Raw genomic sequence first — 144179 nt, 5'->3', positions numbered from 1 at the left:
GGAATTAAAACAAAGCACTTTATTATAGTATTAGCAGAATGTATATGGTTTGAAAGGTTGAAAAATCAACTACAACTTCTTTAAACATGAAATATTGAGAGTTCTCTAGCTGTTCTTGGGAATCCTGATATATATTTAAGGCAAAAGACAAACTTTATAAACAGTAGGACTCTAATTTAAAAAAAAATCAGATACCCACTAAAGACTGGAAAAAAATATTAACAGTTGTTATGTCTGGATGGTAGATTATGAGTAAATTTTATTTTCCTCTACATTTGTTAGCCTTAAAAATATTATATCATGAGCATTTTTCTATGCCATTAAACAGTCCTAAAATTATTTTAATGCTACATAATATTGTGTGTAATATCCCTATAATTGGAAATTTGTATCAGTATTTAGCTATTTAATTGCCTTCACGATGAACATTCTTATAAATAAACCTTTGTCCATATCTAATTAATTTTTTTGGACAGACTCCTCAGAAGTGTGATTACTGACTTAAAGGTATGAATTTTCAAGGATTACTACCATTTTACTCTTCAGAAACTACCTATAAACCTACAATTTATAGCCCCAAGCTAGACAATACCGTTACAAAATCAGATTCATAAAACACCTCATTTTTGTATTCCACCAGCCATATTATGACTTTTACATTCCAAACCTTAATTTCATGGAAATGGGAGAAAAAATAGTTCAAAACAAACTGTGAAATCCTAGTAGTGTAGGACTCAGACTGCGTTTCTTCTGTTGTTATTCACTACTGAAGGATGTGCTGTGTACTCTGCTACTGGAAAATAATTTGATTGATACAGTTAGAACATGCTTAAAATCAATGACAAATTATTATCCCAAGCCCTGAAACTATTTTGACATTAACTTTTATTTAATCAATATAGACAAAACAATAATTTGCCATAAACTAATGTTACTTTAAATTACTTTTCATTCCTCTGTATCTCTTCAGAATCATTTAGACCCTCTGTGTGAAACCTTCTTTTATTTCCTATTTTAGCAATAGGCACCGGACTCAAGGCTATCTCCAGGGCTTGCCAAGACCCCAGATGCCAAGCCTTGGAACATTCTAGCAGCAACATCTGGCCTTTTGGTGAGCTCCACAGGCAGTTGTGCACTCAGCTCGGAACTGCCCCTGGGGATGTCACATGGTCAAACGATCTACTGATATTTGAGCTGGCATGCTCTCTGAGGAAACATTTGTCTTTCTGTTCACTTTGAGTATGTAGCAGATAAAATTAGAGCTATAATGTGGAAAAATAATGTTTTCTATACAAAATGATTTGTTTTAAAATCTTAATTCTTTAATTGATAGAGTTGCATTCCAGCTTAGTTTCCAACTATTTGTAAATGTTTTTCAGGAATCAAGAGAGACACTGACTAGTTCAGGTCAGGATAAATTTTGTACAATTGCACCAAATTTATGAAAGATGGCTAGATTTGCATTCAGGAGTACCTTAAAATACTGATGATAGTTGAGGGGACAAGTATTAAATCTTCCAAGACACTTCCTCAACATAATCTTCCTAGTTTATTGTGTCAAGAACATTTTCTAAGCCTGTACAATGCTGTGACCCAATGTGATATTTGGCTTCCTACATCATTAGACTGCTATAGATCTTTTTTAATGTATTTTCTAATCAAGAGATTAAAATCTGTGTTCAAATATTACAATCAATTTCTTTAACATTATTATCAATTTAGCTTAAAAAGTAATCCCAAATGTTTCCCTTTTTGGGTATGCAAGATTAACCAGATACAAGAAAAAATGCAATTAAATTAACATTTTATTTCCAACTATTTTGTATTTTTCAAGGGAAAAGAAAAAAATGTGTTTATGAATATTTTGCATAGTACATAGAAAATAAGATCTAATACCACATCAAACACATGAACTTCTTCAGATAAATATGCTATCATTTTTAGAAACTGGTGAATTTTGCTTTCTTACCAAATTCTAAATCATAACATTACTATGTAGTTTATCTTCATTGATAATAAAGTGTTCAAAATTTCACACATTCTTAACGGTGTATTTTTGCATAAAACCTGAAAAGCAGAAATTTGTTTCCATGTATTTTGAGTGATTGATTTGTTCTAGTATTGTTTTTAAAGAAAACATTATTTATATAGTCTTTGAGTTAAAATATTGAATGAGTAGTTAATATTTTCTACCATGTATTCAAGTTGTATACATGTAAATGTCTTATTTCTGCAATGAAATCAGAGGAACTTCCTATTAGATATCCACTGAATATTTACTTATCTTTCAAAATAAATAAGAAAAATCCCTACTGCAAGGAACATTTAGTAAAATGTGGTTACCCTATGATATCTAAATGATTAAGATTGAGGATCAGTATGATAGTTCCCAAGTAAACCCAACGCAATGGGAATCATTGATTGGGTACTAAAATTGTAGCAAATGGTCAGCTGAAGACATTCAGGTTTTGGTATTTCTTCTTTATTAAAATGGCAGTAGTTTCTTTTTAGACTGAGGACTTTGAAAATAATCAAATTAGTCAAGATAATATAGTTCAACACACCCTATTTTATAAAACTATCAACTTGCACAAACCATATCTAATCACTATATGAATCAGACAACTAAGAGGGAGGTCTTCTGGTTTGTACTTGGCACAAGGCTCAGATTCAACAACGACACAGAAACCACTGAACCACATTTAGCTTTTTCCCTTTGTATTCAAACCTATTTTTTTCCATCCAATTCTATGGTCTTTATATAGTCTCCATGTAACAAACTGGGGACAAATTTTTATCCTGCCCCTATAGGAAAAAAACATATTTTTGAGCAGGAAATGAGCAACCCAAATGTGGGCAGGATGACAATCTGTCTCTGCTTTGGGCCTGTCACAGATAATCCCTCGAGCCCATACTTTCCTCCTGGTTGAGAGTGGCAGGGGAAGCAGCATGGCAGTCGCCAGCCAGTGTCCTAGACCGAAGCAATAGGCTGCAGCATGGGTATGGATGGATGGAAGGTGGGGTGGGAAAGGAGAGACTTGGTATAAATGGAAGGGTTGCTACACACTAAGAAATAGAGAACAATGAATTTGCAAATTTAAGATAGGGCAACAATATTCAGGTCTCTAAATCCTGCCAGTGGAGTTGGGATTAAGAAGCAATTATAGCTTTTTGTACAGAGAAGTGATACTTACGCAACTTCAAGTTTCTTGGTAGATCCTGGTTTTGTCTCACCTGTATTTATCTCTTCTCATATGCATCTCTTCTCTTAAGAAGCTCTCATCCAGGTGATATTAGTAAAAATGGTGGAGTAAGGACCTCTAAAAATTCCCTCCTCCATAAAAGCAGTGAGAAAACTGGCAAAAAATGGTAAGAATCTACTTGTTCAAAACTCTGAAAATTAACCAAGGTCCTCTAGAAATTTTGGAAGTATTTATTCAAGAAAAACAGCTGAATCATGGTAGCAACAGTAAGCTTGTAGCATTTTTAACTTACTTTGTTCCCATTCCCATTCCTAAGCTCAATGTTAATGTTGAAAACTAACAGCCCATAATCATAGTGAAAGCCAGCAGTATGGCAGCCAGTGGAGGTGGTGGAAGACACTTGGAGCTGCTTCAAAATCCCATGCCTACAGAAGTGTCATTAACTGGCCTGCCTGGTGGTTCTCTAGAGCTGCGGTCCCCAAATCCCAGGCCACAGCCCGGTACTGGTCTGTGGCCTGTTAGGAGCCACGCTGCACATCACTACCTGAGCTCCTAAGCTCTGCCTCCCCCTCCCCATCAGTGTAAAAATTGTCTTCCATGAAACTTAGGAACTGGAGGGGGACAGTGAACAGCAGGAAATAAGCGGCAGGCCAGTGAGCAAAGCTTAATCTGTATTTACAGCCACTCTGCTTCCCATCATTTGCATCACCCCCTGAGCTCTGCCTCCCCGCCTCCTCATCCATGGAAAAATTGTCTTCCATGAAACTGGTCGCTGGGGACTGCTGCTGTAGAGGTCCTACTTGCCAGGTTTTCTTTATTTGACCTGACTCAGAGTTCCACCAGTGAGAAGAGTCTTTTATCTCTGGCTTTTGTAGAAAACAATTAGAGGCAATTGTTAACATTGTGGCTGCCTGAGTCATGGATAATAGTTGGGGTGAGAAATAAGCTAACCAAAAAGCTTAAAAGGAAAATTTGGGAAATGAGATGTCTATAGAGGCTTTGATAAGCTCCAACCTCTTCTGGAAATCTAAAAAGCCAGGCTCATACATTCTCAAAAAAGACCCCAAAAGGCCCTAAACTCTCACCTCTGGCTGACCTTGAGGTTCTGCACAAGCAGAAAATGAAGGCTCAAAGTTCTCAATTGCCTGGCTTAATGATAAAAGTATACCCCAACATGCAAATAGAGCCCCTTGGCAAATAGTAGGAGACTCATTGCTTCTAGACATTTAAAGAAATCTTTTTCCGGTTATTAACTGACCCCTACCATGAGCAAAGATTTCAATAACCACACATGAAAAAGAATATAGACTTGCAGAATTAGGTCAGAAAAATCATTAAACAAATAACAGCAGTAACAAATACTGGGGAAGGCGGAGATTCCAATTTCCAGAGTTTGCACATTATATCATTTAAAATGTCAAATTTTAACAAAATATTATGAGACATTTGAAGAAACAAGAAATTTGGCTCATACACATTAAAAAAGGCAATCAACAGAAAATGCCGCTTAAGAAAACCAAATATCGGAGTAACTAGTCAAAGACTTTAAATTAGCTATTTCAAATGTGCTCAAATAACTAAAACCATGTTTAAAGAACTAAAGGAAAGTATGGGAATGATGTTTCATCTTGAAGGACAGTTTTACTGGATATAAAATTCTTAGCAGTCTCTCTTTCAGCATTTTGAATATCTCATCCCTTTACTTTCTGGCCTCCATGGTGTCTGATGAATCAGCTGTTAATCTTATAAAAAATTCCTTGTATGAGATGAGTCACATCTCCTTTGCTTCTTTGAAGAATCCCTCTGTTTTTGGCTTTTGAAAGTTTCATTATAATGTGTTGAGGTGTGGAACTCCTTGAATTTATCCTATTTGTAGTTTTTTGAATTATCCTACTTGGATGTGTAGATTAATGTTTTTCATTAGATTTGGGTACATTTCAGACTTTTTTCTTTAAATATTCTTCTGGCCCCTTTCTCTCTCCTTTGTTTGGCTGGGACTTTCTTTAGGCATGCTTGATGGCATTTTATAGGTTTCTGAGGTTATGTTAATTTTTATTCATTCTTTTTTGTTCTGTCCTTCAGATTGGATAATCTCAATTGGCCTATCTTTACGTTCATAGATTCTTTCTTCTGCATACTCAAATCTGCTGTTGGGCCCTTCAGTGAATTTTTTATTTCAGTCATTATAATATTCAACTCTAGAATATCTATTTAGTTCTTTTTATTAATAAAACTAATTTATATCTCTTTATTGCTATTCTTTATTTGTAGAAAAGAAGTGGAAAATATTAATAAATATATAGTAAGTAAAGAGATTGAATTGGTAATCAAAAAAACCTCCCACAAAGAAAACCCAGGACCCATTTACTTCACTGATAAAATCAATCAAACCATTAAAAATATTAAAACTGAAAGAGGCAAGAGGCTGACTAGAAGCAGCCCCCATGTGTCACCCTCATGGAGAGGACAGAAAGTTGCAGGTGGGTGCCCACCTATGAATGGGCATTCTTGGAGAGAGAATTGTGACACATCAGAGAAGTGATGGGGGATGATTAGAGTGAAGGAGGAGGTGAGAGGGTGACTTACTCAGCAAGATTTAAAGGTATCTGGGAAAGGCATCCACACACGGGGAAGAACAAGAGGCCTCTACAATTCTACCCCATTTTCCTTGAGTCATATATGCACTCTCTAAACCCTAGTCACAAACATACTAAGATTTTTCATGATTCAGAACCTTTAAATATACTTTAACCTCAAACCGGAAAGTAGGATGTCTTAACTTGATTTGCCTTAGAACAATTTTACAGGTTTCTCTTTTTCTTTAAAAACACAAATTAATGGCTCAGTGGTTACTATATATAACTCAACCAATGCATTGTAGGTCTGTTTTCTTTGATAAATATGCCCTTTATAGACTTTGCCAGACATATAATGTCAACATTCTACATACTAAGTTGTGTTAAGAAAAATTATCCAAAATTTAGGACTAAGGCAAAAGGAGGACTGCGTGTTTTTTCAATGTCATACTAGAGCATGAAGCATTGTCTATGGGACCACTCAAGGATTAGCTAATTATCTAGGAAAAGGGACTTTTGTTTGACTATTAGCTACTGAATAAGGACTAGACTCTGAAATTTAATGTTACTTTGTAGATTTTTATTTTGTAGAGATGCAAATGAGCTCTTGTTGGTAGAATGGTTTCATTGATTATAGAATATTATGCTGTTTTGTGTGTAACCCAGCAATTTTATTCTGACTTTCATCATTCTCTATAAACACATAGGTCCTCAAATAGTATTTGAACCAATTTTGTCATCCTGCTTGTTCCCTCATTAGTGAGTTGAATAAATCTTTGACATGTTCTTATTGTATATTTGTATTAGAGTTATGTCATTCCATTTTATGTTATAGTTTTACATTATGTTCTAAACTGAATTGTCCAGTTTTCAGCAATCTTTCTAAGAGTTGTGTCATAATTAATTTTTCTCAACTGCAAAATATTTTCAGAAAAAAACTATACTATATTTAAATTAAAAATCAAGACTTTTACATTTGAAAACAACCTACTCTCTCCTGGCCCAAAGCATTAAGTATGGGTGAAGAGCAGAGAGCCTTGTAGGCACATGCCCCTTTCTGCAACTGTTTCTTCAGAGTAATGTAAGTGCAATGTCCTATTTTCACCCACAGGCAGGTCCTTGAGATATTATTTATGAAATGGAGAAATAAAGGACTCCAATTTAATTGATGTAGTAGCAAATCGGATTAATGGAATGTATGCAAAAAAGCTGTGACTTATTCATTGACCTTAACTGAATGCCTAATCATGACTCACAGAGGTTAAGAGTTAGATTTTTTAAAAAATGTGGACATGTAATATGCAAACTTTTTATCTATTTTTGTTTTGAAGATTTAAATTAAAATTCATTTTGGGATCCACATAAATTGTATTGTCTCCTCAAGCCACTTTTTACACAACTAATATTAACCAAAATGCTTTTGAATGAAATTTACTAATACAGAAAAATGCCAAAATGATAGAATAACCAAAAAAAAAATGCAACTTGAAGTTTTGGTATATTCAGTTATAATGATTACCCAGAGAAAGTATTAAAAACAAAATAATATGCAGCAAAAGGGAAAAATGCTTCAAAAGTGTGCATATAAACTAAAAGAAGATGACAGACACAATGGAGAATGCATGTGGGTGTTAACAAAAGGGAAAGAAAGGAAAAGGAGGCTATCATCGTATTCATTAAAGCCATGAGGCTGCAGGGTAACTCTAGAGCCAGGTTGACTTAAATTGAAGATATTCTAGTTCTTGGCTTATTACTTTAATGCAATAACTATAGATTTATTCCTGGTCTTGTGTTTATTTTTTAAATTCTTCTGTTTTATGAATTACCTGTATTTTCAACTTTTTATTTTCTATATTTCTTCAAAACACCAATAATATCCTACCTCTTAAGTTTTTCTTTTAGTTTTTCAGGTTGGCTTGTTTTTTTTTTTTAATATATTTTATGTAGGCATAAAAATCTGAATTAAATAAATACATTTAAAATGGAAATTTAAAATTCTTCATGGAAAATAATTGCTATATTTATAAAAGTATAAATAATGTGTCAAAGAACAATTCTAAGTTAATTTGCATCCTTTTGATAGCGTATTGATCTTTAGTTTTAGCTTTAATTCATACAAGAAGCAAAGGATTATATGTATACAACATTTTTCAATATGCTTAATTGCTATAGTTGGAGCTTCTCATATTTCCCTAATGAATTACTTCCCTATTATGAAGAAATGACTCAAAGGACAATCATTTATTACACCTGAGCCTTCCCAGTCCCAATTGTGCCTCATGCTGTTTAATAATTTGCAATGATTTAGGAAGATTACCATAACCACTCAATTACTTAAAGAATGGCTTTGGATGTACTCTATATACCATGAGGCACACCCTTAGTCCACATTTAGAACTGTCTTGTTAATTAAATAGAATCCAGCAACCACCATGTTCTGAGCATCCCACAGACAGCAGACAGTCTATCCTAGAGGAATAAAAGTAGCCACTCATTTTCTTTGGCCCATCTAGGCAGGTGCAGCATAACTATACAGTGTAATATAGCAGTGGGGAGAAAGAGATAGACTAGAATTTAGGAAATCAGACTTTTAATTCTGGCTCTATTGCTCTCTAGTTTTTGATCCTTTGGTAATGGTATTCTCTGAACTTCAGTTTTATCGTCTTTATATTTAATAGAATGTGATCTACAGCTGATAATTTCTCAGCCATTTTTCTAATCAATGGCACACCTCTATGTAACCTACATTACAAAATACAAAAGTATTTTGCAAAATGGTACCAGGATATTTATAAAAATTGTCAATGACTTACTTCCATGCAGCATCCTGAAGCAACATGATGAAAACTCAGTCAAACACTCTAAGACAGGATAACTAATTTATTGTAATCATCAAAAATTTTAATTACTTCTAGGCCGATGATACAGAATTGCCAGGCTATGTGCTTTAACATAGCTCCTATAGCCAGAATCAATCTCTCTCTGAGGAAAAGAGACACATGTTCATATGACTAGGTAATGAAATTTGAAGGACAATGGTAATATGAGTGAATGCTGAAGACAAATTTTACTGAATTCACAATTATACCTTGGACTGGTCCTATATTATTAAGGTATGGAATAAGCCCCTTCCAATTAATAATTTAGATTATTGAAAGTAAGTAGAGTATATTAAATAAAGAACATATAGTCTTCTAAAAAAATGAATTCTCTTGGTACCTAAACAAAACATCCTGATTTAACAGTAGCTTTTAGCTTCATTTCTTTACTGTATCATTTCAATAATCTATGTGAGAAATTCTATGTATTATATTCTTATCAAAATTCTTTGCCCTTCATAAGTAAATGAGTGTTAATTTACATAAATTCTAGGGAAATATGACTATATTATCCACTCTCCATAGTACCTAGATTAGTACAATAGAAATTTGAAATGCTTTTTGATGGTTCCTTGTACAGTGCAAAGATCATAATAAGTTTTGGAGTTGGCATCTCTAGTTTTGTTCTCAGATAATTTCTGACTGATATTGGCTGAGCCATTTAGAGTTTCTGAGATGCTTTTCTTCAAATGTAATAATAGACATAATACTATTATTCATGACCTTCTCAATATGTAATAATATGACATTCATTTTCAGGATAGTACATATTTATGCACATTCATTCAAATAAATTATTATTCCCATCTTCATATGCATTCCTTAAGAACAGAAGAGCACTTGCCAATTTGCTCAGGAATAGGAAAGAGGGTACAGAAAGAGTGGAAGGCCAAGAGCAACATTTTGCAATTTTCCAAAATTTAACAAGTGCACCTCATCTCTTTAGAAGCAAAAGCACTGATAATACCTGTCTCACAGCATGTGTGATTCCTAAATGAATTAATGTCATAACTGCTTTTGGTTATTTCTTTAGAACTTCCAAAATAGAAATATCTTCTTTTCCTAGATTATAAAAGACATGATAGTTTTGATGCATATTTTCAAGGCTTTTCTATGTCTACATTAAGAAGACATTTTTCACAAAAGAATAGGATTCTGTATGTAAAAAATTTTGAAATCTAGCTTTTTACTCAATTATATACATTGAAGAATTCCCCGTGCCACATATAGGTGTACTATACATTTTGAATGGTTAAAATAGTGTTTCATTGTATGGATATATCACAATTAACTCAAGCAGTTCCCAATTTTTGACATCTTGTTTATAAGGATGAAAAATTAAAGGCTGTAATGGACTTCCCTGTGCATAAATACTTGTGCCCTTGTTTGATTGTTTCAAGATAAATTAGTCAGTAGATATGCCCTGTATTAAGACTTTTGATACATGGCACTGAAAGCCAGTGTACTAGTTACCTATTGTTGCATTCCAAATATCACCCCAACCTTAGTGGTATGAAATAACAATAATCATTTATTATCTCCTATGGCTTCTGTGAGTGAGAAATTCAGACACAGTAGGGACACTCTGCTCTATGATAGCTGAACCTCAGCTAGAAGACTAGAAGTCAAGGGGCTGGAATCATCTGAAGGCTTGGTCACTCTCATCCATCTGGTGGTTAACACTAGCCATAAGGTGAGGGCCTACCTCCCTTACAAGGTGATGGCTGAGCTTTCAGAGTAAGCAAAGAGGGAGAGTGACAGCTACAGCAAGTGAGAGAATATGCTATACACTCTAGACAGTCTAAAGCCACATTGTATTTTATGACCTAGCCTTCTGCCACATTCTATTTGTGGAAGCAGTTACAAGGGTCACCCAAGATCAAGGGGAGGAGACATAGATCCCACCTCTCACTAGAGGAGTAAGAAAAACATGTGGCATGGGTTATATATTGCTGCTACCATCTCTGGAAAATACAATCTACTCTAGCCAATATTTGGACCTTTGATATATTTCACCAAAGTGACTTCCATCAATAGTGTAAGATTTGGGTTATATCTCTGCCTATCTAATGAGAGGAAAAATGGTATTTCACTATTATTTTTATAAATACATATACCAAGCATTATTTTATAAGTTATTTGTCATTTATATTCTTTCATGATTTTAAAAAATTATTTGACATAGCCTCTATATTCCTTCCCATGGGTATTCATCTGCTTAATAGCAACTTATAAAACATCTTCATATATTCCACTAAGAAAATAACACTCAGTTTTGTTGAAAATATTTTCTCCAGTATGTCGTTTTTTACTCTGTTTTATTGCATTACTTATTCTTTATAAACTTTTAAATATGGCCTCTATCTTATACACCATGCTTAGAAAAACTTTCCTCATCCTAGGATTACAAGAATATTTTTATTGTATGCTAATTTATTTGTTTATAAGTTACATCAAAATAAATTCCATATAAAGATGAGCTAACATTTTTCAGATTTTTAACTATTCAACTTTATTTGTTGAGATAGATAGTTAAAATAGCAACACATTTTAAAAATAGTAATATCCAAAGAAAACAGAGAAGGATCCCATGCTAATTATGCTCCATGGAACAATCTACACCTGCTCATCAGTTAGAAATGTTACAATTATCACATATACTTGAGTCTCTTTCTGAACTCTTCTCTTTACCATCGAATTCAATATCACATTGTTTTAATCACTACAGTTTAAAAATATTATTTAAATATTAAATAAGAAAAAAATCATATTTTAATATCTTGAAAGCCCTCTTTCTCTGAAATGTGCCATGTAGTTCAATACTCAGTGCCTAACCTACTTCCTCTGTGGTGATCTCATTCCAGCTCATGGCTTCATTTACCTTCCATGGTGACAACTTCCCTACTGATATCTCCAGTCCCGGCCTCTCCTGTGAACTCCAAACTCAATTACCCACTTTGAGACTGAACAGACCTCTTTGTTTCAACTGGTCAAAACTGAACTCTTGAATTTTTTTCCCCTTCTAAATCTCCTCCTCCTCCTCCAAGTGTTCTGCATCCCAGTAAATGGCATTATACCAACTGCTCAGACACTATAATGAAAGGTGAATTTAATAATGTGGTAGCCAGTCTTTACACGAGGGAAGAAATGGGTGAATTCTTCTAATATAGAAATTAAAATGAGGAGTGTGACTTTTTAGGCTATCAATGTAGTTAAATCTACACTGAATCTACGGTGTCAAAATTTGTACCTGGTTTAGCATGTGAACAAGAGGTGCTTTATTAAAATGAGTCAAAGACCCTTGATCTTGTGGAGCATTTCAAGAGTTTATATTTATAGCCAGGGTGGGGAGGTGTCTTCAGTCTTTTTTCTCACTGCTGTTGTGGTTTCCTGCCAGTTTCTGGGGGCTAAACCATGTCAGTAAGTTTGCCTATGAGAAGGGGCATACTATTTCTCATCAACAGTATTTTTCTTGAAAATATTTTATGTATTTTCCAATATGTTTTAAATAATTTAGGTAAATATGTAGTTGTGGCTTGAAAAAGTAAAGGATCAAAATAGTTCTAAAGAAAAACGTACCACATGGGGCTGAATGGGGCTGTTCCATGCACTTTCCCAGACCCATGTGCCAATAGGAGGACGCTATTCTCTTTATTAGCTCATAGCAAGACCTCAATAGGAAGTGAAGGGTAATATTAGTGTTCATACATTAAAACAGGATTAAGTCCTATTTTGTACTATTGTTAAACTGATGGTTTTTAAAATAAATCAACTTAATAAAAATGTAAAATCAATGGAACTATATGAGACGATTCTGAGGAAAACTTTTAAAATGCCACATATAGAACACATGATGTAATTGCATAAATTATAATTTGGTGATAGATAATGAAATTATTTTGCATCTGGTGACCATCCTTACATTATTTGGCAAAAATAGTCACGTACGTATAGCAACACTTTTTACAAATAGTAATCTCCAAAGAAAACAGAAAAGAGTCTTGTGCTGATTACCCTCCATTTGTCCTTCCAGATTCAATCTCTGCTCTCCCACATTGCTCTGTGCCCAGCAGGAGGACTTCTATGGACTGCGTCATCTGAGCTCTCTCACTCTCTTACTTATCATCAGTTTTACCCAATGAGAGGGACCAGGTAGATATCAGAGAGCAGAAGGGGACAGAGACAGACAGACAGACATCAGTATGTTTACACGTTCATCTCTAACCCCACTACCACTGCCTGTGAGTTTTGATAGTGAGTACATTCCTCACCCATCTCACTGTAACGTCGCCCTGCTTTTACCCCTGCAGGCCTTGTGGTGGCAAATACTATTCAGAATTGCTGCCCCCTTAGGGTGCTTCAACATTCCTTGTTGGTTTCCTTAACCTTGCCACACCTCTGTAAATATTCTCTTCGTGAAAATCTCTCCCATCATCTCTTTGAAAGAGCCTTCTGTTTCCTGCCTAGACCTTGATTCATAAAAGTTCCAATGTTGTTTCTTCAGTTATAATCATAAAAGGAAAAAATATAGCCTGTGAACCCTGCTGTTATTGTCCTTACAAAGCTCTTCATGATCATTTGCTACTCTTATCATTTCAGTCCAATTCAAACTTCCTTTGAGTGGTTTTCAATAAGCAAGCACTCAGCAAATTCTGGGACCACGCAACTGTGGGAACCTGGCTGCAGAGCTCCTCTGCCGCACCCCAACCCCCGCCAGTGGAAAAATTGTCAGCCATGAAACCAGTCCCTGGAGCCAAAAAGGTTGGGGATCACTGTTCTAGGATGATAAAAGAAAAATAAGGTTTTTTCCCCCCAATATGGCAGACTAGAGGTTTTTCCAGTATGCCCCTCCCACTTGGAAGAAGTAAAATAGACTGTAGAGATTCACACTATGAACCTTTATTCAAGAAGAATCATGGAATTTCAACAGAGAAGTGAAAGAAAACTTCAGATACTGGGAAGGAGAAGGTAGGCAGGCAAACTACATGGCGGGGTCCACCTGAAAACTGTGAGTAAATCCCCAGTACAGGAGAGGGGGAAGTAAGTGTCTCTCTCTGTGATCCACCTTCCCACTGGAGAACTGTGCAATCCAGGCCATGGGAGAGTACCTTCATCCTACCGAGCCCTGGGTCGAACTTGGGGAACAGTCAGGAGACTGTGAGAAGGAACAGCACGTGGAAATGTCTCATGCACTTTTCCAGCCCCATGTACCAATAGTAGGAGGATGCTATTCTCTATATTAGCTCATAGCAAGCTGCATGGGATCCTGCAAGCTAGCAAAGGTAACAGCCATTGGCATTAGAGAGTCCAGGGCCAGGTATTGGAGATCTGGGTCTCCAGTAGGGGAGGAGCCCTCAAAGCCAGAACTGAGAAATGAGTGTAGCCTGGGCATCAGCAGTGTAATTGGTCTCCGCTACTTCACCAGACTGGTGCACGAAGAAGTTTGCCTGAGAGCCGTGGTTTTGACCTGGGTGCCAAATTTTAACAGACTGGGGCAACTTTGCAGACTGAAAGCAAACTGCTTGTGACTGAACCAAGTGTCTCAACTGGCTCCCCCAGTCAGGACAGGGAACCCGGACTGAGTGCCACTGGGTGTGGAGCATGAGAGAGAAGCAGGTGCTGGGACCGCCCCCCTCTTCCTACGCTGAGACCTCTGCACAGCCACAGTTGCTCTGATCCCCGCCCCCACCCCCGCATTTCTCCAGGGGCCTACTGGCACCCGCCATTAAGGAGACCTGAATGCAGGCTTGCCCAATCCACTTCCACCAGGTTCAGCCTCCTCCGTGAGACAAAGCATGGAACTAGGACCACTGACTATTTCATGGCCCAGCCCATTCCCTTGGCGCACTTGAGTATTTCTCCTGGTTAACAAATGTCAAGCATAAATTCTACTACTTCCATCAGAGCTGGTTCTTACCTGCAAACACCACCTTCCAGCCTGGAGGTAGACAAGCACAGTAATTTAATCAGGTATTAATTTACCAGACTTCGAACTATACTACAAGGCTGTGGTTATTAAAACAGCTTGGTATCGGCACAAGAACAGGGCTACAGACCCGTGGAACAGAATCGAGAATCCAGATATAAAACCATCCTCATATAGCCATCTAATCTTTGACAAAGCAGACAAAAACATACTCTGGGGAAAAGAATCCTTATTCAATAAATGGTGCTGGGAAAACTGTATAGCCACATGTAGAAGACCAAAACAGGACCCACACCTTTCACCTCTCACAAAAATCAAATCACGGTGGACAACAGACTTAAACCTTAGGAGTGAAACTATTAGAATTCTAGAAGAAAATGTGGGAAAGACTCTTATAGACATGGGCCTAGGCAAAGAATTTATGAAGACCCCAAAGGCAATCACAGCAACAACAAAAATAAATAAATGGGACCTGATATAATCTTATATCTATAAAACAGTAAAGACTCCACCAAAAATACTCTTAGATTTGATAAATGAGTTCAGTAAACTTTCGGGATACAAAACCAACATACCAAAATCTGTAGCATTTCTTTACACCAAAAACAGTCAAGCTGAGAACCAAATCAAGAAGGCAATCCCATTTACAATAACTACAAAAAAATATCTGGGAAATGAAAGATCTCTACAGGGAAAACCACAAAACACCGATGAAAGAAATTATAGATGACACAAACAAATAGAAAAATATCTCATATTCATGGATTAGAAGAAACAATATTGTTAAAATGACCATAATTCCCAAAGCAATCTACAGATTCAGGGCAATCCCTATCAAAATACCAATGTCATTTTTCACAGAATTATAGCAATCCTAAAATTCATATGAAACCAAAAAAAAAAAAAAGCCCAAATACCGAAAGCAATCCTAAGCAAAAAAAGCAAAGCTGGAGGCATTACAATACGTGACCTCAAATTATACTACAAGGCTATAGTAAACAGAGCAGGTTGGTACTAATATAAAAATGGACACATAGATCAATGAAACAGAATAGAGAACCTGTAAAGCCACATATCTATATCCAACTGATCTTTGACAAAGGCAACAAAAGCATACACTGGGGAAACTAGGAAAATTGGATTGCCACATGTAGAAGAATGAAATTGGACCCCTATCTCTCACCATATTAAAAAAAATCAACTCAAGATGTATTAAAGACTTAAATATAAGACTGGAAATTTTTAAAATACTGGAGAAAACCTGGGAAAAACTCTTCTGGATATTGGTCTAGGCAAAAAAATTCATGACTAATTCCTCAAAAGCACAAGCAATAAAACCAAAAATAGACAAATGGGACTTAATTTAACCAAAAAGCTTCTGCACAGCAGAAGAAATGAACAACAGAGTGAGCTGGGTGAATGGGAGAAAATATTTGCAAATAATGCCACTGACAGGGGACTAATATCCAGAATTTACAAGGAATTCAAACAGCTCAACAAAAAAGAACAAATACTCCATTAAAAAGTGGGCAAAGGGCTTGAATAGACATTTTGCATAAGAATACATACAATGGCCAACAAAAATATGAAAAAATACTCAACATTACTAATCATCTGAGAAATGCAAATTAAAGCCACAATGAGATATCATCTTACACCAGTCAGAATGGCTGTTATTAAAAAGTAAAAAAATAACATATGTTGGTGAAAATGTAGAGAAACTTATACACTACTGGTGGGAATGTAAAATAGTACAAACTCTATGGAAAACTGTATGGAGATTTCTCAGAGAACTAAAAATAGAACTGTAATTTGATCCAGCAATCCCACCACTGGGTATCTACCCAAAGGAAAAGAAATCATTATATCAAAAAAGATAACTGCACTTATGTTTATTACTGTACTAACAATAGCAAAGATATGGAATCAACCTAAGTGTCTATGAATGAATGATTGGATAAAGAAAATGTGGTATACATACACAACAGAATACTATTCAGCCATAAAATAGAATGAAATTATGTCTTTTTCAGTGACATGGATGGAACTGGAGGCCATTGTCTTAACTGAAACAACTCAGAAACAAAAAATAAAATACTGCATGTTCTCACTTATAAGTGGGAGCTAAATAATGTATACACATGGACATAGAGTGTGGAATGATAGACATTGGAGACTTGGAAAGGTAGGAAGGTAGGAAGTGGGTGGATGATGAGAAATTACTTAATGGGTACAATGTATGGTATTCAGGTGATGCATATACTAAAGACACAGACTTTACCACTACACAATATATACATGTAACAAAATTGCACTTGTACCCCTTAAATTTATACAAATTAAAAAAAAGAAAGAAAGATAAGACAGAGTTCTTGCCCCTCAAGAAGCTTGGCTTATACAGCAGACAATTCATAAATCTTTGAAAAAGTTTAACAAGATTATGTTTGACAAAATGTTAAAAAAGCACACTAACAGACAGTAAATATAATTTGAACCAAAAAAGAAAACAATGATGTGGGCTAACAAGAAAGGCTTTGTTAAGGACCTAGGAGGATATATTTAATAGATGTACTTTAGTGTGATTCCACCATTAAATATTTCATATCTCTTTTGGCATACAAATAGTAATTTTTTTTCATTGTGTCCATCTTTCAATTTTCTAGCACCATTTATGGACCACTTGAACTAGTGTCTGTACATGATGACTAAATTGTTTTCCTCCTGACCTGCCCTGTGTCAGCATAGGCTTTGAGTAGCATAGAAGTTCATCTAGCTGAAGCACATTGTGCCACACTGTGCCAGAGACTCAGGAAGGTTTACACCAGGAGGAGTTTGGATAAGTTCTAAATGATTGCATAGGAAGGATTTGCCAAAGTGATCCCAAAAGACTCCAGGGTGCAAACAATGACCAGCTTTTTAAATTCAATACAGATCTGGGAGTCACCAGGATTGTATTTAATTCCCAGCTCCTTCAAATGTTAATCATATGATCTTAAGCAAATTATTTATCTTTTGTTGTCTCAGTTTCCTCTTCTGTAAAATTGTGGTTTTCATATCTTCTTCGTTTATTGTGTCAAGAACATTTCCTAAGCACGTACAATAGCAATGTCATAATTTGTGACTTTTATTTTCAGGTCATCATATAGCAAGTCTCAAAACAATTTCATTTTAACATATCAGTTTTATAAATTAAGTACTTCAGGATAATTCTTTTTTTATATAGAAAAGCAAAATTTCATTGTGAAATAATCTTTCAGTGAATCATACCTTTAAGTTTTAGGTTTATATAAAAGCAGTACTATAATTTAGCTTTTATCAATCCTTTTAATCTTTTAAATTTGTATTCCCTGGCATAATGGCCTCAAAGGACTTTTTAGTTAATAAATAAGAAATGTAGTTTCAAAATACCAGTGGAATACTGAGGCATAATTTAATTACTGAAATTGGAAAGAGTCCATTCTTTCCTTTAAACTAAATTACAAAGTAGAACTAGCCTTTAAGTCATGAATTTTAATTTTTTAAAAATTTAATTTATATTCTCTCCCTTTTATTTAATTTTCTTCTCAAAACCACCTTCTACTTTAAAAACAAAATCAGTTTTGGACACAGAAAGGCTATATTTATGGAACTCCAATTAATGAGAACTGTCCATAATCTAAGATGGCATAGTCGTTTAAGAGTAGAGCTCCCAAAATTTTTACCTTGCATCTGACCACAGAAAGAGATGTAAAGTACAATTATAGCTGGAAGAATTCTCCAGCCCAAATGTGCTTGTTAAGTTTGTTTATCCAGTTACGCCACATGCCACACAGCTGTAAACTATTTAGAGGTTTGCTAGACACTCCTGTCTAGGAATTTGTTTTCTTTCTTTCTGATTTTCTGCCTCATATCACACTGGGGACAATTTAATGTGACTACATTAAGTATTTTCTGAACTGCTGCTATTTCTAAATATTCTACTGTCTTTGGGGCATACGTTCTTCAAAAGCCAGATTTTCTTAAGACTTTAGTTCAATTAATTTAGCACATTAAGCAATATGAGTTGATACAAACAATCACGATTATTATTTTGTCCAACAAAGGCCTAGGTGTTCGGGCTAAAGCAGGGAGCAAGGCACACAGATGGCTGTTTTTCACAGAGAATACATTCTGTTGAGGGAGACCTAAAAGCAATAGATAACCAAGTAATTAAAAGAGAATATTCCAGAAAGAAATGATATGCAAATAAGGAATGATTGGGTGACTACTTTCCTGGAAGGTCTTTTTCAGGTCTATTTTCTAAGGAAGCTAGAAGAGCATGATTCACATCAAGAAGCAGCAGATCTCTGGCATGCCCCGTTTCCCTTGCAGAGACTTTAGAGGGAGAAAGGATGGGGAAGCCAAAAAACGGACACAGCAAAAAGAAAAGAGCAGGCGTAACTGAGGAATAAATAAAGTAGCCAGCAAGAAGGAATGGAGCACCAAAAGTGGCCGGAAGAACATGTGCCTACAGGAATATGTGGGTGTCCTGAGCAGCCATTGATGTTACAAAGGCTCTAGGCCTATAGAGCTGGAAATCATGTCCCCCAGCCCTCCTACTTCACAGATAGAATGCAGAGAGACTTTTACAGATAGAATTTTAACATTTGAAATTCAGAACTTCGGATCATGCTCTAAGACCAACCTGGTCTCAGCATCCACTAGATTTCCCTTGGCTACAGAGTCTTTGCTTTCATCAAAAGCCTGTAATCCTCTCATTGTCAAAAGGAATAAGTGATGATAAACCCCTTGCCACATAGGAGGTACCATATACAGGCTCAGCAAAAGGCAGAAGCAAGAGGTACACTTTTTGCTAGTTTTCCGTTCAGCCCCATGTAACAGAAGTTTCAAGAAAGGGCAGGAGAAAAAAACAAAGTTAGCTATGAGCAATGGTAAATGCGATTCTCTGTCCTTGTTTCCCAGTTCTGGTGATGGTATTACTTCTCTGTTATTAGTTATGAACTGCTGCATAACAAATTACCCCTACATTTAGATGCTCAAAACAATAATAAGCAAGTATTATCTTGCAGTTTCTGTGAGTCAGAAATTTGGGAGTAGCTTAGCTGGGTGGTTGTGGCTCAGGGTGCCTTATGTGGTTGTAGACAAGAAGCTGGATGACTCACACGGCTGGGGACAAGAGGACCCAGTTCCTTGTTGGCTGTTGGCAGGAGGCCTCGGTTCCTCACCACATAGACCTCTCCTGCTTTTCGTGCGATGGCAGCTGACTCTCCCCAGAACAGATGATCAAAGGCAGCAAAAAGGAAGCCACAATGACTTTTGCCTTAGCCTTGGGTAACATACTTTCATTTCCACAATATCTTATTGGTTACATGTCAGCCCTATTCAGTGTGGGAGGGGACTATAAAAGCATGCATACCAGGAGTGGAGGATCACTGGAGCCATCCTGAAGGCTGCCCACCAGCATGTACACACCAACATGAAATGTGTTTCCTTTTCCACCACCGACCACTTATACTATTATTTATTTACTATGTTTCCTAATATGGGCTTTTAAAAAAATTCATTTAAGCAATAATATCTATGAAATCATAGCTTTTATGTAATCTTTATATTTATTTTAATATATTAATTTCCAAATAAAAATAAAACTATTAAAGTACATTTTCTCTTCTAATACCAACTGCAGCATCACCTGTGTTATGTGTATTACCATTTGTGAAGCACCGCTAGTTTCAAGCTTGAGCTGGTCTTACTTGAGGGAGATCCTTATAAGCTCAGTGTAAGTCAGGAGGCATTTGTTTCATGTGACATCCTCACTTACACTAAATTCCCTGGAAGTCCAGGGTAATAGTACTTGAGTATAGACTACATCACTACAACAAAGCCGTTTGCTGCTGTGGTTATAACTGTCACTTGCCAGCTATCGTTTGTAATTACTTAAAATAGAAACAGTTTAAAGAATTAAACCATAAGGGTAAAGCAGATTGTTCTGAGGACATAAAACTAAACTCACCTTATTATGTATTGTTACACTGCTGTCCACTTTCATTACCAAAGGCCATAAAGCAATTTTAACTGTTCCCTGGAATGTCACCAGCAGTAAGCGTTTTTGCTGTACTGTTCCATTGAGCTGGATATAACAGTTATATTTTAGAACTCTTGCAGGTGGGAAATCTAAAAATGCTTTCTGGTCTTTGTGAATCCATTAAAATATTTGATTTGGGTAACCTTCATGTTACTTTAACTGTGGTTGGGGAAATCATGTCATAATCACGGAATTTTATTAGCGACCAGCCCTTTTTAATCATAAAATTCAATGTTCTGAAACTTATTGCCTATTCTGTCCTGTGCTTCTGACTTTATCTCTTGCTCTTGATGGTACATCCATGAGCCCTCATTATGCTTTCCTGAGGGTGCTGTATTTACTGGTGTCCTTTCCATGGCCAAAGGTGACAGTACAGACAATGTAAGAGTGTGGCTGGCTGGAAGAATCTCTATACTGAGTACATGGAGCATCTTCTGTGCAGGGTCCAGATTCTGTGATTTGACCATATAACTGTTAGATTTATTTTTTTGCTTCATCTGAGAAGAAAATGATCTCTTTTACTTTAATTCTAAATTCACAGCTGAATTAATATAACTGTTAGATTGTTAAGTAGGTTTTCTTCACCATTAAGTTTTGAAAACTATCGAAAGTATAGGCAGCTGCAAATCAATACATACATCTGTCACACCAATGTCATTGTTTTCCAGAGTACTTCCTCCTCCTTCACTCAGTTTCTTTGCTAAGAAATTTAATTTTCTTTTTTTTTTTTTTTTTTTTTTTTTGAGATAGAGTCTCACTTGTTGCCCGGGCTAGAGTGCCGTGGCGTCAGCCTAGCTCACAGCAACCTCAAACTCCTGGGCTTAAGCGATCCTCCTGCCTCAGCCTCCCGAGTGGCTGGGACTACAGGCATGCACCACCATGCCCGGCTAATTTTTTGCGTATATATATTTTTAGTTGTCCAGATAATTTCTTTCTATTTTTAGTAGAGACGGGGTCTCGCTCTTGCTCAGGCTGGTCTCGAACACCCGACCTCGAGCGATCCACCCGCCTCGGCCTCCCAGAGTGCTAGGATTACAGGCGTGAGCCACCGCGCCCGGCCGAATTTTCAAGAATAAATGTTTTGTAACTTAAACCTGTATATACCCTTTGTGACTTGGGCATATTTGAAGGTAATTTATACAATTGTTATTTTCTTCTTTTACATCCAGATAAGAAGTGCAGTGTACCTTCATTATCAAAAACTCTTTACAGCTAAATAAAATAAAAACAAATGCATTTTAAGGTATAAAGGGGCATCGTGCAGGTATTTAAGAAAAAGAGTCCAAGTAGAGCTGGAGTTATAATAAAAATAGATCTGAAAGTCAAGACCAGGAGTTGTTCTTTATAGCTCTCAAACACCACGTGTTTTCCATCATCCTTGTTTCCCTTTTTGCTCCTCCATTCTCAAATGGCTTCCTTGCCTGCCAATGGGCACCCACCCTTACACAACATAACTATTTAATGCCGACCATCATCTAACGAATATCTCTGTGAGTCTCCTTTCAAATTAGAGAAAGAAAGGGAAAGAGATCTAAATGTTATTTATACTTTCTCCATAGAAATTCTAAGGAAGATGATATTAATGATAGTTCCTTATTTACTGAATGGGATCAGAAATATGAAAATACAAGATAGATACAAGGCATAAGGAAAGAGATTTTAAATTACTTTGAGAGAAGGAAAAGTTAAGAAAGAAATCAATGGTCTTGATAGCCATTAAAAATTTTGGTGAGATGTTGGGAAGGACACAAACATTTAATGAGGACTTCTGTTAAATTTTGTTGTTCATTGTGATATAATTTTCTGTTTTCTCTCCCCATCAATTCTTCTGTACTATCTCTTTTTTCTGAGCTTTGTATAGTCAAGATTGCTTCTGTGAACTGTAAGTGTTAAGTCAAGGTGAGGACAGGTTAAGAGAGCACAGTGACTCCACTCAGCAGTGCAATCACACCTGTAGGGCAGAACAAGCACCCAGACTCTTTAGCTTCATTACTAAGTTCTTCCATGATTTAGCACATATCTAGTTTTCCAACTTTATTTCCAAGAAGCCATCCTCATATACCCAAAATCCAGCCAAGATGAACTGATTTCTGTAATCCCCTTGTTTTTTCATACTTCTGGGTCAAAAGACCCAACCCAAATTCTACTCTCAGCAGCTAAAATTAACCTCTACTTCTCAGCTCTTATAGTACTTTGTTTGGTACTTGTATAATTCCTCTATCACATTGTGCCTTGCACCACTAAAATGAGTGAATGTATGCTTCATCTACCCTATCAGAATATAGGCAACATCTCATTCACCACGCGAATTCCCACAGGGGCCAAGCTTAATGCATGACACATATAAGCACTCAGTAAATGTTTCTTGAATTGAATATAAAGGTCAGTAACTTGGTTCACTATGTGGTTTGCATAAGATGTGTTCTTAAATGCATTTAAGTGTACATTTTCATGATGAAGGTATTTTGGCTTATTGCTGGTAAAATAATGAGCTTTCATTTACCTGCTATATAGTCTGTTCAGAAGATAAATTGGAGCATTAACATGCAAACACTTTAGGAAGTAAAAACACGCCATATGAAGAACAGAGCTTGTTTATTGCTATAGCCACTATATGCAGTTGATCCCTATAACTCCGTATCTCTCTATACTATGGGGAATCACGGTAGTGTAGGTTAATCTGAATCCTCCAAGTCAATGCCAGTCCAGTTGTGAACTGCAGACCAGTGCCAACCCAAGAACTGTTAATAGTCTATAATGAGATAATCAGAAACATTGGGAGTAAGCATTTAAAAACTCCTATAGCAATTTGACTTGGGGAAGTAGGGGGTGGGGGGAGGGGATGGAGGTATGACTACATGGTGAGTGCCAGGCGCACTGTCTGGGGAATGGACACGCTTGAGGCTCTGACTCAGGGGGATGGACAGGACATGGGCAATATATATAACCTGAGCTTTTGTACCCCCATAATAAGCTGAAATAAAAAAAAGAGCCATATATTTAATCAGATGAATCAATAAAACTGTCAGCTGTCCAGAATCCCCGAGGATTTATTATTTCTATGGAGCTCCTCTGCAGTTTTCTATTTTTTTTTAATTAGTTTAACTCCCTTTCAATTTTTAATTTTTATTTTTAAAATAAATTTAATTGTGTATATTTAAGGTATACAACATGATGTGGGATACATGTAGACAATAAAAAAAATTACCATAGTGAGCCAAAAAAAAATAAATAAATATAAATTAAAAAAAAAACTCCTATAGCAATTTGACAGAATGAGTACTGAATTCAATGATACAAATGTGGCATATGTCTATATACCTTTTTCTTATTAATTTTCATTTTGCCAATAATAGATTTTTATTGCATTGTATAATAGAATTGATCTGCAAGGGATTGCAAACAAAAACAAAACAACATCAAAAAAGCTGGTCCTTCAATCTAGATATGTTGAGAAACACTGCTCTAAATATTTCTCTCCAGAATGGAAGATATCCACATTATGTACATGGAAGTGCCAGGAAGAAAGAGGAACATAAATTTGAGGATATTATGGGTGATAAAATGCTATTATCAACGAAAGTTAACAAAAAAGAACAATAGAGTATATGGCAATAGAATAAAGCATCTGAAATATGATCATTCTGATTCATAGTATTCACTGTGCTCAAGGTCTTTTTAAAGTCTTGTCCATCTTTTACCATCCTCTATGCAGACTCCTCTCTCTAGTAAGTGAGCCTACATCTGGAACTTTTAGGAAAACTAACATTTTCTCCTATTGTTAAGTGAATTTTGGGGGTTTTGTCTGCTTGAAGAAAACATCTATACACCCGTTTAGTTAATATTAATGCCCAGTCATCTGCAAATTTCTGCATGAAAAAGTCCTCAGGAAGCCAATAAATCAATGTCTTTAAAATGTAATTGAGCTTTGGTAATCCTTTGCTTTTTGGCCAATGTAACATTGACTTTTATGCAAGTTTTCTTAATGTGGGTCAGGATGACATTTTGAGCAAGCACTATGTGGTCTTCTTATTGTCAGAGCACTTTGTTTTTCTAGATTACCAAGATAATACATTTCACAGGGGTTTAGAATATGTTCTCAAACTTTTGAAAATGATCATTCACCAGTGTTTTAAAATTGAACATTCATGAATCATGTTGTAAATTTTGACTTGAGGAATCTTGGATTCATTATTTAGGTTCCAAAATCAGAGGGAAGGGACTGGATTAGATGTCGAGCCTTGTGTTGTACCCTCTGTGGTGGTATTGCCCAGAAAAGATTCTTTAATGGGTAGGAGGCAGAGTCTTAAACTCTGCATCAATCTAGACAAAGCAGGAGGGGCTATTGATCTGTTTATAATGTACTTTTAACTTTTCTATGTTTCATTTCAGTTTTCCTTCCTTCTGCTGCCAGGCAAAACTTGGCCCCATGCTGCTCAGGTCCCACGTGAACTGAAATCAGGAACTTCATCAAGCCCTGTGTTGTGGTCCTCTGGGGTCCACACTCCATCTCTGCTTTTCTCCTCCTACTTTTCAGATTCTGATTATCTTGACTCATTTTGCAAAGTAGCCAATATTTCTTCCAGTCTTTTTAAAAAAGAGAAGTTGGAATGTTTTATAAATCTGATGGTGCTCCAGTAAAGAGAAAATCAGTTACCTGCTAACCAAGTTGCTTCCTATAATACATTAATATCCAAATCTGTTCTAAATGATGTGTATTTAACATTACTTCTTATATAAATGTTTGGGTCAGGGGGTAAAGAAAGTCTAAATTATACCCACTAGAAGTTCTGAAAACTTTGTTAACTTTCTTCAGCCATGAGTTTAGCTGTAGCTGTTCCAGAAGACTCTTTCCACCTACGTATTCTCAGCTCCCCAACCCATCAGGCCATCCCCCAAGAGCCCTCCAGTTCTCTTGCCTACACCTCCCCTCTGGATGATGGATCCATCACTTCTGATCCAAGGTTTTCCTTTCCACCTGCTGCTTTAGATATGTTGTTTTGATCTTGTCTTCCACCCTCTTCTTGTCTAGAATTCAGCCTCCCTAAACACATAGTGGCTAGCTCTATCTTCATGATCACTCAGTTATCTGTTTCCTTTTAAACTTACCTCCACTCCCAAACCCAGTTCTGACTCCAAGTGCTTAGGAGGCAAAGCCAGACACCATGAGATAAGATCAGCCATCTTGATCCTGAAACTGAGAGGGAGAGTTTGATGGTTTCAACAGTGATCCACCTTTCTCTGGCTCCTTCCCATAGCTCTCTCTTGCCCCTGGTTAAATTATGAGTCCTGTTTTGCTGAATATACTTGTATTAATGACATTACTTTACCTATCCCTGCCCATTTACTAGAACTTAAATAACCCAGGTAATACATGCCCCAGTGGAAACAGGAAGAGTGTCAGGCGAGCCTGACGTGTCTTACTGTTTGTTGACAAAGTGCTTGACGGTATATGTCTATCATCTATGCTGACCTACTCTTGACTTTTAAAAAATCTGCCAGTTCAGAAACCTAAAATACCATTTTCCATTGTGCTTGCTACTTTCTACCCTCCGAATCTGATGCCTGTACCCTGCCCTGAACGACATGCTGCCTGTTGGCATCCTATGTGAATATTGCACTTGGCACCAGCAGCAGATGCTTTCTAAGACAAAGCAGCTGTGAATGCTCATCAGCCAAGATTTTTCACTTGAATCAGTTTAAACTTGAGGGCACAAAGATGTGGCAGACGTAACTAGACATATTTTCTAGACATAGCTTTCAAATTTACCATCATAGCCTTAAGCTTCGAGCAGCATATTTGGTCTGTGCCTTAGGTATTAGGAAGAATACCAAGAGCCTCCTGTCACTGGTAATACCCTTCTCCACATTAACCCTTCAAATCTCAATGAATTTCTTGAGAACAAATAGAACTGACTTCCCCAGGGTCTGGCTTCACCCTCAGTGGGTGACGCTATAACAAATTTCATCTTTTTTTAAAGTGGGCAATCTGTCAGTTTCAACATATTATTTCCCTTTTTCTCCCATATTTACATCTGGAGGCAAAACTGATTCTTTTCCCTTACTTAATTCCTTTGAGTAGCTCCCCGTCTGCTGGCTTTCAGCAGGCTACCTAAGACTGTTGGGCTTTGCAGTTCCCGCCCTTTTCTGTCTGCCTATGTGCTCCTAGGTGAACACAATCCTATTTGATCCTTTAGGTTATTTACTGCCAAGCGTGAGCCTCGTTTCTGATTGAATACCATCTCAGAGATGCTAGTCCTCCACACCTATACAGATCACTACTGTCAAAGCAAATACAACCTGGATCCTATCCACTGTCCTAATCCTGGCAGAGTTACGTAGGGAAACCATTTTGGTGTGATCCCAACAATCCTTGATATCCATGTTTACATTGCACATACATAGTGTGGTCTGTGTTTTAAGTGCTCCATACATATGCACTCATTGAATCCTCAATAACACTAGAAGGTTTGGAACATCATTAACCCCATTCACAGGTAAGAAATTGAGGCACAGAGGTGTAAGTGCCCTGCTGGTCATGCAATTTGTCGGCGAGGAACCAGATTTGACCCAGGAAGCTGGGCTCCAGAGCTCATGCTGTTAACCACCATGCTCTATATGTTTCGACATCTAATATTTCTGCTTTCCTTTCCCTTTTTTGATCTCATGAGCTTTTTCTGCAGTCCTAGGATCCTCTTCAATGGCACTCTGACAAATCAGGAGAAAATAAAGATGCCTTTTTTAACGCATGAAATCTTATGACTTTCTTTCTACTCACCATGTTTTCATTTCTTTATACAAATTGAACTCAGTTCCTTTCTCTTTGTGGCCTTGCCTTTGACTCACTTTACCAAATATAAATCAACACTTGTAATCCTCCTACTGACATTTCTTGTCAGGAGGTGCAGCTTCAGAGAGAGCATGGCTCCTCCAAGGATGCTCACAGCCTTCCTCTGAGCTCCCAATGCTTGAGATTCTAGAAGAAAAGTCCTTATTTCCCTCTTTGAGTCACTTGGTGACTATTACACAGTTTAAGTCATTTTAAAGCACAGAGGGCTATTTGTAATCAGTTACCTTCTTAATCAAGGCTGAAAACCAAGTACATAATGAGGCAGACTCTTAATCAGAAGAGTGGGTAAGGTGACAAAGGAAGGAGCATGGGAAATAGCATGAATTTAAATATTTTAAATGACTGAATAAAATGTTTAATGTTTTAAAAGTGAATATTTGGACTTAATAATTCAGTAGTCATATGTTGTGCAAATTTGTAGTGGCATGAGCTTAAAAGTCTCTTCTTGGCTTGATGTCAACCTACATAACCCCTCCTCATGGAAGGGAAGGACCTCTCTTTCCTACTTTCCTTTGTTTTTATAATGACTAGCATGGTCTCAGTTGGTGATTGAGTAGTCAGCCTTGATTCTTCTTTTCTTTACCTCCCTTCCAATCCATCAGCTCTAAAAAAATAAACTTCCTTCTCTGGTTTACAAAGTCCAACAAGACCTGGCCCCTGATTTATTCTCTGATTTCATCTCTTCTCCCCTACCCACACTGGCCTGCTTTCTGTCCCATAACTATTCCATAGTCTTATGCCATTTTTAGACCCTCCTCACTAGTCTTCCTCTCTTCAGAATGCTCTCTCACCTGATCTTCTCATGGCTCATTCTCTTTAGTCAATAGAAGCTTTCCTGGACAATCCAATCTGTAGGAACTGCCCAGTGACTCTATCACATCATCATATTTTAATTTTCTGCATTCTACTTATAATAGTTATAAGATTGGCAATCGTTACCAAAGTTTTAGCTGAGTTCACAAAACAGGAGGAGAAAAATACTCCAACATTCTAAGGTGAGGTGTTAGACTACCTTTGCAGGACTTTTACAGGAAGTGGACAGCGTGGTTTTGCAACTTTTGGCTAACCACCAACCTACAGACTATAAAAGGAAGTAGAGGGGTCAAGAGAGGTGTTGGAGATTAGAAATTATTTTTTCAGAGGGAATTAATGGTGTGTTATGAGCTCCTCCTCTCAGATATATATATATACACTAAAGAAGAACAGATGAAGGAGGGTGCATTACACTCTTTTCTGCCTGCTGGAGAGACTTTGGTAAGACAATTCAGTGATCTTGACCTACACCCTCTGGAATCGTAGGACACTGACTGACCCCTAGAAATGCCTAAGGGCAAGAGACAAGCTGCTCTGACAGAGCAGCAGGAAAAGGAGACTGAATTGCAAATGGTCTGGATTCCCAGAATTTATTACAATAAAGAATATACAAGTTTTGCCTCTTGAGCAATTGATGGTCACAGGAGAAAGTGCCAGCCTAGAGCCCTTTGAAATGCCAAGAGGGAAAAGTGATCCATAGAGGAGTTAGGCTTCTAGATATCTAACAGCTGAGAGAGAAAATGCATGTGGCCACTTAGTGGAATACAGATCACTCACATCATGAACAGAGCAACGGAAGCCATATATTCATTCAGTGTAATGGCTACATCACTGATTCAATTTTTCTCTAGTTTGTTCATTTTCTTTTATATTGCTTGTCTCCTATGACTAGAAAATAAATTTGACAAGAATAAAAATCTTTTTTAAGATTTACTGCTAGAGCAGTACCTGGCATACAATTAGTATACTTGTTGAATGAATAATTAATAAATAAATAATATTAACTGATTAATAATTTAACTTATTAAAACTAGGAAGGCATAACCTCCACTTTCTTCCCCTAGTGATATGTCCCTATTTCTCAGCACTGTGTAAGTATCCACTAATCTAACACAGCTATAACTATAACTGTTAAATAATAGAAGGCAAGAGCTCATAAAAAATATTTGAATTAACAGTCAAACAAGCAATCACTTTATCACTCTCCCCAAATTAATTTTTTTTATTTTTTTATTTTTTTAATGGAGCTCCTCGTGACAGACCATGTGTTACTAATATAACCATTGCCTTAGGATATTGTAAGTTTCAGCCTACTTACACAGGCCAAATAATTTTAATTTAATAGTCAATGACATTCTTCCTTTTGTTTTTAAATATAGTTTTATATATAAAAAATAATATATGTAACATATGTAAGTTGACACATAATGATATTGGTAAATAGCATTTTATCACATTATAAATAATTGTAGGAAATTATCCAAAATGTGACATTTTAGAAATAAAATGTTAAATATTAAACCCTAAAATAAATTTCAATTCTAATCAACATAATATAAATATATCCTTAACACACACATGCCCAGAATTGTCTTCAGCTGTGCATACACACCTATATGTACAAACTTTAAACATTTATATATACATGTGTATATGTGTACTGTATATAATATATGAAGCTAGTGTGTATATTGTATGTATTTATGTATATTTGACTTATGTGAAGTACACACTGCCTTCCCAAAATGAAGCTGAAGAATTCATAGAATTTTAAATTAATTTAAATCATAGCACCAATTTAAGATAGCAAGAAGAAAGATCGCAACAGAGCTACAAGACAAATGGAAAATAATTAATAAAATGACAATAAATCCTTCCCTATCAATAATTACTTTAAATGTAACAGGATTAAACTCCCTAATCAAAAGATACAGACTGGCTGAATAGACAAAAAAAAAAAAAACCCAAAAGATTCAACTATATGCTGTCTAAAAGAGACTCACTTTAGATTTAGGGCAACACACATAGGCTGAAAGTGAAGGGATGGAAAAAGATATTCCATGCAAACTGTAACCAGAAGAGAGCAGAGGTGACCAGGTCAGATAAAATAGACTCAAATATTTTCATAAGGGACAAGTACATTATATAATGATAAAAGAGTCAATTCACCAGGAAAATATAAAATTATAAATATATATGCACTCAACAATGGTTTGAGAATGTGTTTCAAAATTGCTTGGGATGATTTTTTTCAAATTGCAGTTTCCTAGTCTACATCCCAGATCTTCTGAACTAAGGCCCAGAAATCTGCACTTCTAATAAGCACCCAGGAGATTCCTTTTTGTTCTGAAGTCTGAATAATATAGCCTCAGGCTTGTGGCCCCATGAGGGTCTGGACTCTATTTTATTTACCACTTTACTTAGTGACTAGAGTTGAGGTATTGTCTTTAATAAACATTTTTTAATGAATATATAAATGAATAACCAAATCTGTAGTTTTTAAAATAGAACAAAAACAAATGACCCAATTAAAAAATGGACAAAAGACTTGAATAGACATTTCTCAAAAGAAGACATACAAGTGGCTGATAGATATATGAAAAAATGTTCAACATCACTAATCATTATGGAAATTTAAATTAAAACCACAATGAGATATCATTTAACCTCAGTTAGAATGGCTATTTCCAAAAAGACAAAAAATAACATGCTGGTGAGTATGCAGAGAAAAGGGAACCCTTGTACACTGTTGGTGGAAATGTAAATTTGTTTAGCCATCATGGAAAACTGTGTGAAGATTCCTCCTAAAACTAAAAATAGAATTACCATACAATTTAGCAATCCCACTTCTGGATATATAGCCTAAGGACCTGAAATCAGTATGTTAAAGAGATATCTGCAATCCTATGTTCATTGCAGCATTATAGCCAAGGTACAAAATTAACCTAAGTGTCCATCAACAGATGAATAGATAAAGAAAATGTGTTGTGTATATATACATAATAGAATACTATTCAGCCTTAAAAAAGGAGAAAATTCTGTCATTTGCAAAAACATATTTGAACCCAGAGGACATTGTATTATGTGAAATAAGCCAGGCACAGAGAAAAAAATACCGTATGTCTCGCTTATATGTGGAATCTGAAACAACCGAGCTCAGAATTGACAGTAGAACTGTGGTTACCAGAGGTTGAGGGGTTGGGGGAATAGGGAGTTGTTGGTCAAGGGATGCAAAGTTACAGTTAGCTAGGAGCAACAAATGTTAAGTGTTTAAGGTGATACATATGTTAATTAGCTTGATTCAATCATTCCACACTACACTTACATTTAATATCATAACATCACTATATGCCCCATAATTATATATGATTATAATTTGTCAGATAAATAAAATTTAAAATAAAAAATAAAATCTATGTGATTTTTTTAATTAGGCAAATATAAACTTATGACTATAAAAAATAAAATCATTAAAGTGAACCAGCATGAGTAGTCCTTACATATTTCAAATATTCCTTAAATAAACTATAATTTAAATTAGGATTTTAACCAATTTTATTAATATATGAATATTATAGTCTGGCTCTTTTAATGGTACCTCCACATAGAAAATCTGTCATTACAGAAGATTATTGAAAAGTACATAGATGATTGTTACAGATCATAAAAGTTAAAAAAGCAAATAATCATGCTGGAATTGTTTTAGATGCTTATCACAAAGCAGTCACATCTACAGCATCTATAATCTGTAATGGTTGAGAGGAAAAATATATGTGAATTAAGACAAAACACCATAGTTGGAATATCACCATTTTTTTCCTAATTCTTCTAATAAAAGTAAGCTTATATACATAAAGACATGAGAGCTTTTATCTTGTAGTATTTATTGTTAAATGCAAATATTCTTTACTCCCAGGATCAAAAGAAATGTTATGAAATGCAATAACAATCTGTAAAACTTTGAAGAAAATATAAATAATCACATAAATATTAAAATATGTTCTAGGTCATAAAAAGGCAAACATACAAATATTTTACTTTCTGTAAAGTTAATAGGGGAGTTATTTATGAGAATCAGTGTAAATTATAAATAAAATCTATTGAGACTTTTGAAAATTCTTGGGAGCAGCATAAATTGGTTTCTAAAATATATTTCTAGTATGAATATATATCATCTCCACAAGTAATACATAGAATATTAAATGTAACTAGATCAGTTACAAATCCAGTCCATACTGGGCAAAACCCATGTCTTACTCACTTGTTTTCAGTGATTGACACATAGTGGACCTTACACAAATGTTTCATGAATGACTGAATGGTTGTCTCAGTTGATTTATATCATGAAGTTAATGAGACCAAGTTCATGTTCATTTGACTGAACATATTTGTGTCCTTGGCACCAAAACATACTGTATCTTTACTTCCAGCCAGAAACCCACTGTATACTGTATCCTCATATCCATCATCCAAGTTACTCATTAGCCACAAAAGAAACCGAGCTGGGAAATGCTTCCAATTTAATATAATCCACACAAGTTTTTGACAAACGTCCATAGTGCTACTTTCATATACTAAGACCAGGGTAAGTATATAAGTACATATAATCTAGATTTAGATAGATAGATACATATGTATATATATGTATACATATAGACACTGCACATGCATATTTATGATATATAAATATGTATGTCTATAAATTGAAAAGATGTTGCAAATCAATGTTATCATTATTTGTGTAATATATTATTATGATTGCAAGTGGGAAAAAGTCAGGGCCCATTATCATAGGCCTGATGCACATTATTGGATTTTGAGTCTGTGTTCCAAAGAGATCCCAGTGAAGAGCTAAATATATTTAAAGCTAATAAAAATAAAAGGGTTTAAAAAAAAATTATGTTGAAGCTCTTTACACAACCACTTTTATTCCATTTTCTGTCAAAGCTTATGTGCTTCCAGGGGAGTACAGTAATTTGTGCATTTTCTATTTTTAAATCATTCATTGTTCTAGTTAAATATTATGAGTGTATGCCAATTCCTGAAAGAGCCATGCAGAGATAGTAGGTATAATTGTGTTGTACTCAAAATAAATTCTTGGTTAAAGCAAATATTTAACAACTGCCAAATACTGGATTACATGTAGAAAATGAATCCTGTATAGCTCTGGTAAATTAAAACTTCAATCCAAACCTTCCTTCTGTGCTTTAGAATTAGAAAACCAAATGAGGAACTTGTCTGGGCAGACTGGCTAGTGTAACAAACCCACCCTTTTTCTGTTTTTGAAAATATATTTTTCAAGTTAATATGTTTAAGTAAATAATTTAGATGACTCAAAAAACGGGAATCAAATTGTAGACTAAAGAATACCCTCTCATATTGAAGTACTATTATATACATTTGTGATATACTGCAATTTGATAACTGGGTTATGAAGCATTAATTATAAATAATATGCACTGAAAAAGAATTGGGCTCAGGGTATGCAAACAAGACATCACTTGAGGAATGGCAACATCCCCACGGGTCCCTTATCAAGCCTCATGTCCAATGAATGGCCCTTACATTTTCCCCATGTCAGCCATTCACCCTGTGGCTTCATCCTGGACCTTGTGAGTATTCAGAAGAGCTATACTGAAATATTAAATTCAGGCATTCAACTGTCTGATCACCAGTTCTCAGTATATTAGCCACCCTACATCTGTCTTCCCTTTCAGGGACATTTGGTTCCTTGAATTTACTCTTCTTTCTCTACCACTACCTTCCCTGTGCAAATTAAATTCCATGTTCCATCATTTTGAATACTTTCTAACTCCCTGACACTCTTCTTCTATTGTCCTTTAGTCTAAGTACTTGGAAAAACCCAGCCTTGGTTCAGTCTAATTCTTTACCTTTTCTGAAATAATACGTATACTGCTGCTGTGCCTCTGGAGAAATTTCATACAAACCTGCAGATTGATGCCAGCTGAAATGCATGATTTGCAAACTCAGCCAGGTTCTCAGAGTTCTGACAAACCTATTCTGTTTTCCAAAATATTTAGAAACTTCCTTTGTCTTCTTAAATCTCCAACCCCATCACTCATTCTCACTTTTATCAGGTACCTTGCTTTTAGTTTCACAAGAAAAAGAGAAACTATCAAAGTAGAGTAGCCTCATTCTTCCATTTGCATTTCAGATTTCCCTGCATGCCAGTCATACTTTCCTCCTGTGACTATGGAACAAGGTCTCTTCTGTCTAAGACGAACCTTTCTCTTAAGGGGATCCCATTCTCTCTCGCCTTCTTAGGGGACTATGTGCACATTGCTAGCCTCCTTTTCTATGGGGTCCTCAATCTCTCTTTCTTTACTGAGTTATTCTTAGAAATAATAAAATGATCAAGTCTTTCCAACATAAAAAGAAAGGTAATATATAAAACATATGTAGGTGTTTCCTTGTCTATGCTATCCCTTCTCTCTGTATACTTTTACTAGCTAAATTTTGGAAAGAATAGTCTACTTGCCATTTCTTTTTCCTAATCTCCCTCTTTTGATCTATCTGTAATCTGGCTTCTGCCTTCATCATACCACTGAGAGGACTCCCACCAAAGTCATAAATGACTATTGTGTCAGTAAAGCTTCTAGCAGGAAAGAGATAGGACACTCAAGTTGAAATAATTTGAGGAAAATTTAAAAAAGAGATTATCAAAGGCCATGGGTAGACTACAGGGAACTCTCCAGGAATATTGCAATACTCCAGAGCTAATAACTGCAGGAAGCTATTTCCAAACCTAGCACAAAAGGGGTAAGCAGACAAGAACTGGACTCTAAGTACAATAGTGAACAGCCTGAGACAAATCCACAGAGAAGCTCCTTTCTCCTTCACTCGCTCTCATCTTCTGCTAGTGCTCACTGTTGGCTTAACTCAAACAGAGGACAGAATGGACCAGAGTTTGTTGAGGCCATCCATACTGGTAATGGAGCCAGATGAAGAAGGATGGGGACAAACAGAAGGTAACCAACACAGCCCTGTTGCTAGACCTATTGTGCACCTCTGGGTCTTTATCTTACTTAGGCTTTGGTAGTGCTTAACAATGCTGGCCACTTCCTGAAACTCTCCTTTGTGTGACCCTGCAATCTACCTATTTGTGTGTGTGTGTGTGTGTGTGTGTGTGTGTGTGTGTGTATGTGTGTGTGTGTGACAGTCTCGCTCTGTTGCCCGGGCTGGAGTGTAGTGGCGTCAGCCTAGCTCACAGCAACCTCAAACTCCTGGGCTCAAGCAATACTCCTGCCTCGGCCTCCCAGCATGCTAGGATTACAGGCATGAGCCACCGCACCTGGCTTGGATCTACCTATCTTTTACCTCATGCCCGTGCTCTTTGGAGTTGCTTTTCCTCTCATTGGTCCCCAGAGGTTCTCACCTATTCCTGTTGCTTCAGTCACCACTGACAGCTTCATAATTCCCAAGACTATGTTTTAAACCCAGATATTTCTCCTGAGCTTTAGGCTAGTTTCCTCATCTAAGTGCATCTTCACTTGGAAGTCTCATGACGTCTCAAGATCAACATATCAAAAATTGAACCCTCAGATCTAACCTTAAATCCTTTTACTCATATTCCCTATTTTAGTAAATGATATCATCATTCTTGCAATTGCCCAAAATAGAAACTCAGGATTCATCTTTAACTTACCACATTTACAATTAATTAGAATTCTTATCATTTTTATCTCAAGTGGTCCCCAATTTCCTTGATTTACGTTCATCTTCACTGCCACAGCACCATCTAGACCACCATATAAGCCCACATCTGGCTTCTGCTTCTCTTCTTGGCCCATGCTACACCCAGCAGCCAGCATGTACTTTCTATGACAAATCTGCTCACTTTGTCTTCTTTAAAAACTTCTAATAGCTTCACAATTTTCTTAGAATAAAGTCCAAATTTCTTATCCCAACTTGGAAGATTTATCGTCTCCTTTCTTAGGTGCCAGTAAACTACATTCCAACAGAGCAAAATTTCTTTCAGTTACATAAACTAGCCACGCTCAGTCTATGCTCTGGACCTTCCTACATTCTTTTTCTTCTACTTGGTACACTGCTGGACCACTCTTTACCTGGAAAATTCCTGCTTTGCCTTCAGGGCTCAGTGTAAGTGTCATTTGTTTTGAGAAGCCTCCTTTGATAATCCAAGCCTGGGTATCACATGCCTCTCTTGTCCTACTGGATTTTGTACTTTCCAACATGAAACTTGTTGACTTGTCTGTATCCTCCTCTAGGCTCCAAGTGACGTTGCTCGCAGACTGTATTTTTGACTTTCACCACTGTATCCCCAGCATCTAGCAGAGTTGCAAGCATTTTTTAAAGAATGAAGAAAATTACCTTTGAGAATATGAAGGCACTTTGCAGAGCGGGAGTAGCGTATCTGACGGGTGAGGTTCAGAGAGGCTGCATCATGCGTGAATGGTATCATAATTCCATCTGAAGTTTTATGTTTATTCTGAGGGCAGTGGTAAGCCACAAAATGTTCCTAAACAACAGAGTAAGAAGCAGTAGTTGTGTTTTAGAGAGAGCAATTTGCCTGCTGTTTGTGGGAGGAACCAAAAGAGAGAAGAACTTGGAGGTTGGGAAAATAATTTTGCAGACTGAATAAATTCAGGCAACAAGTGAAACTTCATAAGACTGCTAAAGCGGATACAGCTATGGGAACTGTCCGGAATATAGAAAGAGCAGAACTTGGTTATTAAAAGCATAGTAGAAGGAGAAGTAAAAAATGACTATGATTTTGATCCTTAGTGATTAAGAAAAACCGTGCTGTCATTTACAAGAATAAGGAACTTGGAAAGGGGAATTCATTTAAGGAGAAATTATAGAGAGAATTAGAGGCTGCAATAAGGTCATAACTTCAAAGTAGAAATGTTCTAAGAGATGTGATAGAGGGTGGGACTGAAATGTCTCCATGGTTTCTTAAGGGAGAACACCGTTTTCTGACCCCAAAACATATATTCCGGCACCAGGAGAAGCACTCTAGGACCTGAGTTCTCTTTGTGAGCTGCTGGTTAATTCTGAGTCCTAGAAAAGACTATTAGTGGTGGTAGACAGATGACAGAGAGGTAGAAACTGCATCATGTAGCTATGTTCTCTCTCAAAGGAAAGGCATAGTTGAAGAGCAGGCAAGAATAATTCCAAATTTTTGCCTTTTCTATTGTAAATCACTACCTAGCTGAAACACAGGTTTCCAGTTACAGCAATTACCAATCACAGCAATAGTACATTGCCTTTAATTGATGTTTATTAATTGAGAGAATGTTTAAAACATGCAGAGAAATGTTCTTTAATATTTAAATGTTGAGAGTCTGTGTATAGACCCATGATAAATACAACACAGCATTTTAGTAAATGACCTCCATGGACTCTCTCTACATGACAAAAATTCAATCGTCATCTAACAAAAGAATGCCCACTATACTTAAGGGTATTTGGGGCATTTTTAAAACTAAAGCAAAACAGAAAACAACTTTCTTATGTCCCCCTCACGGCCATCCAGAGCTATTTGTGGGGCTAGCTCTTTCCCTCCCCCTTCAAAGGCCCATGACTTTTTAATTCTCTGGGTTTGGATGGTGCTTAAAGGGACTCTTTCTCTTGTGGGTATTTTTGGGGGCTCTTCTGAGATCCCCCATTGCTAGCAATGTCTCGCCTACTTACACTTCTCAACTTCTCCGGCTGGTTCCCTGTCATTTCTCCCCCTCGGCCCCTGACTAGCTACCACCTCACCTCCAGACTTTCTACCGAGACCTGCTTGATCCTCCAGCAGCCTTCCTGGACGGAACCCAAGAAAACCCCAGATGGCTCTAGTATGTGGTTCCCACCTGGGCCTCTGCAGGCCACACGGTTGCTTCCAAGAGCAGCACTCTCCTTCCTCACCGTGGGTTGCTTCAGCCCGTGCCTGTCCTTGTGGGACTCTCAGGCACGAGCACAGTCCCCCGTACCCCAAAGTTCTAGGATGCTTATGAAACTTGTGCACAGTCCCCAAAAAGCCCCTCACACTTGATTTGAGGTAACAAGGATATGCATCTCAACCCTCTCTTCATCAGAAAGAATCATAGTCCAATGACACCTCTCTAAAGAATCCTTCTCTAAACCCTTTCTCCTCTTTTGAGCTTTCCAAACTTCTTCATATACTAGAATTGGGTGGTTAGCTAAGGGTAGCAAAATCTTCCTCCTGTACCAGTCCAGCTGAAGTTGGTTAGCACCTCTCTTTGAAGGTGGGGGTACACTTACCTCGTCTAGTTTGGGCCTCAGCTGAAACCGAAAAATGAAGAGCCCTATTTATTCATAACATCCTGCTACCATCGAGGTAGGCACTTACAAAATCATAAAATTAATATTAGACTGTAAGACAAATCTGGACAAATAATGCCCAGAGAAGGCTAGTAAAGAAGACCCAGGCCAGTGGCTGACAGATAAAGCTTAAATATACGAGACATGTGCAATTTATCTAACCCCATCTGTGGTACTTGTTTCCATAGAAACCATATGTTCAAACCTATATTGACCTTCAAAGGAGGAAAGAAACTGCTCAAGAAACTGCTCTCTGTATCTAGAAGGCATAATTACAAGGAGAAAGAAATAAGTCATGATTTCATGTCAGAATATTTTCATGTGTGTTTTGTGTGAAAAACTAGCAAGCAAATGAGGGATGTTTATTACCAAACAAAAAGTATGTTCCACAAAATTATTCAGGTACTCGAAGAATGACAAAGGATGACAAATTTTCCTTTTAGCTCACTTTATTTTTCAGATTTGTTATATGTAGAAGGACCTACATGATCTGACTCTTAAAACTTCATTTCAACCTGAACATATGACCTCAGAGGGACTCATTGCTCTTTGGAATGTCTTTAAACTTTACAACAGAGGCACATGCATGGAATTAATGATTCCTGAAGATCCACGTGGTTGTGTGTTAAATTGTTTTCCCCCAAAAGATATGTTGAGGTCCAGTCTCCTAGTATCTGTGAATATATCTTTACTTGGAAAAAAGGTTTTTGCAGATGTGATCAAGTTACGATGATGCCATAGACACACAGGGAAAATCCCGTGTGGTGACAGAGGCAGAAATTGGAGTGATGCAGTTTCAAGCCAAGAAATGCCAAGGATAGGCAGCCACCACCAGAAACTAGAAGCAGCAGGAAGGATTCTATCCAGAATCAAACAGGGTGCACAGCCTTGCTGACGCTTTGATTTCGGATTTCTAGCCTCCAGAACTGTAAGAGAATAAATTTCTGTTGTTTTAAGATACTCAGTTTGTGGTACTTTTGTTAGGGCAACCCTAGGAAACTAAGACACACAGAAAAGAAAATTTTAGTTATAAAGGCAAAAACTGTGAGGTAATTTTTTTATGACTCGGGCCTCCACTAAGTAATTGCCTGATTTGAGAAAGTTGCTTGGATTGATGATCTTTTTTGTGAGGAGTGGCATTTCCAATTTTGGTGCTGATATATAGACTACAGTTGGAAACAGTTGTTTCAGTTCAGCAACTGGTCTTGTCCTTTCTGATTTGAGTATTAATCTAAATAGAATCTAAGCCCATAGCTCTTCAGCAGTTATAAAAGGAAATATTCTCATTTCTCAGAATGATTAAAGATCAGGATTGTAAAATTATTTTAGAGATATGAATTTCAAAATATTTTTTTTCCTGTTGTAGGAACATAAGCTTGAGCAAATTGTGATGCAACATAAAAGTAATTCATTTAAAATTTCAACCACCTTCATGGCTTAACAGTATACTCACAGCAACCATATTTTACCCCAAAACGTTGTCAACTCAAGATTTCTAGGTATTACTCTGACCGCAAAAAAAGCAGTAACTTCATATTAGAACATTTGTAATCATATTTTCACATTGCATTCTTTTATTTGTGATTGTTTCACAAATTTAATCAAGGAGTCTTTATGCTGTCATAGAATTGTTCTAATATCAGATTGTAGTTTTGGTCACATAACTTTGTAAATTTATAAAGATCATTATTATATTGAACACTTAAAATGAGTAGATTTCATGGTATGCAAATTATCCCTTAATCAAGCTACTTAAAAAACAAAGATTCTACTCTCCTAGTAGGAAATAGCAGTTCTGCAGAACTCCTTTGCAAACTCAGGGTTTAGTAAATGATAATTGGTGATGGTGTTTACATTACTTTAGCAATAGTTCAAACAAAACAAAGATGCCATGGGTATGTTGCAATTTTGTCTTGCCCAAAGATGAATGTAGATAACCGGGGCCCTGTTGGATGAAAGAAATTCCAGAGACAGTGACCCTCCAGAGGATAAATAAATGTTTTTCCTACTTTCACTCTAGAGCCTGGGATTATTCCTTTGAAGAGCTTGCAAAGCATTATCTTTACCAGAATTTGTAGAGAGGAAGCATCTCTAAGAAGGCTGTTTATGTCAAATATATATATCTATATGATACTCAATTTCAAACAAGTTACAAATGCCACTAAAAAATACAAGCAGAATTCCACTTAAATGGCACACAGTGTTTGAAAATGATTTTCCACTCCCTAATAGAAATATAAAAGCAGGTATTAGTCTAAATGCAAAAGTTTCTACTATTTTGAGATAGAAAAAGCATGCTGGTTCCTTTTAATTGTTTAGCTAAATTATAGCAATGTTTAAAATGACAAATCCTATGAATTTGTAAGCAAAAGGAAAAATCATCTGGCATAGGAGTCAGCAAAAAGGAGGATTGTCTTTGTAACTATTAACAAATCCATTATTGAATATCTCTTCCAACTCTCAGAGACACATAAGCTTCTGCTTTTAAAAATGAAACTGGAATATTGACTTACCTCAATGAGGTTATACTGAGTTCTGGTCCTAAAAATCTTCAGAAGTTACAGTTCTATGACAAGTACTATATGTGTAACAGCCAGAATTTGATTTTTATTTCATAGCACATTTAATTTTGATTTAATAGGTAAGCTCTGTGTTTTCACTTTTTATCTTTATGAATTATCCTAACATTAGTATTGTTAGAAACTATTTTTCACAGAAGTTTCATATTTTTGGTATAAAACTAAAATACTTTTATAGTAAATTATTGATATTTGTGTTAAGCATTTTTTTATATTAAACAAGTAATATAAAATATAATTTAACTGATCTTTTGATATATATTTTTTTGCTTCTAGCAACTAATTACCTTTGTAACCTGAAATATAATTGTAGCACATTTTATCTTATATATTTTGTGACTAAATAAATTTCCTGCAAGAGAAAAAATATTATTTGCAAGTAATTGCACTTTGATTATTTTCTAATGTTAATAGACATTAATAAAAAAAGAAAAAGTCATTTTCAGCCATTTTAAGTCATTTTATTTTAAACAGTGTTAATTCATTGTTATTATTAAATATGTTTGACTCAGAAATAATAGAAATATCTGAACATGAAAAAGATAATAGCAAAATAAAAAATAACAAGAGTATACTATCTATCCATTTGTGGCAATAGAACTAACACTGTATTTAGAATTAGAAAGCCTAAGTTAAATCTGACTCCATGGCTAATTATTTATATGAGTTGTGGGTGTCATTAAGCTTTGTAGGAATCAATTTCCTCATTTGTAAAACTAGAGTAGATAAAATGTGACAAATCCATTTATGAATTGTTATAAATGTTAAATGAGAAGTTGTATGCAAATGTAAAGCACCCTAGAAAGAATTACTACAAGAACTGTTATCAAGGATGATGGTACTCTACTAATAAATGAATTTATTCTTTCACTATTCAAGATGGTGTTGCCTTGGTAAATCCTGAGTGTCAGTATCAATATCAATCCTCTCTTTGAACTATTCCCAGCTACACCTCTCCCAGTTCTCCCCCAACTACAGCCAAAACACATGGTCATGCAGAAGTATTTAATCAAGGAAACTATATTTAGGTCTGCCAAGGACTCAAATCTATGACTCTGACCACCAACCAATTGGCCTATTCAATGGCAAATGCTCTCAGCAATGTTATGGTACACTGAGCAAGGGGGTAGAGGAGAAGGAGGGAGTAAGCAGGCAGATTTTTCAGGAATTAAAAAATATCCCATATATTCAGAATGGAGGTGCCCTGCTTTCTTCCTTAAAGAAATTGGGCGGATCAACAAACTGAAAAGATGTCACAAATGCTCCCCCAGAAACATTGACACTGCCTCCACAAGATTTCATTCAGTGAGTTTTCTTTCACAAACTGCCCTCAAGCTCAAACATTAGGAAATCTGAATGTGTTGGAAGTCTTGTTTCTCCAGGTGCATTCTATATACATCTCCATTCTGCTCTGGGTGTCAGGAGGCCAACTTTTACAGGCTACGTTACCTACATCCTTGTCCCCTGGCTTCTGGTTGACCTTAGCCATTGGGATGCCCTGGCAGGAGACTGGAGAGTAACAGGGGAAGAAGTTGGAGCAGACCATGAGCTGTCAGCAACTTTCCCCAACAGTCATGGCTCTTGTGGGGTAAGTTCTCTATGAGCTATGTCTACAGCTCTCTCTGGAACCCCGTGACTGCCTCCTCTCCTTGCCTTTCAAGTCTAATGGTGATACTAGTGCTTCACCTCCATCCCTTTTTAGCTACCCATAATCCTAACCTCACCCTTTTAAGTAGTCCTTAATTAAATTCACTCCAATTACTCTTTTTGAGCATGCTACCCTCCTCTTGACAGGACACTTACTAATACACTGAGACCACTCTTTCCATAGAAAATTTCTGCTTGCCAGATTCTTCCTTGGGCTGGTCATTGGTGTTTCTTGAGCCTTTAAATACTTGGGACTCAGTCCAATGTCTGATCATTGAGGATAATATATTCAATAAGGTAAATTGACTTTATGTCTATTTAGGAGTCCACAAAATATTTTTCACAAAATTATTATGTACAACAAAGTTTACAACTTATGGACATACTACCCCCATTCATATCTTGCAAATAACAAGAAAACACTATTCCAAAATTTATCTTTCAAAGTTCAAAGGCAAGCTTAAGGTATTTTTTTTTTTAGGGAAATTTTAAAAATCTGCATTTTGGAAAACACCCTCCACATACCGTCCACCCAAACTGCACTGATTTTATGACCTGCCAGGTGGGAAGGCCAATGCACTAAAACCTCCTCTGTGCATTGCTAAGACAAACAAGGCAGAGCACTAAAAAACACCTGGGATCCAAATTTATTAGGAGGAAAGTATTGTGTAAACCAGCAGGACCCAAGGGTTGCTGTCTGGAGATCTTGCTTTACTGAAAGAAGCAGTGATTTGTAGTTTCCATATCAAAAGGTGAGCTCTGCTGAGCATTGTAGCTTTTGTTTGTGTAGTGATCACATAGTATTTGCACACTTGTCAGTACTTGAAAACAGTCCTCCTCCAGCGTTAAAGGGGGCACTATTCATTTGCTTAACAAGCTCTCCCTTCTCTCTTCTTCTCCCTGCCTTCTAAAGATAATGCAAAAAGATAAAACTACACCCTAGGCCCAATTTTAATAATCATAAATTTTATATTAGAGAAGCTTGAAAAATACTTTATTTGCTTTGCCCTTTTTATGTTTTGCATATTTTCAAATATTTTTCTGCTCTCAGATACTGAGTGTCTTAACACAAAGTGATTTATTTTACGGTGAAGTTTTAGTGAATATGTAAAGGCTGTAGATTATTAGAACACCATTTCTTAATACTATGACAAAGGAAAAGGGTAAAGCAGTTTCATAAAGCTTTCAAATATATTTTAATATAATAATAAGCTCTCAAGTACTAAGAGCAGGATTTTAGAATAACTAAAAATATGGTAACCAAATCTTCTTATGTCATGAGTTTTGTTGTTTTATCTTTTTTCATTTTTAATGTTGATACTTTTGAATAAATTAATGACTATAGATTATTCTCAGAGGACTGATTTCTGAAAAGCAGAATATTTTAGAGTTAAACCATTTCTCAGGAAAATATAAATATTTTCCTCTGCTCATTGTTCCATCATGTTTGTGCTCAGATTTTTCTCTTCATTGTAGAGTAGACAATGGTGCAGATTATTAGTTAAGATACTAGATGTGATCACTCATAAGATAAACTAATGTGTCAGTATTTCAAACTGGGGCAATCAGTCAATAGTTTCTTCTTTTCCTTGATTTATGTTTTTGAGTATGTTGGTGAATATTTTATACATTTTGATATATACAGTAATTTAAAAACTGCATTTAGCTATAAGCAATTTCATCTGGAATATAAACAATGCTATATATGAAAATCTAAAATCTAAATGTGCTATGCAAATTATTTTACACTAAGATATTTGAGTTGAACCATGTAAAATCTATTTCTTTTCATTTAAAATAAAAAATTATTTTCTAACCCTCCTGCCCTCAAAAGATAATCAATAGCAGAAGCTACAAATGGGTTTCAGCGTGAAGCTGAGCAAGTTCCTTTTATTGCAATAAATAATTGTCATCATAGCTGTTCGATTGTATATTGGTGCTTTCCCAGAAAGGATCTGTAAGCTACTTTGAGAAAATACAGCATGGGATTGTCCATGATTAAGGAAACTTAAAATTAGAGGGCCATAACCCATATGTTAAATGTAGTTAGTGACCACAGACAAATTTATATTGTGGGGGTATTTTTTTTTTTCTCTTCAAAGGCATTATTCTTATGTGAATTAGAGCAGTGTTGGAATTTGGGGATTGATTTTTTATAAAATCAGAAATAATTCAATAATTTTACCAAAGAATGGCCCTGGCCCCAACTCCCTGGTTCACAAATGTATAGTTTAGGATTCCATGGCATTGAAGTACTTTAAAGGTTACGTAAAGATTCTGTTCAGTGACACTAAGGCAGTCGGCAGGCACCCATTAAGAGGAGTAATCGTGTTTCCAAAATAAGCTGATGGGCTGAAGCAAGACTTCTTAAAACTTTGTTTTTAATGATAAGTAATACATTTTGCATCACAACCCAGTGCAGATTCACACACATACACTCATCCTCACATTTACAAAAAATTGAAACTAAAATTTTATAAAACTTACTGGAATGATAGTCAAAGCTCTACTATTCTATTCTATTCAATCTTTTTCATATGTTGATCATGATCCAGTAAGTTATTTCATGTCCCACTAAAGAGTAGCACCCAGTGCTGTGAAAAGCATTATAAAGTGTATTATAAAGAATGACAGGTAGAATGAGCACCTATTATTCTCTGATTTATAAGTGGAGGTGGCCAAGAGAACATGAAAGTTCTTTGATCTATGTCTACAAATTCTTTCACTTTTAGCCTCCAAATTAAGTTGGAAAGTTTAAGACAGCATTCAGAAACTGAGCTGCTGATTCATTGAAACAAGTAAATGGAAACTTTGGAAATTTGAGTTATATAATCTCGTTAGTTAAATTTGCTTACAGATAGGAGATAGTAATTGATATTTATTTATTTCATGACTATTCAGAATGATAAATTAAGCCTATGTTTTTCAGATTAAAAACTGGGATAATCTCTTCTAGTCACCTAGAAAAACAGTGGCAAAGAGATGAGAGATGAAGAGCCCAGTCTCAATTTTTTGTTCTCTTTCTGTCTTGGAAGGAAGGCTGAGACCTGCTATAGCCTGAGAATTTTGAAAGCAAAAAAGGTTCTATAATGCTGGACGAGGGAAAGTCCAGCATTATAGAATATAATTGATCAGACACTGAAACAATCTGTGGGCTTCTGCCTTAACTTCTGCCAAGGAAAAAATCCATTCATTTGGATTAAGTCATAACTCTCAAGTAAAATAAGTGCCTTTAGGAAAAGTAATGGGCAATATGCTTCTAAAAAAATTAACTGAGTTAATAAGAGTCCTTTGAGAGCTAGATAGTTAAAATAAATACAATAAACAGAGAGCATGAAGAAAAGAATCCAGAATATAGCACATGCTCAGGTAGCTTCCTGAAGGTCCTGATGAATGAGGAGAAACCATGAAGACAGGAGAACATGGACGGGCAGTGGGAGGGCACCCAAGATGGCTTCAACCCCTGTATTATTCACTATAAAAGGCTAAGCTGCTATCTGCCGTCACAGTGAGTCTTAACAAAGGAGTGGCTTTGAAAAAGGCTTTTATTTCTTCTTCACATATTAATCCAGAGCAAATAACAGATAGCTGTACTCCACACAGTCATTCAGGGATCAAGGTCTTTCCATATTCTTTCTCAGTTGTCATCTGGAGCATTACGCTTATCCTCATGAGGGATGTTTTCTAAGGAAGCTTCCTTTAAATAGAATTTCTTCCAGTTTAGGTGAGGAGGAAAGAGCATCAAAAACGTATGCCCAGTGGTTTAAGTCCTGGGACCAAAAAAGGCACACATTACTTCCATTTATTTTCTCCCGCTGAAAATGAAGTCATGCAGTCATGCTTAGATGCAAATTTGGGGAGGGTAGCAATGCTAGAAATGTAGTCCCTGGCTTGGTAGTTGCATCGTCAGCCCAACTGCATTAGTAGGGCATAAAAGGAGAATCAGCTTTGGCGAACAGACAGCAGTCTCTGCCATAGCTACCTCTTAGGCAGCCCTGGCTAGTAGACATTTCTGTGTCCACTGTCCAAACGGAGACCGTGATGTATGCAGGATGCAGTGACAGTGTATAAGGCATCCTTAATGGTACAAATTTTATCAGACCATTTATCATCAGGTCATTGACATAACTACAAAGACTTTTGAAAAATAACATCTCATATTTTAATCCAATTTTTCTATTAGCTTGGAATGCTTTACATTGCTAATAAAAAACTTCTGGGATTAAGGCCATAAGTTAAAAGTGCATATCTTTAATTAGTTCCAGATTTTTTAAACCTAACTTCTATTATAAATTTTTCTCCTTGAATTTAATATATAGAATAAGAGACAAGGTATGATAGGCAAGTAATAAGCTTTAAAAACAGCACAAAAATCAGGCTAAGTGTTAAGATCTGACAATATCATCTATACTCAAAATGTTCTTGCATATGAGGAAAATTAGTTTGGATTCTTTATATGCAAAGCAGTGTGCAACCCAGACAAAATCATCTGGTAAATTTATGAATACTCTAGATTTGAATTTTAATGTCTTAGAATATGTTTCCTAAGGAAGGTTTCTTTAAATAGAATTTGAATGTAAGGGAAGAGTCAGTTTCTAGCTATACAGAGAAATGGAATTTAAAATCTAATAGTTGGAAGACACCTTAGATTATCTAATTGAGAGAGTTGGTTTTGGTTGATTTTAATCTATGATATTCTCTAAGAATCACTATCCTGTTTCTAAATCTTTATAGCTCTCTCTCTCTTATATTGATGAGAAAAAGCCTTTAGTTCCAACAGCTAACGTGATACTGTTACGGATGCTAGAGGTGTCAGCAGACAGCTGAGATGGGGCTCCAATTTGGATTGAAGGCATAGAACTTTAAAATTAAGCTTTGCAAATGCAACTTTTTTAGCCTTGCTAACATCCAATAAATTAGTCTCATCCCTGGGTTTAAATTAGATCAAAGATGTCAACAAGGTCTATGCTATCTAGAGTTTTCATTAGAAGGTCTCCAAATGATCTCTACTATTCTATAATTTTCTTTGCAAACAACTCATCACCTTCTCTTTTCATTGGCTGTGATGGACGTCTCTTTTAACTTTATAGATTTCGTTATTTTATTCCACAAATATTTGCAAGTCTACAATGTAAGGACTCTGTTGTAAGTGTTGAACATTCAGAGATAAACAAAATCAAATCATGTTTTAATATTTTAGTGGAGAGGACAGGAAATAGACAATTATAAAAGTATATGACAAAAAAGTAGATAAGAAAAATAAAAGTATATGAGAAAAAAGCAAGTATCTTAGCTTAATCAAGGAGATTGTCCCTGAAGAGGTAACATATAAGCAGGGAATAAGAGAGCAAGTCATGTGAAAATCTAAAGAAACTTCCAGGCAAAAAATAGAAAGTGCCAAGGTCACAAGGTAAAAAATAATAGCCTGGCATTTTAGAGGAAGAGCCAAAAGCAAGGACTAGAATAAAGTAAACAAAGGTTGAGATTAGGTTGCAAAAATTCACAGGGCCTTTTCACCGTGACCAATTGGATGCAGTTTATGCTAAATGAAATGGAAAGCCATTGGAAGGTTTGGAGCAGGGAAGTAATGTGACTTGATTTATGCTTTTAAATGATTTATGCTTTTAAATCATCCTGGCAGCTGTGTGGAGAACTGATAGCAAGGGGTAAGAATGGAAGCACCAGTAAAAAGGCTTTTGCAGAAATGAGAAAAGATGGCAATTTGAACCAGTATGAAAGTAGTGAACATGATACTTTTTTCTTAACATTTTCCTTTTGGCACTGTTAGTTGCCTTACCAGAAGCCCTCCCCACTTTCATTTCTTGCTAATAGTGCTCCAGTATTCTCTGATACATCAGCCCCAAGTGACGAGTCAAGATTGATCCTATTGTATCTTGCCCATCCCATTCTGCTTTGCTGGGCATTCACTTGCCTGGCATCCCACAGAGCTCAGCATGTCCTGGTTGTCCAAGAAGACTTCAGAGAAAGTCATCTGGGGACACTTCTGCAAAGGCTTTCTCCTTATTGATGATGGAAGGGAAGGCATTCTGTCCATCGCTCCCCTAAACCAAAAACTTGACCAATATGGAAAAAACATAGAAAAGTGGAAAAGGCACACATTTCCCAAAATGTGCTCTCTGGACAAATACATTTGAGAAACACTGTGATACACAGAGTGTTGCTGGTTTGTTCTCGTAATTTTTCAAATACTAACATGCTCTAGGGACATCCAAAAGAGAAGTAAAGTCCCTAGATTTTTCCAGAGTTGTGTGGTCATAGAACTCCCATTTGGGGAATAATCTGGTTCACAGAACTGTTCTTCAGAACACCATTAGGGCAATACTGGGTAAAGGAGCAGATTTTATAGAATCAAATAATAATCTTCAAAATCATGATACATCAGTATTATGCTTAGAGAGCTCATGTCAGGCTGCAAACATATAAAGACTTAAAGTCTTCTGTGATGAAAAAAGATCAACTACTTGGGAGAACCTACCAAAGTAAACGTTTGAGGTTAAAATTTGGATTCTTAGAAAACTTATTCATTCTTAAGAATTAGAAGACTTGTTTAAATCAAAGTTCCTGTAAAGATACAGCTAGAAAATTGCTTCTTGGATTTTTCCGCTTTTATTAATGCTTAAACTCATTATGAACTTGAGTTATTATGGAAGCTGTTACCCTCCTCTTCTTCTTCATCCTCCTCTTCCAAATGCAGGCAGTCAGAGAGGGAGGGAGGGAGGAAAAAAGGAAAAGAAGGAAGGGAGGAAAGGAGGAAAGAAAGAAAAATCTTCTTTAAAAATAGTTAAATTTTGGTGGTATAAAAAAGATACTTAATTTAAATAAAAAATCTGGACCTACACCAGAAATTTTACCATAATAATATCCAGACAGGAAGAGACAAGATTTCTAACTACAATTTATTGAATCTAATAGTAAAAATAGCATGCTGCGAAATTTTATCTCATCATAAAAAAGGATTAATATGGCTTATAACTAAATGTCAAAATAGAGTTTCATTACGCAGTCTAATTTAATTTCTCAACCACAAGATGTTGGCCGAAAAGATTGATTTATTCTTAGCTGCTCAGTTCAGATTTTCTTTGCCAGCATTTCTGACAATAGACTTTATATTTTACTATTATAACTGTGAAATGAAACATAACTAAGAATATTCTCATAAAACTTTACTATCTAAAGTGTGATCCATAGCCTAGCAGCTTTGTCATCACCTGGGAACTTGTTAGAAATGCAGATTAACTGAATCAGAATTTGCATTTTAACAAGATCTCCAAATGATACATACGCACATTAAAGTTTGAGAAGCACTGCCTTAGAAGACATTCTCCAGGTGTTTTGCTATCATTGAGGATTGTTCTGCCACCAACTGGGGGTCACCAACAGGTTTTCCTAAGAACCTGACATTGGGATTTCTGCTCAGCTCCTACACTGTGCACTTACTGAAAATTTGTGTTCTACAACTGATTAAAAGTACTGCTTAAGGTGCAATATATACAAAACATTTTGTGCAGATCTTAATGTACTAATATTAAATAGATAATTAGTTCCACAAATTGTCTTGTCTCATTTTAGTAGGGTATAAGTTTACAAAGCATTGTGTGTGTGTGTGTGTGTGTGTGTGTGTGTGTGTTTCATGGTCACTTTGCATCCCTAGTTGGTATCAGAGCTGCCTTGGCTTCAAATTCCCCATTTAGTGAAAATGCAAACAGTCAAGCCTTTAGTAACTGAGTTCCCCAGAACAAGGTCCCCACTTTTTAGGAAGTATTTGGGCACTTGGAAAGACTTCAAATTCTCTTATATTCTGAACCCAAATCCCTAAGTTTATTCAAAACTCAACCTGTTTTCAAACACACCACTAAATTGCCTGGATGGCATGAGCTCACTTTAAATTTCAAGACCTTCTGATCTCAGAGCCTGACCTTCTCTATCTGCCTATCTAAAATGCAACAACACAATTGCATGCTGATCACTCAGCCCAGCGCCATGCCATGGGGTCAATGGGACCAGGAAGATTTGGCATCTGAGAATAGGGTCTGGTGTGTCATGTTCAAGTACAACCACATCCTTGGGTGCCTTCATTCTTTCCCTGCTAAGCCCAAGACTTGGCCATCTCATGCCCTGCAGACCTCGTTGCTTCTCCACCTTTTCCAATAATTCTTAATATAGCAACATTCTCTATGTGAGGTTTTCAAGCACTAAGATTCACATGACTATCATCTCCATTGCAGAATCATCTCCTCCTAAAGAGACTGAAGTAGCTGGAATTTGGGGCAGTGAAGCTGCTCATAGTCAGTTGTTATCCATAGTGTCATCTTTAGAGGAAGAGAGACAGAAGGGAACTAACAGTTACAACCAAAGCTGGGGGAGTGGAGATTTGAGGGAGGGCTTGGTATCTGATAGTAACAGGAGAAAAAGAGATGAGGCATGTGCTGGCAGAAAAGTGTGGGTAGGGATATGTGAAAAACAGCTATACAAAACAAACAACCTTCAAGGGGAACAGATTTCCTTTCCTGGGACTGATTTTTGGTCTTAACGCTGGTCCTGAGAATAAACATGTAGCATTCTCAGAGAGCCCTCACTCGGGCTTCCCTCTGGGACAGAGCAAGCATGCAGCCGCAGGGTCAGTGCCGAGACTCGTCTTTCTCACCCATCTTCCACCAGACACTATAAGTTTGCAAATCATGTGTCCCCAAGGAAACCCTAATTGCTAAATCTTCATCATACTTGGCCTGTCAGTTACATTTAATATGTAGGCTACTTCTTTAATACTCTCTACTCTTGGTCTTCTGAGACATTTCCCTTGTTCTCTCACCTCTCTCATGATTCTTTCTTAGATTAATTATGGGTAGCTTTTCCTCTGCCTGATCCAAAACTTTGGTATCCTCCAAGATTCTTTCCATAGCTTTCTTCTGTTCTGCTTCCATATGCTCTCCTTCATCCACCTATGTGTTAATGATATTATCAAGATAATATCTTTAGCACAAGTGTCTCTCCTGAGTCACAAAATTGTCTGCCTAATTGTCTCTGGGACACCATCACTTGCATGTGTCTCAGAAAATTCAAACTCAACGCAATGGATCCCACCCTAATTATTTCCCATTGAGATCTGCTCCCCTCCTCCACACCTTATCACAGTGAATCAATGAATGGCATTACCTAATCACACAAGAACTTCAGATACCATGCTCAATTGCTCCCTTGCCTTCACCTCGTCTTTCTCTTTAGCCATTTAAGACTTATTCAATGTGGATTCAGCATCTCTCTCTGATACTAATATATCAGTCATTTAATTAAACTCTTTCCTTCTAAAATCCCATTACTCCAATCTATCCAGCCATATTATTCTACTACATAACTTTTTTTTTCTGACTGCAATAAAAATCCATGCTTCTTAGCATAACGTATGAGGTTTCCAGGATCTACACTCTGCCTGTCTCTTTGGTATTCCTACCACTCTCTGATCTATGCCAAATACTTAAAGCTTCCCATATGCACCACGTGATTTCACACCAACTTACTGTTCCAGTACATCTCCCAGGTAAGCACCTATTCACGTGAAAAGATTCAACTTAGGTGTCTCCCCTTTGATAAAGCTTTTCCTGACTCTCAGAATTGGTGGCTATTTTCTTTGATCCCACATGGAATATTGCACTTTTAAAAAAGTGAAGTATTTTATTTATTTGTCTTATGTCAATTTCCTGTATATACTGTAATTTCCTTGAATGTGGAAGCCTGTCTTATTTATGTTTATATTTGTAGCACCAAATATTGTGCTTGGTTTAGGGTAGCGATCACTAAATATTCTATGAGAGACAAAATGAATATATAGGCAAGGAATGAATTCAAAGAAGACAGGGAACTTGTCTGTAGTTTACTTGCTAGTGCCTAAAATTTTTTCATCAGGGTAAAGCCAGTTTCAAAATGAACTACCTCTGATGGACTGGACCATGTTCGCAGTATAGGCTGAAGTGATGTTATCAGAGTCACTCTTTTGTGATAGGGGACCTGAATGAAGCCCATATACTTAGGATCAGAGTCCTAAGTATATGGGCACTGACAAGTGGTCAGGGAGGTTCTAAGAGAAGAGGGGACAGATTTTATCTGTTAACAGATATCTAAGTTACAAATACAGAGGGGTATAGGAAGGCTATAAGGAGAGCAAGAAGACTACCCTCCGATAAATGCTTCCCTCTTCAGCTCAATTCCCACATAGGAGATCTTTTGATGTTGTTTACAAATCAGACTATCAGCTCACTTCAAACAATATCCTTAGCCTGCATTTGCCTCCTGTCTCTTTTAACTGAGTTCTTGCTTGTGAAAAACAAAACAATTCCTCTACTTTGGAGTCAAATGCCATTTGAAATTCCTGTCTGTGAAAGATTGTCAAATGAGGTTATGAAATCTGGGAGTTATTTTTTGTACAGACAGTTGTCCTAGCTTAAAAAGTAGTCTGGTGCTACTGATAGTCTGGATTAGAATGAGAGTCTGTGATGAGGACAGTGGGAAAGGTTTAATTCTGCCCTCACCCTTGTTTTGCTCTGTAATTTTTATTTTATGAACAAGTGGCTCAAAGTTACAAAAATGCCCATTGGCAGGATCCACTGTCAATACCAGCATTGATCCCATAACAAGGATTCATTTCAGTCAATCCACTAAAATTTTATTTGATTCAATGAAAATTTTTTCAGTGGAACTATGAAAGCGTTTTTGCCCATTCCCTAAACTATGACTTGTTGGAAACTGAATTGGATTTCATAAAGATTTATGGGCACTTCCAAAATCACTTAACAGCCAAAAGCCATGTAGTAACTTTTCCCATGTTTGAATAAAATGTGAGCCTTGTCAAAATGACAGTTGTAAAAGAGTGGTAAGATTAGATTTGGATCATTTCCACCCAGACCTTGTTTAATCTACTGCAGGGCCCATGGCTCTGCTGCTAGCCCATGTCTGCTGGCCCTAAAGAATTACATAAGATTGCTGAAGCCTTGGAATGCAGCCTTTACAGTACTAACTTATTAAATTTTAGTATAACCCACCCATGATTGTGGGCAGAAATGTAGGAGGGATAATTATGTCTTGTGTGAATAACCTGATAATTATTCCAAATAAAGGTTGAAATAAATTATAACTGAATATGGGTAGGTCAGGTAGTCTAGGAATTATTTTTAACAAAAAGTCTCATTACGAAAACCTTACATACATGGATCTAGAAATCCATTCGGCTTAACTTCATTTCTTCAGCTCCATTTTCCAACACTTAACTCTCATGCACATGGAAAACACTAAGCTAGATAGAATGGCTTCCCAAAACTTCACTGATAAAGAGAATGGTTATGAGTTTGAATTTCCACGACTTCCTTAATTTACAAAGAAAACGAGGAAAAACTTGTGAATCTGAAATCAACTAGCTACGATTTAAATAAGTAGGTGCTATCAACATTTAAAAGCAAGATTTCTTAGAGTAATTATGGATGATTACTCAGAGTAGGCTCTTTTGCTCATGTCTTCAGGTGAGAAACTTCTTTATACACAGACAGCATAGGTGCTAAGGTATACTGGAAATAAATAGTAAAAAAAAAAAAAATAGTAAACTCGAATGGCAGACTAGACCTTAAATACTATCTCAGTCACTTGTTAACACTACGACATCCTCCCCAGGTGATCTCCTTACCTTTAAGAAACCAAAGCCAGTCCAGACAAGTCATAGATACTTCAGCTCCGTTCACAGCAATTGCCCAGGAACATTGGCACCAGCTCCAGTTTGGTCAGTTTCCACCCATTTCCTGAATCTTAGCATTTGTCTCTTTTTCTCCACTTCTGCTCTTTTGTGGAATGGACTAATCTTGATTTCTCTGGTTCAAACTTGAGGAAGGCATTAGGCACTTCCTGTTTTTGCCCTATTTTATTTCCAGAGACCTGAGTCCTGGCACCCACTCTGCTGGCTGTCCTTCTAGATTTGTCAATCTAGTCTCTTTGTAAGAGGATGTGAGAGGGTCAGGAATGTAGTCAGTGGCCTTGGGCAAGACACTTAACGTTTTGGAAGCCATTGCCTCATCTCTAAAATGAAAGAAATTCTACCAAACTCAATATTTTCTTCTATGGATCAATAAAATTAGTATATGTAAATCTGTAATCTGCAGTTTACTTAAACTGCTAGGAATAAGCCTTAGTAAGATAACATTACCTGCTGCTTAATTGATAAGTATTTTGGGCTGCACAGTAATTGACTGTAATTTTTTGTTGAGATGATTCTAGGCCAGAACTCTCTATATAATTAAAAGCAGTATCTAAATACTTCATGTTAGCAATAAGAGTGTCAACAAGAATTAACCAAAGTCACAAAGAAATGTGAACTACATGTAATTTATAATACTATTAACTTAAAAATAATCAAGTAGGCTGCAGAATTCCGATGTTAATTTTTAATCTTTCCTCCTTGTAGAAATCAGTGATAATCTTTACTCAGCTGTGGCCAAGAAAATTGTTGCCAAAATGGGCAATGCTGCTTCTCATCTATTCTCTTGACCTGGTTCCTGTACATACTTGCCCTAAATGCCCCAGTTTCTATTTGTATCACATTAATGGAACTGGTATTAGGACAGTTCATCATAAATACAGAGGTTTATCAATCTTTTCATGTGCAATTATTCAAAGCTCAATCTTCATTAGTAAGGTTCTGGTGTTCTCTAATTTTACAACAAAATAATGTTTAATCAAGTCCATATTGCTTCAGGAATGTTCTCTTTCTTTAAGGTTCACCCTGTCCCTGAGATCTAATTGTCTGTGATCTGTCTAGGTGTCTTTTGACATTTTTGTCTCTCAATTTTGCAGTACTGATCGTACTTGCTCACTTTGATAAGAAGAATAACGTACAGATTAAGCCTAAGATAAAAATCATGTCCCCACTTTTTTTTCTTTCAGTGTAGTCTCTATCATGGTACATTTTATAGAATTTCCTATCATACAATTCCCCTTAGTTCTCAAGCTTTACTGTTAATAACTTCATATGTACTTTGGTGCAGCTTGAGAAAAGGTTACTTTATAAATTATAAAATCTAAACAAATGCAATTTATTTATTTAGGTTATTTACCAGAAGTCTACATATAAGAAAGAGTACAAAGGAAAGAGGGTCCTAGGGAAGGCAATTGTGAAACACTAGAAAAAAGTGTTATTCAACAATTTGAGAAAGAAAAGTTAAAGTTTTCCAATCTGCTTATACTTCACTAAGCCGACATGTGACAAGATAGATGATAGATAGACAGCTGATTATAGATATTAACATAGAAACATATAGATGCTGCTGTTTATTCAGGATTCATATTTTTATCCTTGGAGTTCCTTCAGCTCACCCTCTTGAATAGTTTATCAACTGAATTGAGTACCCTTTCCCTTCACAGTGTATCTACTGTGTGGCTTCCTGCTTCTTATTGCATGCTCTAAAAGAACAGGGTTCTCCTGCTGTCTATGAGAACTAAAAACAATACCATTTTGCAAATGAATATAACTTTAGTGACAATCTCATTGAGCCTTTTTCATTTTAATAACAAGGAAGTTGTAAAAATATAAGAGCAGTTCCATAATCAGGAACTTCAGGTCTCCCAAATCCTTGTTTAGTTTCTAAAACTGGTTTTAGACAAGCAGTTTTTTATGTGAACCATGAAAAGAGTAAGACATATCTCTACGATCTACAAACAAAAGTTTTATACTATCATTAGGTTGAATCAGTATTACAAACTTTTTGGAAATAAGTTTTAAAAAAAATCTTTAGACCAATTAAAGAATACTCTTAGAATTTAAAAATATTCACTTTTATCCATAATTCTAACAAGTTTTTTTATGAACAACACATAATTTTAAAATCAAAATAGTTGTTCTAGTTTCTGTAAACAGAGGAAATTTACTTTACTGGGCCAATATACTGTGCAACTGTTATAAACAAAGCTGATTTTCAGTGTATACCAAAAATAGAATATACAAGCTGTCTGCTGGTCTTCCGATGCATAGACATGAGCTAGATACATTATTTTTGTATAACATTCATATTTTACTAATCCAAATTATAATTATTTTCCCAAAGTTTTTTCTGGTTACTAAACAGTTCAGGAAACTGTAGTACATTAAATTATCTCTCTTATGTCCCATTTTTTTCTTACAAAGTGGTATAGCCTCATTCCACTGTTTACATTCTTCCTATCTCCTGATGATATTTTAGTCTTTCATGTTCTCTTATCTCTTTTATCTGGTCTACAAAGACTAATCTCTATGTTCCCCCAGTTTGGTCTGGTGAAAGAAAAAAATAGAGAGAAAGAGAGAGAGAAAGAAAAAGATTAAGTTTAAAGAATAAGATTAAACTAAATTTATTTCCTTTGGTTCTCCCATAAAACTTTTGCTACTCTGAAAACTCCACTTATTATATCATATAATTTGTCTTATAATTCACAATATGTTACTATTTTGTAAGTTGCTTTGCAATTGTTTTCCAGTTTTGAGTTTGTATGTGTTGCTTCTCTACCTAGATTGCCAACTATTGAAGAATAAGAAATTATCTTTAACTTCTTTTGTGTCTTCAAAGTGTTTGGGACATATGTACATATGCTTGTTGTATGATCTTATTTTATCCACAAACAATTAAGCAATTTTACACTTTTTTCACCATGTTCATTTCCAAAATGCCTGAGAACTCTGTTTTTTCTAGATGAGGCCATGCATATAAGAGGGTTGAGATGAGACACTGTTGCAAGGCACTTTTACATAGATAGATTCTAGCCTCTGACAATAGAGGACAGTGATGCTGTAAAATATCTGTGTGTCTTGTGAACCTTTGAGATCAAGTGTAGACCAGTTATGAAATCATTATAGTGCATAAATTCAATCTTCCAGGTCAGATTACTTATGAGATAAAATGTTGTCACATAATAACTATGTGTGCCCTGAGAGAAGAATGGTTTTATATCAGGTCCTTTATACACTGTAACAAGAGGAGCAATTGTTTCTTCTTCTGAACTGAAGCATGAAATAGACTTGGTTTAAAAAGTTATAAAATATCAGTTGTTTCAGGCTTTTGAGAAGACTGGTAAAAAGTAAAATTTATCAAAATTACCCTTCTTGTCCAGAAAAATTGCCCTACACACCCTAGCCGGAAGAAACCTCTCCATCTGTTGAATTTCTCTGTCTTATACCATTTTGCATGGCATTTGACACCTACTCGGTTAAATAGTAGTTATTTCTTGATCTGTTAATTTACCAAACTAAAGGGAACGTTCTGAGAGAGAAGGAAAAATAGTCTGTGTTTTGGGTGGGTAAAAAGAAAGTCAGTATGAGGCCAAGAATGGAGGACATTAAGCCCCAGCCAAAAAACTCTATTTTCATTGGGTTAAAAGTCAGGGAAGGAGCCATTAGAAGTCTCTGAGGTGAGAAATGACATATCAATAGTTGTGCTGTAGAAAAAATCATCTGCTTGTATATGTCAATATACTGAAAAGTGACAAGATTTAAAATAGGAAATATCATTTATTGTCAGGTTGCCCTTTGGAACACGTGTCTAAAGAAGAATTCCAACTCTTTATATCATGTCATACATGGCATCTCTCACTAACACATAATAGGTGTTCAATAAGTTTGTTGAATGAGTGAATAGATATAAGCATAAAATGTGTCTTTATTCACTAAACTTTCCCATATGGGTCACTGCCCTTGATTTCAGATTCTTCTACATAGTTTATTTCTGTAGGTAGTTTATTTCTATACAAATTATATCATTAGTGATGATGCTAATAAAAGAAAAAAGGTATAAAGGAGAAACTGCTATTTTTTGAGCACTTATTATGTGCTAAGGACTCATTTTTCCCATCCAGTCAGGGAAAACTTAATTATAAGAATAAAAACCAGGTTTGAGCAATACAAACAAATCAGCCAAGGTTCTGATTGGCAGTTGTAGTAGAAACTGTTGATGTCCCACCTCTTGGGCCACCTGAGCCCACCTATTCCTAGGTAGACAGTCTCAGAACGTTGCCAGCTTCCTGGCTGCCATGCCTTTGTCTCTGATCTTCTGATCTCCGCCCAAGGACTCCTCCTGCGCCTGGGAGCTTGCTTACCTACGGACAAACAGGTGCAAGCTTCAAGTGTGCAGAGGTTAACCCTGCACCAGAGGAGGATGAGAGTTCCTTAGATAGATGCCCCAGCCTCCAGGTCTTCCAGGGGTAGAGGATTCTGAGGCACATTTCACACATTTTCTCAGCAGGTTTCAGAAGTCTTATAATTGAGAAGCCTTTGTTTCATGTTTCTTTTAAAGCAATCTTGTCATTGGTATTTACATGAAAGCATCAGGAAATTTGCTCTCATAGTATATATTAGGATAAAAGGATTGGATCTTCTTGTTTCTTAGGTACTTTATTACTGTGAAAAAAAATATCTCCTATTGTCTTAGTTTGGATCCCCTAAAAGCCGACCTTGAGACAACCACTTGGGTGCAGATAGTTGAGGGTGGGGATTAGAAGATTGGATTAGAAGGAGGCAGAAAGAGATTGTAAAATTTTTCTTTATGCATCTCTAATCGTTTTATATGCTACATGCTTCACTTTAGTAATTTCAAAAATCTAATTTAAAAAGTTTTTTTTAAAAAAAACCTACTTGCCAGATATATCTACGTGAATGTTCCACCAACGTCTCAGACTTATCTCTAGAACCCAGCTGGTATTATCCAAACACTCTCCACCTTCCCTCCCCCCAATTCAACACTTCCTTCTGGTTGCTTTATGTTCTGTTTTTCATGGTACTACTATTGTCCCAGTCACTTGGCCTAAAAATACCAGTCATATTTTACTTCTCTGGATTACCTACAACTGACAATTCATATCAGATTTTTTCCCCAATGTATTATATGAATTCATTCATTTTCCCTACTTATACTCTATTTAAGTTAGGTCTCAGGACTGTCCTTTATGCAACACCATTTTTTAGCAACCAGCTGTCTCTTCTCTCCCCGTTGTTTATGACAATGACATTTGATTATATTATATTGTTCTCTAAGGCATATTTTCCTCTGTAAATTATAAACTGAGATTAGGACCCCTTTTTATACATCTTTGCATCTTGTAAGGATCTAACACATTGTTTTGCATGTCATAATGAGTGAACATAAACTCAAAAATATCTAGTTTATGACATTAACGATATAAAAAGTCCAAATCATGTAAGGGCCATTCAAAATATTTACTGAGCACCTGCTATTTGCTAGAAAGCATATCAGGTGCTAGAGATATAGTGGTGAATAACAGTAGTAACACAAAATGTGTTAATGTGGAAGATATAATGAAAAAATGTAAATGTATTATGTAAATTAAAGAGTTCTAAAGAGAATAAACGGGATTGTCTATGAAAGAATGACATGGTGACCTATTTAAAATTGGATAGGCAGAAAATCCTCTGTGAGGAGAGCTTTAAGCTGAGATAAAAAGAAGGGAAAGAGGAATCATGTGAGAAGTCAGAAGCTGTGTGTCCAGGCAGAGGGAAAAATAAGGGAAAAGACCCTGAGGACAAATAAACCTTAAAGCACTTAGGAAATTAAAAAAGACCAAAGTGGCAAAAGCAAAGTGATCCTGGGTGTGTGCTCAATGGCAAGGCTGAAGAAGTAGTCAAGACACCACATCACAGGGTCCTGTTAGGCCACACTGAGTGTGTTTTGTACTATAAGAACAATGGGAAACTATTTAAAGGATTTAAGCAAGGGAGTGGATGCCTGATTGATTTAGAATTTTAAAAGTTCACTTTAGCTTCTCTGTAGAAATGTGATGAGGTGGGGAAGGGATGAAGGGAGACCAGGTAGCAGAGAATTAAATAGTTCAGGTGAGATTATGGCATTTGGGGAAAGGGTAGTAGCTGTGTAGAAGAAGATGAAAAGAAGATGGGCTTGAGATATATTTTAAAGGTCAAATTGATAGACCTAGTGATTGATGGGTTTCATGTTGAGGATAGAGGAAGGAATCCAGGATTACGTTCCAAATCTCTGGCCTGAACAACTGGGCAGATAGAGTGCCATTTTCCATAAAGGAAGAGATTGGGTAGAGGAATAGTTTAGATGAGGGGTGGAAGAATCAGACTCAGTTTTAGACATGTGTACAACACCCAATAGGTATCCAAGAAGAGACATCAGGTGGGCAGTAAAAAATATGCACCTGGAGCTCAGAAGAAAAGTCCAGACTGGAGATGAGAAATGGGAACTCATGACATTCATTTATTTATTTCTCAGGTCAAGCAATTGAGGGTATATTTTAATAACTCATGAAATAGTCAACTGGCAAATTAATACTGATGCATATTTTATACTTACATATAAAAAAAACTTTATTTTCAAATGATACATTGTTACCCATTGAGTAAAAGAACTTTATGCAAAAACAAGACAAGGATTCCTCAAGGATCTAAAAGCTAGCTATTGGGAGTGGTAGAATATAATGAGAGAGGAGAATTTAAATTGTACTTTCTATACTCCCTCTTCTATGAGGATGTTTATCATGAAAAAATATGACAATCACAGATACTTTTAGATGATGTTTTCTTCACATATTTTAAGTGTATCCTCCACTGCTGACCTAAGACATTTACTTGATATTAGTTGTGAATATGTTTTTTTCTTTTTTTTTGTACTTTTTTATTGAGGTAAAATATATATTAAAAATTTACCATCTTTACCATTTTATGTGTCCAGTTAAGTTATGACTACATTTATATATGTGTGTATATATATATTTTTTCCCTTCTTTCTTTCCTTCCTCCAGCCCTTCCCCAGCCTCTGGTAACCACCATTCTACTCTCTATCTTCATAAGATCCACTTTTTCAGCTTCCACATAGAAGTGAGATGATGCAATATTTGTCTCTCTGTGCTTGGCTTATTTCACTTAACATAATGGCCTCTAGTTCTGTCCATGTTGCTGCAAATGACAGGATTTCATTCTTTTTGTGGCTGAATAGCATTCCATTGTGTATATATACCACATTTTCTCTATCCATTCATTGATGGGCACTGAGGTTGATTCTGTACTTTGGCCATTGTGAATAGTGCTGCAATAAACATGGGAGTGCAGATATCCTTTCAATATATTGATTTACTTTCTTTTGAATATATGCCCAATAGTGGAATTGCTGGATCATATGGTAGTTCTATTTTTAGTTTTTTGAGAAATCCCCATACTGTTTTGCCTAGTGGCTATACTAATTTACATTCCCACCAATAGTGTACAAGGATTACCTTTTTCTCACCCACTCAGGAGCATCTGTTATTGCCTGTCTTTTTTATACAAACCATTTTAACTGAGACAAGATGATATCTCATTGTGGTTTTGACTTGCATTTCTCTGATGGTTAGTGATGTTGGGCATTTTTTTCATATGCCTCTTGGACATTCATATGTCTTCTTTTAAGAAATGTCTATTCTTTTGCCCATTTTTAAATCAGATTATTTGGGTTTTATTGCTATTGAGTTGTTTAAGCTGCTTATATATTCTGGTTATTAATCCTTTGTAAGATGGATAGCTTGCAAATATTTTCTCCCATTCTGTGTGTTATCCCTTCACTTTTTTGATTGTTTCCTTTGTTATGGAGAAGGTTTTTAGTGTGATATAACCTATTTGTCCATTTTTGCTTTGGCTGCCTGTGCTTTTGAGGTCTTACACAAAAAATCTTTGCCCAGACCAATGTCTTGGAGTGTTTCCCCAATGTTTTTTTCCTTGTAGTTTCATAGTTCCAAGTCTTGGATTTAAGTCTTTAATCCATTTTGATTTAATTTTTGTGTACAGTGAGAGATAGGGGTCTAGTTTCATTCTGTATATAGTTATCCAGTTTTCCCGCACCATTTATTGAAGAAACTGTCCTTTCTCCATTGTATGCTCCTGGTGCCTTGTCAAAGATAAATTGGCTATAAATGTGTGGATTTATGTCTGGGTTTTCTTTTCTGTTCCATTGGCCTATGTCTATTTTTATGAGAATACCATACACTTTTGGTTACTATGGCTTTGTAGTAAATCTTCAAGTCAGGTAGTGTGATGCTTCTAGTTTTGTTCTTTTTGTTCAGGATTACTTTGGCTATTCGGAGTCTTTTGTGGTTCCATATAAATTTTAGGATTTATTTTTATTTCTTTGAAGAATGTCATTGGTATTTTAATACAGATTGCATTGAATCTATAAATTGCTTTGGGTAGTATTGTCATTTTAACAAGATTAATTCTTCCAATCCATGAGCATGGAATATCTTTCCATTTTTTGTGTTCTCCTCAATTTCTTTCATCAGAGTTTTATAGTTTTTTAAATATAGATCTTTTACTTCTTTAGTTAGATTGGTTCCTAGTATTTTATACTTATTGTAGCTATTATAAATGGGCTTGATTTCTTTACTTTTTTTCAAATTGTTCACTGTTGGCATATATAAATGCTACTGATTTTTGTATGTTGATTTTGTATCCAGCAACTTTACTGAATTCATTTATCATCTCTAACAGTTTTTTGGATTAGTCTTTGGGTTTTTCTAGGTATAAGACCATACCATCTACAAATAAAGCTAATTTTACTTCTTCCTTTCCAATTTAGATGCTCTTTATTTCTTTTTCTTGCCTAATTGGTCTGGCCAGGACTTATAGTATTATGTTGAATAAAAGTGGTGAGGGTGGGCATCCTTGTTTTGTTCCAGTCCTTAAAGGAAAGGCCTTCAGTTTTTTCCCCATTCAGTTCAATGTTGGCTGTGGGTTTGTCATATGTGGCCTTTATTATTTTGAGGTATGTTGCTTCTATACCCATTTTGATGCGGTTTTTTTTTTAATCATAAAGAGATGTTGAATTTTATCAAATGCTTTTCAGCATTTATTGAAATAATCATATGTTTTTGTTCTTGATTCTGTTAATGATTCATAATATTTAGATGTTTTTAAAGATATAGGAAATGAGTTGGATATCCTAATGAGGAAGGTTAGAAGGAGAAGGAAAGAGTGCCCAGAATATAGCTCTGGGCCTTTCCAACACTAACAGTGGAGGGAAAGAAGCCAGTAAAGAAGACTCAGAGAGTCCAGATAGAAAGGGAGGGGAAAAAAAAGCCCTCAAAAAAGCTTTTTTTGGTATCATGAGAAGAGAAGGAAAAAATGTTCATTCTTCATAACTGTAAAGGTGGGGGAGTCAATATTAGAATCCTAGAATCCGCTCTGCTGGAGAGGATGTCCTACACAAGGTTAGAGACCACTTCTACTTGTGTTTTGTCTACTCCTCTCATATGAGTCTTTAATGCAGTTCCTGGCACACAGTGGGCACTTGATACATATTAATTAAATATCTATCAATTGAATGAATATTTAAGTACAGTTGAGAGTGAGGAGTAGGTATAAGTCATTTTAAAAAGTCCTCTTCTCCTCCTCCCTCTACCTCTTCTCCCCTGCCTGACTCTCACACCTGTCTACAAAAGCTTTGATTAGATAGAGAACAGGATCTTCAGGCTTTGTCAAAGCAAATTTAAACATGTTTTATTCCTGCTGACTTTAGGAAAAGTGAGCTGTTTTCTAAGCCCTGGAGGAAGGAAACTCAGGCTAACGTAGCGTATGAGGTAATACAGTGTGGCTGTTTCTGGAAAGGCAGTGAATCCTAACCATAACCATAACCGTAGAAATAAAGTCCTGTGCTATGCACCACTCCACTGGCTGCTAGTCACCTTAACTATGTTATGAAAAGGATTGTGTTGAGTGGCTTTCATTGTCAAGGATTTTGGTGAAGGGAGGGAAAAAAAGAGGAAGGGGTTCAGATCAATGGCTCTGGTTTTGCTAGTATCTGGAGGATGTCAGAATGGTTTCAATACACCTGCTTCCAGGCCACAACTGGAGATTTTATGACTGCAAATGAGAGGGATTGCTTATTTCAGAATAATGACAATATAAGCTAGATGTGGGTCTATAGAAAGAAACATACTTTGTACTACTGCACAAAGAAACAGAGGAGGACCATTCACCATGGGCTCCGATAAGTACCTTTCTGGAAGCCATTTCATTTCATTTTTATAATGGATTTATCACACACCATTATTAACCTTTTACTTTGCTGTGAAGAATGAGAGAAGGTTAATATTTCTCTTGTCTGTTGACAAGAGAGTAAAAATAATTAGGGTGGGTTTGGCTAGAATATCCTAACATTCCACAAACATCCCAAGCTCCACATGTCTAAAACAACTCATCAAGGCGCCCATTGCATGCGTGCCTGCATACACCTGCACGACCTCACTTCTCAGTGTGTTTTTTCATTATGAATGTAGCACCATACACTCAGTTCCCAAACCCCAAACTTGGGCATCATCCTGACTCCTTCATCTCAGCCCTACATTCATATTTATCAATACTATCCCCAAGTTCCATTGGGTTCTATCTCTTAGATAGCTCTTGAATCTATTTTCTCCTTTATCCTTCCTTCTCCTTCCTAGTTCAGGCTGCCATCCTCTCTCTACTGATTACCGCAGGAGTCTCCAAAATAGGTTTTCTGTATCCATTCTTGCCTTTGCACTTCTGAAACCCACAGCTGACCAAGACAAATCCTCCAACAGCTTCCTGTCAGCCCCAGCACAGAGTTTGCAATTCCTAACCTGGCTTATGTGGTTCACCGTGCCACTCTGCTTCCCTAGTTAGCCTCCTGTCACGCCAACCTGTGTGTGGGCGGCCAAACACCAGCGCCAGGCAGACTCTTTCAGTTCCTCTACCTGGCCCTGCTAGAGCCCTCCCCCATTCCTCCTCTCAAACTTCTTAGGCTGACTCAACCTATCTTCTCCTTCAAATCTCTCCTTAAGTGTCCCTAAAGGATCTGGAACTTTCTCTAGTTAGTAAAAGTTTTTCTATCTACCATTTGAGTGAAAAATTTTCCCGACGGCTTGTATCAGTCCTGCCTTGTTCGTGGTGTCCTGTGTGCCTAGCATAGTGCCTGTTCAATGAATGTGCTGAATAAACGAACAAGTATTTTAACTGTGTGTCTGCCATTTCAACTTAAGATGTGATGTTTCAGTATGGTATTAGCACACAGACACACCCTTTGACGAAGTCTTTTCCCTTCTTTTGTTTTTTTGTACAGCAGCAATCAGTGACTGGACCTGCATCTCCTGAAAATATTTAATAATCATCCATGGCTGTCTCTCTGGTTGCTGAAGAGGAAAATCCCAGGCACGTATTAGGATGAGCCTCGCTACCCAGTTCAGGTGTGCTGGGGGTCTACACAGCATTTTCGGAGGCTCATTATGACTCTGACCTCACACTGGGTCTACACAATTGATGACAGGTGTGTCCCGTAGCAAATAAGTGGCTACTTGAAAAGGGGATCACTAAGAGCCGTTCAGAGGAATCCCCAGAAGCGAGTCAGGTCACAGTGCTTCCTGAACCTAACCTCTGTTGGGGTCAGCAGCAGCCTACCCCGCGTGCCGGCCATTCAGCCCGAGGGGCTGCTGCCGCCCGCTCACGCTTGCAGCCCGGGCTGAAGAGGAAGTGCGGGGAGGAAGGAAGTGGGTATAGAAGATTGCAGGGCTGTAAGTCTTGAAGAGAATAGAAATAACGTCTTTGTCACCCAAATGTTCCCCAGGCGCCTTCAGGGAGTTCTTTTTGTTTTGCTTTGTTTTTAATTTGTAGCCCTCCGCATAATTTCTACAGCGGCTGCTTACGCCCGCCCGAAAAATGAGAGATAGCGGTTAATTATCAACTAAAGAACTGGACGGTTCCCCGCAGTAGTCCGCGTCCCTGGGTTTGTGGCTGGCCGCGGAGGTCGGGGCCACAGGGCATCGCATTCAGGCCCAGGATCCCACCGCGGTGCAAAGGGGAAGCCTCGTTCCGCCTCCAGGTCCACCCTTGCTGCGCCCCGGGAGCCCCGGGCCATCCGGCGCCCTGCGGGCGGGGAGGCCGCGGCCCGGCCGGCGTCCTGCGCAGCCGAGGTCCCCCAGCGCCCCCTACAGCCGCGCGTGGGGGAGACGGAGCCCGGCCCTGCGCCTTCGCACCACGCCCGGGACCCCACCCAGCGGCCCGCGCCCCGGGACCGCGCGAACACCCGCACCTCCCGGCCGCAGAATCGGGGCGTGGGGCCCGGCGGGCGCGCGGCATCCCGGCCGCCCCGATCGCTCCGCCCGCGGCTGGGGACTTCCCCTCCCCCTTCCCCTTCCCTCCCTCCTTTCCTCTCGCCAGCCGGGCCGGACACACTGCGCCTCATCTCTTGGGGCGCTCTTCCCCCTTGGCCAGCCGTCGCATGTCGTGCAACTTTGGGGCAGTGGCCGTTTGGTGTTGAATGTTCCCCACGGAGAGCGCATGGCTGGAGACGCGACGCGCGGCCCCCGCCCCAGAGGGGCCGCTGTCCGGAAGGCGGTGACGGTGATGCTGTCGCTGTGCCTGGGGGTCCCGACCGGACGCGCCTACAACGTGGACACCGGGAGCGCGCTGCTTTACCAGGGCCCCCCGAACACGCTGTTTGGCTACTCCGTCGTGCTGCACAGCCACGGGGAGAACCGATGGTGAGTGGAGTCGGACTGGGGCGCTCTGGGCATCTCAGCGGCACGAGAACGGCGCCCCAGGGATTCTCTGCCCGGTTCAAACTTTCCTCTCCCTGGAGAATGCAGAAGGGAACCGCTGCGACAGCCAGCTCGCGGGACATCTCCCGGGGAAACGAACTTATCTTGGGGTGGCAGCTCCTGGTGTGCTCGGGGCAAGGCCCTGAAACTGTCAGAGGTGGCTGGCGGGGTGCGGGGGTGGCGAGGGGAGGAGGGGGTGGGGAAGGTGCCCCGGGGCCAACTGCACGCTGGTCGACACGGGGGTTCAGTGGGCAGCGCAGCTCACGTCTGAGCGCACGTGCACGTTTGTCGCTTTAGGCTCGTAGTGGGGGCGCCCACTGCCAACTGGCTCGCCAACGCTTCAGTGGTCAATCCCGGGGCGATTTACAGATGCAGAATTGGAAAGAATCCAGGCCGGACGTGCGAACAGCTCCAGCTGGGTGAGTTGGGTCTGGGACCAAGGGTTAGTTACCACCCCGCACTCCCGCTTGTGGACTGCACCCTAGGGCAAGTCCTGGAAAAACTCGTGTTGCTTGTTACTTCTAGTTTAAAGTGTACAGAGTTGCAGTTTTAACTCCACACTATTTTTTCTTCTTAATATAAAAAGATCCCTTTCTATCAATATTTTTCTCCCGTTTGCTTATGGCAATGATTGCAGTACTCTGACAAAACTATGCAGAGGAAAGTTTCTTATGATACCTTCTCTTCACCTCTCCCCCTCTCTCTCCACGTGTAAAACACTTTTTAGTCTCTCAGCATATTAACGGCAGGATCCAGCTAAGCCAAGATTTAAGAATTTTATTTCCATCTTTGACCTATCACCCTTGTTAAAGAACAGGCTAAGGGGCATATCAGGAACAGCAGTTGGAATTGATCCCATATCCTGTCATTTAGCCTAAGGGCTTTTAAAAAAAGTGATATAGTTTTAATTAGACTATGCAACGTAAAAGAAAAAAGCACAAGGAAAATTGGCATCTCCATTGTTAATATAGTTAACATGAGGCTTAACATATAACTTTTCTTCCCAAAACTCTGTTAAATGGGTCTATCTTTTTGCAGTCATTTTTTAATGTCTGTTCTTAGACTTGTGATGACTTGAAAAATGTGTACTGATGGGGGAGGGGAGAAATTTCATGTTTCAAAGACAAAAGCAAATTTTTTGCACACAGACAAGTGGGGGAAGAAAGGGGAACTAATGTTAGTCCAGACCTATCTTGTTCCAAACAGCGTTGGGCACTGCTATACATATTGGTTAATTTTTTTTTCCCCTCAAAGCAACCCTGGGTCATGGTTGACATTGTTCCTATTTTACATATAAGGACTTTGACTCAGAGAGTTGCAAGTACCTTTTCTAAAGTTACTTAGCTAGTGAGAGGTAGGTGAGACCCCAAGTCAAAGTCAAGTCTGGATGCAATGTCTAAGCCCTTTCCTTCCATGTATGCGTCTTCAGTGCAAATAAAATTAAATGAAGGGTCCAATGTGTTGTCTGCTGGACTGATGGATCATCCATAAATGGTGAATAAAAGGTCACAATTGGTACTTTTTTATATTTATTTTTGCTATAAATGGACTTTGAAATTAGCTAGTTATTGCATCTTTAACTCCTTTTTCTTTTTATAGTAGTCTTTGCTTCTTTTTTTAAACTGTGAAGCTGCTTCCCTTCATTTGTTTATCTTTGCTATAAATGGACTTTTGAAATTAGTATTGCATCTTTAACTCCTTTTCCTTTTAATAGCAGCCTTTGCGTTTCTTTTTTAACTGTGAAGCTGGTTCTCTTTATTTGCATGAATTCAAATAGAGTGTGAATATAATGGAATTTTTACTTATAACTCCAGGAATTGTCTGTAACTTGTACAGCCTCTTGTTGAGCCCTAGCCTCTTGTTGACCATCCTCCATGCTAGCAGGCAGATTGGAATGCATAAAATATTCACACACCTATACATTTGGAATAATTTTGAAAGGCGTAATTTTCATTGCATGAGAGAGTTGTGGGGTAAAGAATTAGGGAGTGGAGCAGACAACCTTGGTCTGCCTGGGGATCTTGGCAAGGTCTCAAGAGGGAACAATTTCATTTCTGTTGTCATAGTTTCCTGATCCATGACATTATAACTACTGGTATTTAGAACCTACTTCCTGTCTGGATGGGGACTGACTCTATTTCTGGATGTCTGTGTTTAACTGGATAGATCATGTCATAATATTACATAAAATTTAAGATGATAATGCCTGTCAGTTGAAGGAAAACCTAAATCCTTTGGGTGTGTGGAGCATAGGAGTCGACTGAAGAAATATTCTCAGAAAAATGTGCACCTGGTAGACCTGTAACAAACATGAATTAAATGAAGATTTGTTGGATGGATGAAAGAATAAAAGTAAAGTAAAATAAGTAAAGGAAAAGTTTTACTGAGTAAGAGAATTAATTAGAAATGACAAGCCAAAGTGACAGTTTTAACTTTCAAAATCTGATCAATATACAAAGTACTTACTGAGATGAAAGACAAAAAGGAAGACAAGATTCCTAGTTAATTAACTGGTTAAAACATTGATAGCTGTCATAATAGCTTTGAATACTTGCCAAAGAGTTGACTGAAGTTATTTCTCATGTAACATTCTAAAAAAAAAAAAAAAGTATATCTTTTTTTTCTTAAATGAAGAAACTGCTCTGTTCAGAACTAATTCAGAAGTAACTTAAAGCTATAAAATAGGAATTGAGGCTAAAGTCTAGAAAGAAAACACCGGAAAACAATAAATTGATAACAAAGATATTTTAGGATTCTCAGGTTTATGGACTATGTACTATTTTGTATCAAGAAGTTTCAAGGGTGTGTGTAAATATATATATAAGCCATCTTATTGAGACTATTGTGTGTATGTGTGTGAGAGAAACTTTATAAAATAGCTTCAACTGTCCCATCTCAAATGTGATGATTCTAATGTTTGAAAAATGCTAGCTCAGTACCTAACATATAATAGGCATTCACCAAATAATAGTTTATTTCTCATCTCTATTTTCTGCTTAAATCTAGTATCTATATGTTATCTGTACTGATTAGGTTGAGGTTAATAAATAAGGACATTTAATAAACTAAGCCAAAAGTTTAAAAATTAAATGTATTAGTTAAAAGGTAACAGTTGAAGTGAAACACAACAAAAAATATTTTGTTGGCTCATCAAAAAATATGTAATAACTAAAGATTGAGCTATGATTGCCATGTTTGTAAGGTGTCTTCTTTCATTTGGAATAACTTTATTTGCTATCAAGAATATGAAAGTGCAGGGTGTCTTAAAATGGTGCCCATCTCCCACACAATTCAAAATATCCATATATGAGGCTATAGAATTTCAGATCAACAGTTGGTTCAGATAGACTCCTTCCCTCAAAAGAGGAGGTCAGTACGTCCCCTCCCTTCCCCTCCCTACCCCCCCCTGGGGATCATGTTGTCACATACCATGCCATACTCACTGTAGCCATAATCAGAAGAGAGCAGCAAATGCCCATTTATCTAGAATGCCCAGGATGAGAAATGTTAGGGGGTAAGATACCTCTTTTAGTGAAGTGAATTGACTGCAGAGGCCATGTCAAGAAAGTTGCCTGGATAGTAGTACCACAGGTGCTTTTCTTCCTGCATACAATTAGTCATCGTCCGCATCTCTGCCTGCTTGAGAGGTCTCTCTTCTCTCATTTCCTGGCTACCAGAGGAAGGTAGTCTCCTCATCAGGAGGGCCTAGATCCAGACCTGCTCATGAAGCCTCTGTCTGAGGAGACCATGGTGATTTTCATATATCCACTTAATCTTCCCCTCAGGCGCTCTGTGTCCTCCTGGAGGCTTGTTTAAAGGAAACTTTGTTGACAGATGGTCCTTGAATCAAGATGTCACAAATAATGACTCCATTAATATAGCTAAGCATAGTCCATCTAGGGGTTACCAATATTCAAAGAATTAGAACATAATAAAATATATAAATGATTATCAAATTATACTAAAAAGATGGTCTTTATTTGGTTATTCAAAAGACACTCCAGATATGTCCATTACTTTGGAATTACCGCTAATAGCATTATACACATACATGTATGCACACGCTCACACACACTGACATTCATCTGGGTAATAGTATAAAATTACATATGTACACTGTCCAATACAGTAGCCACTCAGCATATGTGGCTGTTGAACATATGAAATGTGGCTAGTCTTCAGTGAGAGGTGTTGTCAGTTACATACTGGATTTCAAAGACTTAGTACTAAAAAACCTCATTGATTTTAAAGATATTAATTACATACTGAAATATTTAAAAATATTATATAATGAAGTAATATTTTGGATTAAATAAAATATTAAAACTAATTTTACTTTTTTTACTTTTTTAATGTGACTACCATAAAATTGAAAATTTCATATGGGCTTGCATTATATTTCTATCGGACAGAACTGCTGTAGAGAAACATAAATTCCCTGTGTAAAATAACACTAACTTCTTAGCAGGTGCTTTCCCAGTAGCCACGTGTAAAATGAATAAGACTTTCACTTTTCTTTACCAAGTGTTCTATACTTACTGGGCCTTCAAGCTCCCTCCTTATGCCTCTCTTTTTCTTCCTGGAAAAACCAATGACCCATTTCAAGTTACTCATCATTTAACCCTCTTTGAATTTCTTTCTGAAAATTATATTACCTTAACCAGCCTCCTGGTTCATGATTACATAACCTATTGAAAGAGGTTGAGTATTGTATCATTAAACTAATGATTATCTAAGCCTCACTTTTTTTTTTAGGATTTTTTTTTTTCTTTTTAGAGATGGGGTCTCACTATGTTGTCCAGGCTGGTCTTGAATTCCTGGTCTCAAGTCATCCTCCTGCCTCAGCCTCCCAAAGTACTGGGATTACAGGCCTGAGCTGCCACACCCGGGCTCTAACCCTCACTTTTACTTGACTTACAGTAGTTGTTAGTTTAATATTAAGTGGCAACGTATCACTTGTTGAAACTTCAAATATGTTTTTCTTGTTAACTTTTTTTCATTTGTAATATGTTTTAAGTTGTAGTTTATGAAGCTGAGATTGATGCAGATTGTTCATTTTGAAAAATCATCCCTGAACATAGGCTGTTCTGCAGGAAATCAAGACAGTGAGAGCCTCATTAATGAACTATCAGATTAACAGAAAGAAGTTCCCTGATTTCCAGCAGTTTCCCAAACCTCATCTTCAAATTAAGTGGACAAGGTTTCCACCTGATTTCTAATTTAAGAGATGAGGCTTTCTAAATGCATTTTATTTTTTGCCTCAAGTTTACATAGTCACTGAATGTTATACCTAGTGATCAAAGATATCTTAGTCACAGTTCTTGGGCCATATACAGTATGTATTCAGTCATTTATTGAGGGATGCCTAAGGGCCAGAACCTGGGCATAGAAAAGAAACATGCTTCTTGTCCCAAGGGGTTTCAAGTCTATAGGTTAGGTGATTATAGAAAAGTATGGTGGGAAGAACTAATCTAGTTGTGAGAGTAAGGTGATGTCTTCCTGAGGAATTGATGTTCGGGTGAGGAACTGAATAGTAACCAGGAGTTAGCCAGAGGAAGAGGCCATGGAAAAGTGTGCCAGACAGGGCAGTGCATGTAAATACCCCAAGGCCTTTGAGGGAAAGGGACCTTTGAAGACCTGAGAGATGAGTACAGTTGGATTGTGGAGTATAAACTGGACAGCGGGTTGGAGAGGCAGGTAGGGATGATTTTGGTACAACTTTGTAAGTATGAATTTATCCTAAGGTGTTTGAAATTGGGTCATGACTAGATCAGATCTGTGCATTTGACAGATTCTTCTGGTTGAAGAGTAGTGAATGCTTTGGAGTAAATGGGTTAAGACTGAAGGTAGTGAGTTAGTTGTGGGAGGATTTTGTTATAATTTAGGCTACAGATTACAGATGCCTGTACTAGAACAGTGGCAATGCAAATAGAGAAAAATACTGAGATTCTACAGATCTTTAGAAGACAGAGTCAACAGCAGTTGGTAATTATTGAATGAGAGAAAGGAAGAAGAAGCTTTCAAAGATGTTACCCAGGATTCTGACTTGGGCTGCTGCCTGGATGATGGTGCAATGTACGGAGAAAGGGAAGAGCAGCAGGATTTCTGGCAAAATGATGAGTTTCATTGGCTTGAGGTTCCTTTCAACAGAAGTAATGTCCAGTAATCTGTTGGATGTATGGATCTGGTGGGCAGGAGAGAGGTCTGTACTGGCAATTCAGAGGCAAGAGTAATTGACATAGAGATGATAATCAAAGCCATGGAGGTAAATGAGCTTAACCTGGGAACCCTTTAGGGTGAATAGATCAAAGGGCCAAGGGTAGATTACTGAGGATTCCTACAATTTGAGAAGAGGCTAGAATAGTACTACTCAACTCTGGCTGCAACTTAAATTCTGCAGATCTTTAAGAATACCAGTTTGGGTGTCCCCATCCCAAACTAATAAAATCTCTGGGGTGGGTCTGGATAGGGCATCAAGTGTTGCCAGAGGTCCCCAGATGATTCCAGTATTCATCCATGGTTGAGAACCACTGTAGAAGAAAAGAGGAGCCTGAGAAAAAGACATAGAAGGAGAAGCCAAAGAGGTAGCAAGAAAGTCAGGTCAGTGCAGCACGATAGAAGTCAAAGGAAGAGAGTGTCTGGAGAAGCGGTTGGCAGTGTTAAAAGTTGCCAAGACATCAAACAAGATGAGAATTTATGAGGTTTCATTGAGTTTAGAGAGAATCAGTTCATTAGTAATCTTGGTAAGGCAAGTTTGAATGGTGAAGCCAGACCTCAGAGGGTTGAGAAGTGAGGAATGACAGCAAGTGACAACTTTTTTAACCGGGTTGTTCCTGCATTAATTCAATACATTTTATTGATTACTTATGTGCTAGAAATACAAAGTTGAATGAGACATGGTTGAAGCCCTCAAAGAACTCAGTCTAGATGACAGGAGAGACAGGTAACAGATAATTAATTATGAGATAATGTAATAAGGATGACAACAGAGATGTACACAGTGGTGAGAAGAAATGAATGATGAGAGAAAGCTTCCTGCAGGAGTGAAACCTGAGTAGTGGAGCCAGTTCTGACCAGTTTTGAAGAGCACATGTGAAATGTGTTCTCAATAAATATGAAATGAATGGATACATTTTCCAGATTTGGGTGAAATCCTTTGGGATTTGCTGCACATTTCAGCCTCATTCCAAGGGATCTAGGTCAGCCTTGGGTTCGAAAGCTTCCATTTACTCACACAGGGCAATCCAAACAGTAACACCCACTCCTGAGATGGGGACCTTGAAATTTACTGTATTTAAAAGCAGGGATTTTTAATTTGAAGAATAGCTGGAAACATCAAATTAGAACACGAGGATGTTCTAATTGGACTTACAAGTAACAGGACTGGGCTCAGTAATGTTTGTTCTCAATTTATCCCCAAGAATTTTAATAAATGAGAAATTTTATAGAAATTGCATGAAATACTGTAATTCACAATGCATATGTTTACAAATAGTAAGACTATAGACTTAGGTTTTGAATCCCTTTTATGGGACCCCTTATGTGGAGTGGATTAGACATGTCCTTTTAAAATCGTGCTCTATATCGAAGACGACCTTGGTCAATGTCTACCATCTGTTTGTGAAACCTTTTAGGCCAAGATCAACCCAATACCATCCTTTGTCTTTGTGTGAAAGTTTTCTAGTAGTCATTAGAATATCATCATTTTGTTCTTCAATTATCGTCTCCACAACATCTAATTCTACCCTTTACATTCTTCCCAGAGACATGTCCTTTGATATCTGTAACTCATCTCAGTTTGACCTTGCATTGGTCAGGACAATGTGATAGATTCCTCACTGATTTTTATTTCTTGCACATATTTTTAAACTTTGCTATCTTCCTGATCTCCTTTAATTTTTTTTTTCTTACATACATCTTACCCTATGAATTCCAAAGCCAAGCACAGAATTTCGATACTGGCCACCAGGTAGATCTCCCTGGAGCTTTGTTTCTGTTCACATTTTTGTTTTGATCTTATTTCAGAGATACACAGAATGGTATCCACACATTAATGATAGTTTTTCAAATGAATTTTTAAATTCAAGAGAGTAATTGAAAACCATGGAAGTATACAATTTTTTCCCTTTTTTTTTTTTTGAGACAGAGTCTCACTCTGTTGCCCAGGCTAGAATGAGTGCCGTGGCATCAGCCTCGCTCACAGCAACCTCAAACTCCTGGGCTCAAGCGATCCTTCTGCCTTAACCTCCTGAGTAGCTGGGACTACAGGCATGTGCCACCATGCCCGGCTAATTTTTTCTATATATATTTTTAGCTGTCCATATAATTTCCTTCTATTTTTAGTAGAGACGGGGTCTCGCTCTTGTTCAGGCTGGTCTCGAACTCCTGAGCTCCAACGATCCGCCTGCCTCGGCCTCCCAGAGTGCTAGGATTACAGGCGTAGGTTTTTCCCTTATTTTCTAATGTTGGAAGTTAATAGATAATATTTGAGTTGTAGGTTATTCTAGAAATACAAGATTATAGTGTAGGATTATTAATAATGTCAATATCTGGAAGTAACATGGAAAAGTACTAATCATAAATTGTACACCCCTATCAGGGTGGTGATTGATAATGTGGTTTGAATCGTTTCCCTGAATATTAGTGGTGTGCTCTTAGGCAAGATGTTTGGTCTCCCCTGTTTCAGCTTCCTAATTCATAAAATTGGGATGATGATGATGATAATACCTACCTCATAGGGATGTTATAAAAATTAAATAAATTCATACATGTGTTTATGTGTATTACAACTACTCGGTACCTAGTAGATATATAATAATAATTGGAGAGTAACTTTCTCTCTTTAGATTATGCTCAGTAAATATATCAGTTAGGGCAGATTTTTTGCTGTAGTTATTAAAAAGACTTGTGTAGGTTTTCTGCAGGATTTTGAAGAAGTTTGGGACCAAGGTGGAGACCCTGACCGTGAATCAAGTTCACAAGTTCCCTTGTTGTCTGGAGTTGTGAGGCCTAGTCATGACTCAGGATTAGCCCAGATTGTAAAATTGCAACCCCAAAGCTTAGCACTGCTCTCTGGAAACATTCACCTGAATGTTGAACTCTCTTTCTAGACAGACTAGAATGGAATCAAATAAAATCAAAATAAAATAATAAAAGACTGAAATAGCTGGCTTTTTCTGTCCTATGATTATATGAACTATTTCTTACATTAACTGAACATGATTGCTGTCCATTATCAGATTTTGAGTAGGCAGTCTGGGAATATGACATTTAAATACAAGTGTTTCCAAAAAGAAATACTTTGAGAATGGTCTCTAAATTTGATGCTTTGATATTTTGACTCTTTTGCTACTAGACTAGCTGGAGGAAAAGATCTTAAAAGTTTAGTACTTTCATGTGCTGTATCTCTTCTAAAACTTGGGTATTTTTCTTTTTATTACCCACAATTATTTTTATTGCTATGGAATTCATAAATGTCACTATTATCTTTGGAAACATCACCACCATGTAATTAGATCTGTGAGAAAAGTGCATAGTTTGATATAATGTATTTAGTAGTAATTAGGGTTTGATAGGAAAAACTAAATGAAGGGGTCATTTGGATTAGAGAGCCGAAGGCTGCTTGTCAAATCTCACAGCGCCGTGAGCGCCCTCTGCTGGCTCAGTTCAAATCAATAGGATGTAAGTACCTTGGGAAGCAGAAGCATTGACCGTTTATTGAACATCTACTAGATACCAGAGAGTGTTTTATGCACAGTCATAAGTTTTTTTTAATCCTCATAGCCCTATAAAGGTAGGTTTTATAATATGGTCCTATTTGAATTGATTTTCTCACTTTAATTCCACATATGTTTTTCTAATATTTTGAATTTATGTGGGTGAAGGAATTGTATAATTATATTCACTCAGTAATTATTGCTTCTATAAAAATAAATAAATGACTCTTTATAAAACAAATAATGGAACAATTTTTTAGGATTATTTAAGAAAAAATTTAGGGCAAAAGAGTTTGAAATTTATAGGACTCATCTTTTGTTGGAATAGAACTTCAACTTTAGAAAAAATCAATTGGTGGAAGTAAGAACTTTCACTATTTTTCTGAAACTTGAAATCACGTCATGAGTTTTGAAAGATAAGTGTGTGTGTTGTCTTAGCAGCCAGAAAGTCAGACTGAGGGCCCCAGTCAAATGTCTGAGTTGATGGGGAAGCCACAGTATAGTGACACAGGCAGATACAAACATTTCATTGCATTCAAAAGTCCCAGGCTTCCCCACCCACAAAGTGTTTCACTCGAACGTCAACAAGTTATAGAAAGAAGAACTTAGAGTTGGACCTTTTCCCTTGGTTCGTCTTACATCAGTGGAAATGCCAAAATACTGAGAACTGATCCAAATGGAGAAAAAAGCAGAGAGGGACCAAGTAAATGACACTTTTCTTGAACACACTTGAAAGTTGACTATACAGTCTGTGGGCAGCCTTGATATTTTACACATTTTCAGCTGAAAAACAGATTCAGAAAGTGAAATCGATTTCATTTAATTCATATTTTTGAAATATTTATAGAATTCTACTGTGTATGCTATAGAGTAGTGCAGAGTAACTTAGAGATTAATGTTATTTTTTATTCTAATCTTTGCCTTATGGATTTAGGCAAGTTACTCAGTCTTTAAGACTTAATTTTCTCATCTTGTGCTATTACTGTGGGCATAGAATGAGTTAATGTGAGGATAAGACTCCCCAGTGATGATGTGCCATGTGTATTTTATGAAGGAGGTTGTACACTGTGACGTATGTGCAGCTTAATAATATGTTTAACTTAAACCTTAAAATAATAATGTCAACAGCAAGTAACATTTGCACATTGTCTCTACCAGGCTCTTGTCCAAGCACTTTACTCATTTACTCTGCGATCCTTGCAGAAACCCTCTGAGATAGGCATCTCCTGTGGGTCCCAGCTGATTCTCAGTCTTAAATCATCGTACTCACAAATCACACACCATGTAAAGATCTTCAGACTTGCAAAGGCTGTTTTCCTTCAGACCATCTGTTACTATCTTAAAACTTAAGGAAATAATATTTTGGAAGAGAAGTAGGGAAGAATCATAATGTAGGGAAAAGATCTTGCCAAAGCTTAGATCCCTGAGAGTTTGGTGAAAACTATGCAGTAGTACCCTCTAGTAAAGGATTTTTGTAGTGTATAATATATTTCAAAATTCCCTCCCTCAGCAAATATGTATTGAGGTCCTGCCTACTGCATGGAAGCACTGTTCTGAGCTGTGGGAATGCCATCGTCAACAGAAGTCAATTTGCTCGCATGGAGGTGACATACAAGAGCACATATCTAGTATTCCATAGTCCCTGTCACATTTTTGGCACTTGGAGCAATGACACTAAAACTGGTGATATGAATAACAACAAAAGTGAGAGGAAGTAAAGAGTACACCTCTCTATTTGGCTTTGTACTTATATTCTTTATTTTCATTCATCAAAATTACTGGGTGTTCATATTTACATACACATTTGTATATACTGATAAAAATCATTAGGTGGAAATAAAAAACTGAAGTATTAATAGTAAGCATATATTTTTATATTTTCTTTCCCAAATGAAAATAAAAAGAGGAAGATGGGCTTAATTTTTAGAATAAGGGGGATGGTTTTTATGTGGCTTTGTTTTTTTAATGTCTACTGGGAAAATGCATTCAACTGTGTTAAGAATTAGTCATTCTAGTTGTATAAAAGCATGGAAAATTATCACATGTTAATTTCTGATGACTTCTTTTATGTTAAACCATGTGAAGTACTTTTTCAGTTATGGAGCTGATTTGATTTACTAAGAGTTTAGATTAGTAATGTATGAGCTGAATTGAAAACCAGATTCTAAATCATTTCAGCATGACATTTGGATAAAATAGAAAGATAATCTGAGTTTATGTATGGTGTTCTGTCAGGGAAATTCATGAGAATTAGCTTTCTCATGACAGTTCTCATAATCATCCTTTTTGACCAAATTAGAAATACTGTATTTCTCCATGAAGAAAATCTGCTTAACATTTGATATTCTATTTCAATATCTAGCTGAAATCAAGGGGGACAAAAAGATATTACTATTATTTTTAAAACAGTAGGTTCTTTTCAAATATGACATACAGTACAGGAAAAGGCATAACAGTCTACATTGCAGAGCAGTTGTTCACAAGCCCAGCTATAAACTACAACGTACCTGAGAACCTTTTAAAAAATTCTGATGTCTGGGTCTCAACCCAGCTACATCAAATCTGAACCTCTGGCAGTGGGGCTCAGGTGTTGGTATTTGTTTACAGCTCCCTTGGGTTGATCCTAGTGTCCAATCAAGGCTGAGTACCACGTGGTAGAGGAGTGGCCTTGGGAGCAAGCGAGTTTAAGAGAGAAAAGCCTTGGAGCAGGTCCTGAATGTAAGCTGACAATGTGAAGGTCTGACCTCTTCTACCAAGATTCTGCAGGCACTACAGAAGAAAAGGAGATAAAAGTTTCCAGAAATTAAAAAAAAAAAAAAAAAAAAAAGAACCAAGAAGAGTAGTGGGGACTTGCAGGATGTTCTTTGAACTGTTCCTAGCTTGTCACCAGTACTGAAAGTACCTTGGTGGTATTGTTGCTATTGGAGGCTGCCTCTATGGTAGAAGCAGTTTTAAGAAGTGAAAAGGAGAAACATATCTAAATGTGAGTATATGTGTTTGCTCCCTTATTAGGGTTAGTTTCTCTTTTGTGGAAGAGTGATTGTTTCATGACTTTATGAATTTTCTTTTTGGCTATGCATTCATCCTTTTGGACACACATTATGAATTAAGATACATCATACAAATAGAAGACGCTTAGTCAAACCACAATCGAAGTTTGAATTGCTTTTTGTTTATCGACGCTTCCATTTTCAGCACACATTTCTGGGCTGTGTGTCGGGGATGGGATAATGACAAACACAATAAAGTCCTGGCCAGGATGAATGAGGTCACTATTTACTCATCTTTGGAAGTAGGCCGGGATAGTTGTAAATAAACAAATGTAGTTAACCCTAAGAGAAGTGAAAATCCTTCTTCCTGCAGGATATTAATAAATTTCACTGTAATTTCCTCTAGCAATGACATCCTGTGTGTCTGAGCAACTTCAACTTCAGGTGGACTAAATCTACCATTTATCATCAGTTTTTGACAGTGAAAAAATAACTGGTGATTTTAATGAAAAACCAAACTGAAACCTAAAATTTATTGTTTGCCATTCCATTTTACTTCAGTTATGTTGGTTTGGCATCATGTAGCCACAATAACAGCTCCCTATATTAGACCTTACCCACCACCTGGCACAGTATACTTTTTTTCCTCCTCCTTCCTTCTGTGTATCCCTCTCTTTTCCTCTCATTCCTTACCCCTCCTTCTTTCCTTCCTTCATTTTAACACAGAGATCTTATGTGTCTGCCTGGACCATCCATTATCAAGGATCGGGCCGCAGCAAGATACCTTTCCTGTTCCAATAGTAGATGTTGCCTATCAACCCCAGCATTCTTTCTCCAGACCTTTCAGTCTAGCCCTGCAGGAAGCCATTGCCAATTAGTGGGAGTTGTCATTATTCTCCATGAAGGCTGGCGAGAAAAGCATTATCCACATTGCCTTGCAACAGTGTCCCTGACCGTAAGAACCACTGGGGAAGTCAGGGCCTCACCTGGAGCTACTGAATCAATCTCCAGAAGAGGGGCTAGAACATTTGCTTTTGTTCAGCTGCAATTAAGAGTTTTGTTCTACCCGAATGATGTTGTGGAGGACAAAAACATATATACACAAACATCTTCCCACGCTCCTTAAACAAAATCTCTCCTACCCAGGGGATTCAGTGCAAATAATTTCATTTCCAAAATGTTAACCTTACCTATAAAAGTATTTTGAGTTTGCCCAGGAAGCTGTATCTAGAGGTCAAGTTATAGGAGGAGACAAAGTCCCTGATGATATAGAGATTAGTCACCATAAATGTATGAAAACTTGGTACCTAGTAACCAATGTTTGAAATTAAGCAAACCCAAGTTCCACATCCTTGCCCAATCAGATTGATGCTAATGTACTTCTCAGCCCCTGGAATTAAGCACAGATGGAATAGAATTGTCAAGTGCCAATTGAAGAGGGTGAAAATAAAGATAGCAAAAAAAATCTTATACTGCGGCTCATTCTCCCCCAAATTCACTTATTTGAAATCACTTAAATGTAGTATTTTAATAGAATCCCAGCTATACAGCAAAGAATTTATGCTAACAGAAGAAAAAATCACCCTGAAGATTACTTTTTATTGTACAAAGTACTATATTGCACATGAGTATTTTATTTATATTTGACTTTCTGGCTATTTATGCATTTGCCAAAGTACTTATTGAAGTTTTTTATTAATTACTGAAATAATCTGGTTTTCCATGTCATTTTATCTTTGTTGAAAACATGGGTCACATTCCACTAAATGTAGAACATAGGGCAGTTTGTTGTAAATGCTGTGCATTATTAGTATGCTAATTCTATGTTCCACTTTCTGCATGCTCAGTCATCACCTTCCAGCTCCAGTAAACTGTGCCTTAATTGGTAAGACCATATTGTAGTCTTTCTAAATGTCTCACTACAAGAAAAAATTTTAAAAGCTCTGATGATGTTGCTTACATTGCCACATAAATGGTAAAGTGTTTTCCAAGCATTAGATACTGCAGTTGTATTTGCACAGCCTATGTTGATTTTAACTGGTCTTCCCCACTCTAGTCATATTGGTTAGCCAACTCCTATATCACTGAATCTGTCTCTTTATGGTGCTGCCAGTCAGAGGTCATTGCTACAAATGCAAACCACCTTGTGTTAGAGAATAAGGATACTGGCACAGAGTAACTCACATTTACCCCCATGTTGTACACTGAATATAAGATGATAGAAGGAGAAGTGTTGGGGATGAGCACACATATTTGCTTTCTCTGCTCTTGCTGAATAATATTGTTTTCAGGATAACTGATGGTACAATTATTTTCAAATGCCGTAGGTAGCCCTACTGGAGACCCTTGTGGGAAGACTTGTTTGGAAGAGAGAGACAATCAGTGGTTGGGGGTCACACTTGCCAGACAGCCAGGAGAAAATGGATCCATTGTGGTAGGTATTGGAATTGGTCCACTGATCCATTGTGAAATTAGATATCCTGGGTGGAATCTTCACATCATTTGGTCTACTTTTATTTTATTCAGACTTGTGGGCATAGATGGAAAAATGTATTTTACATAAAGAGTGAAAATAAACTCCCTACTGGTGTTTGCTATGGAATGCCCTCTGATTTACGAACAGAACTGAGTAGAAGAATATCTCCATGTTATCAAGGTAAGGCATGATTTTGGTATTAACTAGACCCAGGGAAATAAGTGAATACATTTTAGGGCTTTGTTTTGTTTTTTTAATTTTCAAGTTTGGATGTTTGGAGAGGAAGAGCTTCAAAGTAGCTATATTCTTTTTAACTACTCAAAGCATTCCTTCCTTTTCTTTCTTTACCCAATTGCAGGAGCATTAATTTTCATAAATGTACTTTGTGCTGTAAAAATTCTACAGTTTGATTTGAATAATTCTGGAATCTAGTTGGTAACTATCCACTATTGCATTAAATTTAGTACGAGTGGGTCTAAGGCCCAGTAATTATAGGACACTTAAAATCATGAAATTATATTAAAAATCTAATTTAAAAGAAAAAGACTGTTTAGGGTTCTTGCTTTACTTTTAGCTTCTAAGAGTACTCAGAACCAAAGTATAAGTGTAAGCAAATCTTTCCCTCCTTTTTTTTTTTCCCTAATTCACATGTATTCCTTGAAACAGGAAGACACTGGTATCTCCAGTTTAAAAGGTCTTCCCCATGGAAATTCTATGCTATAGGTAGCATCAGCGTGTATAGAGCTAGGACATAAACAATGGAAGTGAGCAAAGTTAGGGTGAGTGTCAATAGGGCATTTAAAATGATATTTTCAACAAAACTAAAATTCTAAAAATGTCTCTTTAGAAAACTAAGAAACATACATGAATGCCAATTTCCAATTTTTCCAACCCCAGCCCCCCTTTAAAAAAAACCCAACATCCAAAGAAAATTTTTATTAGCTATAAAAATTCTGGCCAAGTATTTGAATTCAGTTATTGACTCTAATAATACTGGGGTCTTTCCCCCTGATATTTGTTGTTACAGAGAAGCTTATATATATTTCTATTTTGCCTTTGGATGCCAGGAAGATAAAAGGTGAATGTTAAATTCTCAATTGCAGTAAAACTCGGTCTAGGCTTCTATAAATTTATCATCCTCTTTCCTAATAGTTTGTGGTTTATGCTTTAAAACATTTTCACTGTAGAGTTTTTATTTCTGCTCAGATATACCTTGCCATATTCCATACAAAATTCAGGATGGTGTAAACCTAAACATACCTAAAATTGTAAAATATAGGATCAAGTAAGATATAAAAAGGAGTGAAAACTCATGACAGAAAATGGTAATTATAAATAATGTAGCAATTTAAGTTTTCTGGTTGGCAAAACCAAAGAGAAGGTCTCCTCATTCTTATTTTCATAGAGGTTTACATATGTCAGTTCTTCATAAGAAGTAAAGCTATGTCTCCTTGGTAAGTTTCAAAAGCATTCATTTGTGGGGCTTTGTAATAAAAAGACCCTCCATCTCCATGCAGATCTTGATTCAGTCTGTATTTTAAGCTGGGCAAAATCTAGGAAAGGATACTCTCTTCAATAAATGGTGGTGAGAAAATTGAATTATCTACATGCAAAATAATGAACTCGAAATCTTACACCATATACAAAAATCAACTCAAAATGTATTGGAGACAAACATAAGACCTGAAATCGCAAAACTCATAGAAGAAAACATAGGGGAAGAACTCCTTGACATTGGCTGGGCAATGATTTTTCGGATATCATGCCAAAGGCTTGGGCCACAAAAGCAAAAATAATCAAGTGAGACTGCATTAAACCAAAAAGCTTCTGCACAGCAAAGAAAACAACAGAATGAAAGAGACAACCTATGGAATGGGAGAAAATATTTGTAAACCATACATCTGATAAAGGGTTAATAAATATATAAGCTCACTAACTCAATAGCAAAAAACCCCAAGTAACCTGATTTAAAAATGGACAAAGGACCATAATATCTTTCTTTCCAAAGAAGGCCTCAAAATGGCCAATATGTATATGAAAATTTCTCAACATCATTAATCATCAGGGAAATGCAAATCATAAACCACAATAAACTATCACTTCACACCCCTTAGAATGGTTATTATAAAATAAATGAGATAGCAAGTGTTGGTAAAGATGTGGAGAAATTGGAGCCCTTTCACAGTATTAGACTGTAATTGGTACAGCTATTATGGAAAACAGTACGGAGGTTCCTCAAAAATTAAAAAATAGAAAAAAAATAGTACTACCGTATGATCCAGCAATCCCTCTTCTGGATATGTACCCACAGGAAATGAAATTGGTGCCACATAGAGATACGTGTTCTCATGTTCATTGCAGCATCATTCACAATTCCCAAGATATGGAAATAACCTGTGTCTATAGACAGATGAATGCATAAGGAATTATGTGTGTGTGGGGGGGTGTATACACACATATATAAATAATACATACACAATGGAACATTACTCAGCCCTTAAAAAGGAAATCTTGTCATTTGTGACAACGCAGATGAACCTGGAATGTTAAGTGAAATAAGCCAGACACAGAAAGACAAGACAAGTGCTGTATAATCTCACTTATATTTGGAATCTAAAAATGTCAAATACACAAAGTATAAAGGTGGTTGTTATCAAGGGCAGGAAGGGAATTAGGAAGGGGAGATGTTGGTCAAACGGTGAAAAGTTGCAGTGATATAGGATGAATAAGTCTAGAGATCTAATGTACAGCGTGAAGACTATAGCTAATAATGTTGTGTACTGGAAATTTTCCAGGCAAGTAGATTTCAGGTGTTCTTACCACACACAAAGGTCACTGTGAGGAGATGGGTATGTTAATTTGCTTGGGTGTAGTAATCATTTCACTGTGTATGAAAAAATGTATATCTCAAAATGATGTTGTACAACTTAAATATATGCAATAAAAAGAAGATACAGACTCAAAATCACCGATACTACCTCTATCTTACATACTCATTGGACAAATTTTTGAGTGTATGGTGCATGTTCTTCCTATGAAGAAGAGGCAGGAAATTTTTTTATTGCCATTTCGTAGGGATATTTTGAAGATTAATATGGAAAAGATTTGTATTCTTAAATTGTATCAAAGTTACTAATTTTTTTAATGAGCGTACAAAAGAGAGACCTTAAAAAGCTTATTTGTAAGAAAAGAAAATTATGGAAATTAAGTCATTATTTTAAAATGAAATTCTGAATTGTTTTTATATTCCATTTTAGATTTTGTGAAAAAATTTGGAGAAAATTTTGCATCATGTCAAGCTGGAATATCCAGTTTTTACACAGAGGTAATAGTTCAAACAGTAGCTGCTATGAATGTTTACAGATAGAACCTAAATTATTCTGAAGGTTTTAAGACTGATGTTATGCTTTAAAGTGAAAATTTTATGTAACATCTGCATAATGTCTCTTAAATTCTGAATATTACAGCTTAATTTTTGCCACTCAATATTCCACATATATTTTGAGAAAATATTATTTAGTGGGCTGTGCAACACAAGACCAACTAAAGTCTATAGCTTTCATCAAAAATTTAATGAAAACCAAAAGGAGATACAGTTAATTATTAACTTAGGTATTGAAAATATCAATCCAAGTATATTATTTTGGTTACTAATTACAGGAGAAAGGAAGTATATGAATCTGCATTTTCCATTAACATTATGATAATTGGGATAATTAAGAACTTGATATCTTCCTAAATCAGAGACACAGTATTCCCAAGTTCTCTTTTCTCACACTCTAGGATATACTATGAAAGATCACAGTTATGCACAATCCCTAAATCTCCCAGATTCTCTTAAAAGCTCATTATGAATTTGTGAATGTTTTTGGTGGAAATCAAGCTGTATTGAGTTTTGAGTTAACAATTTCTGTAAATATTAACTATTATATTTAAAAATGTTTACAATGCTTTCTTTAGTTTCTATATAAATTGACCTGTTTTTTAAAGTTCAAGATTGTTTAGGAAATATAGAAATATGTTAAATAGGCTTGATTGCTGAAAGTGTTCATACTGTACCAGACAAAGGCATGCTCACTCCAACATTCCTTCTTTTTCCTTTTCTAAAATTCCTATTTATAACAAAATATGCCCCAGATTTCATTGGACCTTTTTATTTATTTATTTTTTTGCTAAACTAACATTGTTAAATAAACTGGTCAGTGGATTTTTGCAAAATGAAATAAGTCCACTTTTTACTCTTTGGCAACACGTGTTATCTCTGTAATGAGAACTAATGATTTTCCTTAATAGAAACCACACTGCCTTTCTCCTAAAAGCTTACTCTAATGTTTGATGATTCTATCTTCAACTTTTAAAATGCACTGATAAATGTGAAATAGAGTTTCAGCGTTTCCTCTCTGAAATTCTACTTTTAGGTAGCAATACATTAGTCAGCTTCTCTGGCTTTTTTTCTGCTATGTTTCTAACTTCATAACTCAGAAATTTATTATGGTTAATGTAGTCTCTTCACTATTTACTTAAAATGTTATGTATCTGGAGAAAGTTTTAGGCGGTGAGATTTAACTTTTAAATGATGACTTTTTTTTTTCCTTACAGGATTTAATTGTGATGGGAGCCCCAGGATCATCTTACTGGACTGGCTCTCTTTTTGTCTACAATATAACCACAAATAAATACAAGGCTTTCGCGAACAATCACAATCCAGTAAAATATGGAAGTTATTTAGGTACTATAAAAATTGACAAACTCAAATTATCTCTGCTTTACAGATGCTAGTACTATAATGATAAATAAGGGAAATTGTGTTTTCAAAAGATCTAAGTGGCCAGTGGCAATTAAAAAAGTCCAAAAACTCACTTAAGGATAGAACCTATGAAACTTTAGTTAACTTAATATTTCACATTTACATCTGTAACTATAATCAGCAATATATTAATATAAAATTCTTTGACTAGAACTCCTAGTTTAGTTTACTCTTTGCTGTTCACTTTAGGAAATGCTTATAAGCTTGTATCTTTATGCAGTCAGCTTATTATATAGGCAGCCTCTGTTGAATGCTTACCATGTGCCAGGAACTTTTAAAAAGAACTTTACATAAATTAACTCATTTGAACATGTATGAGTAAGTATAGTGTCTTAGAGGACCAACTGAGAGCCAGTGGGGACAGTGTTGTAGAGAAGGGGTAACATTATGAACCATATGGGTCTAAAAATGGCTCATTGACCTTCACCTCATAAGTTCTTAGAATATTTCCCAGAACTTAACTATTTTTATCCTCTTCCTCCTCCTCCTCCTCATTATTATCATCTCATAAGTCAGCAGTAGGATACTTTATCATCTATATTTCAACAGAAATACAAAATTTCCTGGCATTAATTCCCATTACAAAAAAATAAATGCTTTTCCTGTCATTTCTTACAAAATACAGGTTTGTTTAAACTGTATATGCTTCAAATGTGGGCATCTTATACTCAGAAATAATTAAAAAGTAAGCAATATTTTTTTTCCATTCAAACAGAATTCACTTTTAAGCAGAGGAACTCATTTACCATTCAACATTTTCTTTTGTTTGATTGACAGATATCTTAAAGTACTAAGAAATATAATTTGCTATGCCTTTTATCACATAAAATAAAAATATTTTAGGTTTGTCATAAAGTCATCACAATAAATAGAAAGACTTTATGGCAAAGAAGTACAACTTTAGGATGATTTTTATTTAAAGTTTAGAATTTATATGTTACATACTCTGAAATATTTCTTTTGTAATCCTAGAAGCTGATTACTGATACTACACAGGGAATAAACAGATGTAAAGATGCTATTTTCAATTTCTAGGACTTGGAAATATAAACCATATGATTAGTTTCATAACACACACATCAAAATTGCTTAAAACATATAAAATGACCAATTTTGAATATTGCTTTGCTAAATATTAAAATTCTACTTAATGTTGTCATTTTGAATTCAGTCTCATTTAATTCTATGCGTAGATTTATGATATATTTTACCCATTGTAAATAATGATTCTCAGACTTTTCTCCCTTTTCCTGAAGGCTATTCAGTTGGAGCTGGTCACTTTCGGAGCCAGCATACTACTGAAGTGGTCGGAGGAGCCCCTCAATATGAACAAATTGGCAAAGTAAGAATGACATTTTTATACTTATTTCTTCACAAAGGTTCGAGTAAATTGCATGAATAAGATCTTACAGGAAAAACTGCAGATTTTCTAAGGAATGAAAGATTAAAAATGATGAACAGTATATCACATTTAGTGGAATTAGAGAAAGATTTATGATTTTAGGAGAAATGTAGCACAAAAGCTTTCAAGAAAATAATATAAGTCACATGAGGCCTTTCTTTATTATAAGTAAATTATTTGTAAAACAGGATTATCTAAAGATGTCCAGGGAATATGTTTACCATATATAACAGTTTTATAACTGAAAAGAAATTGAGGCAGGTAGATATTCTGTGGTAAGACTAGAAAGAAGGAAATATTATTTCTGGTTCTACTTATTGCCACATTGCTATGTGAACGTTGGTCCTTCAATTTCTCTGAACCATATTTTTGAAAAGTGAAGCCAATAGCACTGTGCCCTTTCTACGAGATCAATAATTCCTGAGAAGTTAGTTTTACAAGTAAGGCATATTAATGTAACAGTGGATCCCTAAACCCTTTGTACCACTCTTAAAAAGATATTTTTTTACATTTGAATAATTACAAATTATAAAAATTGATGTTTTGATCAAATGGAAATACATTTTTTAAAAAAAATCTGATAGCAATCTACCCTTTTCTAATTCTTTCCCCAATTACAGGCATATATATTCAGCATTGATGAAAAAGAACTAAATATCTTACATGAAATGAAAGGTAAAAAGGTAATATGTCTCTACCTTTGGTATGCTGAGGACTTTTGTGAGTAACCCTGCCTTTTTCTCAATGATTGGATCTGGTTTGCTTTGGGACAGCTTGGCTCATATTTTGGAGCTTCTGTGTGTGCTGTGGACCTCAACGCAGATGGCTTCTCAGATCTACTTGTGGGAGCTCCCATGCAGAGCACCATCAGGGAGGAGGGAAGAGTGTATGTGTATATCAACTCCGCCTCGGTATGTTCAATCGCCCACAAACTGGAAGCCATTTATGAAATTATGATCAAAACTGACATTGTTCTTATTCCAGAGTTCTGAGACTACAGATTCTTAGGTTTATTTTACTGGCAAAAGTAAAACTTCCAGTATCATATTGATGCTGTAAAAACGAAATGGAACATGATGATAAAAGGTCACTATCTTCCCCTTTTGATATTCCAGAAGTATGAGATAAAGTGTTATGGAGCTTCTCTAGTCATAGCTTGTATGTGTTCACTCTAGTAGTTGAAATTTAGTTTTATTTTGATACACATCTAATTTGAAAGAATGATTTTTATACATCCTTCAAAATGTAGATTTCTTAATAGCTCTATAGTTAAAGTCCTTATATAGTTTAATCAATTATATTTACTAGAAGATAAAAAATTTTTAATTTCTTGATTTGAAAACAGAAACAAGATGTGTTTTGATAATGTTAGTTTTCATAATTCATATAGATTATATTCTTGATAAAAATATAAAGTTGGCTGATGATTCAATTTAAAGAGTTCTACTGGCCTTATCTTGCCATCCTAACTTCTTAAAATTAAATCAAAACAAAAAATTGATAGGGTCTTAATGGGATCTTCTTTGCTTGTTCCTTTGATTTGAAAATAAGAGTGGGATTGTGAGAAAATTGATTCATTTCCTATGACACAGCATTTTTTAGTCAGGATTCAACAAAGTAAAATCTGTTTCAAGAAGGTATTTATAACAGTGTTTAATGGTTTCAGAACATTTAATAAGTTCTTATACTAAGCATCAGACTGAACTCTGTATAATTTAAGAAAGAGAACACTCTAGTGTTATAAAGCTGAAAGATTCTCAAAGTTCAAAATATAAAGCCAGGTGGTTATTTATGTTTTAGGATTTCTTAGACTGTGTTTAAACCTAAATGTAATAATGAAGGCATATCATCTACACAGTTATCATTAGAAGCTCATTAATAGTGGTGTCAGATAAATAATTCTCCTTCCATAGAGATTTCACATTGCCCTTTCCCTAAATGGTCTTCCTTATACTTGCTACATCTTCATGCTGCAAATTTATCTTTTTCTTTACAACTAAACTTTTTTTGAGAACACTTTAAACAATAGCAGATATATATGCTAAAATACTTAAAATAAAGCAATATAGAATTTTTTCCCCATTGAAATCTTAATCTCATTAAGAAAACAGGTAAAAGTAGAGCTCCTTTGTTCCAAGGGTGAAGAAGGAGCTCTATCCACTGCTACCCTCCTATTCTTCCCTCTTGCCTGCCCTGAGGGACCATTGTTGATCACTGGGTTTAATTTAATAATTGATTTCAGCTGTTAAATCCTCTGGTGCAGATTAGTCTTCCTTTGTTCCCATCTAACCACCTCTTTCTCAACTCTCTGAAATGGCACTAACTACTAAGTGGCTTTATGTATTTACATTTATTTGGTTTGCTATTGTCTGTCTGTCTACTGGAGTGTGGATGCCACGTGGAAAGGAATTGTCTGTTTACTGCTGTTTCCTCAGAACTTGGAAGAGTCCTGGGCATGTAGGTGGTCTGCTACTGTTTTTGAATGAACTCAAGAAAGAATGGCACTTGAATGACTCTGGCTTTCAACTGCTTCTACTAAAATAGCTCTCAGGGGTCCCCAGCAAACTCTTATTCACAGGTCTCTGTGGCTGGAGAATGCTAAAGAGTGATTACCATTTCCTCTTGAAACTCTCCTTCCAGAGCTTCAATACCATTGCGATGTCTTCAGTCTGCACCTTGTCTATTCTCCCTGCAGCAGCATCTTCCCTCTGCTCTTTGATTTGGGCATTTTCCCAGGAGCCGAGCTGTTTCATCCTTTATTCCTTTGATAGAATCATTCATGGCTTTGGTGTCAGTGATTACATCTATAGAGATGATTCCCAGTCATCTTAGTTCATATAAAATAAATGACATTCAGTGAGTATCTGAAATGTAACAAAGACTATGAAAAGAATTGAAAATAATTTTAGCCCTAACTCCCAGGACCTCAGAATCTTGTGAAGACACCAAATGTGGGAGCTAACAACAGAATGCAACATGGTAAATGGCACATTATGAGTAGATACAAAGTAGAAGAAATGATTCCCTTTGGGTCAAGATGGTTTGATGGAGGAAGTAGTAATTGAGCAAGACAAAAATAGGAATTTTTCAATTGGAAAATAAAAGGTGAAGGATACCTCACAAGTTAAGAACACATGTGTGCTTAGGGAATGACCAATAAGTTTGAGAAGAGGAAAAGATCTATGATGTGTGCTACATAGATTTATTTTTTATACCAGGAACTGACATAATCAAAGTTTGCAAAGAGAACTGGTAGCTATTAACAGCTCATTATTGCAACATTATTGAATGTGTTATTATAATAACGAATCTTCCTAAATCCTAGGAAGTTGGAACTTGACCCACCCATGCTGCATTGCTTCTAGAATAAGGTTCCAAAGGCCAGCTTCAGTCATGTCATTCCTCAACTCGGGAACCTTCAGTGGTTTCCTGTTGTTCACTAAATTGAGAATAAGTTTTCCTCCACAATCAAAATGCTACACCATAAGACTGCAATCTTACTTTTCTGTCTCATTTATTAATATTATACATACCATTCATTATTGCCAAATTCATTGGAATTTGTTTTGCTAGTAGTTTTCTCTGTATGTCATAGTTACACTTATCCTTCAGGAGCCACCTCTCGCATGCCATCTCCTTTATGAAATCTGTTATCACAATTAGATATTCTTTTTTTGTCTCTTGATATTTTAAAGCAGTTTGTGCTTCTTAGTTATTTACATGCTTGTACTAAGTCCTCCATGTAACTGTGGGCTTCTTGCGGAAAGGGAGCGTGTTTTATATACAGACTACTTTGTCCCCTTTCACCTGTTCACTCTTTGCACAGTGCATTGTCTTTAGTAGGAGCTCAATAAATATTTGCTAAATTGAATTATCAAAATGATTTATTGGATTTTCAAAGCTAGGGATCATGAGTTTGACAATTTTTATGTCCTCTGAGCTCTAATCATACTATTATGTGTTGACAGACTCAATAAATATTTATTGAATTGAACTGAGATGTGTGTACTAAAGCTCAGTCTGTAGTTTGTCCAACTTGTTTGACACATTAGAAAAAATCCATATCCAATTACAACAGTAAATCATGTGTAAAGATGTCAGGGAGTGTTACAATGACACCTTTTCTCTCCCTTGCTGTCTAGGGAGCAGTAATGAATGAAATGGAAACCAAACTCATTGGAAGTGACAAATACGCTGCAAGATTTGGGGAATCTATAGTTAATCTTGGTGACATTGACAATGATGGCTTTGAAGGTAATTAAAATTATCTAATTTGGTATGTGATTCCACTTTTGGGATGGCTTGTGGAAGATAATCTGATTGGAGTTTTGTATTGTTTGCCTGTCTATAGAAAATGGATCCAGAGTGGTGTGCTAAGTTTTCTTTTCAGTGTTGCATCTGACTTCTCAATTGTCAGCTATTGATCCTACCATTGTTAATGAAATGATATTCAAAATGCTTATTTCATTGATTCTAAGGCACCACTGATTAGAAGTTGCATTATTATTTATATGCCCCTAAAAAAATGCTGCCTATTAAATAGTGACACCCACCATTTTTCTATTTTAAGGAGAATCCTGATTTCAGAAATAATAAAATGTGGAGGTTGTGAGAAATGTATATCATAGACACATTGAACCATGGTATCAGTACAGTAAAAACACTGACCAAACCCAACAGAGGTTGGCTGCAGGGCTGGAGCAGGGTTCTGGAAGCCTCCTGCTGTGCCAGGCATTCCCCGTAGCCATGTTGTGGGAGGATTTGGGGGATTCCAGGACAGACTTCTGAGCAGTGGTGAAGAGGCAACTGCAAAACTCGGGGACTGTGGCTGTTTATCCTCTGATACAGAAGTATTTCAATAATTGAATGGATGGTCCTGTTATAACTGAGCACATGGCCCTGGATATCAGTCCTGTTGTTGAAATGCCTGTATCAACCTGTATTCCCTTTTAAAATTTGCTTTTTTTGACCTAGTAGTGTGGTAACCAAGTCTGTTAAAACTGCATAAAATGACGAATAGATTTGAGAGGAGAGTGTGCAATTTTTTAAGAGTTCAGTGAATAAATATTTGATACTTACTTTTAGGGCTCAGAATTATGTCTTCTTGCTAAGGCCATTGGCAATTTAGTATATGGTAATATTAGACTAAACCTTTCTTGGATACTAAAAATAAGTGAAGAGTGCTATAAATTCTCATCTCCTTAATTGCTTCTTAAAGCTAAATGTTTTAATCTACTTTAAATGTATAAAATGCATTATTCTACAAGAAGAGAGTTAGTTATTGAATACATGCTTCCAGTGAATCTTCTAAAATATAAAATAGTGTAATTTGGTATACAAATATTACTATTGCTGGATTTTTCTTTTTACTATTTAAAAATGAAAGGAGAAAAAATATATGTAGTTTTTTTGTTATGATTACACATAAGACATGTATGAAATTTTATTAAAATATTATAATTGATGTTACATTTCACAAGTAGTCAGCAATTTTGTGATATTTGTTGAGCATATATTTTGGGTCAGATGTACCATACCAGGTATAGAGTGTGTGCCATAATAAATGATAATGAAGAAAGTAATGGCATCCTTTTTGATAGTTTTATAATCAAATGAAAAATGAGGTTAAGACATGAAAAAGTAAACCTTAATGGTGAATTTAAGGATCCTATCTAATAAAGTCTACGGTTAAAACTATGTTTATGCATCTTGATATTTTGTGTGTTAGATATGATTCTTCTTTTAAAAACACAAAATCATTTAGTAAAATGCTTTGTTTGCTTATGATTCCTCTACTTTATGTCTTGTTTTAATTGACATAGTCAAGGAAGACCTTTCACTATTTTCACTATTTTGAATGTGCTAAAATATATGTGGTGCACACCCATAAGAAATGATTTTTGTGGCATCAAAATGTCAGTGACAAACCTGAATTAGTCTGGTTATCTGATAGTTATTAATATAAAACTATCCTGGACATTAGGCACATTCTCTTGTCAAAATCACTCTAGCACCTGAGAAAATTCCAGACAATTTTCTAGTGGTGTGAAGGACAGACAGACAGTGTTCTGTCCATGAGACTTTAAGAGGACTTCGGGGGGACCTTCGGAAGACAATGTAGTCTTGCAGTTTGTATACGAGACCCTGGGTTTCAGACAGCACTTGTTTTTAGAGAGTCCTCAGCTCTCCACTACTAAAAGTAACATCTTTATGTCTCGAAGGTTATTATTCAAATGATTGTTTTTAATATTTCTGCATATTTTGTGCCATTTATAGTTTCATTTATAATCCCACTTATCATTCACAACATATTTACATTTAGTGGCTACATTAACACTTCAGAGAATGTTTATAATACCATATACTTTTTCTAGTTGGTCTAGTTTTAATTTTATCCTTAGTTTTGTCCATGAGTAGGCATTTCTACGTTTTAGATATTATCCAGACCATTGCTGATTTGGAAGTAGGGCCAGTGTGTTTTAGTTCTTTGCTGATGTTTTAATTCCATCCCTCTGTGTCTGCCCGAGTGAGACAACAAGGCATCCACATGTTATTTTTCTTTATGTGTGTTTTTGTTTATTCTTTTGCCTCACCTTCTATCTTATTTTTCTGGGGTTGATGGATGAAGATACTTTGTGTTCATGATGGGGACTGTAGGATAGAAAGACAATGGAAGCCCCACCTGTTCTTTTCTTTTCCATCTCTAGTATGAGATGCAAGTCATGCTTAATGTCCTTTTATTATGCAAAACTTTGTGGTGCTTTGCTTAGTAAACCTGTTATTTTTGCATTTGTCATATTTTTTATTCTTCTAAAGGAAAAAATCAGACTCTATCTCCTGTGTCCTTAGAAAAGCAAAGCAAACCATTTTCTAAGGAGAGATGACTAATCAATCTGGCAAAAGTCCAGTGTGAAATTCTCATCAAAAACATGAATTAGTTGTGGAATAGGTGGTAGATACACAGACTGACTAACCCAATTGGCCGATAGATATCTTTCTGGATTTCCTATGTGAAGTAGATTTGGCAAGACCACTTATTAGTGGTTTAGTTTTTGTTCACTTTGAGCTTTAGTATCTGACTTCTAGATTATATGTTTGAATATTTTTAGAGCAGAACCATAATAAGGCTCTACAATGGTAAATTATAATATGTATTATTATTTTATGTGCCCTTGAAATAAACATTGATATATTAAATTATTAAGTGAGTACTTCTCTGACACACAACAGGAATAGGTACTAAGAGGGAAAACTTTGGGTATAGCCTCTGCTAATGATTTTACAGAGCATGATGATAGAGAACAGGGGCTCTGCAGCCAGGCTGCAGGGCTCAGATTCCAGCCACATCACTTCCTGGCCTTGTCACCTTGAGCAAGTTACACTCTGTGCCTCAGTTTCCTCATCTGTAAAGTGTGGATGAAAAAGTATTTATTTGCTATGGTTGTTAGAGTTATACGGGTAAATATACATAAAGTCCCTAGCACAGTGCCTACATTATAAACACCATTTAAGTGTTGGCTGATGTTAAGATTATGATTATACTAATGATCATTATTATGATTTATACTAATAGAATGAAATAATTTAAATGTTCTGACTTTTTAAAAATAGAAGCAGTTGTCAAATACGTGTTTGTTGTGTATATTGTATCCCAAATTGAGTTGCGTAGGCATGGAAAAACATTTCATTTATTTATTGTGTGTACCTCACATGTGTTTTCCTTATTTCTATAATGATGGCTCCATGTGACACAGCCAAGTGTAAGCCTAGGAAGTAAGAGTTTAGATCTATATGTAACACAGCCAAAGATGGAATGTACCCCAATGTCTTCCGTTTGGAAAAAAGTCAGTCTGGATTTGTTTTATGAAAAGGCTCATCTATATTGTTTCAAAATATTTGCCTTAATTTAGATCACTAATTTAGCACTAGTGATCTAAAATAACACTAGTAAGAATTTATGTATATCAACCACTTCATAACCCAAGCTTGTTTTTTTTCCTGTGTTATCATCAAGAATCAAGGCACAGAATTCTAGTTACTAGGGATTTAGTCACAATAGTGGTGGTATAAATCCCGCTCTGATTAAAGAAAATGCGCACTGTCTTCCTGCAATGGCTATAAGACACTTCTCCCCCACCCCTTCCCTTCACCTCCCTCTTTTCGCCCTCCTGTCTCTTTCTTTGCACTCTTCCTCCTATGTTCTGCACAAATCTGGCCCCAGTTATTCCAAACCTATTGCTGTTCTTCATGTGTACCATGCAGCCCCTTCCTGCTTGCTTTTGCACAGTCTGAACTCCATTTTCCCTTTCCTTCACCTGGCTGTGATCTTTCAATACTATAATCTCATCTGAGGCATCATATTCTATGAGGAACCTCCCCTAATTTCTACCACTCCTTCCTTGCATTCTGTGTTGTTCTGATTTTAATTGCTCTTCCTCCCCACTAGACTATGGGTTCCTTTATGTGGCACTCCCCTGTATTGCCAGCTCCTGGCAGATGCCTGGGATATAGTAGATGCTCAATATTTGTCCAATGAATGAACAAGTGAATGATTGAATTTGTATACAACAGTGTAAAATAGTTTGTACAAGTCAAAAGAGACTAGCTTTAGTATGTCTAAACAAAATAAGTATAGGCATTTACCATTCTTTTTAAATGAAAATAGAAAGGCATTTTTAAAATTGCATAGCATTTAGCATAGAGTTATATATCAAAGATATTTTTATTCCCACTGAAATAGCAGTCAAAAATTACCACTATAGTTGTTAAAAAGATTTTAGGTTTGCAAGTAATAAGTAACATGAAAATGAACCTCTGTACCTTAGGTTTCCACTAAAATAATAAAAAACATTGCACGTAAATAAATATATGAATATGCCTAAATAAACAGACAATACTTGGTAAAATAATGAAATGCTCTTGTAACTGTGGAATATTATTTTCGTCCTTTATGCTGTATACTTATACACTTAAACAACCATGTCTTTCATAGTTTCTGTTTACTCTTGGGTTTTCTTATATCAGTTGATCAAATCTTTTTTTTTTCTTGGTATCATAATCTGATATGAATCTTAAAGTCATAAAATTGGTGCAATCTTATTTTATAGACCAAATCCAATTTCTGAAATCATGAGGGGGTGTGCAGATATCCCTAACAGATACCTTAATCACTTTCATCAGAATAGTAATTAATTTAAAATTATTTTCCAAATAAAGTAAAGCCTATACGTTAAAATAGAGATCCTTGTGATTATAATATTCATAGATTATAATTTTATTACACGCTAGGAGCTACTCTAAGCACTTTATGTGAGTTATGTCCTTTTATGCTGAGGGTAGGTTTAATTATAATCCCATTCTAGAGGTGAAGGAACCAAGATAGAGATTAAGACTTGGGTCTAGCATATCACAGCTGTGCACAGTGGTGGAGCATGGTCAGAACCCAGTAGTCCGGCTGTAGCGCCCACACCCTAACCATTATGTTAGATGCCTCTCAGACCCATTCAGTGTGCTTTCTTCTATGCACAAACTTTGGTGCAATCCTGTATACTATGATGATACAATAGTATTTTTTTTCTGTCTGGGAAGAGTTTTTTTTTTTTTTTTTAAATAAGAGTTTTCTTATATCAGGTAATACGAATTATGGATTATAAAGATTAGTTTTCAAAGTTGCTTTTGTTGTATCAACAATTTTTATTTTTCCACTGTTTAAATCCTCGAATAGATGTTGCTATTGGAGCTCCACAAGAAGATGACTTGCGAGGTGCTATTTATATTTACAATGGCCGGGTAGATGGCATCTCGTCAACCTTCTCACAGGTAAGATAGTATTCTGTTTCCAAAAGAAACATTGATAATAAAGCATCCTTAAAATTTTCTAGTGTTTTATGTGGTCTTCTTTTTCTTTTTTTTCTTTTCTTTCTTTTTTTTTTTTTTTTTTTTTAGACCATAGACTTGTTCTGTTGCTCAGGCTAGAGTGCATTAGTGGTGAGATCATAGCTCATTGCAGCCTTGAACTACTAGGCTCAAATAGTCTTCCTGCCTCAGCCTCCCAAGTAGCTGGAACTATAGGCACAAGCCACTGTGCCTAGCTAATTTTTTTTTTTTTTTTAACTTTTTGTAGAGGCAGGTTCTCGCTATGTTACCCAGGCTGGTCTTGAACTCCTGGCCTCAAGCAATACCCACCCCCGCTCCCTTGGCCTCCCAAAGTGCTAGGTTTACAGGCCTGAGCCATTGTGCCCAGCTGGATTTATTTTTCTTAAGTTGCTCTTACAAATACTTAACATCTTATTTCTCTATTTTCTTATAATAATAAGTGGTCTTATTTTAAGGGATTAACTCTTTAAACCATTTTTTTCCTCATAAATAAGAGTCCTAATTCACTCCCACTCTAGCTTGTCTTTAGCTAATTAAAGATTTCTCTTTGTATTTCATCAAATTTGTGTTCTAAGGTAATATGTATACTATTCCAAATATGCCCATTTTGATTTGATTAACTGTGTCTTGCCTTGTGGCTAAAGCTGCATATTTCATGAAGATTGTACAGGGAGATTAAACACACGTATGATATCTGTGTTTCTTTCAGTGTGTAGTAGTAAGATGATAGCACTTTAGTAAAGTCCCATGACCTAACTCTGAATTCAGTTTTATATGTTGAAAAATCAGGGCATTTCAGTGCATAGAAAAAACTACATTCATAGACAGAGTAGAAAAGTTTTTCCAATCATATTTTTATGGACACGTTAACAAACACCGTTATTTTTGATTAGGCAAATATGGTCAAATGGTTCTCTGTATTTGACATGAAAGATATATACTTGTCTGATAAAAAAAATACTGGTTTTCTTTATATAGAGAGCAACCTGGTATTTATCAATCAGTATCTGAACATGAAATTGGGTACATAGAATGGGAAACACATATCTGACTTGGGTTGTTATTGTCCAAAAAGTTGGCTTTCAGCCAGGCATAGTGGCTCATGTCTGTAATCCTAGCACTCTGGGAGGCTGAAGCAGGAGGATTGCTTGAGATCAGGAGTTTGAGACCAGCCTGAACAAGAGTGAGACCCTATCTCTACAAAAAATAGAAAAATTAGCCAGACATGGTGGTGTGTGCCTGTAGTCCCAGTTACTGGGGAGGCTGAGGCAGGAGGATCACTTCAGCCCAGGAGTTGGAGGTTGCAGTGAGCTATGATGACACCTAGCCTGGGTAACAGAGTGAGACTGTCTCAAAAAAAAAAAAAAAAAAAAAATTGGCTTCCATTATAAACCTGAGTAGGAGATTCCAGTAAATGGTTATAAATGTCTTATTTTCCAAATTACTTGTTTATTTATTTGTGTTGGTCAAGGAAGTAAAAGTGGAGCCTGAAAAAAGCCTTGAGGAGAGGGAGTCAGGACTGTTTTAGAAAATCTGTACTGCATGATTTTCCCTTTGCTCACGAGGTAAAGAAAGTAATTTTTTTGTAAGTAACAAAATAGCTGTCAACTGCCCATTTCAAACTGGAAAATTTTGTCTCTCTTAGAAGTATCTGACTTAACTAAAATGCATTTTGTTAGTAAATGTTCCAGGGCATGCATGGAAAGGCTCATTATTAAGCTAACTTATTGCTTCTCTGGGATATCAGGTGTTCAAAAACTGCTTCCCACTTACCTGTTTTTCAGAGAATTGAAGGACTTGAAATCAGCAAATCATTAAGTATGTTTGGACAGTCTATATCAGGACAAATTGATGCAGATAATAATGGATATTTAGGTGAGTATAAAATTTACCATATTTAATAAATTGGAAGACGCTCTGTTGTAGATGCTGCTTTGTTGTGAAGTACATAAAACTAATATGGAAGACTTCAATTTACTAATGATTTTTTGTCTTCATTTTTGAAGCTCTTTTGAATCCAAGAATAGGCCAAAAATGATCACGTAATTCCTCATCTTTACACTGTTACTTAATTCCTTGTTCTTGAAAAACTCTCATGAAAATCAATCAAACATATAATGAAAAGAAAGAAAAATCATTTTTTATTTCAAAAGTAAATTTCTGGGTATATGTTTCTGGTCCAAAAATTGAAATTTGTTTTAGTAAGCCTGTCTTTATATCATAAGTTTATAACAAAGTTTATGTTGGGATGAAGGTTATTATAAATGAATAGATTCAGACAAATGTGGAATGAATTTAAAGATGTTAGCATATCTTTTCCAATTAATTTTCTGTAAATAATGTTTTGATATAGTCAAAAGATGATATGTAGTTAAGTATTTGTGGGTGAAAAGTAATTCTCTTTGACTAATGATGATCATTAATCTGTTTTTGTTTTTCATCCTCTAGATGTGGCAGTTGGTGCTTTTCGGTCTGATTCTGCTGTGTTGCTAAGGTAAGGTTGATACATTTCACTGCTTAATGCAATTGGGCTTAATTGTAAATGGCGGGAGGTGGTATTTAACATCAGCAGTGGTATTGACCTCATAATGTTCTTTTTGGTATCCTAAAGTTTAATTTATTGAACTTTAGGGTATTTTCCCCACTTTACATATCGATATCATTAAACAAATCATCAAAGTCAATTTTTCAGACATGAAAATGAAAATTTTTTTGCTTTGTGTAATTGAGTATGTGTACACATACTATTAATAAAGAAATTCATGAAATTACTTGGTTAATGCAAACTGACAAAACAAGTGCAATTGTCTTAATAAAAAATAATTCTGCAATTAATATTGCTAATTTTATTTCCTTCTTAGGACAAGACCGGTAGTGATTGTTGAAGCTTCTTTAAGCCACCCTGAGTCAGTAAATAGAACAAAATTTGACTGTACTGAAAATGGATTGCCTTCTGTGTGCATGGATCTAACACTTTGTTTCTCATATAAGGGCAAAGAAGTTCCAGGTTACATTGGTAAGTTTGCCCCACAGAATGAATGCCTGTTAGAGTGTGAAGTTTGAGCTCTCCCTGGTTTTGGCCAGGGGGGTCATCTTTGCAGCAGGAGGGAGTAGCCGCCTGATATGCATCTTTCTTTCCCATCTTCCAGATTCTCTAGTTGTTCTAACAAAAGAGTAGGGCACATTAGAAGGCTGTAGTTGTTCAGAGATTATGGCAAGAAGCAAAGGATCATTTGCCATATTAGTTTAAGGTGACCCAACTAAACTTAATCTGTGAAATCTCTTTACAACAGAAAGAACATCACCACAGCTCCTCTGTTTTACTGAGCTTTTCAAAGCCTGGAGCTGGCTTAAGGTAGAAGATCCGAGAAGGAGAAGATTCTTTTCTTCACATTCTATCCTTTTTCAACAATTGCAGAAACGTATCTGGAATCTAGACCTGCTTCTAATTTCTATGAATGATACACATCTCTTAATAATTTCCTGCAATGATCAGCTCCTGAGAACCATGCCTGTTTCCCTATACATAGGCAATTCTCAGTTATCTTTTCTGGAGAAAGTAGCATTGATATGGCTCACCCCAAATTGTGGTCATTCCCAAATCACGTACATGTGACTTTATAAGTATTAGATTTTTGCTAGCAGATTAATCATCCTAATTATGTTATCTTTAAGCTAACCTTAGAATGAAACTAACCCATGGTAGGAGAAAATCATCCCTGGGTTTATCATTTGGACATTAATAATTCACAAATTTTATGATCTCCACAAGACTTATCAGCTGTTGATTGTACTCACGACCTTACAGGCGGCTGTCATCTAAACATCATGGATGGGAGCAAATGCTTATTGAATTGAATGATGGGTATGTAATAGAGGTATCAGTATGGATTAGCTTGTAATGCAATGTACAGAAGGAGCCTGGTAGTTCTTCCTGAGATCAGACTCATTTTTAATAGTGGAAAAGTCCTGGCTGAACTGTAGTAATGAGAAGGTAGGCAAGCCTTCATCTGGGTATTGATTGGAGAAGTGACAGTTTAAGAGCCTGACCCCACAGTGAGTTGTACATTAACACAGACAAGCTGATGGATTATCTGAAAGATACATGTTGGATACATGGGGGTCTTCCCTTTTATGTAAAATCAGAGATCCCTATGCAAACAATTCCATTGTGATGAGATATTTTTTAAAATGGTTGAAGACAAATATATGAAACTCATAAATAACCATAGCATTGTTACAGAAATGCGCTTTATAATTGTCATAAAATGACTCCTTGGGAGAAATAATTCACATGGTAAGCGTATTTAATAAAACCAGGACATTTTGCCTCTTCATGTGAGTGGATTTTTATTCACCTCTTTCTCATTTACTTTTTGTCTGAACTCAGGGTGATAAATTTGTAGATGGCTATTTCAATTGCTCCCCTTTCTCTCAGCAGTATTGAAGCTCAGTTATTGTGATTTTAAAGTTAATTGACTTGGACTTTATTATTTTCCAAATAAAAGGATGATTGAAAGATTTATTTGAAATATGTAAGAGTAATATAGGTTTTATACTTATATTTTCTTAAAATAAATAGGTAAAATTCTTCCAAAAGTACAAGTTACTCCTAAAATATAAATGAACACTTCAGGAATTCTTTAACCTATCACTTATGAATTATTGTTCCTATATAATGAATGACACCTCACCAGACTATTAGATTTAGCTTGCTTTGCAATGAACCCATTTAGATTCAGGAAATGACTCTTTCTAAGGTCTGGCTTGGAATTTTTTTGGTTTCTTTTTGAATTTTCCTTATTTTTTTGCTTATTTGAAGATCCTCTTTAGCAGGTAAATATTTACTATGTCAGATTTGAAATAAACTAGGCACACTGCTAGGGTATTTATTGAGAGGCTGTCTATATTTTATTATTGCACAAATTAACACTGGAAGGTCAAATTAGAAGCCAATAAAAACAGAGAGGAAGGGTAAATAATCAGCACAGGACTGGAAAGAACACATTTTTGAGTAAATCCTATATATATATGTGTGTGTGTGTGTGTCTGTGTATATGTTTGACTTTTGAACCTTATATTCACTTTATATATAAGAAAATTAAGAGAAAAATAGCAAGCCCTCAAATCAGAAATAAATAAACCTAACTATGTATGGAATTAGTCATGTAATCACACAAGATAGAATTATTCCAAGTGACATTTGAACACAGTAGTCTGCCTCTATTTTCTTAGTCATATGTTCTGAGGACAAAAAAGACTCTAGAGAAATCTGAAGCTTAAGACTTTTATTATAAACTATTTTAACCTGGTAGTTTTGAAACTTTTTTATATAGGAGGATTAAGCAAATAAAGATGATAATATTATTAATAGAAACCCAGAGAGAAGTTTGTAAACCTTTTTTATTTATAAAAATAATTTTTAAAATTTATATATATCATTATTCAATTGTCATGTTTAATAATTTGGAACAATTTTTGAGCAATTAATTTTCATAATATCTTGTAGCCCTGCACCTCATCCTGTTTTATTCCTTTCCTTAATGCCAGGGGATATTTATGTAGAATGTTCTTTTTCTTTTAATTTCAAAATATTAAGGGGGTACCAATGTTTTTGATACATGGATACCTTGTATAATGCTTAAGTTGGGGCTTTTAGTGTGCCCATCACCTGAATAGTGTTCATTGTACCTGATAGGTAAGTTTTTACCCCTCCCCCATTCTTGATTTCCAATGACCTTAACATCTCTTTGGGCCCATCTATTAGCTCCCAATTATTAGAGCGTACGTGTGGCATTTGTTTTTCCATTCCCAAGACACTTTGCTTCAGATAATGGTCTCCAGTTCCATCCAGGTTGCTGCAAAAGATACTATTTCATTCCTTTTTGTGGCTGAGTAGTACTCCATGGTGTATGTATGTGTGTGTGTGTATGTATATATACACACACACATACATACATCACATTTTCTTAATTTTGTGAATTGATGGGCACTTAGGTTGATTCCACATCTTTGTGACTTGTGCTGTGATAAACATTTAAGTGCAGGTGCCTTTTTGATAAAATGACTTCTTTTCCTTTGAGTAGAATACTCAGTAGTAGGATTGCTGGGTTGAATGGTAAGTCTATATTTATTTCTTTGAGGAATCTCCATACTGTTTTCAATAGAGGTTGTACTAATTTGCAGTCCCACCAACAGCGTATAAGCAATCCTTTGTCTCTGCATCCACACCAGCATCTATTGTTTTTGACTTTTTTATAATGGCCATTCTGATAGGGGTAAAGTTGTATCTCATTGTGGTTTTAATTTGCATTTCCCTGATAATTAGTGATGTTGAGCATTTTTCATATGTTTTTTGGCCATTTTTCTTCCTTTGAAAACTTCTGTTCATGTCTTTTGCCTACTTTTTAATGGGGTTGGTTTTTTTTCTTGCTGATATGAGTTCTTTGTAGATGGCGGATACATTATCAGATATATAGTTTGCAAGTATTTTCTCTCATTCTATAGGTTGACTATTAACACTGTTGATTATTTCCTTTTCTGTGCAGAAGCTTTTTAATTTTATCAAGCCCCATTTATTTATTTTAGTTGATACTGTATTTGCCTTTGGGGTCTTAATCATAAATTCTTTGCCTAAGTTGATGTCTAGAACAGTTTTTCCTATATTTTCTAATAGAATTTTTATGGTTTCATGACTTACACTTAAACCTTTTATCCATCTTGAATTAATTTCCGTGTGTGGAGAGAGATAAAAGTCTTGTTTCGTTCTTCTGCCTGTGGATACATAGTTTTCCCAGCATTTATTGAATAGGGTTTCCTTTACCTAGCGTATATTGTTGTCTGCTTTGCCAAATATCAGTTGGTTGTAGGTAGATGGTTTTATTTCTGGCTTCTCTATTCTGTTCCATTGGTCTATGTCTCTACTTTTATTATACCAGTACCATGCTGCTTTGTTACTATAGTCTTGTAGTATAATTTGAAGTCTGGAAATGTGATGCCTCTAGATTTGTTCTTTTTGCTTAAGATTGCTTTGGCTATTCGGGCTCTCTTTTGGTTCCAAATGAAGCTTAGAATTATTTTATCTATATCCATGAAATATGATATTGGTATTTTGATAGGGATTGCATTGAATCTGTAAATTACTTATGGCTGTATGGACATTCTAACAATGTTCATTCTACCAATCCATGACCATGAGATGTTTTTCTATTTGTGTCATCTGTGATTTCTTTCATCAGTGTTTGGTAGTTCTCCTTTTAGAGACCTTCCACTGCCTTGGTTAAGTATTAGGTCATTAAATATGAAATGTCTGATTTTGAATCAAAAGTGTAGTTTATTATATCTCAAACAGGAAGCAGTACAATTAATCAAAGTACCTGCCTAAACTATCAAATAGTTTGCCGTCTTAAAGTAGCTTGTTTATGCCAGCAGCAAAGAATCCTGGAGAGCAAGTGGCAATAAAATCGCAAAAGGTGTTTTCCACAGCTTGTTGAGAATTGAATGTATTTCCTTGCAAGAAGTGGTCCAAAGCCTGGAAGGAAGCAGTAGTCAGTTAGTACAAGGTCTAGTGAATACAGTGGACGACAGTTTCCAAGTCCAGCTGCTGTAGTTTGAGCAGTGTTGTTTTTTGTGACATGTGGTCTTGCAAGAGGATTGGCCTGTCTCTATTTACCAATCTCAGCTGCTTAATCACAAGCATCCTCATCATTTCATCCAATTGGTTGCAGTAGACATCTGCTGCAATTGACTGACCAGGTTTCATGAAGCTGTAGTGTATAATACCAGCACTGTACCACCAAACACACACCATTAGCGTTTTTTGATGAATATCCAGTTTTGGACTGTTTTTCTGCACTTCATCTTTATCCAGCCATAGTGCCGAATGGTTGTGATTGTCAAAAAGAATCCATTTTTTATCACATGCAACAATATGGTATAGAAATGGGTTGCCTTTATGTCATGACAGCAAAGAAAGGCAAGCTTCGAGATGATTTCTCTTCTGGTGCTCGTTTAATTGATGGGGAGCCCATCTATACAGCTTCTTTTCCTTGCTGATTTGTTTCAGATGGTTCAGTATTGTTAGAATAGTGTAATGTCAAGTCTTGCTGCTAATTCACACGTAGGTTGAGATAGATTCTCTTCCACTATAGCTTTCAGCTCATCTTCATCCACCTTGGTCTCAGGTCATTCACATAGCTCATTTTCAAGATTAAAATCACCAGAGAACAGAACTTCTCAAACCATCAGCATACTGTGCATTCCTTGGCCACATCCTTCCCAAACACTTCGTTGCTATTTTGAGCTGTCTGCACTACATTGGTTCCACAACAAAACTTATATTCAAAAATAACACAAATTTTTTTACTTATCCATGGTTGCATGAAAATTGCTCTGAAAATTTTTTTTGAAAGATAATCACAAGCCAAACTGTGCATTTGCAAGACTGAGGGTGTACCTTTACAATAAAAATAAAACAAGTGTCAAAGTGAAATGTCAGAGAAACCAACTTTCAAACTTAGTACTTAAGGAAATTGGACATTTCATACTTAATAACCTTAATATATTCATAGTTATTTTCTTGTATTAATAACTGTTGTAAATGCTATCGAGTCTTTCATTTGATTCTCATTTGAGATGATCATGTGGTCTTTTGTTTCTGTTTTTGTGGTGAATCCTGTTTCTTAATTTGCATATCCTTGCATCCCTGGGATGAAACCCACTTGATCATGGTAAATTATCTTTTTGGTGTGCTGTTGAATTTGGTTTGCTAGTATTTTGTTGAGGATTTTTGCATCTATGTTCATAAAGAATATTAGTCTGCAGTTTTCTTTTTTTGTTGTGTCCTTTCCTGTCTTTGTTATCAAGGTGATACTGACTTCATAGAATGGGTTAGGGAGGATTCTCTCCTTCTCAGTGTTATGGAATAAGTTCTGTAGCATAAGTACTAGTTCTTTGTTGTAGGTCTGGTAGAATTTGGCTGTGAATACATCTGGTCTGGGGCTTTTGTTGGGAGATATTTTATTACTGCTTGAATCTCATTGTTTGTTATCAGGTCTGTTCAGGAGTTCTATTTCTTCCTGATTTAGGCTTGGGAGGTTGTGTGTTTCCAGGAATTTATCCATTTCCTCTACATTTTCTAGTTTGTGAGTGTGGAGGTTTTTGTAGTGTTCATGGATGATCTTTTGTATTCCTGCTGTATCAGTTGTAGTGTCCCTTTTTTCATTTCTGATTGACATTATTTGAGTCCTTTCTCTTCTATTTCTGTTTAATCTGGCTAGTCATCTACTGACTTTATCTTTTCAAGGAACCAACTTTTTGTTTCGTTGCTTCCATTGTATTTTTTTTTGGTTTCCATTTTGTTCTGCTCTGAGCTTTGTTTTTTCTTCTGCTGGCTTTGAAATTTTTATTTTTAATTGTTCCTTTTTTCATATTTTTAATTGGTCTTTGAAAAGATATTTCATGGAGAGAATTTAAGATATATCCAGTACTCTATATAACCTTGCCTATTATCACTGCAAAAATAAGAAAATAAATGCATTTATATAATTAATTATTGCAATTCTCTCTACATTTTTACAGTTTTGTTTTACAACATGAGTTTGGATGTGAACAGAAAGCCAGAGTCTCCATCAAGATTTTATTTTTCTTCTAATGGAACTTTTGACGTGATTACTGGAAGCATACGAGTATCAAGCAGAGCAGCTAACTGTAGAACACATCAAGCACTTATGCGGGTAATGTAAACTAATTTTTATTAATGAATATGTAAATTTAAATATTGTCAATATAGTAAAACCTGTTGCATTGGCATCTTTTTATGAAATGTAGTTAAAAACGAGTGTTATCTCCTCCTAAACTACAGCCTGTTCTAGTTAAAGTGTTAGACATTCCCAACCTAAATAGTTTAAAGTTCACTTTTTATCTTTTTTTCACAGTTATCACATTTGACCATATCGCTATTTTTAAGGATTTGCCTGTTTTTTCTCTACAATTGCTATTTTTTTCTTATCCCTGTTTATCCACTTACCCAGAAATATATATCTCTGTATATATACATCAGTAGCTCTGCTGAGTCTCAGATCTTTTCCATGGTAGATTTTTGGGGCAAGTTGAGGGAGGTGGGGAAGTTGGTTTGGTTTTCATACGACTCCAACAAAGCAGAATCCAACATGACTGTTTTTGGATTGTGTCTTTGTCTCCATGCCAGCTTTGTCAGTGATGTCAATGGGAACTTGCACAGTTGTAGCATGGTGGGGATCATCTGTGGGCCAAGACGACAGCTCTCATGATGGTTTGGGGTATGTCCTGCCAAAGCACAGTCGATTTCATGTTTCTTTTATTAAAACACTCATTCCCAAACTGATCATCACGCTCCTTGCATTGGTCAAATTTCATCATATGAAGCAGTGCCAGGTCTTTTTCATTAGGGAATGGTGTACTTCATCAGAAAATCTATTGTCACAGAAAGCCAAACTATTCCCAGGAGCCCTTTCTGGGATTTCAAATAGTAGCCCAGCATAGGACTTAATTTTCCCTTAGATACTTATTCCAGGCAAATGCAAGCAAGCATCAAGACTCCAATACACTGTTAAATGCTAAGAGCAATAATCCCCATGCTATTTCCTCATTTCCCTTAACAGTTTTTATTGTGTACTAGAATAAAGCTATTAGTTGGTTCAGAGCCAAAAGGATAGAATATTAATGTGACCACCATTTGTATGGTAGGAATTAAAGAGGTTCTCTTTTTTTTCATCATTTATAGATATGGTTTTACTTACATTAATTTTAGGGACAAATATTGGGACCATTCTAAGGGCAATAAAAGGACCAACATTAGACGTTCACAAAGAAGTACGTTGCATTGAATTTGTAAAAGTGGCAGGACATTGATCTGGTTTATTTAGTTCTATGTTTCTTGGAATTGTTTCTATGAATAAGGGATCACCAAAATTGTGCACCTTGTTTGGAATAAATTTGTAGCAGAAATTGTAATTTAGCCGAGGTTTCTGTGTTTTGTTGCATATATACGTCTAGTATTGCCATGGTTTTGATGGCAGCAGGATACAGCCATTGACTGTGGCCCATATTGTGAATGTTAAACAGTTGCACTTAAAAAAAATGATTGCTTCCTCTAATATCTTTTTTCCCTTCCTCAGTTACCTTGCTTTTGTTTGGAACATTTTTAAACTCATATATAGAAAGGCAAAAGGTGACTCTAACCCTCTTATTTTCAGCAAACCCAGAGAGAATGTAAGAATGTCAGATGCAGCTGCTCCAACCTTGGATTCTGTCAAGGAGCTCTAGCTGTTACCTAGGAAGGTGTGGGACTATAATGAGGGCACTTTGCCACCTCCACCAGGATGGTAGCCCAAGGCATCAGGAAACACTAATGCTACTATGCTTCTATAGTTTGAAAGCGTAGGACAATAACCTGAATTCTTCATCTTCCTTATAATAGCAGAAAAGAAGATTCACAGTGGTCAGGATGCCTGGGTGGTTCCTGTGTTCCCTAAAATGTGTCCAGTACCAGGAGTGTTAACACCACATGTGTATCTTATCTTTGTACCCCTTACAGTGAAGTGAGGTAACACTTGAGAATTATGTCCTCAGGCCCACTACCCCCAACTGTCAGACAACTCCCTGCCTGTTGGTTGGGCATGCTTTACCTGTATCCTTGTCTCCACTTGCCATGCCAATTAAGCCCTGCCTATCCATTCACTCAGTTAATTGAATAGATATTTATTGAGCACCTACATTGTGTTAGATTCTGTTTGAGACACTTGTGTATATGGTGAATAAGACATGGAGCTTATAATCTAGTGAGGTGAGACAATAATATGAAAAAAATGTCAATTCTAATATTTTAGAAAATATAGGTGACAAAAGAAGGAAAAAGGAGAACAGAGTACAGAAAAGTGAGGAGTGCTGGGGAAAGAGTGAGGCTGTTATTTAAATAGTGTGGTCAGAGCAGGCTTCATTCAGAAAGTGACATCTGAGCAAAGACTTGAAGGAAATGAAGAAGTTACCCATGTAGATATCCAGGATGGTGGTTCTCAACTTTAGTGTATAACAGCAATGCCTGTAGGGCTTCTTGAAACATAAACTGCTGGGCCCCATTCACAGTTCCTGATTCAGTAGGTCTGTAGGGAGCCCTACAAAGTACTCAGGAACACTCTAGCTGCTATGTTGTAAATAGACAATAGGGGACCAACATTTCATGCACAAAGAAGAAGCTACTGCAATGACCCATGTGAGAGATGCCTCCAACAGAGGTGGTGACAGTAGATAAAGTGAGAAGTAGTTGAAGATGGATCCTCTATAATTTGTTGACAGATCATATGTCTGGCATTTGAAAAAGAGAGTCTCATGATGACTCCAAGGTCTTAGCCTCAGCAACTAGAAGAATGTAGTTTCCCTCAACTGAGACAATATTGCAAGAGAAATAACTTTTGGGTAGAAAATTCTGGAATTCATTTGTGGTCCTGCTGTACTGGGGAGACCTATTTTACCTTCAAGTGTAAATATCAATTAAGCATTGATATACACACATCTGTAGTTGAGGGGGAGGCATAAAACTGGAAATATAACTTAATATATCTTTGGCATATGGATGGTTTTTAAAGCCATGTGAGATGGCTGGGATCAGAAGGACAAGAGGGCCAACATCTGCACTCTGGGGCACTAAAACATGAAGAGGTTGGAGAGAAGAGGAGGCCCTCAAAGGAGATTAGAAGGACCAATCAGGAAGGAAAGAAGGAAACCAACAGTGTGTGGTATCCTGGAGGTGAAGTGAATAAAGCAGAGAGGGGGGGGTGGGGCGCATGACTATGTTTTCAATGCTGCTGCTTGGTCACATAAGATGAGGGCTGAGAACTGACGACTGGATTTACCATTGTGGAACCTACTGTGAGCATGACAAAGCGTTTCAGAGGAGTAGTGGGGGGAAAGGAGGAGAGGAACTGGAGACAGCGTATTGGTTATTCTTTCACAAAATTTTGCTCCATAGGTCACCAAAGAAATGGGATTGGGAGTCAGTAGCTGATAAGAGAAGCAGAGTGAAGAGGTTGTTTTTTTGTTTCTGACTTTTCTTTTACTAGCTCAGGAGAAACATCAGTGTGTTTTTATGCTTATAGGCATGCTCCAATAGAGTGAAAAACTTGTGATACAGGTGAGAGGGGAGAATAGTTTGAACAAAATCCTTGAGAAGGCAAGAGGGGTGGGATTTAAGAGTACAAGTGAAAGGGTTGGTTCTAGATAGGCAGGTGCCTAGTTAATCTGTCTGTGTGCTTGCAGATGCTGGGTAGATGTGGTGGTGAAGACCATGGAAGTTCTCTTCTGAGTGCTTTAATACTCAGTAAAGTAAGAGGCAAAGTCATCAGCTTGAGTAGGGATGGGGGGAAGTGGTATGTGGAGTTGGGGAGAAGATGTGAAACAGTCTTCCTGGAGAATGGGAGAGTAAGGAAGTACAGTGTGGTTTTCAGATGGTGTCAGAGTCTGCTTGCACTCGTGGTCATAAAGTGAGTGTAGTCAGTGTGTTTGTGATTTTTTCTGGTCACGTTCAATCCTACAGGTGGAAGTAGATGGAGAGTTACGATTAACCAGGGCTGTGGTTTTGTTGAGAGAGTGAAGCAAGCAAGTTGAAGGAGTATGCAAGAGAATGGTTACATTTTTGGCCCTGACGTTGAAGCAGAATAAGGAGGGGAGAAGAGGGCATCAAAAAGATGAGGGACGGGGAAAAAAATTGAATTGGAGATCTCAGTGGGTTCAGCACATTGTTGGAACTGAGTATTAAAGGGAATGAGACAGAAAGATCCAATAGATACTATAAACATGTAAAAGCCCTTGGAGACTTGAAGGTGAGGAAAAAATTGAATTTTTTTTTTCTCACAATTCCTTGAGTATCCCATGCAAATCGAAGTCTTTAAATCTACTTGCATTTACAAGAGCCATTGCATTCTTTGATGGTGGAGAATTTTGCTATTCAAAAGACCCCAAGTTTTATTATAAAACTTTTCCTTAAATCTTTCTCTTTTAATCACACATTCTCTAGTTTCATGCCAGATCTTCTTGGAATACAAGTGGCATCTTTAACTATCTAATAAGAATCTATGTCACTGGCATCTAAATTTTCTGGCCTGTTATTTTTCTGAGGCTATATGTTCACTTATCTGGTTGGTAGAGGCATTAGTTTTCTCAGGTCTAATCAGTCTACTCTTTGTAATTAAAATAGTATCACCTAGGATTATTTTACTTGGCTGGTCAAAATGTTTTCCTCATAAAATAAGAAGGAAGGAAGAATTTTTTTTTTTTTTGCTTTTAAAAAAACCCTTGTATTGTAATTGTTTGCAATTATTCCAAGCTTTAATTTTTGCTATTAGAGCCATAAAATTATTGGATTTTGCTGAAGCGAAATGTAGAATTTAGATTTGAGAGTTCATGAAAGGTTTATATGATAGGAGGGAAATGGTTCATTTTACTTATACCTTATGTTTTCTCTGCTAAAAGCCTCTTCTGTTCATCACTTCACTCTATGAAAAGATGTTTCTCCATCCCTATAAGTATGTGAAAATTAATCTTTATTCAAGTATACAACTTTATCAGACCTTAGTAATGTCTTAGGACAAGATCTTAGGATAAGGGATAATTTTGAGGCTATTTTGATTCAGGGAAACCCAAACCATAATCTGCAGAAGTTTTTAGAAATGTTAGAACAGCTATGGTAGTGAGACTCCCCTTAGGTTTTGGTGGATGATATTTCTTGGTTGATTTTGATGGAATCTTTGCATTAAAATATTCACAAATAATTGATTTGATAAATGAAGAATGGTGCTACCTTGGGATAACAAATGAAGCAATGAGATTCCTGTTGCAGCATTTCCAATAAAATTGGAAATATCTAGCTCAGGTGCTGAACCTGAAATGCCTGTCCCCATAGACATTCTGAGATCCAGGGACTTCAATGGCCTTAGCATGCAGTGGACACGATTGAAGCTCTGACTCGGGGCGGGGGGGGTGGGGGGGGCGGGACGGGGCGGGGAGGACATGGGCAATACATATAACCTGAACTTTTGTACCCCCATGGTAAGCTGAAATAAAAAAAAATTTTAAAAAAAAGAAAATCATGAAGTCAACCTATGCACCTATATAGTAGATTACTTCATTCTTTTCTTCAATTTCTCAAATTTCTAAATTTTGGATTTCTGAAATATAGGGAGTTTATTTTGTTTTGTAAGTCTTTTGGTGACTTCTAAAACTCATCTTTTTTCTACAATAATTTCAAGAAAATGTGTATTCAATTAGTAAATGCATTTTATTTGTATTTATTTCACTTATATTATTGAGCTATACACATGTGTAGTTTAATGGAATGTCATTTTCTCCAAAGCAGTAATTTTTTAACCACAGTACACTATGGACTGATTCATGTATGCAGACATTTCCGCTGAAAATCTAAGTGCAAGCAAACTATTGATATATAACCATACTGATATTGTGGTATTCTAGAAGTGGATTTATTAGTATAACACATGTTAATTCTTAGGTTGTGAGGTCTTTGAGCCAGGATGTTATCTTTTGCATGTTTATATTCTTGTATTCTTCTTAGAGAAAACACAGCTCATTACATAAGGCAGAAACTCAATAAATTTATAGATGCTGTGTTCTCGGTGCTATTTAATGACTTCTATAAGAAAAATATAGACCAGAGACCAATAGACTAGAGTTCTATTGGTCTAATGGTTAGGGCCTGTCATGGGGTTGTTGTCTTTTCTCAGGGAGTCGTAGTGCAGATGTTTGACAGTTCTCTACCGCCTGAACCAGGCTTACTAGATAAAGTGGTTCTAATTACATGTGAATGGTGATGGTTCAGGTACCAATCTCTGCCTTGGTCTCACCTTCTCCTTCCTCAACCCCACATTGGTACCAGGGGTGTATTTTAGAAACACAAATCTGATCATATTCCTTGCTTAGAATCTTTCTATGTAAGAGCCTCCCCGGCCCCTTTTATGTGTAGCTTAGGTGGCCCTCCTTCCTCTGTACTTGTGCATGCAAATATCAGAATATTCACCCCCTACACTATCTGTATGGATTTATGGGATATAAATTGTGATAAAACTGACTTTCACTTTTGTATCCTCAGAATCTTCTTGAACACAGACCCATGAATAGATATCTTCAAGTGTTTATGTCCAATATCATTTTTATTTAATAATATTTTCTAAATATTTTGGCCTTACCCTTTAAATAAATTTCTTTAGTACATAAACACAATAGGAGGATTTGGGCCTATAGCTCAGCTCTCAATTTGTCCAGAAATACAGATTTCCATGAAAGTCAAGCAAGAAGACAGATTTTGTATAATTTCAGGCATGTGCTAATTTGCATGCTTGTGGGTTCCCTATTTTATGTAATTGTCCATAAAAATGTGGCATGGAATCTTCATTATTTTTAATATAGATAGCACATGCCAATCCAAATTAAAAATTTTAAGCAAATCTACTTTCTTCCTCCCCAATACTTAATTAGCCACTTTAAGACACTTTTGACATTACAGCTTTTGTCCTTAGGTGGAGCTGTTAAAGTTAAACAAGTGTGAATATCTGTCAGATACAGTTCTTGCAAGAGTGCATGTACATTTTATATATTGTGAGAAAAGCATAATTAATAGCTAATTAGGATAATGAAAGTAATATACACCAGATGTAGAGAAGACCTTGTGGAAAATTAGTATGAATTAGATAACATGTGATTTGGTCAAAGCAAGCTTGTTGAGAAGAATTAAAACAGTGGACATGTGGAGGGCCAATCAGTGGCTGTCTAGCTCCTACACCTAGGGAATAATTTAATCAAGTTTGCTATTGTAATACTCAGGGCTTCAAGCTGTTCCGTTTTCACAAGTTGGTAACTTGGGATTTGGGCCTTGATTTGAAGCATTCCTATATGGTCAAGGTTTCGTGTTGGAGATGATCACTTATCAAGTAATTTAATAAAAAGCCTGTCTGTGTATAAGAATAGAAAAGTAATCAGATCTCGGGTATTCTGATCCATGCTGCAAATCTTCTACATACCATTTAATAAATAGAAGTCTGATACTTGCTACATAATTCATTTTCTATTTAATGTTGATTGGTTAGCAATAGCCCAATTTTCTTATGTCTTCCAAAGGTTCACCAGAATTTCTTATTCTAAGAAACTGAAATTCAGTAATTCCTTGGTTGGCTCATATAGCTACATTTCAAAGCAACATACGTATATTATGATGTCTAAATGTTTTACTACATCTTGTCATTTAATCGTCACAATGAGGTATAGGTATATCACCATCATCTTCAATATTCCCATTTTCAGGTGAGACAACTGAGCAATAGACAGATTAAGTAACTCGACCAAGGTTACATAGACAAGTGATAGACCCAAGATTTGAATACCAGTTCTCCACCTTCAGACCACTTGCTTTTAACCACTATATACAAAAATTGATAATTTTGTAAATAAGAAAAGATTATGTCCTTTTTGTTTGTAATTGCATAAAGACATGGTCATTCTTATTACTTCACTGATTTTTTTTTAAATCAAAAGTTACTATAGATGTAAGTAGCACAGTTGTAATCTACATGGTAGGTATTTTTCCCCTATTCTTTAGGGATTATTAACTGATGAACTTTGAAAATAATCTGTTCTTTATTTGCTTTTAGGCAATACAGTTTAAGCCATATTCCAATCCTGAAATGTCTATAGATAAATAGAGTCCTGGTCCACTGATATTACTCAGTAGAATGTCGGCCAAACACAGTGTCATGGTTCTACCCCAAGGAGCTCATCAGGCATATATAGAAACCTCAATTATGGTTTAAGTTAATATATCTAGCCTAGATGAAAACAATTGACTCTTTTTTTAAAAGTCAAGAGGGACTTTGTTGAATCTATTTTTTTTAAATAAGAAGTACCTATAGACTGAAATGGGCATATGAAAAGTGAAGTCAAACTGAGCTGTAAATTATTAGTACGAAAGATATCATAGTCTGTGACCAATTCTTCAAATTATCTTCTGAGTATAGTAATAATTCTAATCAAAGAAAAATAAAAACCACATAGATTTTCTATACTAGTTCCTGTGTAGGTGGACTATATCTGCTAATTATGAACTGCTCTCTCAAATCCTGAGATTATTTTCACTTTTAATTTTTGTTGTGTTTAAGACACTTGTTTTATAAATTTGCCATCGACGTGTCATATTTCATGTAATTTGTCAATTGAATTGTTATGAATCCTCTTAGATTAATTTATTAGTAAAATCTTATTAGCCTACCCTCTTAGATAAGGAGAGGAAAAGAAATCTATTTTATTCAGTACACTTTGGAAATTACAGTTCTGTCCAGGGAGGGTCCAAAAAGGTGCTTTCTAAGAGACACGATGTTTTATATCTTACCTGACTTCCATATACAGCTATCTCTCAGTATCCACAAGGGATTGTTTCCAGGATCCCCTGAGGACACCAAAATCCAAGCATGCTTAAGTCCTTTATATAAAGTGGTATAGTGTTTGCATATAACCTATGCACATCCTCCTGTGTACTTTAAATCATCTCTAGATTGCTTATAATACCTAATACAATGTAAATGCTTTGTAAGTAGTTGTTATACTGTATTTAGGGAATAATGACAAGAAAAAAGTCTATATGTGTTCAGTGCAGATGCCACTATCCATTTTTTTTTTTTTTTGCCAAATATTTTTGGTCTGCAGTTGGTTGAATCCACAGATGCAAAACACACAGACACAGAGGGCTGATGGAGATTTGAGAGACTATAACATTTACTATCTAGTGAAGTACTTGCTTAATTGAATGACAGACGCTTTCAAAGTCATTTCTTGTTGATTATTTTACTGGTAGTGTGCATAATAAATAATTTTGATGATGTGGAATATTCTCTTTTAATGAGGACGCTAGAAAATAATCAAAAAGATAAAATCATTTTTAAGTTCATAGAAAATACCTTTTTAAATAGAAAAGTAATGTCTGAATGTAGAAATAAAGATTCAGATGTCAGAATTGGCAATCAACTGTGATAAAATCAAGAACTATTTCCTTGGAAACAGGGTGATAAATTTCAAAAGTCTAATTATTCAAAAAGACTTTCTTTGACCACATATAAACAAGAATAGGAGTGAGAAATGCTGTGTAGAAATTAGTTAAGATATTAAGGTTAAAAGAATGTGTCATACAGAGCAGACTGGACTCTGGATGGGTTACAATTCCTGTGTAACTGATAAATCTAAGAGCTCTTTCTTTGTGAAATATAAAAGCACAATAAACCTAAAAAACTATAACAAATAAGAAAATCAATAAAGTTACTAGGATGTAAAATTAAATATGCAAAACAAATAACTTCCTTATATACCATTCATCATCTGTTAGAAAATGTAATGGGAAAAGGTCCATAAAGAATATCAAAGAATTAAAAAGGATGTTTCATAATAAATATGGAGTCAAATGAATCAAATGGAATCAAAATGTTACTGACAGATACAACAAGAAAACTTCATTAAATAGATCATTTTTCTACAAGTTTATTATAAGGTAGTGCTAAATAGAATAAAATATTGATTAGCACTTTGAAATGATTTACAAAAAGGTTTATAATGAAGAATGCTTACATCATAATGTCAAGTTATAATAAAATGCATAGAAAATAGCATAGAAGGAAATATGCCCAAATATAGACCTTTGTAACTATTACTGGACGGTTATAGTTTTCCATTTTTGTCCTCCTCCTGTGTTTTTCATAAGAAACATAAATGCTTTTGTAATGTGAAAAAATATATACATTCAGTTTTATAACAGTTTAGATAAAAGGTAAGTATTTGCTTTGGATTCCATGCGTTGTGTTTGGCCTTCTGCACGAAACCAGTTTTATATATACTTTTATCTACAATCTTTCTTTTGTTATTAATGCATATGGTTTTCAATTTCCATAGAAAGATGTGCGGGACATCCTCACCCCAGTGCAGGTCGAAGCCGCTTACCACCTTGGGCATCACGTCTTCAGTAAACGAAGCGCAGAGGAATTCCCACCACTTCAGCCAATTCTTCAGCAGAAGAAAGAAAAAGACATGATCAAGAAAACAGTAGGAATATCTTCCTTTATTCAAAACATTATGTGACATATAACTAAAGAATTTCTTAAAAATATGACATAATTCTGAAGAAATGAACCACATATCTGAATTCTCTTAGAATTTTTTATGAATGAGGGTTTTCTTATAAAAATAGATTTATGGTATGTCTTGTTTTCCATTTTCTCTATTTTTTTTATATTCCCTTTAGGATATTGAGCTGAATATTTTAAAATATATATTTAGTCACAGCAGTAATGTTCCATATATATAAAATGTTAATTTTCTCTCCCCGATGCCTTCCCAGTGAAGAAAATATATTATTAGAGAGTAATGGAAGTAAGTTACGTTTGTGAGTTGATTATTCAGTGTCATCCTGTGTGCTCAGTTCATCTTCCTCTTTCTCATTTCCTGTCTGTCTCACTGTCACCCTACCCACAGATTCACTCGCGTCTTTCTAGTCAAATTCCCTTGTTCAGTTTTAGTCATTTATAAACATGTATATTTGTGTTTTACAACTACTTTTAAAATTTCATTATGGGCTTTTCAGCCACATGCCAGGATTAATGGCATTTAAGATGGATCCTGCATTGTAAACAGTGAGCTGCTCTTTTCTAAGTTATTCCAAAATATTTCAGTTTCACTAGGACTCTCAAGAGTCCTAGTGTTCAGACCTTTACTGTCCAACAGCACAGACATAGTGTTTGTCCCAAAACAGGATGCGTTTGGGTATGGTGAAAAGGTTTCATTAAGACATTCACTAATGACACACCGAATGTCAAAGATGAAAGGGACTTTTAAAGGTCTACTTCATATCCTGTCCAGACAAAATTGCCCCTAAGTCACTGAAAGATATTTGAGCTTGCAGTCATCACTGTCTAGTCTAGAATACTAGATCAAATGAAGATAACTTAAGAGTAGATTTTCTCTATACCCTGATAGGAAAATATTTATGGAAGTCTGGTTTTTTTCTTTTCCTCTTCTATTGAACTTCAGTTTTCAATATCAACTGTTTTTAAATGTCTTTAATAATGAAAATCTCACTATTGCAAGTGTACAGCCAGAACCTTAGTAATTTGTAGTTATTAGGGTAACCTGTATTTTGATTCTTAGAACAACCTGCTTTACAAATAGGAGTTGCAGAAAAAATCCTATTTACTTAACCATTTAAAGCAATATTTACACTTCTCCCCCCGCCCCGCCCTATATCTGTGGTCGGGTGTGCTATTTGAAAGTACTCTAGTCACTTCCACTTCATGTACCTGGCTCTTTCTCTGACTTTCTAGATTTCTCTTTCTTTTCTGCATCTCTCTCTCTTTTACCTATTGCTGTTATCTTCGTTTCTTTTTATCCTCATTATTTTCTTTTTTCCTGCCTATACCTCAGGTCTTTCCATATACCTTATAGCATCTCTGGATCTATTAAAATGCTCAGAGTTAAATTCTGGAACCTGTACTATCATTTAATTTTGTCCAGTGTTTCTCAAAGTAAAATTTCCTAATTTCTGCACATAGCTAATTTAATATAAATGACACTATATGATTATATTTAAGTGATACAAATATAAGTGAATATAAAATCACTATTCTGACATTTGCCAAAATTTAAGTTCCATGGTTCTGTGCAGTAAATGGGATCAAACTCCAGCACCAGAAAATTGAGAGGAACTCAATGAAGAACATCTTGGCAGCTAATATTCATTGTCTTATTATATGTAGAGTGCCTTTTATTTAGCTTTTTTCTCAAACTTTATTTCATTTATCAAATTTGGGCTTTAAATTTTACCTGTTGGAACAACTTAGTTCCTTTAGTCCTACAGTAATTTGTCATTTGAACCCTACTGATTCTCAAACTGAACGTTTTAAAAGGGATAAAATAAGGACTTATCAAATTGATGTATTCATTTCATTTTTCTCATGTACCACAGGAATCTTATCCTTTAAAATATACAGAAATATATCTACTGATTGAACTAAAATAAAAAATATTATCATATTTTATTTCCAGATAAACTTTGCAAGATTTTGTGCCCATGAAAATTGTTCTGCTGATTTACAAGTTTCTGCAAAGGTTGCATTTTTGAAGTAAGTGTAGTATATTCTCTGTATTCCTTAAGAGGGGTAATAAGGGTGTGCACATGGGTTACAAAGAGAAAAGGACTCAGAACTAACCCGAGAATTAGCAGCATTTAAAGAACTGAAAAAGAACAACGTTCTACTGAGAGATTAAATGATCTATACATCATCCACAGTAAGTACACATTTAAGGATTACCGCTTTTCAAAGAATGAGACTATATAAGCACCAAGGCTTTATGAAGCATGTTTTAATCTTTTATTGATAACTCTGAAGATATTTCAGGGTTTAATTGTGCCTTGGGTAATCATTATTATAATTGTAGTTATGTTTTAGACATTTGTAAGTGCTTGTTAATAGAGTTTTGGTTGCAAAATGAGCTTTCACTTCATAATGCTTAGTTTTTTATTGCCTAGAAAACTGGTTATATCATTCAGACTGACATATAAAACAATCCACATATGACAAATTTGAAAGGGAATAAACCATCTCGCTCTTCTAAATTCATAGACGGGGAAACAGAGTAAAAAGGAAATATATGTGATGTGCTTAGAATAGCATCTCACACAGTGAAAACTAGATAAATGTTGGTTGCTGTTGTTATTTTATGATGGGAAATAAACCATTGCAATTTTGTATTATGTCTAGATCTTCTATATTCAAATTATTTTGCATATGAGAAGGAAGATGTGAAAAATGAGGGCAGAGAGAAAGAACCCACACTTCAGAGTGAGGTTTGATGATGATATATGGGAAGTGAAAGAGAGGAAGGACATGCATCAGTGACAGGGCAGGGAAATGGAAAACTACTTTCAGGGAGTTTGGGGATATAAAGGAAATAAGGTTAATTTGGGGCATGTCGAATTTGGAGTGACTTTTGTATGTAGCATTCCGCTTGAAAATCTAGTTCAGGATTATGTTTGGAAGTTCTTCCACACATTAGTGATTTGTGAGATTGCCCAGGGGGGTGGAAATGTGGATTTCACAGAGAAAAGCACCAAGGATCAAATCTTAGGGGACAGTTTCATTTAAAGAGCTTAAAAGGAATTAGGGATTCCCTGAGGGTGACTGAAAAATACCTACAGAGAACTAAAAGGAGAGCTAAATCCATGGTGAAATGGCCAACGGAGAATATAAAAAGGGGGCTTAATATTGTAAAATTTATTGAGAGATCAGATAGTGTAATGAAGAAAGATCATGGGGCTTGGCATGTACAATGTGGCTGGTGGGGGAAATAAAGGGTGTCATTGGCAAATTTTGAGATCATAATCTCAGCGCAATAGTAGCCAAGTGACAGGGTCAGTGACTGAGAAAAGGAGAGCATCCTGGAACAAGTAGGTTCAGTTGGAGAATTTTTATGTATTTATCAAATGTTTATTTAATCACGAGGAGATGTTAAGTGTGAAGAGTCAACAGCAGGGAGAAGAATAAATTGGAGAAAACTTAAACTTAACTCCCAGGGGGTGCTTTTCTGTCCCTGCTTGAAGTCTCCTCAGAAGCATTTGACAGCTGTTCACTTTCTCTTTTGCATGTCTTTCCCTTTAATTTCTACGATGCCATCCTACTCCCATCCTCCTCCTACGTCTCTAGCCCTTCCTTCTTGGTTACCTCTGGTGGATCTTTAATTTTGGCATCCTAAATGGTCCTCCCTCAGCTATTTCTGTCACTACTGTATCTTCCCTGGGTAGTCTTGCCCACAACTGTGACTTCACCTGGCATGCCTACACTGCTGACTCCTAACTCAGTACCTCTGGGCTTTACACCCATGTATCCAGTTGCCTATTAGACACGTTCTCCTGAGTGGCCCATAGATTCAATCTGCCTAGTCACTATCCAGGAATGGCATTAGTAAGTTACTGAGGCCAGAAACCAGGGCTTGACCTGCATTCTTCTCTGTCTCTCTCACACCTAACATCCAGAATTATTAATTCTACAATAATACCACCTAGAAAATGTATTTCTTATCCCTCATACTTCTCTGTCTCTACCACTGTTGCTTCAAACCACTAAATAGCTCTTGTCTCCAGCTACGTAACCTTAAGTCCTGCTGGGCCCCTGGTCCCATTGCCCTGTGCTCCATTATTTCATGTCTCTCTCCACACTGTCCTGGAAGGTGCTGCAAACCGGGTTCCTGTCCTTTCATCTTTGTGCTCCCAAAGCCTAGCAGAGTGCCTGGAATGCTGTAGGTGACTAATAGAGGTTTGCTGAGACTGGAACAAGTTCCCAAATGGGATCAGACCTACAGGTAGAGGAGTTAGCCTTAGAAAGAAGTTAAGAATCTTCTTATCTTAAACTAAGAAGCTATGAAAAGATGCTTGACATTATTAAGAAATTTTAATGTGAAAGGAAGGGAAATGTAGAGAATTCATGGATAGCTACAGTAAAAAGCAAGTTCATATATGGTAACTGAGGGCTTTAGTGATGGGTTTGTAAACTTGAATGGGAAAAGATTCAGAATACCTGTTATAAAAAGGACAGAGAGTCAACCAGGAATAAGTAAAAAGCTTAATAAACAGGGTGAAGTACTCAACTGGAGTAGGATCACATATGGCAGAGAATAAATTATTTTTACTTAGGCTAATGCCAGGATAGCCTTGAGCATCCATAGTCAGGGACCAACAAGCCCTAACCTATTTGATTGATAACTGGACTTTGTACTTAAATTATCCAGATTGACTGCTCAGATAATCCAAAAACAGTGACTACTAACTGTATTCCAGCATGTAGCAAGGTGCCTTTGTTGATTTATTAGTAGAATAAATGCCATTTATGTATTTATTTTCTTCCTAAAATACTTAATTTTCTTGGTGGTTTTGCCCTCATGGACCTTTGATAAGAGTTGCTTGAGGGGAAAAGCTTTTCTAAGCTACAAATAGTGTTTCCATTTTCTTCAATCAGACACTCCTGCTGTCACCTTTGTCATTTGTCATTGCAATGTCTCTGGCCTATGAGAAGATGGAACACTGAAATCTATAAGGGGAAATGTAACTGAGAATGCTTCTTTCCTGAAAAATAAAGATCTGTCTTATTGAATTAAGATATGAAATTATTAATTTGAATTATTCATTTTTCTCCACTATATGTTTTCTCACAAGAAATATTATCTACTTTGCATTTTTAATTTGAAGTGATAATATTTCTTTTAGTTTAAATATCAAGCTCATAATGATTTTAAATGCCAGTCAACAGATTGTAAGGCAGTGTTTCTCAAGGTGTGGTCTTCTAGCCAATGTCATGAGAATCACCTGGAATGCTTGATAGAAATGCAGGGTCCTGAGCTCCAGACCATCCAAATCAGAGTCACTGGGGACCAGGCCAGAAATCTTCACAATAGGGCTCCAAGCTCTTATGACACTAAAACCTAAGAACCAATGTGGGGGTGAAGTGCTGCAGATTGGAAGTCAAACTTACCTGCTTCAAGTCCTGTATCTACCATTTTACTAGCGGGGTGGCCTTTTCAGAAGAGCCTTTTAGCCTCTATAAACCTCTTTCCTCATCATTAAGTGGGTATAAATAGCTCCCACTCTTTAAGGGCATTTTAAAGATAAAATACAATAATGCGTGCCAAGTGCATAGTGCAAAGCCTGATTCACATGAGGCTTCAGTAAAAGCTGTTATTATTTTTGATACATTATGGTTGGAATATTTATAGATCATTATACATTTTTTTAGTTTGTCCATAAAATGAAATATTGCAAATCCTAAACATTGTGAATATATACTTTATGTTCTGAGAATACAGCGGGCTGTGACTGGCTCAATAGTTTGCAGTCTTACGAGGTTTGAAGTGGCATGAATGCCGGTATTAAGTAAGTAGACACCATACCTTTTATATCAGTTAGGAAAGTTACAGGCTGTGTATTTCTATTAGGTAAATGGTAATTTATTTGGGAAACTTTCAAATGAAAACTCTCCTAATGAATTTTTTAGACCCACAGTGAAAGGTTCTGACAAAGTGCTTTGCATTTTTAGTAAATTATATCCTATCGGACAAAAATATGCCTCTCCCACAGAGGTGTCCTTTCTCCCTTCTCAGAAACAGTAGGCAAATTGTGACCATATGTTCCATGCATTCTCCCAGCTATAACTCTGCTGGCACTAATGGTATTTATGTGCCCCAGAGCTATAAACCTGTTATAGGTAAATGTATTTACTCAGTAAAGAACATGAGTTTCTGAAGACCACAGTAATAAACTGCCGACAGTACACTAAACAGTGCTTACGCACTTGGTCTCATCTTTTCATTAAGTTGAGACTTCCTCCTGTACGTCTAAATTCTCAGGACAGTAAACTATATTCAAATGGACTTCCAGTGCAAAATACTGGTGAACAAACATTACTTCATCAAAATTACAAATATAATTATTAGCCATCACACAGGCAGTCTAAAATCAAATCCTTCATATGGATTACTGATATATAAATGATACTATAGTACTTCTCTTCTGCATGTCAGTCATACTTCTAGGAGTTGTAATGCAGGCTTTCCCTGAATGATTGCTTTCATGTCTAATTGCAAGTTACAGAATACTTAACTAATATGATTACTTAAACAATAAAGGCATCTTAGTTATTTGTATAATAAAGAGTCTGGAGGTAGGAGGTGTTCACAGGTTTGGTGAGCAGCTACCAAAGATTGGACATTGATGGTTATCTTTCCAGTTCTCTTGGCTTTTTCCTTATGATCACAAAAGGGCTGCAGCAGCACCAAAGTTCTAAGCAAGGTAAAAGAGGCAAGAGCAAAAGTGCTTGCGGCAAGGGAAGTACCTTATCAGATTTATTCTGATTAACCAGACTTGTGTCACATGCTCACCCCAAATCTATCATGATTGAAGGAAAATGGAATCATCATGATCATATTAGATGGATCATGATTCATTCCCTGAAGCTAAGCTAGAGGCGTGCCGTCTGCAATATCAAGGGAATGTTGCCTGCCACCTTAATAATCTGGGGTTCTGTTGGCAGCTAAGAAGGGAAATCACAGTTGGGGTAGACAATGAGCAATGAGCAACATCTGCCACTATGCTGTTAACCCCCAAAAGAGCTAGTTTAATGAAATTGTCTATTTTTAAAATGGAGATAGTAGGAATATAGGCCTCAATGACCTCATAAGGTTGGGGAGGGTGAATTATATGCTTTGTATACTATTATAATAAAACATTGTAGTTCAATCTTCTAGTTCAAGTTTTTCTGCTGTTCTCCCCTTGACCTCAGTGAGTTTGCCTTTATTCAATAAAATCTTCTTAACTGTCAGGTAACCTGTCTATTCCAACAGGCAAGAATTTTTCAGTATTTTCTTTCTTCCTAAAGTCAGTCATAAAGAAGAAAAGAGGATAAAATTTTATTTGGGCCTGTAGGCTGCTTGCTATTCTTTTGTCGAATAAATGAGTCGAGTATCTTGACACAGTGAAGTATGGTATCAGTTTATATTATATTTTGTTCTAGCATCTTGATTAAAAACAAGTTAGCTATGCAGCCCTAATTCATTTTGTCGAGGCAAAGTGCGTTTATTACGCTATGACTTGGAAAGCATCTCTTGCAAAATAAAACCATATCATTCACTCAGAAAAAAACACAGAGCCTGGTGTTATAATACATCATTTTTCTATTTTTCCTCTTTCACTTATTAAGTTATGATTCTGTATGTACACAGTACATTGATTTGTTTAAGTTACATGGATTCTAGGCTGCTTTGTAAATTTCAAGTCTGCATTATGCATGTTTTAATGAAAATGAACTATGGGTCCAGGGGAAAGCTCTGGTTCAGTCTTGTCGCACTTCCAGATGTGCACCTGGTCCTTTATTGTGTCTCACATAGGAAGCTGGTGCGTATCTTTCCAATGGCACCTTGTTAATGAATCAAGATACAGTAAGGTGTATATTTTTTTAAAAAGAGTAGAATTGTAATTATGGTAATGTAGCAAAATAGCTTAAAAATGGAAAATAAACCAGGAGTCTAGCTGCTGAAATGTGAACACTGTGTTTCCCTTTAATGTGCTGTTGTCTTGGAGCCTAGCTGTTTATGCAGTGCTTTCACCTTCTGTTGCTTGTCTAAGTGCCAACTTCTTTCCCAAAGGTGTTCAGTGACTAATGCTTTGGTTATGAGCCAGAATATTTTATAAACGTCTATTTCTAGGCAGCTCTTCTACAAGTCTTAATTAAACTTTAATGTCAAGCTGAAGTTTACTTTTAGAACCTCTTAGGTTCCTTTAGTTGTAACATGATTACAGAATGGTGGGGCAATGGAGGACTCGCATTGTTGCCACGCATTTCTACTTTTCCGTTTCACACAGTGCTACCAGGCAGACGTGTACTTACTTAACCCAAAGGTTTACAATGCAGGGATGAGGAAATCACAGCCATTCCCTAAAATGTTGGGATAGCACACTGTCACTCAAATTCCTGCACCCTGAAATGATAGCCAGGGTTTAGAATTACTGCTTTGTTAGTTATTATACATTCTCCCTGCAGTATCCAACTTCTCAAATCAAAGATCAGAACCTAGAGATGGTATACACAGAATTGTTCTTTTTCCCTTTCATCTTCATGTCTGGAATACCACCAAGGAGTTTTGAGGACCAAAGGATTATTTTCTGTAATTCTGTTTGGTATCTGGGGGTAAATGCTTTCATCCTATGAAGCCTCTATTACAGTAAGAATACATTTTAATTAAATATAGTAATATGTCGTGTGTTTATTTTGAAATTAATTATACTCATCAGATTGCTCTATAGCAGAAGCCCACATCTTTTTTCTGTGAAGGAAGATAGAGTGTAAATATTTGAGCCTTTGTGGGACAGAGATTCTCTCAGACTACTCTGTCATTGTAGTGCAAAAGTGGAGCATGGTGTGTTCCAATAAAACTTTATTTATAAAAACAGGCAGACACAAATTAGACCTTCAGGCAGTAGTTTACAGACCTCTGCTCTATGATATGTTTGGTTTTCTTATGTCCTTTTGCAGCACTTTTTGTTATTTAAAAATAGTTCCTTATAGTCCATTTTGTTATTTAAATATAGTTTGTCAGTATAACTTAAGATGGTTGCCAAAATAAGCCAAGATTCAGAGATTTTAAGAAATTAATTCTGGGTTAAAAAATACATATATTAGAATCTGCTCCTAGATAGATATACATAAAAGTAGATAAAGATATATATAATCAACAGAATTACAAGTATATGTTCGCCAAAAGACTATAATAGTTCCAAACTGGAAATTGCCAAAATTCCTATGGATAACTGACTGGATAAATAAAATGTGGCATATTCATAAAATGGAAATGACAAACATTTCACAACTAAAATTATCAATATGTTAATCTCACAAAACTTGGAGTAAATGAAGCCCCACAAAAGAACAGATACGCAAAGATTATGTACTCTATAACCCCATTTATATAAAATGTAAACCCAGTTTATACTATTTAAAATAGAGTGGGTGGAGGTAATAACTGGAAGGAAGAGAACACAAATGGATTTTCTACAGTGTTGGTTGGTACTGTTTTTCTTGATCTGGGTGCTAGTTTCCTGTGTGTATTCAGTTTGTTTTGAGCTGTACAATTAGGATATGTGCATTTTTCTATAAATGTATTATACTTTGATAAGTTTAAAATAAAAAGATAAGAATAAGAGGGGAAGAACTTTCAAGTGTTAAGTGAACTGTTCAGTTTCTTAGAGCTATATGAGAATTTTAAAAGTGGGGGAAAGTCTATGATTAAAATTTTGTTTACACATTGAGGTTGATAGAATTAATAACTTATTTCTCAAAAACTATACCACCTTTCTGGTATTGATTTTGCCATGATCATGGGATGATGCCATTAATTTATAGGTCATTCCAATAGGTTTATCACCATTAAAATGTTAGCTCGTGTGGGTGGGACACAGCTCACAATAATATATTGCTAGATACTTACTTTCTTAATGAAACATTTGGAATTTGTATAGCATCACAGAACAGATAAACATGGCTATAAGGCTATAAGTTGACAGGATTTATATTGATGAATTCATAAACTATTAACAGTCAGTAACTTACACAATAATTTCCCTAATTTTTCTAACATGTTCCTAGGGTATAACCCAATGCTTCTTTATGTTTGATACATATACACACATACCCAGATGTATTTTTTGAACACTGTTTGTTAGGCTCTGAGAAACCAGTGACAATCACGATCCGACTTCTTCCCTCCCAGAGAACTTAGTCTAGTGGTGAGAGAAACCAGACAGTGATTTGACATTCTGCAACCATTGAGTTAAGAGGTGCCCAGTGTGCTTTGGAATAGGGAGAAGCCACCACCTTATTCTTGTTAGGGGGAGAGTGGTGTGGGGTGAAGGTGGTCAGCAATGAGTTTCAGCTAGAAAGATATCTAAGAATTATTGATGTATAAGCTGAATCTTGAAAAACAAGTACAGTTGTCCCTTGGTATACATGTGGGATTGGTTCCAGGGCCCCTCACCTATACCCAAATCTGCTCATACTCAAGTCCCGCAGCCGGCCCTGCGGAACCCTCAAATACAAAAAGTCAGCCCTTTGTATATATGGGCTCGCCACCCTTCAGTCCACGTTTTGTTGAAAAAATCCACATATAGGTGGACCCATGTAGTTCTAATATGTGTTGTTCAAGGGCCAACTGTACAAGTTAGCCAGATGTATGAAGAGAAATAGTAAAGACAGAGAGATCGCTTGAAGGAATACAAAAACATCTTGGTGTGTTTGGATACCTGTTTGTAGGTGAATATGGCTAAAGCAAAGGAATGAATTGTTCGGTGGAAGGTGAGGCGGGGCCGGCTCTTGGAGGCCTCATATGTCATGCTGAGGAGTTGGAACTCTTGTCTGTAAGGCACTGGAAGGTACTAAACAGACATGTGACGTTATCTAGTTTGTTTTCTTGAAAATGACCCTCTGGTTTTAAGAAGATTGGATTGGAAGAATGAAGGACTTGAGACAGAGAAATCAATTAAGGGTATAATGCAAGTTAATCTCAGGTTCAATCATGACATTTTCAGAACTTCTTTAAAAATCTTCCTTGGAGTAGCCAACCTAAATAATCAGAATAGTAGAAAAGCAAAGAGTGCATGTCTTTAGCACCCCCAGGCAAAAGTGGTTCCCTTCCCTGGTCTCGCAGAGCCCTTGGCTCATAGCTCTTTCCCATGTATTTGTTTATAATATTTGTTTACATTTACACACCTGTCCTTTGCACTATAGGCTGTAGTGGGGAATGAAATGTGTTATTGGGAGCAATGAAGCTAGTGCCTGATTTATTGCACAGAAACTTTCAACTATAGTCAATCATTTATGTATCTTAATGCTTAGAGCAGAAATTTTGAAACGTGTTCTTAAACTCTGTCCTTTAAAGAGTTTTAAAGACATATCCTTTGTCTTTAGTCAATTCACAAATAACTATTAAATACCTAGTGTGTGTTTAGTATTTCCATAAATAGTTTATTTAAATACTAATCTATACAGATATCAATTAGAGTGACATAATTTAAACATTATTGAAGACACTTTCTAAATTCTGTGGTGCTAGGTGACTATTTACATTTTGTATGGTTATGACTGTCTTTACCTGATATTTTGCTTTGGGTCACATCCTACTCTAGTTTGAACTAATTTTTCTAAATTTTAAATTACTAGATATCTAAGAACTTTTGTCTTTGAGAGAAGTTTGTAAAATCATGACGGGCTGTAACTGAAAGTTTTCCTTAGCATTTAGCTATACTAACCCTCTCACTGGGAAAAAGAGTGAACTGTGTAGAAATTTCCAGTTGCTTTGAGGTTTTAGAACATTCTAGCTGCAGCCTTTGAATATATTCCTTAAGCCTCAAATTCTTCCTGTTTAAAATATTCTAAAGATTACATGGAGTGTGCATGACCTGAATCTTCACTGAATACTAGTTTATAATGTTGTTATAGATGGGGTGACTAAGGCTTAGAAACGCTAAGTGACACACCTACCCTGAGGGCAGTGCCAAGACTTGAACTCACGCATATGTCTGGATTTTCCAGCAATCTGTACTTGGTAGTACACAGGAGGCGGAAGTGCTTCTGTAATTCTGTTCTGAATTTGCCCTCGTTACTGGTGGAGGTGACCAGCTGCCTCAGAAATTAATTCTAGTCTGATAGATTTTAGTCCCCTCCACTTGCTGGTGGGCATAGTAGTTGTTCCCCATTCCTTGATCACTTCAACCACACATGCCCTCCATCCACTCATTCTCCTTTTCTCCCAGTTCCCTCCATTTTCCCCTTTGGTTTGGACAGCAGCTAGTTCAATGTCTGTCTTAGGCTTGAAAGAAAAAAGTACTTGCCTTTAAAAAAACATTGTGAAATAATGAGGAAAATGTTAAAATTACAGAACCAAGAAGTTAAGCAGAAAAGAAATAAAATAGAAAAGACACTAGTTTAATTATAACTACTTAAAAAACAAACTTTTCTTGGGAAATAGGTGATGAATTTATCTAAAACATCAGAAATTAAGAGTTCTTTTTAATGTGGGTTTACATCTGCTCACATGGGGCCATTCCCATGATTGGTTTTCCAAATTAGTGTTTTATGTTCAGCATATTTTATAGACATGGAAAGCGGGGGGAAGATTGAGAGAGAGAGAGAGAGAATTTTTATTCCCTAAAAAAGAACTAATATTGCCTACTTTTAGGCCACATGAAAATAAAACCTACCTTGCTGTTGGGAGTATGAAGACATTAATGTTGAATGTGTCCTTGTTTAATGCTGGAGATGATGCATATGAAACCACTCTGCATGTCAAACTACCCCTGGGTCTTTACTTCATTAAAATTTTAGAACTGGTAAGTACCGTAAACCACAATAGCATGATGCTACTTAGTATTTTACTTAATTTTTTTTCAAAAAGCAAGTGGTATAATTCATCAGTTTGACGTATAATACATAGACTTACCACAGAGTCTCCTAGTTATTTTGACCCTTCCTCTATGCCTCTGCTCAGAATGGCAAGGTCCTTGGATTCCAAGTGCAAAAGCGTCAGCTTGGCGCTTTTCAGTGCTAGGAGTTAGGAGGGAGCTGCTTGGGCCCCATCACCTCCTGCTGCTGCCACACCGAGCACATGTCAGGTGTTATGACCATGCGCCTCTTCATCATGGTCCACGCACAAGTAACATGGGTCCTCGGTGCTGGGCTCCCAGAGGTACTGCTCTTCCTTTTAAGTTCACACCCTCAGCCTTCTTCCCAAAGGACCTCCAACATGTCAGAAGCAGCAGTCTTCCACAAATTCTGAAATCCTGGTATTAAGCCAGGTCTTAGGCAAGTTTCTCTTTTCCCTCAGGAGTCTTTATCCAGAGACTACCCCTTCATACCAAGAGTGTTTGAGAGAGGCTTTTGACCTCTCACAAATATGTTACCCTCTTTCTCTAGAGCATTGAGAGCCTATTTGCAAAAGTAAGAGAGGAAACTCAGGTATTCAGGGAATATATTTTTTAAATATACCTGTTGTGACTACAATTATTATTAACTACCTTAATGTAACAGACCAAAGAGGGCCATTGAAATATGGACTTTATGGATTCCTTGACTCATGATATTTCAGGAAATTAGACCTTGGATTACATAGGAAATATGTCAAGATGAATGAGAGCTACATGCCTAGGAATTTTTTTTTTTGTGGAGAATGTACATGAATATTAGGATACACTTATATAAACACACATATTTACATAACTTATTTTTGTTTATCTCAAAAGAAAACAAAATCATTTTCTAGGAAAGTTCAATACCTCTGGGATGATATTCTTTTCAAAAACCCTCCTTAAATATATGTTACAAACTTTTTATTTCCTTCTTACCCAAACCAGTTATTTCATTTTTCCTTTTAGGAAGAGAAACAAATAAACTGTGACGTCTCAGACAACTCTGGCATGGTAAAACTTGACTGCAATGTTGGTTATATATACGTAGATCATCTCTCAAGGGTAAGCATATAGCACTTATGGTTTTTGTTTACTAACATGAATTGTTTTTTGTTTTCCCCTCTCTTTATGCTGCATACAAAAATACAGTGTTTACCTTTTTTTTAAAAATTAGAGTGGGTAGCTAAATGATGACGTAAAACTGGGCTTGAAATCTTTGAGCTTTGTGTTTATATTCTTGGCAATGTTCACTATTTAAAGAGGAGGGGGGCATGTTTACATTGAGAGGGGCATGTGAACGTGTCAATCAGAATTCCGCTCCCCTGCTCACCGGGCCCCAGGAGGTCCTGTCTGCCAGGCATGTTACCTCTGCTGTACAAAGAGGTGTTTTTGGCAAGAGTGCTCCCCCAAGTTGTTAAAGCATTTCTAATTTTGTCAGTCTGAACCTGCCTGTCTTCACATTCAGAGTAGGCTTTGTCTCTGAATGTTCCTTGTGGAAATGCTTGCACTTTAAAATTGCCACAAACCCAACAACTTCCCCGTGTCTCACTGCCAAGTGAGGAGTAGCCTATGCCTTTAGAATAGTTTCAAGTCCACATTCCATAGAACATAAACTATTAAGAAAAATTAAAATTCAGATGATAAAAATGTATTTTAGAGTTTTTTTTTTTTTTTTTTTAATGGGCTCTCCTTCTCTGTGTTTTACAGATAGATGTTAGCTTTCTCCTAGATGTGAGCTCACTCAGCAGAGCGGAAGAGGACCTCAGCATCACAGTGCAGGCCACCTGGTATACTTCATTGTGAAAAAATAATTGTACTAGAGGAGATGCACCCCCTATATTTTGAGGGAAGACCTTGGGAGAACCATGAAGCTGTGTTCCATTAATTGTGGGAGAAAACTTCTCTTACATGATCTGTTTTAAATAAACCAAACACCAAAGAAACAAAAACCCTTTGTCTAGCATTAGAAGCAAATGACAACTGTTTAAATGACAGCAAATTTCTGCCAACCTTGTCCTGAAAATTTCTTATCACATCTGCTTTTATCCCCACTCCCCAAAAAGTGTTATTTAAACAAACCTCCTAGTATATTAGATACACATAATATGTAATTAGTTCTCTCTGAAGATGATTTTTATGCTTGATAGATTCTAACAGGGTGTTTTCTGTTTGTTTGTATAGTGAAAATGAAGGGGATGTGGACAATCTGAAGCGTAACAAAGTGACTGTGGTGATACCTCTCAAGTATGAGGTTATGCTTAATGTTCATGGGTAAGTAGACACAGAGGCCTCTTGTAAAGTGTAGAGCTGATTTTCAGTTCCATTGCTTCTCACATTAATGACAAAACAGTATTTTAAAATTTTAAATAAAAAGGGTACTATACTGTTGCTGTTTCTTAGCAATCACTTCAGTGTTGCAGTCCCTTGCTTAGCTGTTCATTATTTTAATCTATAATCCTCACTGATACTACATCAAACTTGTCCCCAACTGGAGATTTCTTACTAGAAGAGCCCCAGCAAGCTTCTAGCAGGCCCCATTCAGCCTTTCAGTTGCATATTGTGCAATCTGTGGGCACTGGGAGTTAGGCAGGGTATGATTGCATAATCATACACAGTGGCCATGGCAAGTGTGACATTCAAAGAAATGTGAGCTTAGCCAAGTCACCGTTCTCCAGAACCCACATCTACCTGTGTGGCAAATGGATTGAGATGTGAGAGAGCTGGTTTCAAGGTGTCCCTTGCCCACTCTTTGTACCTAGATCTCAAGATCCCTGAGTTTCTCAACCACTGCCCCAGTGCCATCATTCATTGCTTCTCCATGATTTTAGTGATTGAGTGGGTCCTCCTCTGATAAATGAAGGGAATGTGTGGAGAAAGAATAAAAGGGGGGTTAAATAAACCTTCAATGATTTCACTAGAAATTATTTACACTATTAGTCTTTGTTTAAAGCTACATCTTTAAAGCAATAGAAGGTATAATACAAATGAATACAGATGAACTTTTCTTGTTGCTCTAAATAGAAACCATTCTCCAGTCATTTTCACCAGCCATAAAGGTGGTATACACTTATAAAACCATCACATGTCAGTATTAGAAACTAATGGAATTGGGTATCAAGTTTGGGAGATAAAACAAAGGGAGCCAGGGGCAAAGCCATTCATAAGAGTTAGGACCAAAGGAGCCAGTAGCCGAGCAAATAAAAGTTGATTGTATGTTTCCTAGTTTTGAATGTTCATCTTGTCTCCCCTTTTTGATTTTCTTATGATGAGTACTCTCCTACTTTCCCATTTTTCACATCTCATTATTTTGGGCAAGGAATTCTCTGTAACTGTTAAACTACTTAAATCTATACCATTAAATATTTCTAATTTCTTTGCTATTTAATGGGTTTCTAATTTGGTATTACCTAAGATTAGTTGCCAAATATGAGCAACTTGTGGAGTAGGGATTTCCCTAGAAATATATTTCTTAAAGTTTATTGTGGGTAAAACATGTCTAATGAGGTTTAACAAAAAGGATGACAACCTTGCATTCTAACAAAAAATTTATCAGACTTATCAGTGTTTGAATTGTTCCTCAAACTTGGGGTTCATTATAGATAGCCAGCAGGAATCATAGTATGGGAAGAAATAACTCCAAAATAGGTAACATAGACTGAGGTATAAGAGCCCTGGGGGAAAGCTAAGGATTTATCCCATAACTGCCAAATTTACATGAATCATTTAAGGGCTGAAAGAGAAGGAATGTTCAGTGGAATGAACCAGGTTCAGCACTGGGGAAGGCAAGGAAAGGATATTGGTGAGAACAGATGTTGTCACCCATGTTAGAGCACATAGACTTCCTAATTTCATTACTTTTTCTATGAAATTCATATCAGATCACAAAACCAGAAGTATTTCATCGTGCCTTGTGAATGTGCTATAGTCCAGTCTATAGGGAAAGCCTGTTTATAAGACCTTGCTGAAAAAGACAGCTAATTACAATTTGCATTTGTTTCTATCAGGTTTGTAAACCCAACTTCATTTGTGTATGGATCAAATGATGAATATGAACCTGAAACATGCATGGCAGAGAAAATGAACCTCACATTCCATGTAAGAAAACATAGTTGTGTTGGTATTGGTAACAACCTGAAAGGATGTGACTGATGTATTGCTCCAGGGGACATGATATACCTAGGACACCCAGCCTCGGCCGACCAGTGCTGGCTGGAAGGGGCTGTAGGACTGTCACTCCTGCCTCTCAGGCTCCTGCTGCTTTTTTCTCCATTGTCTTGTCCCTGCTACTGAAGCCTATATCCCCTTACAGGACAGGTGGGAAAGAGTATGTATGCAGGAACAGAGATAACACTTGAAATAGGCAAAGTTATAGGATGAGATGAATACTCCAGAGATGCATTCAGAAAATAGGATAGGGCAAGGTGCAAATCATGGAATCTCTTCTTGGCTCAAACTTTATAAAAGTCCTAACATTACCAAGTAAAGGAAGCTCTTACCTCCCCCATCTCCATTTAAGGTCACATTGGTCAGCCTCTCAAGCCATAAGTTTATGACCTATGGCATGTGCCTTATGAATTATAAAGTAACCTTTAAAAAAAAATAAAGAATACTGTCATCTGGAAGTATTAGCGGACAGCTAAAGCTAAATTTAAGACATTTTTGCTGTCAAACTGAGATTTTTTGTTTTATCACAGATGATGATGAATGGAGATAATTTCCACAGAAATATTTTTTGACCCAAAAGCACTGTCCACAGTTATGTAACAATCTGTAGAATCTGATTAGGTATATTAATATATTTTGTAAGGCAATGCTTTTCAAAATGTATATTAGAATCACTTGAGGTGTACCTATCCAAAATGCAAATTCCTGGGCCCTGCCCCAGATCTGTGGGAAAAGAATGTCCTATTGAGTCTATGTATACTCAAGTTTTTGTTACACTAGTATATTCCTAGTGTTGAAAAAATTTAGCCTTCCACTTTGAAGTCCCAAGAAATGTTTTCATCAGAACACAATGAGGCTTTGCGCCACAATAAACTAAAACAGAAACCAAGCTGGACTCTATAAGAACTGTTTATTAATTTACAACTAATAGTTAATAAGTATTTTCTAAATAATTTACAATGGAGTGGCTGAGACTGGAGAAACTTGCAGTATATAGGCTTGCAGAGTCCATCCAAGTATGTGGGTGTTCTTGGAGGCTTAGGTGTTAACAGGCAAATGGAGATGAAGCATAACGGTAATTTAGATGGATTTTTTACTGGTATTAGGAAGACCCTGTCTACGGTACTGAGCACTGCTGGGTACCCATTGCTGACATTTCTTTCTGCAACTTCCCTGTGCTTTTATGGCCTAGCAGTTACCACCTGTCCCAAATCAAGGGATACTCTCTTCATCTATGTCATATGCATTCAAGAGATGACTGCAGGTCTGCAATTGACCCTTTGTCATTTAGGTATTGTGGCATGTCTCTTTTCTGACTTATTGTATTGATTTTATAGTTAAGCTCTCAATAGGCAATGTTTTGACCCAATCTCCTTTTTCAAGGATCTGCAGTCCTCAATGTGTCAGCAATAATGAAATATTATCCCCTTATGCATTTTTTGAAAAGTATTATTAAAGACCTTTGTGTTTTCTTTAAAATCCCATAACATATTCTTTTGCTTTTCTGAATGTATTAACATTATAATTACCCTGAATAAAAATACATTTTTATTCATTTACTGCTCATGATTATCCTCTCAGCAGGGAGTGATTTTGTGAAAACATCATAGGATTGAAAATACCTGAGTTTTGGTTCTAACTCTTGTCACTCTTTAACTTTCATCCTGGGAATACTAGTAACTCTTCTTAGCATTTTTCTTAGCTAATGGATAGTAAAATATTGGCTCATGGGATGGTTATAAGTACCAACTGATTGTTTTTAAAATATATAATCCAGCATAAAATACATGTTGTTTATTTTCTTTAAGACTGTTTCTCCAATACACAATCAGCCTAAACTTTTGGGTCTAAACAATACCAAGAAGAGAGGGGGCTGGGAATGACTAGAGTTTGAAATTATTAACAAACTTTTCAAATTCTGACTATGGATATTCTGTCTCCCTTTGCTGTGCAGCTGTCAATTCCAAACCTCCACCAATGTTGTGTGCAATACATGGGGTCACCTAAAAGCTCATTGATATCTGTACTTATGTACTTATAAAAAATATGTAAAATTTTTTCCTTATTTTATCAGGTTATCAACAGTGGCAATAGCATGGCTCCAAATGTTAGCATGGAAATAATGGTACCAAATTCTTTCATACCCCAAACTGATAAGCTGTTCAACATTTTGGATGTCGAGGTAAAAATGTGTTTTTTCAACCTGACCTTTATTAGGTGTGTCTTAAGTACTAAAATAAATGCAAGCCAATCCCATATTCAAGTAGTATTACTAAACCGGAGATTTGTTATCTTGTAGTCATGCTCACTCTAAGCTATGAATTCACCATGCATTCTTTGAGTTATAATTTGAATGTTATACATTTCATTAGAGCTGTAGAATTACAGTGGAACTTCTGTATTTGACTTATGCAGTAACAGAACTAAACTCTACCATCTCCACGGACTAATTACTTTATCAAACATTTTGTGATATAAATCTGTGGAAGTAATTTAGTTGGCAGAATTATGCATAAAACTTGAAGCCATTGTGGACAGATCAGGATTGTAACCTTTAAAAAAAAAAGCAATATTCAAATGACTACTTAAGAACTGATATTCTTGTTGATGATTCTGTCAGAATTGTTTTTATCTTCCAGGTTCAAGACAATCAGCAAATAAATATGCTAAATAGGTTTGAGATCTGATTGTTAAAAATCTTACTTGAATTTTATATGTAGATGGAAGGACATCCTGTTATAACATTGTTTTGTATATAAAGCCAAAGAAATGTTTAATTTCCTACTAATGTTCAAATGTCATTTTTCATAAGGTTAAGGCCATCTTATCAGCTTAGGATGTATATCCAACCCTCTGTAATTTTGCTGGGTTTTTGTTTGTGCTTTCACCACCAAGATTTAACCTCTCCTGAATAAGTCTATCAAAAAATATTTTCACAACTGTCTAGGGGATGGAGACGTTTGAAGCTCTGAATTGGGGGTGGGGGGGGAAGGGCACTATCCGTAACCTAAACTTTTGTACCTCCACAATATGCTGAAATAAGAATAAAAATATAACAAAATAAAAATAACTTGAAGGAAACTAGAAATAAAGGATAAAAGTTAACATCACAGACTCAGGAGGAGTCAAATAAACCTCAATTTGGTTCTTGGGGAAAAAAAATATATATATATTTTCACAGTTTGAGGTACTTGATACATTTCAGAAAAGATAAGCAATTGGAAGTTTTAAACCCGGTTGTTTTTGTTGTTCTTTCCAATGTTGAAAGATTTTCATGCTTTATATCTTTATAGACTACTACTGGAGAATGCCATTTTAAAACTTATCAAAGAGAGTGTACATTGGAGCAGCAAAAGGGTGCAATGCAGACCTTGGAAGACATATTCCAATTCATGTCCAAGACTGATAAGAGGCTATTGGTAAGTTTCAGTTTTTTTAAGTTATGGTGTTCTTGCTTAAAACAGAGAAGTTGAAACACTTAAATCCAAAAGTCAATGGGTTTCAACTATCAGTTGAGTGGTAAGACGGAAGACAAGTTTAGGGAATATTTTGCCTACAAGCATGAGTGGAGGGTTAAGACAGACTCACAGTTTCATTATTCATTATTTATCTAACAAAGGCCCATTATTTGCCAGGCAGACCTTGTTCCAGACCCTTCAGGACACCAAGATATTGTCTCTACCTGGGCAGCCTTTGTGGCATGAGATTAATTTTCATTCTTTTCATCGCAGTGAATTTATGAAAAGAAACTGGAGAAACCTCACCTTGAAATGATCCAAGTTTTACGAGTCCTTTTAATTTTATCCCAGAAGGTTAAGTTAATAAGAATAATGAAAAAACATGTTCCACTTTGGATACTTTGTTTCTGTTATAATTTATAAAACAAACACGTGTTTTCTTTAAAGCAATTTTTTTAAATGCCACTAAGGAAAGCAGCTGTTTAATTCCATGTTCACAGAAAGACAATTTTCTAAATGCCATTAAATAGAGCAGATTTTTAATTCTATACAAAATATTTTTAAAAATATTTTTAATGCTGAAAATTTTAATGTAGAACTTTTATATTCTTTTGAAGTACTGCATAAAAGCTGATCCACATTGTTTAAATTTCTTATGCAATTTTGGGAGAATGGAAAGTGGAAAAGAAGCCAGTGTTCATATTCAGCTAGAAGGCCGGCCATCCCTTTTAGAAATGGTAAGTCTAAAACATATTGGCAACCTTATGGATAAGTTCATATAAAATCTATAAATTCAGCCATCTTACAGAGGCATTCAGCAAATTAAGAAGATATCAAAATTTTGGAGTAAAAATCTAAAATTGTATTTCTATTTGTCACTTCAGCTGTCTACATTGACTAAGTGACAATGCTTTAGTAATTAAACAGATAATTAAGACTGAAATAGACTATGGAATAATTAAGAGATTTATTTTAGAAAGCATGTCCAACTGCCTATGAACCTTGACTAAATCAAAGAAATTTACTACCCTACCATAACCTTAAAATTCTTTCCAAACTGATTTAAATTACATTTAATAATCTAATTTTAAAAATAAAGCTAAGAAGGCAAACTATTCATAAAATCAAATGGAAACATCAACAATAAAATACAATAACAAAAACATACTTATTAAAATAATGAACTTTGAAAGGTTGAATTAAAAAAATTAATATATCTTGGACTTCTTCCTAGAAAGGAACATGTATATTTATGAGGAGTACTTTGAGATAAAACTAGTTTTATCTGGAGTTCTGTGTTTCAGCTTCCTCATATGTTCAATACGGATAATATCTCTGTCTCAGGGGTGTTGCAGATTAAATGATTTTTATAAGCACTTGGTAAGAATGCATGGCACACAGTAAGTAAGCCAAAGGAAGTGGCAGGTGTTATATTTTAAGCGGAATTTTTGAAATTACCAGACAATGGGCAAGAGGAAGATAGACCAGACAGGCAAAGGAGAAATGTCTGTTTTAGTTTTAACTGTGCTAAAAACTAAGTCATAAGACCATGAGTAAGTCATTTAACCTTTTGCAGTTTGCCTTCTCATACTCTAGATCCAAGTTTCTCAACAGTGGGTACTATGGGCATTTTGGACAAGATAACTTTTTGTTGTCAGGGGCTGTCTTGTGCATTGTAGGTATTTTAAGAGCATCCTCAGCCTCTATACACTAGGTGCTGGTAGTGCCACCTTCCAAGTTCTGACACTCAAGAACATCTTCAGACGTGGCTCACTGTAGGTACCCCTAGCTGATAAATCCTCACTGTTGAGACCACTGCTCTGGATCTAAGTGAAGCTTGTAATTTATCTTCAGCTCTAAAATGTTAAATAACCTTTGCACAGTAGTTTTTAACTCTTGAGGGTCATATCCTTCTTTAAGAATCTGACAAAAGAGTATATTCTCATCTCCCCCAATAAATGTACTCATGAAAATACCTCCTAAAGATGCTTACAGTCTATAAAGCCTATCCACAGATCCCCAAGCTCCATGGATTCTGGGTTACAAAGTCCCTGCTTTAGATAGTAAAGTTCTGAGTTCACCCACTGATTTTATATTTGAATTCTAAAACTATTTGTACCAGATTTTGCCATTAAGATATTAAATGTAACATATGTATTAAATTTAGAAAGAAAAAGAAACCTAAATAAAATGGATTTGAAGAAATGTTTATCAGGTGAAAACAAGTGTCTTATTTGGAGATAAAAATGCATTAGTCAGGAAAATGACATTGGTAACTAGTAATTTACTTCTTATTGTAAATAGTTAAATCAAGTATCTGCAAAGCAGCATGTTTAATAAAAGGGTTTCAGTGAAATGATGCCATATAAATCAATACCAGGACCACACCTTTGTAACCAAAGGCAGCATTGCATTGTAGTTAATTACAAATGGTAAAATAAATTGAGGAAGATAAATTGTGAAAACCTCTAGATAGTAAGATCATGAGAAATCATTTCTATTTATGTCTTCATGAAATAAATCAGGCTACACTGATCTTTCTTTTATTAAACAGGATGAGACTTCAGCACTCAAGTTTGAAATAAGAGCTACAGCTTTTCCAGAGCCAAATCCCAAAGTTATTGAACTAAACAAGGATGAGAATGTTGCACATGTAAGATTACCCTTTTAACCGGGTACATTAAAATTGCAGGGAAAAATATTGCAAGGATGTTTGTAATTATCTCCTTTTGAGTACCTGAGTCAGGAAAGTAGAGTATGCCCAGATCATGGAGGGCCTTGAATACTTCACTGAGAGTTGGCATTTTCCACAGCTGGCAGGAGGGAAACAGCTCTTTAATGGGGTGAATTTGGTTAGCAGTGAGAACAGAATGGATTGGAGGAATTCCATTCCACTCAGTTTCTGCTAAACACTTACCAATGTTTCCTATGGTTATGTTAGAACTAGCAAGAGAATGGGGTGGGTAGTTATTATTATGGAGGGCGTCACAGAAAATGTAAACAAATTTCTAACCTGTTGAGTTTTTCTTTAAATTTTTGTTTAATTTATGTAGGTTCTGCTGGAAGGATTACATCATCAAAGACCCAAACGTCATTTCACCATAGTGATTATTTCAATTAGCCTGCTACTTGGACTTATTGTACTTTTATTGATTTCATATGTTATGTGGAAGGTAAGCCTTTAATAATTATCAACACTAAACCCCTCAAAATGCCATTATTTTCTCAAAGCTAATTTGTGGATCCCAAGTTATTAGATTAAAATATTTCAGTATTTTAAAGTTTTAAAAAACTTTTTAGATTGCTAGGTGAATATATAATACTGATCATTTCTTATTTCAATACCAAAGTCTTTCTAGAAAAATATGCCTTCTTAAATATAAGTTGCTTTGAAAGATGTTCTTTTTAAAAAAAATTTGGAAAATATTGCAAATGATATTGAATGTCAATTTTTTTTGGAGAGAGTCTTGTAGAACTGAGAAGTCCTGCATTAACAACCACAAAAATGTTTAACCTAATTTTTACTAATTGCACATGTTAAAAAGCTTTCAGGATTAGTGTAACATGGGACACAGGGTAAGAAATATTGATTAGATGTGAGTATAGTAAACAGATATCAATGTTCATAATTATATAACTAGTGATTATGCAATGCTATTTTCAGGCTGGCTTCTTTAAAAGACAATACAAATCTATCCTACAAGAAAACAGAAGAGACAGTTGGAGTTATATCAACAGTAAAAGTGATAACGATGATTAAAGACTTCTTTCAAATTGAGAGAATGGAAAACAGACTCCAGTCATAACAAAGATAAGACACTGTTTATAAGAAAACATCAATTTTGCTCAGACTTCTTCCATGTACAACTTATACTCACAATCTCATGACATTATATCTGAGAAAGAAGATCTGCAAAGGTAATACTTAATCTTTCAGTGTTTAAATGGGTAGAAAAACACTAAAAGCATTCAATTTATTCAAGAAAAGTAACCCTTGAAGATATCTTGAAATGAAAATATATCTGAATTAAATATTGATGAATTAAACAACATGATTGGAGAAGTCTTGGACTTAAAATATCTTTCCTTTCAAGGAAATATTTACCATATGTGCTCACCTTGGTAAAATAAATCCCACTGAATGGGCAGTGGTTCGTTTGAAATACATCTTTGAGACTTGTTTGCAATATGTTCTTTAAAAATATTTAGTAGAATTTTGCAAAGGGCTGTTTTGTAAATTTTCTAATGAATGAAAAGAGGACCATTACCATTTTAAAGCATTTTTACCTTTGAAGACCTTTATATGTAATATATTTCCTGTGGGCTTTATTCAAACTTCAGACCGAACTTATGCACTGGTTGGAGCTTACTGAAATGACGTCTGGATAATTAATTTTATATACCTAGGGTTTTTTTTTTTTCCCCCTGTTACTGTATATATACGTAAGTTTTTAAAAGAATCTGTTTAGGTATAAATCCACCAGTCCTCTTAAATACAACTTTATCAAGAGTACCCACGAGTAAATTTTTTTAAACCACCTTAAGTATTCTAATTTATATTCTGAAACAGCAGATTGTGAATATTGCACTTTAGCTGATGTAAAAAATCAAAGCTTATAAAGAATATGGGGCCAATACATCATACATATTGGGTACTGATAATTAAGCAAATAAAAATATTTGCTTGGATGTTATTCTGTTACTCTTCAAAACATATGTTAATCAAGTCTACAAAAGTGTTCTGGTGTGCATGGGTATGAAGAAACAAAAACACCGATTTAACATAATATACA

General features: G+C 36.1%; 1 protein-coding gene across 1 annotated transcript; it reads left to right on the top strand.

The window, feature by feature from the left end:
• The first annotated feature begins 66743 nt into the window (after positions 1 to 66743).
• On the top strand, positions 66744 to 143534 carry ITGA4 (integrin subunit alpha 4). The gene is made up of 28 exons (XM_045559315.1): positions 66744 to 67367; positions 67722 to 67843; positions 82458 to 82564; positions 82657 to 82786; positions 85864 to 85931; positions 87206 to 87335; positions 88670 to 88755; positions 89436 to 89498; positions 89589 to 89726; positions 92958 to 93069; positions 98540 to 98634; positions 100476 to 100566; positions 101140 to 101185; positions 101553 to 101707; positions 108271 to 108425; positions 118666 to 118815; positions 120811 to 120887; positions 131539 to 131689; positions 132731 to 132826; positions 133472 to 133551; positions 133946 to 134035; positions 135769 to 135859; positions 138003 to 138110; positions 139222 to 139347; positions 140004 to 140123; positions 141941 to 142039; positions 142440 to 142559; positions 143051 to 143534. The coding sequence occupies exons 1-28, from the start codon at positions 67165 to 67167 to the stop codon at positions 143144 to 143146; spliced, it is 3105 nt and encodes a 1034-aa protein (XP_045415271.1). The 5' UTR covers positions 66744 to 67164; the 3' UTR covers positions 143147 to 143534.
• The last annotated feature ends 645 nt before the right edge of the window (positions 143535 to 144179 follow it).

The sequence above is a fragment of the Lemur catta genome, chromosome 8, assembly GCF_020740605.2.
Source record: "Lemur catta isolate mLemCat1 chromosome 8, mLemCat1.pri, whole genome shotgun sequence".
Lineage (NCBI taxonomy): Eukaryota > Metazoa > Chordata > Mammalia > Primates > Lemuridae > Lemur > Lemur catta.
Note: the sequence above shows the minus strand (reverse complement) of the source record. Positions and strands in the feature narration are given on the sequence as shown.

What these genes read in the sequence shown, in the direction of transcription:
- ITGA4 (XM_045559315.1), top strand. Translation starts at nt 67,165, where the DNA reads ATGGCTGGAGACGCGACGCGCGGCCCCCGCCCCAGAGGGGCCGCTGTC. An exon ending in AAAATATGGAAGTTATTTAG is followed by an intron (nt 87,336 to 88,669) that starts GTACTATAAAAA and finishes CTTTTCCTGAAG; the next exon opens with GCTATTCAGTTGGAGCTGGT. An exon ending in GGCCATCCCTTTTAGAAATG is followed by an intron (nt 140,124 to 141,940) that starts GTAAGTCTAAAA and finishes TTTATTAAACAG; the next exon opens with GATGAGACTTCAGCACTCAA.